Source organism: Thermobia domestica, chromosome 13 (genome assembly GCF_964235325.1).
Source record: "Thermobia domestica chromosome 13, izTheDome1.hap1.1, whole genome shotgun sequence".
In the NCBI taxonomy this organism is placed as follows: domain Eukaryota; kingdom Metazoa; phylum Arthropoda; class Insecta; order Zygentoma; family Lepismatidae; genus Thermobia; species Thermobia domestica.
In genome coordinates this window covers 16949082-17050815 of record NC_137466.1, presented here as the reverse complement: position 1 = coordinate 17050815, position 101734 = coordinate 16949082, and the positions used below count along the sequence as shown (strand labels likewise).

Here is a 101734-nt window from a genome sequence, read left to right as displayed (position 1 = left end):
TATTTAATGATGTCTTGGATGAGCACCCCTTATATTTTATCGTAGTTCCCCTGATCTTTGTATTGGATCTTGATCCTTGCTTTTCATAAAGACAGGTAAAGTGTAGCAAGTTCGCTTCATAACTTCCACGGATTGTCGTGTTTATCAGCTCGAACTAGAAGACTTCTGATCATTGGCGCCTTTTTTCTAGAGTTTTCCGATTGGTTGGATATAGAAGCTTCTTGATCATTTTCCCAATCTTGAATGTGGATGTAATAGAAGCACATAATACTACGTGGTCCTCATAATGGCCGGTTCTTTTGTAGATTGCTATATTCTAGGAATTGCAATGATGACTGATAAGGTAAGAAACCATTCATTTAATGTTCTCGTTCCTTCATAATTGAAAGTTGACTGTTGCAACATAGTCTCTGGCAGGGTCATGTTGCATATTGAAAATTTGTATTTAATTGTACAGATTGAAATTTCTTCTTTCTTTTGTGTTCCATCTTTTGGCGTTTGCTGTCCTCTTTGTACTTGGGTTTAATATTATTTTTTTAAGTTTATACTTTACGGGAGTCCATCGCGAACGCTTCAACAAACTGTTTAAGGTCTTAACTCAGAATCCAGGGTCAAATATCGAATTGTAATTGTCATTAAGGATGAAATATTTTATAGCAAATCTGCTGTCATCGGACGAATGCACAGATGTAGTCAGTTCGGCATACTTTGTAATTTTTAATTCGTTGTGTAAACAAAATCTGTTACCGAAGGAATACTCGGTATTCTAACTCTGAAAGAGACAGCTACAAAGGATATTATTGTTGTGCTTAAATGAACACTCGAGAAAACTGCAATTGTCGTGAGAAAGGCTTGTCTCGGTTGCTATGGATAAGTCTTATGCTTTAGTAGGCCAAAGGGCTTGATAAGTGTATAGGGGACAGTAAACAGCGGTTCAACAAACTTAACAACGGCGATAAATTCCTCAGGACGCTCATTGTACAGGAGTCCACAACTCATAAACATCGGGATACCGTTAATGATCGAGCATATGAATCATTAGAAGAAACATTCCATTCAGTACAGAAAACGTTCAATAACACTTCCACTAAAGTGCATGATATATGAGTTTAACCTTGAGCGCTGCTCTCAAGTCGATCAATCCGAAGACGGATCCTGGCAGGTTTTATTGTAGTAGTTCCGAGATATGGATGCTCCCTTGCATCTCCTTTGTATGCTTCTCCATCAGTTTGATTTTCACTTTGTGTGCTGCACTGGTAGAACTGAAGAAAACAGCTGCTGTCACAGATTTCTACAGTAAGTGTTTGTCTCAGTTTCATAGAGGTCTTCCACGTAGTAATTGGAACTAGTTGCTGGAGACAGTGGCGTATTTACGATTTTCTTTCGGGCGGGGCTTTGCTAACTTTATTCCTGAAAATGTGAAAATTCTGCAAGATATTTCATTTACTTTAAAATAGTGAACAAAATTTCGGGAGACTTAAGCCCCCCTTAAATACGCCACTGGCTAGAGGTATCTAATTCTGCAGTGTAATTAAGGTTATGTGTTCTTGGCAGGGTTGCTTATATAGATACTCATCAATTTAAGACAATCACAAAAAAACAATTACTATACGAGATTAATATGGTATTGGACAACTCTGATACGACATAAAATGTGGTTATAACGTTGTGCATGGTAGTAAATGGATTACACTGCTCCGTCTGTAGTGCATCAACCAGTTCCGCGAGAGAGTATGGAAGTGAAAATTAACTTGTGTGTGTGTGTGTGTTAAATTGATTTGTTGTCAGTAATGTATTATTAAGTTAGGAACATTTGACAAATTACTGTCCAAAAAAAAAATCTACTACTAAAACATAGGCTACATTTTGCAGTATATATTTTAAAAGTTTCGTTGTACTGTCTGTCAAATATGAGGTTTGAAAAGTAATTTTCAGAATTATAGTAAATAGGAAATTTTAACCCTGCGCTTCTAATTTTCAAAATATTGTTGGTTATACCACTATTCCACCCAGGTTCACAGTTTTAAAAGAAAATTTTCGGAACAACCATGGTAATGTAATAAAAAGTAAATTCTTAAAGCAACGTTACCAACATTGTGATAGGAGTCTGATTTGGCCAACATGTTTGTATTCTCTTTCGTTAGTGAGAACAAAATCTCGTGAATATATCGTAATATTTGCCCCCTGACATTTCATTTCTCACCGGAAATTTGGAAATTGTTGAAATTTGGAAATTTCACGTTCATTGGTTTACTCCAAATTCAGTAGTGATAGTGAGTAGTATAGCTTTTGAAACTGTGTAGAATGTGATGACAGGTCCATTGGCATAACTTACACTCCCCAAGAAACCGCGTTGCGGGGAGCCGTGAATTTAGGGAGAACCGAGGATGTTTAGTGTTATTGAAACATGTTTGTAAATGAGATCGAATACAGTATAGGAACCACATTATGCCTCACTTAATGTACATTTTCAATTTACATAGTCATCTTGGATGTACACAGAGTGTTCTGGGAATAAATCGACAAATTTTGCGTATATGTTCAGAACCTCAATACCAGAAATAGTTTATCTATGACTTTGGTTCTAAACATCTGTTTACGGGAATGGGACAAATGTGACTAATTACCTTAATTTGCCCCATCTCGGTAAGCGGATGTTTCCGATTAAAATTGCAGATAAACCGTGTACGCATACGAGGTTTACGTTGTTTTCTTCAGTGTATCCACCCAACAACCAATTCCAATGACTGGGACTGTGGATGCATATTCAATCGGCAATAGTTCGCCTCTTACACCACCCATTGATCAGATCAGTTCTTGGGGGTCCCACGCCAATGGACTGGTCATACAGTACATGAGTTGACTGAGCCTGAAAGAGAGATAGAAGCAAATGTTTAAGTTTTTTTGTTATCTCATCGTGAAGAGAAAATGCAGGCTTGAGAAGTGGTTCTCAATATTGTACGGCGTCGGCACCATTGACCACCAACACATGAATGTACTGCAAAAAATTGAAACCATCTTTGTCAACTGGCAATGTCCTGTGTTTTTTTAGACTACTCGGGATGTCGTGAATTGTTGCTATCTGGCCAAGCGTGGCTTAACCATTATGCCATAGAGGTTTACGTCTAGACATGTTTTCTGCTGTAATCTACGATAGTTACTGTAAAGCTTCTAGCTTGTATAAAAAGATGAAGTCGTGGAAGCGCAAAGCCATTTTTCTTTCGCGCGAGGCTCAGTGAGGCGCGCTCTCAGATGAAAAACCACTGATCTAGATGCTTCTGTAAACCTGAAAAATTTTTCGGAGATCTGATGTTGAAGAAATCACTAAAAGTCATCATAATTTATTCCTTACTGCTAAAAGGATGTCCTTTTACACATTACTTTGGTTTAGAAAATAGAAAAAAATCTCTCCACTACTTTACCATCGGACGGCTCGGCACGCAACATTTGGGGAATGGAGTGGAGGAGTATTACCACTGGTTGAACCCTCATTTGTATTGAAGTCAAATCGTGTATATAACTCTCATAGATATTATTGATAGTTCATACTGAATCATTTAGCACGAGGTATTTTCACAACGATAGCATATTACTGGTACATTTGATTTTACACGGTGTTAAAAAGGAAGGTTTATCCGAGCGTGAAGCCTTATATTTGTCTTCTCTTTGCAAATAAAAGCACTAAATTTCATAGGCAGCCCTACAAAGTGTCACAAGTTCAGCTCTGCGTGCTAAAGAGATAATCCGGCATTCTCAAGTCAACCAATTGATATAGCACGATACAGTTTAGTGCAACAGATCTTGTCATCCAACAGTAGTACAAATGCAACAACAGCCGTAAACAGTTGTCTGAACATTCTGCAAGTAGTGTGAAGTGAAACAGGAAACAGTAAAGAAACACTACCACACTAACACAATCAATACCATAATCAGGCTGTTCTTGCATTTGTAGTACTATTGAACGATGAAATTCCGTTGGTAAAAATGTATGACATCATCTATTGGTTGACGTAGAGAATACCGGGTAAATCTTTTGGCATTGAGTGTTGAAATTTTGATACTTTGTAGGTTACCCGTGAAGTTCGGCACTTTGACCTATAAAGAGAAAACGAATACTAGGCATTACTTTCGGATATTCCTTTCTAACACCTTATATATATCTTAACTAACAACGTACACATGTTTCGCCAAGTGCATGAGTGACATTTTTAAACATATGAATTGCTAGGTCTACAGTAGAATACCTATGTTCTTATTCTCATACTTATACAATAACAAAGTAATATTGTTTACATCTAAAAATATTTTAAATGACCTAAAATTATAGGTGGCACATGGCGCATTGAACTAGAAACATGAGTTTATTATAACTATCACGCGGCTATTTATCTTCAGCATCCTATTATTTCAATAAATTCTTGTACATCCACTAGATTTACAGGCCAGTCAATAAAGGGTCGAATTAGGAAAAAATGGTGGAAAGCTGGAACAAACTTATTTTTCTTTATAAAAGTGCCCGTAACAACATACTAATTTTGCACCACTCTACCACCTCGGATTTGTCCGCCATCTTGGAAAAATGGTGCCAAAAATTAGTTTTTTTTTGTAAATATCTAGCATGAAAAGAATTTTAGAGCAAAACATGCTATTACAAAAAATAATCTACATTAAATTCTCTACAAGAAATGTTCTCTTCATTTTTTTTCTCTAGGACGCACCATTTAGATGTTATAGGCGTGGCAAATTACGCATTTTTCTTTCAGCATCGCTTTGTAGAACAACCATAACAAAAATTTCCTGATACTATTTTGTTTTAGTGATTTTTCTTATATAAAATATAAATTAATATATTTTTCATTCATTGCAGGTGTGACTAAGGATAAGTAATCAGGTTATTAGATCATCTATGTTCAAGATGTCAGCTGAAAAATGTTTTATCTGTGAGAAACTTCTCGGTGATGGTGTTACATGTATAGTAAAAGAAAAGGGTCTCAAACATTAGTAGACTGCAGTATTAAAGTGAAAGATGGAAACGAATGTCAACTTAAGGGACTGAGAAGTGTTGCACTTCATGAAAAATGTAGAAAAGTTTTCATAAAAACAATAAGTAGCAAAGTCTTGCTATCAAAACGTACTTCATCACCTACGCCGATAACCCTTAGGTCAGAAGTACTAAGATTTAATTTTCAAGAAGCCTGCCTGTTTTGTAGACAATGTACATCAGATGAATTTTTAAAGAGACAGAGTAAAAGACTTATGAGTGAGCGTGAGAGTGTACATCGTTTCGAAACCATTCATATTAAAGATTCTATTATGGAAGCAGGCAACAGAAGAAATGATGACTGGGGGAGAGAAGTTAGTATTAGGATTGGCAATGTTCATGATTTAGTTGCTGCCGAAGGCAGATACCATTCCCAATGCATGAAAAAGTTCTACAAGATTTCTTCTGGAATGAAACGTGGTCGTCCGAAAGATAATGTTGTTTGAGATGCCACGACTTATGTTTTCAACTACCTTGAAGCTAACAAGGAAGAGTGCGAATTTTTATTCAGTGAAAGTTTTCAAGATTATAATGATACACTGCCAACTGAAAAAGCAATAAGAACTAAACTGAAAGAAAATTACTCAGAAGATATTATTATATAAACAAACAAAGAATGCAGAGTGCAGAAGAGCCGAAACTTGAAAGAAAGCTGCAACAGCATATGGTGCACACAGTCCTAACGAAGAGAGAACATTAAGAAGATCCTTACTACCATAGTTTTGATTAAGATGCACCCCCAAGTACTATTTGTAATGGGGATAAAAAGAAAATGATATAGTTGCTGCAATTATGACGTGAGAAATTACTATACTTTTTCTTTCCCATTTTATGGTCGTATTCCCTTTCATCATGATAATGGTGTCGAGAAGGCATTTTAAGATCCCAGGAATGAATGAATTAACGCCAATCAAAAAATTATCAGCCAATGGATACTCATCTGTTTCGTAAACCTGGGATTTCATATCTTCAGCAATTATTTGCCCGGCTGTCATTATGATTCTCAACTTCTCTTCGTCCATGTACTTAAGCTTTTAACGTTCATACCATGCATCCGTGAAAATTGTAAGCCCCATATCACGGAAGCAAATCATGGGCTTTAGGTTTTCGTTTGTTGATATAATATCTTCTGAGTACTTTTTTTTCAGTTTAGTTCTCACTATTTTTTAAATTGGCAGTACATCATCGTAATCTTGAAACTTTTCACTGAATGAAAATTGGCACACTTCCTTGCTTGCTTCCGTAATAGAATCTTAACTTGAATGGTTTCGACGCGATGTACACTCTCACGCTCACTCACAAGTCTTTTACTCTGTCTCTTTAAAAATTCATCTGATGTACATTGTCTACAAAACAGGCAGGCTTCTTGAAAATTAAATCTTAGTACTTCTGACCTAAGGGTTATCGGCGTAGGTGATGAAGTACGTTTTGATAGCAAGACTTTGCTACTTATTGTTTTTATGAAAACTTTTCTACATTTTTCATGAAGTGCAACACTTCTCAGTCCCTTAAGTTGACATTCGTTTCCATCTTTCACTTTAATACTGCAGTCTACTAATGTTTGAGACCCTTTTCTTTTACTATACATGTAACACCATCACCGAGAAGTTTCTCACAGATAAAACATTTTTCAGCTGACACCTTGAACATAGATGACCTAATAGACCTGATTACTTATCCTTAGTCACACCTGCAATGAATGAAAAATATATTAATTTATATTTTATATAAGAAAAATCACTAAAACAAAATAGTATCAGGAAATTTTTGTTATGGTTCTGCTACTAAGCGATGCTGAAAGAAAAATGCGTAATTTGTCACGCCTATAACATCTAAACAGTGCGTCCTAGAGAAAAAAATGAAGAGAACATATCTTGTAGAGAATTTAATGTAGATTATTTTTTGTAATAACATGTTTCGCTCTAAAATGCTTTTCATGCGAGATATTTACAAAAAACTAATTTTTGGTGTCATTTTTCCAAGATGGCGGCCAAATCCGAGGTGGTAGAGTGATGCAAAATTAATATGTTGTTACGGACACTTATATAAATAAAATGAAATAAAATTTGTTCCAGCTTTCCACCATTTTTTCCTTATTCGACCCTAAATCATCCCTTATTGACTGGCCTATTAGGCAAACTTTCATATTTATAGAACTGCAATTTAAACACAAACTAGCGCTGTTTGAAGGGCAAACATACAGTGCAACATTGTAAACGTATGATATCACACTTCTCACAAAACGTTTTTCTTTCTGTAGCGTAAACAATTAATTATTAAATATTTTATCTTCATAACAACGAAATATTCAGATTGTTAATATATTCTATACTGAAATCAAGCTCAACACTAGAGTTAGTAAATCAAAACTTTCGCTCGAACTGGAAATGACTATTACAACAGAGAAGACTGTGGATTTTTATGAGTAATAGATTCCATGTTCTCATATGATAGGTTTGGGACCAAAGATTTTTTAACTAGTTTTACCTGTTTCCTAACGTTAGATAACGTAGTCACCGGAACGGAATGTTTGGTTAGGGAGGAGAGGAGGAAGTAAAACAGGTAACTACCTATGAAATTTTCAGTATTTGGGTAGTTTTATTAGTGGAGACTTGAAGTACGCACGTGAAATAGAGACAAAGATATGAATAGTGAGAAGAATTTAGAGAAAAGAGAAGGGTAAGTAGCAGACAGATGACACGGGATGACAGATATCGCATCACGTGATTAATAACGAAGAAATATGCCGTTGATGTCAATATTTCACAGTTGGAGAGAAGCCATTATTATCAGAAGAAATAGGATTTGTGTTCATCAAAAGTCAAGGAATAAGTAAGTATCATTATTTATAATTGTCAGAGCATACTTAGTTAGTGAGAGACATTTATGTAGTTTACACCGTAGGTTTTGTATAGACACCGTGACAACAATTAACAAGCACATGTTTGGATAGCTTGTCTAATACACTTCTATAGTTGTGTACATTTAGGCCAGTCCTGCCAACTTGTTAGATATTTTGACAAATATTCCTTTCTACGAAGTAAAATAAGAAGGTGTAATCTATGGTAGGAGAGAAGGGACGGTTTTCTACTGTTATAAGAAATTTTGACTATTCTTTTTTGTCCATTAATCAAATGTAAAAACACTAACACCACAACCCAGTTTCGTATATCCAGAAATACTGTAGGACAGCTGGAAAAGCAGGAATACTTTAAATTGTAATTTGTGGTGAAATTTGTGGATAACCCCCTCAGCTCACGGCAGCCTCGCGAGATTTCAGTTGTAGTTGGGATCCCTAGTCCAGTGTGACATAGGGTTTAGAAAAGGTGTACTCCTAGTCCAATGCGACCTCAGAGCAGGTGATGGTTAGTTGATCAGTTGGTCGACTGATGCCAGGTCCCTCGGTGGTTGTGCTTTTATGTGTCCTCTTTGGGTCCTTTCGTGAGGTCCGTCTCCTTTCGGCTTCCCTCGGTGTCTTCCATGTTTCCTTCTCGTCTGCTTCATTGTTTGTAATCAATAACACGTGTTGTATTAATATGTGCTTTTGTCGTGATGTGGGGATCCTTACAATATACAGTACTGTATATCCAGAAATACTTTGAAAGCATTTCTATTTTATTCCATTTTCGTTACATGGCCTGCCCACCTGAGCCTCCTAGATTGATAACCCGAACAATGTTCGGTAAACGGTATAAATTATGTAGTTCCTCGTTTCGGAGTTTCCGCCATTCCCCGTTCCCGTTCTCTTGTGTCCGAATATTCGTCTCAGGATCTTATTCTCAAATACTTTCAGTCTATGTTCTTCTTTCAGAGTATGCGACCATGTTCCGCAACCATAGAGAACAAGAGGCATGATTATCGTTCTATATATCTTAAGCTTCAAATTCCTCAATAAGATTCGCGACGATAAAAGATAGTGAACTGAATAACAACACGAATTCCCTGCTTTTAGTCGAAATTTTTTTTCGTGAACATGGTATTGGTCTGTTAATATTGATCCTAGATATTTCAAATTATACACTTTATCGAAAGTATTTTAATGCATCCATAATATACACTATTACGATCCCGACGAGCTTCCATTTATTTAGTTTTCTTTGCATTTACTTCTAATCCCACGTCCCTGCAAGCGTTTAAGATTTCTACATTTCTTTCTATTGTTTTCTTATAATCTCCTATTAAATTTACATCATCACTATACACCATAACCTTGTCAACACCGTTCAGCTCTATGAGCGGATTTCTATCTTTGATTTTCCTTAAGACAAAGTTGAATAATAATGGCGACAACACATATCTTTGTTTCAGGCCATTTTCGACGTCAAAGCTCGTGGACAAGAAATTTCCTACCCGGATTTTACTTTGTGATTAATTTAAACATGTCTTAATTGATCTAATTAGATTTTTCGGTATTCCAAATTCTGTAAGAATGTTGTACAATGTTTCTCTCCTAAAATCAATAAATAATTGATTTACCGGGATATTGTATTTCCATTTCTTTCGAGTATTTGTCAAATAGTAAATATCTGGTCGATAGTTGATCGATTTCGTCTAAATCCGCACTAATAATCTCCAATAATTTCATCTGCGTATGGAGTCAATCTTGTTAATAGAAGTTTGAGAGGATTTTATAGGATATTGACAGAAGAGAAATGCCTCAATAATTATTACAATCAGTATTGTAGCCTTTCTTGTGAATCAATTCTTTCCACCCTTGTAGCAATTCCTCCTTCTTCCAGATAAGGAGAATGAGTTTGTGTATCTTGTTCCATGATTTTTCCCCTCCAGCTAAAATTAACTGAGATGGTATTTCGTCTACACTCGGGGATTTGTGTTTCTTTAATTTCTTTATAGCGATTTCTATTTCCATTCGATTAGATTCTGGAATATACGGTTCTGCGGAGTGCATTTCCCTTTCTCCATGAACATTAGTTTTTGGCTGCGCGTTAAGCAAATTGTAAAGTAAATCTTTCCATCTATTTAAGACGCTACCTGTATCAGTGAGAACTGTTCCGTCGGCTTTCTTTAATATGTGAGCGCGAGGTTGATAGCCTTTCTTAAATTCGTTGATCCCCTTATACACGTCCCGAATGTTTTACTTTTACTATTATCTTCAAGTTCCTTAATTTTAGCTTTCAAAAAATCGCGTTTCTTTGCTCTAAAAGCTTTGAAAGTTTCCCGCCTAATGTCTACGAAATTTGTGCAGTTATTTCGTTCGGGTTTTGTAGCCAATACAATTTTGCCTGTTTCCTCTTTCTCTGTTAGTATAGTGCATTTCTCGTCGAACCATAGCTTGTTCGTACGTATTTCTACTTGTCCCAAGTTTTCTTTTGCTAAAATGTTAACGCTATCTCTGATTTCAATCCAAGTATCCTCAACACTAAGGCATTCCGAATTTTCAAATAGCGAGAATCTATTCGAATGAATCTGGTATTCCCCTCTCATCTAGCTGCCCTCTAGTTTGTTTAAATTAACCCTCTCCTTTATTCATTGACATTGAATACTCCCTTTATTCAATGATAATCTCTCTCTTATTATCGCTGTTACCAGGTGTGATCAGTGTCACAATCAGCCCGTTTAAACGACCGGACATCATGCTAGATTGCCTTCTTCTATCTACTAAAACATGATCAATTTGATTATGTGTTTTTTTTCCGTCTGGTGAAGTCCATGTGTATTTATGAACGTCGCGATGTGGGAATTTTGTACTCTTCACGATTTGGGTTTTGGATGTTGCAAAGTTCACTAGTCTAACATCGTTGTCATTACTTTCCTTACGAAGACTTTCGTTCCCTATAATCGGTTTGAAAATATCCTCTCGTCCTACCTTCGCATTGAAATCTTTTAATAGAATTTTCATATGGTATCGCGGGAGTTGGTCAAATATTCGTTAAACTTCTTCGTAAAAAATTTTATATTGTCATTCTTATCTTCTGTTGGAGCATGTACATTTAAAACAATAATATAACACCAACGACTCTTAAGAGTAATAAACTAAAGTCTATCATTAATAAATGCAATTCGCTTAATCGCTTATATTCGTTTGTGAACGAAAAATCCTGTTCCTAACTGGTGATTTTTATTTCCTTCCCCGTAAAAGAACATTAAATTTCCGGACTTCACAGTTCCATTTTCTTCCCACCTAATTTCCTGAACTCTTACCAGCTCTATCCTGTACTTTTCTAATTCGTTCGTTACGGATTTTAACACATCTGCCCTATGAAGATTTCTATTATTCCATGTTCCAAATCACATGTCCATTTTAGTTTGTCGAGGTCGTGCCAAGTTATCAGTCCTGGTCCGAGACTTCTTAGAATGTTTCTGAGCAAGTGCCTTTCTTACAGGATGAGGCTGTTAGCCTCATACCAGATACCCAAGCTGGAGGACCAACTTTTGTCTCCTGTCCGCGACTGCTTATTCAGTATATTCCTTGCTAACCTAGACGAATTCTCGATCCGCAACCCGAGGACGTTCAATGCCATGGTGACATGACCCACAAGCATGTTAATTTTTTTTTGAAAAGCATACTAAGTAAGGGGTGGAATCACAACCAAAGGTTTGACTAGGGAGAGAAGAATGATTTTTTTTTTTTAAAATACATAAAGTCTACAAGTTTGCGTGCGTGAAACACGAGCATTTGGAAGCGATAGCATAAAAATGAACCAGAACTCTACTGTTCTAAAACAGATAGTAGAGTCAAATATTGATATTAAAAGACTATAACAAAATGGCGTAAGCAACTTTTTTTCTAGCATGAATATTCATTAACAATATTTCGTTGGATTTCTTGAGTTAAATATTACAAACTTTGTCGGTTCGTTTTCTACTTAATACATTTTCAAAGCTTACGCCTATTCGCAATATTCCTAAGAAAATCGAAACTGAAAATCTCATGTGCCACTTTGTTGTAGCCAAACGGCTAAAGTATATGTTCGCGAATGCGATTCCTAGTAGAAGCTAATGTATTTTGATCCAACTTTGAGATGTAGATATGACGCCATCAGAAAGAAACAAGAGCGGCTAAATGAACCCACTCAAACTAACCATTCAAACGAAAAATACAATGTTATCGAACTATCGAAGGCAATATAAGGTTGGTGTGACTGAAATGTTTAATGACATGTACCACTTTCAAATGTGAAAAGTAGTTGTCTCAGGCTAAAGTGACATACTTTAGGCATCGTTCAACCTACCATTAGGCTCCTGATGAAAGAAACCTGTAGTCTGCGATGCAAATAAGTTAATTGCACGTTGCACCGACCGGACATCACGTAAGATCTTCCCTGCCAGGAGTAATCGAGATACCAGAAAATGTAGCATCCCTTTTAGCATCAAGGCTATAAGAGATGAAGCCCTACAGCTTAACATGCAATCGGAACCACATTAACTCGCGCCGAGAACCGAACCTAAGTGATCCGCATCAGGAGAAGAGGTGAGAGACATTAGGAGAATATGATAGTTGAGGAAGTGTTTCATACTGCAAATCATGAGTCTGTACAGTCTTTTTAGGGCATGCACTAAAGTACATATGTGGGCGTGCATCGAAGAAAACATTAGAACACCAAGTGTGTTGAACATCATTGCTGGATGCTTGCGGATAGGTATCACGGAATTCAACATTGTAACTATTCGCAATATGGTGGTTTCGCCTCGACGGAAAAATACACGATACTACCATAGATCTCAAAAGTAGCAAGAATCTCTTCTGTGGATAAAGAAATAGTTTCAGAAATCATTCTGAGTGTTGATTGCAATTCAAAAACTGCCCTGGCTGTTTACGATTGCTGTAGAGGATTCATTCTTAACCAGAGGTGAAAATACGATGCAGGAATCACTTCTGGTTATTCCGCAACACTCAGAGAATTGTATACCTCCAGACGGCGGTTGTCCTCCAGTTGGGCGGTGTCAAGTCATATTACAATTGAGTCCAACTTTTCATATTGCCAGTTGCACAATTCCGCCGAACGACACTTATCCTTCAGACGACAGTGGTCTTCCAGTTGGCCGGTATCAACTCGTGTTGCAACTTTGTCCAACTTTTCGTATTGCCAGCTGTACAAATCCACCGAAGAACACTTGTATGGTGTGTATTTAGCCTGCGGATAGATATGCAGAATGTTAAATTTTGATCACTCGCAGTTGTGTATCCTTCATGGATAACACTTGCATGACTCTAGTCTACAATGCAGCTCCTCCTGTCTAACTGGACAACCCAACCTGTTTTTCAACATGTACGGAGTTTGTGGCATAGTACACGAGACCTTATCTAATCTATTGGTTACATTACAGAGTATGGTTTCTCACTATACGTAAAATCAGACTTTCAATTCCACCAGGCCAATAGATATTAATTATTTTAATAACTTGTACCTAAAATCGTTGATCTTTTACCGTTGGCGAATGTATTACAGGAAGCATATTCATGTCAACCTGGTGACTTTCATTTCTAACAGTCTTCGTATAAGCGTATCTTCTGACATATTAAAGAAAGATATGTTCTATTACGTGTAATGAGATTTATCGCAATGTATTAATTTATGACAGAAAATTCTAAGAGCGTCTGAGTTTGAACTGATACTTTCGGTTTCATGTATCAAAGCTTTACTATTGAAATAGTATCACTTATTGCTATTTTGATTTCTCTTTCCAAACAAGTATTCAAAAAAGAAACTCTCTTCAGGGCATAAGATAACTTATGTCATACGTAGTACCTAGGTATTAAAAAGCTTTTTCATTTTCCGGCGTTGGGTATGATTATATATTTATACATTTTGTATTTGTAGTTGCACATTGTTATTTTAAAAGCCTGCAAAATGTTAGTTTTCTAATGAAAGTCAGATTATGTTTGCAGCGATTTTTAAGGTATCACACTTTTATGAAGGGGAGGGGGCAGTATAAAATATATGTATATATGTAATATAAAATGTATGCAATTTTCCCATACTTTTAACTGCTTTCAAGGATTTACCTTGCATTTAGACAACTTTTCTTCTGGAAAATATTTTGCGGAATTCTAAAATAGAATTTCTGGAATTAGAATTTACATGTAGCGTCATGAAGGATGAATTCTGTTTTTATTTACATAATGTCTATTTATCCCGTAGAGATTATGTCATAAGATGTAGAACTACAAGATAATGAAATAAAGTCTTTGACACCACATGTTTATGTTTTGTAGATTAAAGGAGACAGATATTAAGCGTATGGCTATTTGAGAACGCGTTTTTGATGCGTTACCCCCGCAGCAAACGTGGCCTAGGTGGCTACTCGTTAATTTTACTTTCGCCAGTTAGAAATCCTACTGTGAACCAATCAGGGTTTCCAGGTCTTTTTGCCAGGTCCAGGCCTATAATATCAGAGTTCCAATACTCTGCACAAAGCATCTTCCAAGCAGCTGTTTCTTGCTAAAATCCCCTAGTCTGGCAGCACGTCTTCCCTTTTTTCCTTCTTTTAGACATCTTTTAAACAGCAGGTGGTCTATTGTTCCGAAATACACTAAGTATACTCAAGCTGACGTTTTCTCCAGGTTTTTATTGCTTTCGCGTTTGTAGCGTATTGTGATTAGCCATCCAGATTTAAATACATAGCGTATTCCAAACGTACGCTTGAGCAATAAAAACGCTTTGCGAATGCTTATGAATAGCCACGGTCTTACAGGACGAACGGCTCAGGAACTGAGCTAGGAGTTTAAACTTCCATTGCTCCGCTCCTAATTAACCTAGAGAGATGATTTATATGTCTATTTCTTGAGGAAGGATGAAACTTTCCTTTATGTTCACATCGAGGGACTAGCAGCGGAAGGGTAGGGGGAAGAGTTGGATATTTTTGGTCCCTATCCCCTGAGCATTTCGGGGAGGGAAACTCTTCCCCAAAGGAGCTACAAACATAAAAAAGTGGCATCATTAAACATAAATAAACATACTAACTAATGATACCCTGTCTAAGACCATTCTTGCCCACGACAAATAACAGGTTGCCAACTTCGAGAACATGTATTTTCAATTTTTTTTCTTCTTCTTTTCCGGTTTAGGCACGGGGGCACAGAAGTTACCTCGTTAGAATCGGTGTCCCATAAGCTTTCCAACGAGAATGGGCTTTATCTCTGTGACGATTCGAGGCGTCAGGGTAGACCAACATATTTCGAAAAATATGTACAGTGTGATTCTTGTAGGAAACACGTCTGGAATTTTTTTCTCACTTGTTATTGAACTTTGCCCTTCATTTTTAAAATGATTGTACCCAATGTATGGCGTACAAATGATTTTTTCCTGCGTACGACAAGTAACAGTGTTGCCAGCTTCTTACAAATTTCCAAAAACAAAGAAATCTCATTTTTTACATAAAAAAGATCTTCTTCTACGGGTTTGACACGGGGGACACAAAAGTTAGCTCGTTGAAATTTGTGTTCCATACCTTTACAACGAGTTATCGTTCATGTCCCTATGACAATTAGAAGGAGTACTAGGGGTGTCAACGTAAAGGTCTGTGATTTTCTTGAAATTCCTATAAGTCCTGCAAAGACTACGGGAGCAAGTGTCTAGTGCAAAAATATTTAGTCTTGAGTGAAACCAGAGACCTTTAACATTTTAAATATATATTCCACTGAGACACCGATTCATTTGTTGAGGTATTTAATAGCAATGGGAAGAAAATCAATGGCCGGCACATGTTCCTCGTAAAATGACTAGAAAATTTGAATTTCCTGTCATTACAACCTAGAATGATGTTAACAAACCACAATGATAACAAACTCACTAACACCTTCTGAGAGACAGGATCTGTGTCTGACAAACCTTGCAGTGTTAATCCGAAATCGTCTACAGATATGGCAAGCATTCTTACTGTCCTCATTCATACTTCAGCAAAAACTCTCAACGTGAGGATACTTTCCGTTAATAAGTGATACCTACATAAAATCTAGATTCACCAGCATCTGACAGAGAACAATCCAGATCTTCGAATGTGGTTTACCGAATGGGCGAAAGTTGAACTACCATCGAACTCGGATCTCCTCTTGAACATATTGCTCTTCTACGAGACGTATTTTTACGTGAACGGAGAAGTAAACAAACAAAACTACTGTTAATGGAATCACATCCAGCATTCGATTTATATCTCAGGAATAGCTGATGGCGGAAAAGTTATGGTCTAGCGTACTAATTTTGATACAAGAATCATTAGCCAATTCCTCACGGCACACACCGTCAATTTTGTCGGACTCATACCCATCGTTCTTCTAGAAGGATGGGTACCCCCCCCCCATCAGCAGTTACCTAGGAGGTGGCTCTGGAGTTTGGCACTGGGGAATTGGTCACCACGCTTTCAGAATCTCACGCAACTGGACTTCTACTTGTAAGGCTATCTACTTTAAAGCCATGATGTACACAATCAAAATCTGGAATTTGCAGCATTTGGTGTTGTGAATGGAAGATGCGTGTACTACCGTGTGTCCATAGATATTGCTAGCCACCATGCATGGGGAACGTAAGAGGCGTATGGCATAAACCATAGATAGGAAGGGTGATTGTTTCAAGCGTATGTTATGGGGAATCCACGTAAGAAACAGAGTGAACAAAGACCAAATGGTCATCGACATTGCCCTGCTTCGAAAATATTTCATATAAAACATGGAGTCGCATGACGACTTTCGTATTTAAAACAATAATGTGATATTTAAGATAGCAGCCTCCAACATGGCGGCCACAACGGTCACTTGTGTTTCTGAGCTTGCCAGATCCATAAAACATTACCTATGACCAACCCCAACCTAGAACTCTTTCTTGTGTTAAGGTTATAATATGACTTTTCGCCCACACGGCACAACTAATACTTTTTATCTGGTATTGCAGATGGTAAAGTTTGGAGGTGATTTTGCCGAACGTGGTTTGCTGAAAATCAACTCAAATTTGATAGTCGATTAAGCACTGATTGCTAATTTATATTTTACATTCGAAATAGTTCACTTTGTCCTCACGTGTCAGAAAGTTTAACATCAATTTTCTCGAATTGCTTTTTGAGTTTCGAGTTTAGTTTTTTTGTATTTAATAGTTAGTATGATGAGGGTTATATAAGAAGCTAATTGATTCTTCAGTATTTGATGGCGTCTCCAAAGGCTCCCGTATTAGTTACATCTCTCAGAATGACATCGATGTACTGAGAATGGGGATTTAACTAAGATCTATTTATACATAATTAATTTGTAACATAGTAACTGTTTAAAAGTACTCTTAAATTGGAAAGGTTTTGATTTAACCGGTATGTATACGGTCTTGCTAGTTACGAGTTAGGTCACCTATAATTCTTACCTATTATGTATTCTTCTGCAGTATATTACGATATAACAATTATAGTTATATAGGCTATATATATATATAAATACATTTTTAGTTTTATTTCCATTGTTACTAATAAATAGAAATTGTCTTAGAAACAATACAGTATTATTTAATTTATTTAACGTCATTAACTTCCTTATTTTAAGAAAGTCACAGAGTGGAAATAACCCAAGAACAGCATTTACTTAAAAGAATTTTCATATAATCGAAATTTGTTTACTTGAAAGAATAACAAACCTTAAAGAAGGAAATGCATCGAGCGAACCAAAGCAAAAGTCATTAATTCTATAAGGTAAGATTTTCAACTCCTAATATTCACATTTAAGGAGAAGCTAAAGCAATGTACAGTAATAATTGTATAGGGGATAATTTATTTATATAAACATTGTGTGAAAAATATGTGAAAAATAGCCCTAAATAATTTTGAAATCTGGTAGGTAAATATCTTAGTTACATTTGATAATAAGTAGATTTTCTCTCAGAAATAAATCTAGAGAAAAATACCAAAAATAGCGACCTAGTTAAGTCGTACAACTCTGGTCTCAGATGCACTTGCGTTGCTAGATTTCGGTGCCCGAGACGAAGTAGAATTCGGGTCCCTTACACTCAGCTTACCAAGCTTTTTTTTTTAAAGAGCTTTTTGTTGTTACGCTACGCTGAATTTTTATCAAGCTACTTGGACAGACCATCGCAACAGCAAAAACCAATCATTATGTATTCTTGTACAAATAATAGCTCTCTGCAAGAAGCTTATCTTGGACTTTTTGTTAAATTTGACAAGACTACCTTTGTTTGTATACAAATCCACATGGAGAACAGTTATGGAACTTTACAACTATTTACAACATTTCATACTATCGATAAGAAATGAATTTTCAATACAGTAGAAACTATGTTCTTTTAAAATGTTTGAAATAGCTGACAGCATTAGTTTACAACAATAATAGAAAACTTCTGTATGTGACCATACAGATACCATTTTAATTTCGATTCATTCACGGTAAAAGTTTTGTGAAATGTAACGTAAATTCAGAAGGAGCCTTATTTGCGAATTTCTCAATATTGATCGATGGAGGTGAACAATATGTTTAAGGTTTGTATTTAAAATCCGAAATATAGTTTGGCTACTACATAGGTTTGAAATTATAGAAATTACTTAATTTCTTAATGAATGAAAGTTCTGAATTTAAGATTACTTGTTAATTAACATATTAAAATCACACACACACACATTATGTATATATATATATATATATATATATATATATATATATATATATATATATATATATATACTAACAGTAGTATGTACAAAGTTATTTTTATTAAGAAACCTAAAGTTTTTACTTATCTTCCTAAGTTATCACTACATATTTAATATGAATTATGTTCATAGGAAATTAAATTAAAAATGGTTTACTGTATCTAATTCAAACTGCTAGTTTTATACTTTAAAAGTAGAATGATATCAATGCTTATAACACTGGTCTGCAAAATGAAACCGTAATTCTTAATATAAGTAGGAAGTACAGGATACTTTTATAAGTATCAACTAGGTTTCAAACAGGCCCAACTTTCGTTTTATTCCGGGTAGGGGTGGTACCCGGCAGGGGGCGCGGTGCGCTGATTGCGGTGACTCATTACGCAAAACCTTCACTAGGCAGCTAGCTAGACAAATATTACAGTGACGATTGTCCAGGTATCGCCCAGTGGGGATCCCACATATATATATAATGTTTGTATATGTTTTGTATGTAAAAATATCACATTACTTGACATGTACGCATAAAAAAAATATTCCATTGATACAAGTAGGGCCTAGTTGATGAAGAATTGATCCCAATAAATTCGTTCAAATTGGAAGCATTTCATGGGTCAATGGAATAATATATATGGTAGTGATTAGTCTTTGAAAAAGAAGAAATTCGTTAAGTTCTGACCCCTTAAACCCTTTTTCTACAACGTATCCACTCAATTAATCCTTGGTTAGCCTGCCATTTATTATTGATGGTTTTGTCTAATTCTGTGAGGTAAAAAATTTGGATGCAACAGAACAACACGTTTTTGCTGGTTTCATGTTCTGTTCTACTGGGAGGCAATGAATATATACATGGTGTTTCAGGACAACACCAACAACGTTCGGGAGGTGATTTCTGACACCAAGATAAGACAAAAAGTATAGATCAACCTGAGTGCAGAAATGTTGGAGTTATACGCTGTCGAAAACATGGAAAAATGTACTTTAAAGGTCCATAGCTCCAAAACTATGGGACCTATGGTAGTCGGGTCAAGACTTCACTTAGGAACTAATATGTGCCCTATCCAAATATCCAAGTTTCAGAAGCTTGCGGTACTCATGCTACAATTTTTAAAGAGGGAGTTTGACTACAGGCATATTATTTGAAATACTCACCAACTACTTTTATGTACTTGTATATTAATTTCTTTTAAGGACAAATAAACTGACAGATGACAATAATGTAATGTTGTTCATCTTTGCATTTCAGTACTGTTTATTTTGGCGCATACTGTACTTTACAAATTTTCAGTTGATCCAACTTTAGAAACCTTTATTAATGTAGAATTTGCATAAATACGGCCTTAAGGAGATAAGGATGACCTTAGAATCTTACGTCTTCTCTATCTATTGATACTTTCTTTTTGGGGGATTTTATAGTATAGTAGACCCAGGGGTAAATGTGGATCTGAAAAGGTAGGGGGACGGATGACGCCACGCCGTTTCTCGTGTCTATCTTTGCCCATTGTAATTTTTAGGAAGTGGCCGGATGTTTTGGAAGTGTGGGAACGGCGTCATCCCGCGTTCCCCCTCATTTTTACCCCTGGGTAGGGCAATTATTGAAATTCAGATTTGAGTGAAAGTTAGTTTATTATTTGTAGACTGGATATAAAATCCTAAGTGCCAAAATTAGAAATGTTGGGTTTAATGTAAATATATGGCCTATGTGCCTAACACTACTCATTGAAAAACTGGCTATCTTACTGTGGAAGTAGTTCAAATAATCCCCAGAAGAATGCGCGTGCCTATATGTCCCATTTTGGCACTTTGCACAGATTTTATATTCAATCTACATTTTTCTTCTTTACTCTTGTTAAATATTTTTTAAAGAAAGGTGCAAAAATACTTGTATTCCTAAGAATTTGTAACAGTACTTGTAGTAGCACGCATGTAACTTATGTTGTGAATTTGTTCCGTGTCTTGACTTCTACAGACTTTCGAAATGAAATAATTTCATTATATATGAAGAGATCGAACAAATTTCTTTTTGAAAATGTTTCCTGGGGTTATGGAAAATATTTAGTCTGTGCGTGGATCAACGTCACTTTTATGGTTACTTGAACATCAGCAGAATTGAGATTGATTGAAAGAATTATGACTGTGCATGATAAGAAATAAGAGGAAAAGAAATGCTATGAGAAGAATAAAACAAAGATGAAAACACAGATAAGCAGTAGATAAAATGAGAAATAAATTAATTAAAATGAAACAAAATGTTCTCACAAAGCAGACAGGCCTTGGGCATGCTGCAGGAACGAGAAAACTTTGAGGACGATCTGGGCATTGTTTCCAAGCAAAGTAGGCAGATCAGCTGGCAGTCCAAGGCAGGCTCGCTCAGGAGCAAGAGGAAGGCATTCCACGAGAAGATGGCGAATAGTGTGTAAATCAGCAGAAATTACCTCCATAAAACGTTACAGGAGTTCCAAGATGGCGTACACAACGGACTAGCGATAGAGTACAAATCAGTGTCAGGATAGATCAGATTACTCTAACAGTAGAAACTAAAAGCCGACGTTATCCTCATTGATAATCATCTCTCAAAACTTCAAACCTTATCAAGTCTAAGATGTGTTACAGTTTGAAATCTGTATCTCGTCTATTCAAAGTGAATTGTTAAAATATATTTACACAAACTGTGAATACATTTCAACGCTGGATGTTTTACTTTGTTAAGAACGTCATCATATTTTAGCGCTGTTGGGATAGGAATCAGGCCCATATCCAGGGGGGTCTAGGGGGAACGGCCCCCTAAAATTTTCATGGTAGGCTTGCAAATGAACTATAATATGGTGATGTACTATAATATGGTGATGAACTATAATATGATTGGATCAGGCCCCCTAACTTCATCCGGCTCCCCCCTGAATTTTTGGGCTGGCTACCGGCCTGATAGGAATAGAATCAAGGATGTCTATTGGACACTATAAATAACCATAAAAGGAGACCAGGATAATCAGGTTTAAGAAGAGTGAGAGAGATTGTACATTGCTATGCTTGAGGCAGTACAAATGAATAGATTGTAGTTAGTCTTCCAAATATGATATCCTTATTTATTTTCTGTTGTAATCAACAATTAATCACTAGAGTTGAATGCATCTTTGACATACATTATTTACTTTCACCTCTCGCTATGCTTAGAAATATATGATTTTAAAATTGAGCACCACAAATATGTTCACAATAGGAGCACTAGATGTATAAGTCGTAATAAATCTCGGAAGAAGTAGAAGTTAATAAATTGAAATGTCATTAAACGAAAAGAAGAGCTAAACCGCATAAGGAAAATCAAGGAACAATATGAAGAATAATAACTTTTCAAAGTAAATGTTTCGCTCTTGAATTACGGCTAAACACTACGTCTATGAAAATACTCGGTCGATGATAGCCTATTAAACTATTGTATATGGTCCAAATTCTTTGGGATAATGATTTCATATGTCTTCCTCATTTTCACTCAATTTTCTTTCTGAAGATGAAATATATTTCTATTGAATAAATAAGTTGTTAGCTCATTAAGTGACCTTATCAATACAATTACTCTTTGATTTTCACAATCATCGTCACAGTCATCGCCTACAATAATAGACTTGCGGATTGGTATTTTTGCTTATTCCTGTATTTTTCTGTATTTTTGCTGTATTTTTGTATTTTTGGTTCTGTATTTTTCTTATTCCAAATACAGTGAAACCTGTTTATTTGTCCATCATCCGTTCCTTGAAAATGGCCACTTAGACAGGTGGACGACTTACATAAAATAAGTGTGATTGGTGTATTTTTAGAATAGGATTTCTATCACTTGATTGTAATATTTTAATAAGCAGTCGCACAACAGCTGTTTTTAAATAATGTATATAATCATAAAAATATACGTAGGTAAATACCTCATGTTAATGAGCTATAAGTGTTTCCTTCGGAGCAAAAGATGTTTTGGGAATATCTTAAGGGAATTCATATCTCAAAACCTCCCCTACCTTTCGACAACCGTCAGACGCCAATAGGTGACAATCGAGAGGGTTAGCTTAACCTTGAGAATTTTCCGGAATTACTAAAGCTCCCCATGAAAGGAGCCAATATAGCTGTTTTACAAAAACCGATAGAATAAACAAATACATACAAACATTTCCTGAAATCCTGTACATGCTTTTTCTTATTCACATCTTTCATCACCACTCCTTTATCAGGATAGTGTTTTGTCCATTGACCTACAAGAACAAATCGTGCGAATCCTTGCTTCTCTGTCTAAAGTAACAAATACAGAACATCTGCCTCTTAATGAGAATACGAAACAGTTAAGAAAAATAACTAAACGGTATTTTGCGTGGCAAAGATACGCAGGTAAATTTATCATTATCATAGGGTAAACATTACTTTAACGCGGCCAACTTCCAAGATGGACAGGTGGCCATCTTACAGAGTAATAAGTAACGAATGTCTTATGGGAAAATGCATGTTCAAGACGAACCAGGCCAAGATAAGCAGGTGGCCAACTTAGAGATGTGGCCAAGTTGACAGGTTTTACTGTACTAAGTATTTTATACCCTTTTAGGTATCTATGTAAGCCTGAGAGCCTAAAGGCATACATAAGAAAGTGTAAAATTACCTTATGAAGTAGTTAATAATAATTAGTGGTACCTTTCTTTAGAAATGAACATTTTAGACATCAGAGAAGGGATCATTCCGTCGCTATAAGTCTCGTTCCTATTAGAAATAATCTGCCAACTAATAGATACACATGCAAATGACAATTTTTCAGCACACTTTAATTTACATTTTGAGCTTCGATGGATTCTAGATGCGTTCGGCTCTCCTGAAAATATCCCTACCTTTTTTAGATTGCATTACAACCTTTCAACTACTTCATTCACTTGTACTTCAGTCTAAATATTTATTTATTTATTAAGGGATGATTTCTATGAATTAATATATAATCGTAATTTATAAATAAATTTCCTTTTTCAGAATATTACTCAGGATGAGATAATACTGATAATAAAGGATATTCTTCTTAAGTTCATGCTACGGAAAACCATCAAACACAGAATGTCTTGTAACATTAAATATTAGATATGGTAAATCGAAACGCAAGCAAGACAAGGTAAGAATATTTTCTTACTCACGGGTATAGAACATTAGAAGTTACTTCAGGATTTTAGATAAAATAGCTTAAAATTCAATGGAGTCTTCAGTCTGCAGTTACAGAATTATGCTCATTAGGTTAAGAAAATCGGGTGATTAATAAAAGAAATTGATAATAAAAGTGGAGCGGAGACAATGAGAAGTGTAGGAAGAATTCCAAAAGAAACCACGGAGACAATGTTATTTATTACAAGCAGAAACTCCCCTGGGTTTAAAGCAGAAACTCTTCGCCATCTCATACGTACGCACAGTAGAGTCATTTCAGATTTGGCTTGGGGGGGCAAGACCCATTAAAATTCCGCGTTTTTCATTGACTTACTACTATTCTATTGATAAAATCTATATAAATCTCAAATTCAGGGGGGAAAGGCCCCTCCCTGCCACCCTAAATGACGCCCCTGCGTACGCGTTCCACTATTGAAATCAGTGGCTCCCAAGTCAAAATATAGAAATTAGCTATCAGAAACCACAATTTGTTAATGGCTTAGTACATTCAGATTGTGCAGTGTATTTGGACAGTTTTATTAATTTATTTATTACATTTAACAATTTTTTTCAATTATACGTAGTAGGAACGTGAACATGTAGCTAGTTCGGTTCTCTTAAATATCTGCGTTAAGATTATTTTCGGTTTATTGACTTGTGTCCTAACTAATTAATAAACTCTATGGGCTGTGGAGCTCGAGAGGTTCAATGCCGCGTTCACAAACGCTCTCTGTTGACTTCTATCTTTAGCCAACTGGATCCAGTTTCTACTTTTCGTATTTTTGTGAGATCCATTTTAATATTGTCCTCCCATCTGCCCCTAGATCTTCCTAATGGTCGTTTCCCGATTGGATTTCCAGTTGAAAGTTTGAAAGCGTTTCTACTTTCTTCCATTCTGGCTACATGACCTGTCCACCTGACAAGCAACGTACAGAACAAGGCAGGATCAGATCCGACTCAAACTTCGCCCAGAGGACACATTATAGAAAAGAAGAAAAAATGCCAAATTATTGCTGCCCATATCCAGAAACACCGGAGATATGCTCCGCAACATAACGCACCACGCGACAATATGCTATAAGGTAAACGTCGCAAGATACCCATTTATGTCGAAAACGGAAAGGATAGGCAGCATCAAAATGAAATCAAGATATTTGATATACTATAGACCCCCTAACACTGACTTGGCAGCCATCTTGAAAACCGCGTTCTTGGATATAGCGTAAGGTATTGAAATGAGAAGCGGGATGTATGGTATATCAATGTATGGTAAAATTCAAAAGCAAAACCAATGATGTAACCGCGAAAAACATATGTATAATGGTGTGGACGGGACGAAGTGTGAAAGACTCGGGCAAAGCAAACGTGTATTCGAAGGACAGAAACAGCAAGACCCCCACGACAGTGATACGCGACAAGTAGCTGCAACAGTGTTTGTGCATGAAAGTGCATCCACCTTGACAGATTATGCCTTTCGAGGATATTGGGATTCGGTTTGGGACAGTGAAAACCACAGTTAGAACCCGCGATACGAGCGCTCGTTTGGAGACAACATAAACTACAAAAGACTATCTCTTACGGAACAGTAATTCGGCAGCTCGCTCCAGAGTGTAGAAGATATCATCTTGGATTGGTGATCAAAAGCACGACCTACCTGGGATTGAAGCCCACTCCTAAACAACGTTTTGTACGTTTCTTGTTCAATTTTCTTGCTGTTTCGTGTAAACAAAGGATATTTCGGCCCAGATATATTTAAACAACACTATCTGAAGCAAAGTGTGTACGAAAGAGAAAGCCCAGCCATGTTCTAGCTTACATTTCTTTACGAATATTTCTTTTTCTTTGCGCGGTTTGCTACCCTGTTTCGCGACAATCCCAAACTGTCACAATATCAGAGAAAGGCAGCGTTCTGCATTGACTCCATGAATTCCATGTGTTGTTGCTGTCTCCCACTAGAAGGCTAGTTTACCACACAATGAGACGACTCGAATTGTGTCTGTACTCTACTATCGTGGGATCTTGCCCTATTATTCTGTCCTTCGATAACACGTTTGTTTTGCCCGAGTCTTCCACACTTCGTCCCGTCCACACCATTATACATATGTTTTTCTCGCGGTTACATCATTGGTTTTCCTTTTGCATTTTACCTTAGATTGATATATCACACATCCCGCTTCTCATTTCAATACCTTACGCTATATCCAAGATCGCGGTTTTCAAGATGGCTACCAAGTCAGTGCTGATTATAGCATATGAAATATCTTGATATCATTTTGGTGCTGCCTATCTTTTCCATTTTCGACATAAATGGGTATCTTGCGACGTTTACCTTATATCATATTGTAGCCTGGCGCGTTATGTTGCGGAGCATGTCTCCGGTGTTTCTGAATATGGGCAGCTGAAATTTGGCTTTTTTCTTTTTTTCTATAATGTGTCCTCTGAGCGAAGTTTGAGTCGGATCTGATTCTGCCTTGTTCTGTACGTTGGTTGTGAGCCTTGTATTGTAGACTTGATGACGATAACAATGTTTGGTAAACGGACTTTGTTCTAGTATTTTTATTTATTACTTGGAAAATAATTTGTAAAACTACATAAAATGTTCTAGAGTATAAAGTACTACTAGGAATTGTTTTCGAAGCTCAACATCAATTTAGTTTTCTAATTTCCTGTTTCTTTCCTTTCCTTTTCTTTCCTTTTCTTTTCTTCCATTCCCCTTCGTCTATTTCTCTTTTAAATCTTCTTTTTCTCTTGTTTCATCTTCTTCCTTCGATTTCGCTTTCTTTATTTCTTTACTTTCCTCCTGGTCTTCATCTTTCGTTTTCACTGATCCAGGGAACAATATTTAATTCAGATAACACAACACATTTATTCAACGTTAACAAAATATATACATACTAGTTAGGGAGATATAGGTATCCGTCAGTTTCATCATCATTTATTTCCCCACAAATACGCATGAGCAAATTTCCAACACCTCAAAATACCTATTTGACTTCTTGCATTTTCAATCACTCTGTTTATAGTGACCAAATATATGATTTTTAAAATTGATGTATCTAAAAGCTGGATCACGATGTTCAATCTCTGTGCTTATGAAAAGTGAAGCTTAATTCTCACATGAATTAAATATAAATTTATTATTTGTTTGTCCATATGCCCCATAATTTTAAGAACTGATGTCGTAGTGCATGTACTTACTGCAAGATTTAAAAAAAAAAAATACTCTTCCAGTTACTCTCATGTTTTCCCTCTCTTGCATAAAAAAATTTAATGTTAGGAAAGGATACCATAACAGTTACAGTAACATTAGCGACACCAACCTAGATGGAAATGTAGGTAAAGAAGGATAATTATGACCTAGAAGTTGTCGTGACCCATGACGAAACATCATGTTTTCAGCGTTAAAGAAGTGCCAGAATTTGATGTGAAAGAGCCAAGAATCTACAAAACCCTAGTTTTTTAAATTTTAAGTTTAGGTTTAGTAATGTTTCTTCCACGTTTCTCGATCTTCAGTTTTTTTCTTTTAACTCCCAATATTTTATTTTATTTTTCAAATCACCAATAACCTGTGTTCTTCTTCTTCCTGCTTCTCGTTTTCCTTCTATCTTTCCATCTATGGTACTATGAAGAAGACAATTCCTTCGGAAGATGTGTCAAATCCAATTGGCCTTCCTACGAAGGAGGATCGCTAAAAGCATCCTCTTCTCTCCTATCCGTTTTAAAACATGTTCGTTTGTTTATCGCTGTCCATTTTCCTCCAACATCACATTCTCGCCCAAATGCGATCCAGGGGTTGGACCGAATTCTGTAATATGGGTATCTGAGAGGTAAAAGCGTCCAAAACTGACATTATCACCTCGTATAATAGTGTTCTATTAAGTATAGTGTAATATTGCGTACGGTATCTTTTCGACAATTCAACTTTATACTGTACTACTTTACATATGTTATTTCAATACACCAGTCCAACCGAAGTGTATATTCTAGTCACAGTTCGTTTAGCATTGCCATATTACGAACCATAGCACTCAATGCACAGGGTAGCTCATAATTACATATATATATATATATATGATGTTTCAAAGACTGTGGTAAAGAAACTAGCAACAAGTTGAACATAGAATTAAAAACATTAGTCTTATATCTTTCCTTACAAAAATTTCAATCTCTGTTCTCCATAGTATGGCCCACCAATGCACCATACAAATCGATACATGCCTGGAGACGAAGAGCAACGTTGTCATAAGTAACTTGACAGAGCCGTACTGGTATCTGTGGAACTCTTCTGTGATAGCTTCCCGTATTTCGGTTAAATTGAGAATTTAATGTTGATATACTTTGTCCTTTAAAACACCAGTTAAGAAAAAATCAGTTGGTGCCAAATTGGAAGATCGAACTGGCCACTTCCTCAGTTTCACGTCAATATCGATCCAGCGTTTCGAGAATGTTTCATCTGTTCCGTCATCTTATCTGGCATACACTAACGGTTCTAAGTCCAGTGACCATTATCCCCACTCTCAGGCCATACAGTGTTACCATATCGAAATATTTTTTCGAGAATTACAAGTGCTATAGGCAGTCAAATATCATATACATAATTATGGGACACCCTGTAGGTTCAATAATAAGGCACGTAAACAATAACGCGTTAAAGCATCTGTGTCTATCGTACGAAATGTATGTTTGAGGTTGTCGTGGCCATGGGTAGAGTATAACATAGAAATTCTGAAGGTCGTGAACAAATACGATAAATGTTTAAATGAAAGTGGTGATTATGTAGAGAAGTGAAGGGAACTCCAGGTATGTAACAGAATACTTTCCTCCAATGAATATTGTGTTTTCCATTATGTACAGGCCTAATTATGTATATGTAACTTAACGGTCTTTTTTTCCTGGATGACCCTCGTAGATTACACTCAATATTAATTTTCTCGAAATCCAGGTCCGAACGTGTTTTCCGGTTTCTTCAGCAGTGGATACTAATAAAGTTGAATTGCTGAAAAGATCAGTTAGTTAATAAGGTCCCGGCCGGCTCAGAACCTTGTCAAAAAGAAAATAGTAAAAACGGGTAGAAAACAGGAAGAACAATCGAACAACAACATTCACTATTTTGTCAGAGAATCAACCTTAAAAAATTACAAGAAAACTCATAAAATTGCAGAAGTGGACACAAGTGAAAACTTGTCCATTTCTGAAAGAGAAACAATTCCATGTGGTTATTTTTCTGTAAATACAGAAGCAATTTCTACGTTTGAATCCATTGTGAAGGAGAGAAATTTCACTGAAAGGGAAAAATATTTCGCCTACCATCTCAAGGGAATATAATAAAAATTTTAACATTTTTCAAATTACAGGCTACTAATAATACAGTATTCAGGACAATCGGAAAAGAAGTTGTATTTTGTAGTAATAATGATGTTTCCTTTATCAATATACTTGGAACATTTTAGTTGCTGACAAAAATAGCTAACAGGAAGATGAAATGAAATGAAATCTTTAAATTTTACGACCCACAATTATGTCGGCTAGGCTAATGGAGACGGTCAAGATGAAGGATGAATGAAATGGTGGACTGAAGAAAGTGGGAGGAAACGAGAGAACTCACGCACGCGGTGTTTGTCCACCACAAAGTTCAATTGGCGTGAGCGAGAATCTAAGCAGGGACCCCACGCACTAGAGGTGAGCGCTCTACCACTGAGCCACCGCGGTCGCAGCTCCCAACGATAGGAAGACTTCTTAAATAATTTCAATTTTTTTTAATTCGCCTTCTTCAGCCTCTTTTCTTTCTTTCTTCCCACTTTCTTCTTCTAAAATTCCCTTGTCATGCCACTCTCTTAATTGTGTGTCTTTGCTAAAGTTTTAGCCTCCTTTTCAGCACCGAGGCTATAAAAAACGTGGACCTACAATTTAAAGTGGTATTCGAACCATCGTAATGCATTCAATTCTTTCATACCAAGAATCGAAGACCTCGCTCACCAATGACACACATGTTAATATTACAACTAGCGGGGAAAGTTTTTGATCTGTTATTTTCATTCTTAAATTATTTCTTCTTTCGAGCTATAAAACAATTTCAACATTTAATGCAGAGGTGTGTAAAATCGGAGTAGTTGCACCCCAAGCATATTGGTTCTCTTACTTGGTGTATTATAAATCTAATCAACACGTTCTACGTAGAATTGGACATAATTCACAATCGTTCACCATTAATGATCAAATCACTAACAGAAGAGTATAGCTACGAAAGGATTTCCTAGATTCTCAAAATTCAAAATCTAAGGCAATAAAACGACAATGCAACAATTAAAATTTAAAGAGATAAAACACTGGGTTATGAAGAACAATTTATTGTTTCTAGGATATTCTTCATGCTCCCATTTGAAAGTTCCTGAAGTGTTACGTCATACAAGAGCACATATTATTGTTATTTCGCCTTACTCTTAGTAAAACTGATACCTAAGTCAGGGGTGCCCACAAGGGGGGGCTATGACGCAAACTGCGTCATTGAAATATTTGGGGGGGGGTTAAAAATCTATATAAATATGTTTGATGGGGGGGTAAAATTAATCGAAAAGAAAATTTTTTCATGGAAGAACACCTACGGATAGACAATTGGGGGGGTGCGTCATGGACATAAGGGGGGGTGGGCACCACTGCCTAAGTTAAATGAGTTTATTCAGGCCTGAGAATTTTTATTATGATTCATAAGTTTTTTTTTCTTTCTTTACTTCCGAACTATGCTATGCATAAGTGACTGAAGGCTTATAGAACAGCTTCGCAGTCTATCAACAGATATAAGCAGGAACTGTGAAGGAAATCGATTTGTTTCTTGCAATTAATTCAGCGTCCCAACAATAGGTTTCATCCTCTATTCGAACCAGAAGTGGTTCAAAATAATTTCAGTTTCAACTCTTACCATCAAAGAACGAAAATGGCAATAAAAAGCCTCAAGCAGTTTTCTGCAATCCATTTGCTTCGTTGTCTTTTCTTTTTTCCTTTCCTTTTTTCTTCCATTCCCTTTCGTCTATTTGTCGAATAAATCTTTTCTTTCTGTTGTTTCATCGTCTTTCTTTGATTTCCTTTCTTTTATTTCTTTACTTTCCTCCTGGTCTTTCTTTTTCGTTTACACTTTGAAGGTTAACTCTAGAAGCACGGAAATTTTGAACCCCCTAGAAGCATGAAGCAGTCAAATTGACTACTTTTTGTTTCTGGCTAAAATAGAAAATAATGGTCACAGGATGGCTGTTTTATTTGTAGTTGTCAGTGAGGCACATCTACAATTAAGCCTAGAAAGCAATTTTTTTGTTATGCTTATTTATAAACATTAAGCACATCCATATGTAACATTAAAAGTATTTATGAATAAAATATATTTAATATCAGTATTTTTAAAATAACGAAAATATCCAAAGATAACTGTCAACTCTTACATAGTAAATGTTTATTGTAAAGCGACATTTGTTATGATTTTTTCGAAAATATCTCGTTTTCCACTTGGTGCAGATAACTCGCTTTCCGATCACTTTTCCACAAACATCCTTTCGACATTTGGAGCAGGCGTCAGCTATTATATATATATATATATAATCGTAAATGAGATTGGTTCCCTTGTGTGCGGAAGAAACTCCCCCATCTTCAAAGGCACTGTCATTGTCATCAGTGACATTGAGCACAAACGATGGAGATATTGTCGCCTACTGATTTTCTTTCCGGTAAATTTTCTATATATTATCCACGAATGAAATGGCAAATCAACCACTTTGAAAACATGTACATTGGTCACCGTCTACTTGCACACCTCACTGTGTTTCTTCACCATTTGATTCGCTATGTCTACACCAAACCTCGTCTTATTGTAATTGCTATAGTTTTGTGTTTTTTTTTCTTTGGTGTCATGAGAATCGACTGTGACTTATGCATGGAACTCAACACACAAACATTTTTGCTCTGCTTACATTTGCAGACAGTTAATCCATTACCACTCTGATTGTCTTTTTGGAGATCACAACCTTTAGGAAGCTCTCTTCTGTTTTGATTTATTGCCTCAACTAAACTCGTACCTTTATCCCTAAGATATTTACCTAGTTTCTTTGTTGTGAAGAAGCTTTCACATGTCATGTTTATTTCCTTTTTAGCTAAAGGATTTATTAATCTACACACTACAAATTCACCTAAGAGTGTCCTAGCAGGACGTTCGAATGCCCAGATATGGAAAGCCATTAAGGAGATACTTTGATTATACGTCGGCAAGTAACCAGAATTTGATGCCAAATTTAACGGGTTTATTTGGCATATATTGAAGAAATCGACATCTGACTTTCGTAGGATAGAGTTGCTCAACAAAGATTAGTTGCCATGTGGTTTGCAACATTTTATGCAGTTCTCAATAAGTGCATAACACAGTTCCGACGCGAGAGCGATTTTGTCCGTTTGAAGTCTAGCAGATCTTGCTGCCTTTTCAACAATTTTCAAGTACTGTTTTGTTTCACAGAACCTATCCCTACTCATTGTTTTCCTATAAATTGGTGTTTCAGTTGTTCTTTTCCACAAGACCATACGCTGTTTTGCTGAAGCACCACTGACACCTCCGTAAATAATAAGGTCCAAATAAGATTGTAGTTCTGAAAGAGTTAAAGTCCATGTTTTGACATAAGTTGCCAATGTGCTTCTTCTACTGTGCACATTAGGATATGCGTTATCATTGGTTCATCAAATAGTAAATGAAGAGCACTACTACAGTCTTTCTCAGACACTCGCGGCTTAGCAAAATTTGTTGGTACCGATATTTTACGAACAATATTCTGCTTAGATGTACGCAGGCCGGTAGTCAGCCCAAAATGTAGGGAGGACCGGTTAGGGTGGCGCGTTCCAACCATATTATCGTTCATTTGCAAGCCTATCGTAAAAATTTTCGGGGACCAGGAAAAATTTAGGGGGGCCTGCCACTCTAGACCTCCCTTGGATATGGGCCTGTCCCAAATCTTGTCCCAATAATCTTGTCCCAAATCCAGGTTTGTTCACATTGTTCCATCTGGAGTAATAAAATTGTCTCCACTACTGCTGTTCTCTTCTCCAACACTATCTTTCTCTTCTTCATCATTTCAATATAAAATAATCTCTTCAGGTTCAGAATGACTCCAGCTTCCACTCCCTATACTCGAATCATGCAAATTGCCATTATTTTCTTCAGACTCATCTTCTGAGAGATCATGTAAAAATAGAAGTATTGCCTATCTCTTGGACTTTCATCGTAAAATGTTACATGTACACGATTCACCTCAACCAACCACACGTACACATTAGCATGCAGATATTGGCCACATGTTCCTGAACTAATTTACTCGACTATAAAACACTGTAAGTTATCTTGTAAGACACTGAAGCAAATAATATGAAGTTATTGTTGAAACTAGATATTACAATATAGGTAACAAAATAATAAGATATCTAATTTTTTTCTGCCTCAAATTACAATCAATAAAGGTTTCAATGTTTCTTTTCCCTAGAAACAAAAAGTGTGTAATTTTGTCATCTCTAAATCAAAAACAGAAACATAAATTTTCCATTCTCTCCATAAGACAGTCAAAATGACTGCTTCGTGCTTCTAGATATAACAGACACTAGCGCCCTGTAAAACGGAACATATACTTATTATTAATACTACCAACAAGTGTTCACAGAAATATTAAAAGTTAACGAATTTCATGACTTTACCGAAAACATTAAAACAATGAAACGAAATTATATGCTTATTATATTATATGCTTATGAAATTATATTATATGAAATTATATGAAATTATGAAATTATATTATATGAAATTATATGAAATTATATGCTTATGAAATTATATTATACGAAATGACTGCTTCTTAGTAGTCAAGCAGTTTTCACCGATCCAAAGAACAATATTTAATTCAGATAACACAACACATTTATTCAACGTTAACAAAATATATACCTTATTATTGGGGAGACATACGTATACGTCAGTTCCATCATCATTTATTTGCCCCCAAATACTCATGAGCAAATTTCCAACACCTCAAAATACCAATTTGAGTTCCTTCGTGGCTAAGCGGTTAGCATACACGCCTATGGCGTGGGAGACCCGGGTTCGATTCAGGGCGGGAGCTCATGTGGTTCGGATTCCACGTTAATCAGTAGGTCCACGTCTCATATAGCCTCGCTGCTGAACGGGACGGTAAACTCAAACTTCACTTCACTTCAAAATACCAATTTGACTTCTTCTTGCATTTTCAGTCACTATGTTTTAACCAAATATATGAATTTTAAAATTGATGTGTCTGAGAGCTGGATCACGATGCTCAGTCTTTGTGCTTATCAAAAGTGAAGCTTAATTCTCACATGCATTAAATATAGATTTATTATTTTTTTGTCCATGTGCTCCATAATTTTAAGAACTGATGTCGTAGTGCATGTACTTACTGCAAGATTAAAAAAAAAAAAATACTCTTCCAGTTACACTGATGTTTTCCCTCTCTTGCATATAAAATTTAATCTTAGGAAAGGATACCATAACAGTACAGTAACATTAGCGACACCAACCTAGATCGAAATGTAGGTAAAGAAATAAAGCAGGATAATTATGACCTAGAAGTTGTCGTGACCCATTACGAAACATCGTGTTTTTAGAATTAAAGAAATGCCAAAATTCGTTGTCAAAGAGCTAAGAATCTACAAAACCCGAGAAAGTTCGCCTGCAGAAGTCTCACATCAAGTCCTCACAATCTTTGACTCTATTAGTAGCCTATAAATCATAAAAGATTTTGTTCCAAATATGCAGACGGTCGAGTGGAAATCTGGAAGCATCTATGGGCACAAATTCGACGGTTTCATCCACAATACCGACAACACGGTACATATAGGCCATTTTGATTGAGACTGCGTCAAGTCCCCAGTATCTGCTTGTCCATCACTTTTTTATATAATTTCCTAATCCTTTAATCTCTCCAGTACTTTCACTTCACGAAATTCAAAATGACCAAGTTTGATGTTGTTGTGCTGTAAACATTGAAAGAGTTTCATCAAGGCGTCAAGAATGTTCAGAGGTGTTTGACAAGCTATACGAGCATTGCTTTCGTTGTGTTGAACCCCGAGGGATGCATTTGGGATAACATACATCAAAGTTATGTTGCGTATACGGTTCCAATTTTATCGTCCTAGTCTGGAAAATTATAGGGCATTCCGTCTAAATAAAATATCCGTAACCTATAAATATTCGTATTCCATATTAGTCTCCGCGGTTGAGAATACCGTTCTATTATTATTATTATTATTATTATTATTATTATTATTATTATTATTATTATTATTATTATTATTATTATTATTATTAAGTATTCTGCCTTTGGGTTGTCCTCGGATTAATTAGTTCTTTTTTATTTTAAGTTCGGGCTTAGTAATGTTTCTTCCACGTTTTTCGATCTTCAGTTTTCTCTTTTAACTCCCAATATTTTCTTTTACTTTTCAAATCACCAATAAGGTGTGTTCTTCTTTTTACTTCTCGTTTTCCTTCTATCTTTCCATCTATGGTAATATGAAGAAGACAATTCCCTCGCAAGATGTGTCCAATCCAATTGGCCCTTCTACGAAGAAGGCTCGCTAAAAGCATCCTCTTCTCTCCTATCCCTTTTCAAAACATGATCGTTTGTTTCCCTCTGTCCATTTTCCTCCAACATCACATTCTCGCCCAAATGCGATCCAGGGGTTAGATCAAATTCTGTAACAAGGGTATTTGAGAGGTAAAAGCATCCAGAGCTGACCATATCACCTCGTATAATAGTGTAGCGTTAAGTACAGTGTAATATGACGTATGTTCTTAACAATTCAACTTTATGGTGTATTACTTTACATATGTTATTTCAATACATCAGTCCAAGCGAAGTGTATATTCTAGTCACACTTCGTTTAGCATTGCCATATTACGAACCATAGCACTCAATGCACAGGGTAGCTCATAATTACATATATATATATATATATATATATATATATATATATATATATATATATATATATATATATATATATATATATATATATATATATATATATATATATATATATAATATTTCAAAGACTGTGGTAAAGAAACTAGCAACAAGTTGAACATAGAATTAAAAACATTAGTCTCATATCTTTCCTTACAATAATTTCAATCTCTGTTCTCCATAGTATGGTCCACCAATGCATCATACAAATCGATACATGCATGGAGACGAAGAGCAACGTTGTCATAAGTAACTTGACAGACCCGTACTGGTATCTGTGGAACTCTTCTGTGATAGCTTCCCGTATTTCGGTTAAATTGAGTATGTGGTGATGATATACTTTGTCCTTTAAAACAACCGTTAACAAAAAATCAGTTGGTGCCAAATTGGAAGATCGAACTGGCCACTCCACAGTCTCACGTAACCGTTCTAGCGGTTCGAGAATGTTCCATCCGTTATTCCATTCTGTCTGGAATACACTTACGGTTCTAAGTCCAGTGACCCTTATCGCCACCAGGCTACACAGTGTAACCACATGTCAACTTTTTGTCGAGAATTACAAATGCTATAATCAGTCAAATATCATATACATAATTATGGGACACCCTGTAGGTTCGATAATAAGGCACGTAAACAATAACGCGTTAAAGCATCTGTGTCTATCGTACGAAATGTATGTTGGAGGTTCTCGTGGCCATGGGTAGAGTATAATATAGAAATTCTGAAGCTCGTCAACAAATACGATAAATGTTTAAATGAAAGTGGTGATTATGTAGACAAGTGAAGGGAACTCCAGGTATGTAACAGAATACTTTCCTCCAATGAATATTGTGTTTTCCATTATGTACAGGCCTAATTATGTATATCTAACTTAACGGTCTTTTTTTCCTGGATGACCCTCGTAGATTACACTCAATATTAATTTTCTCGAAATCCAGTTCCGAACGTGTTTTCCGGTTTCTTAAGCGGTGGATACTAATAAAGTTGAATTGCTGAAAAGATCAGTTAGTTAATAAGGTCCCGGCCGGCTCAGAAACTTGAAAAAAGAAAATAGTAAAAACGGGTAGAAAACAGGAAGAACAATCGAACAACAACATCCACTATTTTGTCAGAGAATCAACCTTAAAAAACTACAAGAAAACTCATAAAATTGCAGAAGTGGACACAAGTGAAAACTTGTCCATTTCTGAAAGAGAAACAATACTATGTGGTTCTTTCTCTGCAAATAGAGAAGCAATTTCTACGTTTGAATCCATTGTGAAGGAGAGAAATTTCACTGGAAGCAAAAATATTTCGCATGCCATCTCATGGTAGTATAATAGAAATTTCAACATTTTTCAAATTACAGGCTACTAATAATACCGTATTCAGGACAATCATGAAAGGAATTGTATTTTATAGTAATAATGATGTTTCCTTTATCAATATACTTGGAACATTTTAGTGACTGACAAAAACAGCTAACAACAAAATGAAATGAAATGAAATCTTTAAGTTTTACGTCCCACAATTATGTCGGCTAGGCTAATGGAGACGGTGAAGATGGAAGATGAATGAAATGGTGGACTGAAGAAAGTGGGAGGAAACGGGAGAACTCACGCACGCGGTGTTTGTCCACCACAAAGTTCAATTGGCGTGAGCGAGAATCTAAGCAGGGACCCCACGCACTAGAGGTGAGCGCTCTACCACTGAGCCACCGCGGTCGCAGCTCCCAACGATAGGAAGACTTCTTAAATAAATTCAATTTTTTTTAATTCACCTTCTTCAGCCTCTTTTCTTTCTTTCTCCCCACTTTCTTTTTCTAAAATTCCATTGTCATGCCACTCTCTTAATTGTGTGTCTTTGCTAAAGGTTTAGCCTTCTTTTCAGCACCGAGGCTATAAAAAACGTGGACCTACAATTTAAAGTGGTATTCGAACCATCGTAATGCATTCAATTCTTTCATACCAAGAATCGAAGACCTCGCTCACCAATGACACGCATGTTAATATTACAACTAGCGGGGAAAGTTTTTGATCTGTTATTTTCATTCTTAAATTATTTCTTCTTTCGAGTTATAACACAATTTCAACATTTAATGCAGAGCTCTGTAAAATCGGGGTAGTTGCACCCCAAGCATATTGGTTCTCTTACTTCGTGTATTATAAATCTAATTAACACGTTCTACGTAGAATTGAACATAATTCACAATCGTACACCACTAATGATCAAATCACTAACAGATGAGTATAACTACGAAAGGATTTCCTAGATTCTCAAAATTCAAAATCCAATGCAATAAAACGACAATGCAAAAATTAAAATTTAAAGAGATAAGACACTGGGTTATGAAGAACAATTTATTGTTTCTGGGATATTCTTCATGGCCATTTGAAAGTTCCTGAAGTGTCACGTCATGCAAGAGGACATATTATTGTTATTTCGCCTTACTCTTAGTTAAACTGATACATAAGTTAAATGAGTGTTTTCAGGCCTGAGAATTTTTATTATGATCCATAAGGTTTTTTTTTCTTTCTTTACTTCTGAAGTATGCTATGCATAAGTGACTGAAGGCTTATAGAACAGCTTCGCAGTCTATCAACAGATATAAGCAGGAACTGTAAAGGAAATCGATTTGTTTCTTGCAATTAATTCAGCGTCCCAACAATAGGTTTCATCCTCTATTCGAACCAGAAGTGGTTCAAAATAATTTCAGTTTCAACTCTTATCATCAAAGAACGAAAATGGCAATAAAAAGCCTCAAGCAGTTTTCTGCAATCCATTTGCTTCGTTGTCTTTTCTTTTTTTCTTTTCCTTTTTTTCTTCCATTCCTTTTCGTCTATTTGTCTTTTAAATCTTCTCTTTCTGTTGTTTCATCTTCTTTCTTTGTATTCCTTTCTCTTATTTCTTTACTTTCCTCCTGGTCTTTCTCTTTCGTTTTCACCTTGAAGGTTAATGTAGTAGTCAAGCAGTTTTCACTGATCCAAGGAACGATACTTAATTCAGATAACACAACACATTTATACAACGTAACAAAATATATACATAATTGTTAGGGAGATATAGGTATCCGTCGGTTTCATCATCATTTATTTGCCCACAAATACGCATGAGCAATTTTCGAACACCTCAAAATACCTATTTGACTTCTTCTTGCATTTTCAATCACTCTGTTTATAGTGACCAAATATATGATTTTTAAAATTGTGTGTCTAAGAGCTGGATCCCGATGTTCAATCTCCGTGCTTATCAAAAGTGAAGTTTATTTCTCACATGAATTAAATATAGATTTATTATTTTTTGTCCATGTGCCCCATAATTTTAAGAACTGATGTCGTAGTGCATGCACTTACTGCAAGATTTAAAAAAAAAAATACTCTTCCAGTTACTCTCATGTTTTCCCTCTCTTGCATAAAAAAATTTAATGTTAGGAAAGGATACCATAACACTTACAGTAACATTAGCGACACCAACCTAGATCGAAATGTATTTAATGAAGTGAAGAAGGAGAAGTATGACCTAGAAGCTGTCGTGACTCATGACGAAACATCGTGTTTTGAGCGTTAGAGAAGTGCCAGAATTTGATGTGAAAGAGCCAAGAATCTACAAAACCCGAGAAAGTTCGTCTGCAGAAGTTCGACATCGAGAAGATGCTCCTCATAATCTTTTATTCTATTAGTAGCCTATAAATCATAAAAGAGTTTGCTCCAAATATACAGACGGTCGAGTGGAAATCTTGAAGCATCTATGGGCACAAATTCGACGGTTCCATCCACTATACCCACAACACGGTACATAGTCCTTTGGATTGACAATGCGCCAAGTCACCGGTATCTGCTTGTCCATCACCTTTTTATATAATTTCCTAATCCTTTAATCTCTCCAGTACTTCCACTTCACGAAATTCAAATTGACCAAGTTTGGTGTTGTTGTGTTGTAAACATTCAAAGAGTTTCAACATCAAGGCATCAAGAATGTTCAGAGGTGTTTTGATAAGCTATACGAGCATTGCTTTCGTTGTGTTGAACCCCCAAGGATGCATTTCAGATAATTTACACCGAAGTTATATTGCGTATACGGTAGCAATTTTATCGTCCTAGTCTGGAAAATTATAGGGCATTCCGTCTAATTAAAATATCCATAACTTATAGATATTGGTATTCCATATTAATCTCCGCGATGGAGAATACTGTTCTATTATTATTATTATTATTATTATTATTATTATTATTATTATTATTATTATTATTATTATTATTATTATTATTATTAAGTATTTTGCCTTTAAGTTGTCCTCGGACTAATTAGTTCTTTTTTATTATAAGTTTGGGCTTAGTAATGTTTCTTCCACGTTTTTCGATCTTCAGTTTTCTCTTTTAACTCCCAATGTTTTCTTTTATTTTTCAAATCACCAAAAAGCTGTATTCCTCTTTTTACTTTTCGTTTTCCTTCTATCTTTCCATCTCTGGTGGTATGAAGAAGACAGTTCCTTCGCAAGATGTGTCCAATCCAATTGGCGTTCATACGAAAGAGGCTCGCTAAAAGCATCTTCTTCTCTCCTATCCCTTTTAAAAATATTTTCGTTTGTTTCTCGCTGTCCATTTTCTTCCGACATCACATTCTCGCCCAAATGCGATCCAGGGGTTAGACGAAATTCTGTAACATGAGTATCTGAGAGGTAAAAGCGTCCAAAGGTGACCATATCATGTCGTATAATAGTGTAGTGTTAAGTATAGTGTAATATTGCGTACGGTGTCTTTTCGACAATTCAACTTTATAGTGTATTACTTTACATATGTTATTTCTATACATCAGTCCAACCGAAGTGTATATTCTAGTCACAGTTCGTTTAGCATTGCCATATTACGAACCATAGCACTCAATGCACAGGGTAGCTCATAATTACATATATATATATATATATATATATATATGATATTTCAAAGACTGTGGTAAAGAAACTAGCAACAAGTTGAACATAGAATTAAAAACATTAGTCTCATATCTTTCCTTACAATAATTTCAATCTCTGTTCTCCATTGTATGGTCCACCAATGCATCATACAAATCGCTACATGCATGGAGACGAAGAGCAACGTTGTCATAAGTAACTTGACAGACCCGTACTGGTATCTGTGGAACTCATCTGTGATAGCTTCCCGTATTTCGGTTAAATTGAGTATGTGGTGATGATATACTTTGTCCTTTAAAACAACCGTTAACAAAAAATCAGTTGGTGCCAAATTGGAAGATCGAACTGGCCACTCCACAGTCTCACGTAACCGTTCTAGCGGTTCGAGAATGTTCCATCCGTTATTCCATTCTGTCTGGAATACACTTACGGTTCTAAGTCCAGTGACCCTTATCGCCACTCTCAGGCTACACAGTGTTACCACATGTCAACTTTTTGTCGAGAATTACAAATGCTATAGTCAGTCAAATATCATATACATAATTATGGGACACCCTGTAGGTTCGATAATAAGGCACGTAAACAATAACGCGTTAAAGCATCTGTGTCTATCGTAGGAAATGTATGTTGGAGGTTCTCGTGGCCATGGGTAGAGTATAACATAGAAATTCTGAAGCTCGTCAACAAATACGATAAATGTTTAAATGAAAGTGGTGATTATGTAGAGAAGTGAAGGGAACTCCAGGTATGTAACAGAATACTTTCCTCCAATGAATATTGTGTTTTCCATTATGTACAGGCCTAATTATGTATATCTAACTTAACGGTCTTTTTTTCCTGGATGACCCTCGTAGATTACACTCAATATTAATTTTCTCGAAATCCAGTTCCGAACGTGTTTTCCGGTTTCTTAAGCGGTGGATACTAATAAAGTTGAATTGCTGAAAAGATCAGTTAGTTAATAAGGTCCCGGCCGGCTCAGAAACTTGAAAAAAGAAAATAGTAAAAACGGGTAGAAAACAGGAAGAACAATCGAACAACAACATCCACTATTTTGTCAGAGAATCAACCTTAAAAAACTACAAGAAAACTCATAAAATTGCAGAAGTGGACACAAGTGAAAACTTGTCCATTTCTGAAAGAGAAACAATACCATGTGGTTCTTTCTCTGCAAATAGAGAAGCAATTTCTACGTTTGAATCCATTGTGAAGGAGAGAAATTTCACTGCAAGCGAAAAATATTTCGCCTGCTATCTGAAGGGAATATAATAGCAATTTCAACGTTTTTCAAATTACAGGCTACTAATAATACAGTATTCAGGACAATCGGAAAAGGAATTGTATTATGTAGTAATAATGATATTTTATTTATCAATATACTTGGAACATTTAAGTTGCTGACAAAAACAGCTAACATCAAAATCAAATAAAATGAAATCTTTAAGTTTTACGTCCCACAATTATGTCGGCTAGGCTAATGAAGACGGTGAAGATGAAAGATGAATGAAATGGTGGACTGAAGAAAGTGGGAGGAAACGGGGAACTCACGCACATGGTGTTTGTCCACCACAAAGTTCAATTTGCATGAGCGGGAATCTAACCAGCGACCCCACGCAAAAGAGGTGAACGCTCTACCGCTGAGCCACCGCGGTCCCAGCTCTCAACGATACGAAGCCTTCTCAAAATAATTTCATTTTTTTTTTAATTCGCCTTCTTCAGCCTCTTTTCTTTCTTTCTTCCCACTTTTTTTTTTAAGTTCCAGTGTCATGCTACTCTCTTAATTGCGTCTCTTTGCTAAAACTTTAGCCTCCTTTTCAGCTCCGAGGCTATAGAGAACGTGGACCTACAATTTAAAGTGGTATTCGAACCATCGTAATGTATTCAATTCTTTCATACCAAGAATCGAAGACCTCGCTCACCAATGACACGCATGTTAATATTACAACTAGCGGGGACAGTTTTTGATCTGTTATTTTCATTCTTAAATTATTTCTTCTTTCGAGTTATAACATAATTTCAACATTTTATGCAGAGCTGTGTAAAATTGGGGTAGTTGCACCCCAAGCATATTGGTTCTCTTACTTCGTGTATTATAAATCTAATCAACACGTTCTACGTAGAATTGAACAAAATTCACAATCGTACACCACTAATGATCAAATCACTAACAGATGAGTATAACTACGAAAGGATTTCCTAGATTCCCAAAATTCAAAATCCAAGGCAATAAAACGACAATGCAACAAATAAAATTTAAAGAGATAAGACACTGGGTTATGAAGAACAATTTATTGTCTCTGGGATATTATTCATGGCCATTTGAAAGTTCCTGAAGTGTTACGTCATACAGGAGGACATTATTGTTATATCGCCTTACTCTTAGTTAAACTGATACATAAGTTAAATGAGTGTTTTCAGGCCTGAGAATTTTTATTATGATCCATAAGTTTCTTTTTTTTTAGTTTTTTTCTTTTTTTACTTGCAAGCTATGCTATGCATAAGTGACTGAAGTCTTTTTGGAACATCTTCGCAGTCTATCAACAGATATAATCAGAAACTGTAAAGGAAATCGAGTTGTTTCTTGCAATCAATTCAGCGTCCCAACAATAGGTTTCATCTCCTCCGTTAGTTCTCTATTCGAACCAGAAGTAGTTCAAAATAATTTCAGTTTCAACTCTTATCATCAAAGAACGAAAACGGCAATAAAAAGCCTCAAGCAAATTTCTGCAATCCATTCTATTCGTTCCCTTTTCTTTTTTTTCTTTCCTTTTTTTCTTCCATTCCCTTTCGTCTATTTGTCTTTTAAATCTTCTCTTTCTGTTGTTTCATCTTCTTTCTTTGTATTCCTTTCTTTTATTTCTTTCCTTTCCTCCTGGTCTTTCTCTTTCGTTTTCACTTTGAAGGTTAATGTAGTAGTCAAGCAGTTTTCACTGATCCAAGGAACGATACTTAATTTAGATAACACAAGAGATTTTTTCAAGGTAGCAAAATATATACATACTAGTTAGAGAGATATAGGTATCCGTCAGTTTCATCATCATTTATTTGCCCACAAATACTCATAAGCAAATTTTGAACACCTCAAAATACCTATTTGACTTCTTTCATTTTCAATCACTCTGTTTATAGTGACCAAATATATGATTTTTAAAATTGATGTGTCTAAAATTGATGTATCACGATGTTCAATCTCAGTGCTTATCAAAAGTGAAGCTTATTTCTCACATGCATTAAATATTGATTTATTATTTGTTTGTCCATATGCCCCATAATTTTAAGAACTGATGTCGTAGTGCATGTACTTACTGCAAGATTAAAAAAAAAAAAATACTCTTCCAGTTACCCTCATGTTTTCCCTCTCTTGCATATAAAATTTGATGTTAGGAAAGGATACCATAACAGTTACAGTAACATTAGCGACACCAACCTAGATCGAAATGTAGGTAAAGAAGTAAAGCAGGATAATTATGACCTAGAAGCTGTCGTGACCCATTACGAAACATCGTGTTTTTAGAATTAAAGAAATGCCAAAATTCGTTGTGAAAGAGCTAAGAATCTACAAAACCCGAGAAAGTTCGCCTGCAGAAGTCTCACATCAAGTCCTCACAATCTTTGACTCTATTAGTAGCCTATAAATCATAAAAGATTTTGTTCCAAATATACAGACGGTCGAGTGGAAATCTGGAAGCATCTATGGGCACAAATTCGACGGTTTCATCCACAATACCGACAACACGGTACATATAGGCCATTTTGATTGAGACTGCGTCAAGTCCCCAGTATCTGCTTGTCCATCACTTTTTTATATAATTTCCTAATCCTTTAATCTCTCCAGTACTTTCACTTCACGAAATTCAAATTGACCAAGTTTGATGTTGTTGTGCTGTAAACATTGAAAGAGTTTCAACATCAAGGCGTCAAGAATGTTCAGAGGTGTTTGACAAGCTATACGAGCATTGCTTTCGTTGTGTTGAACCCCGAGGGATGCATTTGGGATAACATACATCAAAGTTATGTTGTGTATACGGTTCCAATTTTATCGTCCTAGTCTGGAAAATTATAGGGCATTCCGTCTAAATAAAATATCCGTAACCTATAAATATTCGTATTCCATATTAGTCTCCGCGGTTGAGAATACCGTTCTATTATTATTATTATTATTATTATTATTATTATTATTATTATTATTATTATTATTATTATTATTATTATTATTATTATTATTATTATTATTATTAAATATTCTTCCTTTGGGTTGTCCTCGGATTAATTAGTTCTTTTTTATTTTAAGTTTGCGCTTAGTAATGTTTCTTCCACGTTTTTCGATCTTCAGTTTTCTCTTTTAACTCCCAATATTTTCTTTTATTTTTCAAATCACCAGTAAGGTGTGTTCTTCTTTTTACTTCTCGTTTTCCTTCTATCTCTCCATCTATGGTAATATGAAGAAGACAATTCCCTCGTAAGATGTGTCCAATCCAATTGGCCCTTCTACGAAGAAGGCTCGCTAAAAGCATCCTCTTCTCTCCTATCCCTTTTTAAAACATGTTCGTTTGTTTCCCTCTGTCCATTTTCCTCCAACATCACATTCTCGCCCAAATGCAATCCAGGGGTTAAATCAAATTCTGTAACAAGGGTATTTGAGAGGTAAAAGCGTCCAGAGCTGACCATATCACCTCGTATAATAGTGTAGCGTTAAGTAGAGTGTAATATTGCGTATCTTCTCGACAATTCAACTTTATAGTGTATTACTTTACATATGTTATTTCTATACATCAGTCCAAGCGAAGTGTATATTCTAGTCACACTTCGTTTAGCATTGCCATGTTACGAACCATAGCACTCAATGCACAGGGTAGCTCATAATTACATATATATATTATATGATGTTTGAAAGACTGTGGTAAAGAAACTAGCAACAAGTTGAACATAGAATTAAAAACATTAGTCTCATATCTTTTCTTACAATATTTTTAATCTCTGTTCTTCATTGTATGGTCCGCCAATGCAGCATACAAATCGCTACATGCATGGAGACGAAGAGCAACGTTGTCATAAGTAACTTGACAGACCCGTACTGGTATCTGTGGAACTCTTCTGTGATAGCTTCCCGTATTTCGGTTAAATTGAGTATGTGGTGATGATATACTTTGTCCTTTAAATTAACCGTTAACAAAAAATCAGTTGGTGCCAAATTGGAAGATCGAACTGGCCACTCCACAGTCTCACGTAACCGTTCTAGCGGTTCGAGAATGTTCCATCCGTTATTCCATTCTGTCTGGAATACACTTACGGTTCTAAGTCCAGTGACCCTTATCGCCACTCTCAGGCTACACAGTGTAACCACATGTCAACTTTTTGTCGAGAATTACAAATGCTATAGTCAGTCAAATATCATATACATAATTATGGGACACCCTGTAGGTTCGATAATAATGCACGTAAACAATAACGCGTTAAGGCATCTGTGTCTATCGTACGAAATGTATGTTGGAGGTTCTCGTGGCCATGGGTAGAGTATAATATAGAAATTCTGAAGCTCGTCAACAAATACGATAAATGTTTAAATGAAAGTGGTGTTTATGTAGAAAAGTGAAGGAAACCTCAAGAATGTAACAGAATAGCTTCCTCCAATGATTACTGTATTTTTCATTATGTACTGGCCTAATTATGTATATGTAATTAAACGGTCTTCATTTTGTGGATGACCCTCGTAGATTACACGCAATATTAATTTTCTCGAAATCCAGGTCCGAAGGTGTTTTCCGGTTTCTTAAGCGGTGGATACTAATAAAGTTGAATTGCTGAAAAGATCAGTTAGTTAATAAGGTCCCGGCCGGCTCAGAAACTTGAAAAAAGAAAATAGTAAAAACGGGTAGAAAACAGGAAGAACAATCGAACAATAACATCCACTATTTTGTCAGAGAATCAACCTTAAGAAACTACTAGAAAACTCATAAAATTGCAGAAGTGGACACAAGTGGAAACTTCTCCATTTCTGAAATGAAACAATACCATGTGGTTATTTCTCGGCAAATACAGAAGCAATTTCTACGTTTGAATCCATTGTGCAAGAGAGAAATTTCACTGGAAGCAAAAATATTTCGCATGCCATCTCATGGTAGTATAATAGAAATTTCAACATTTTTCAAATTACAGGCTACTAATAATACAGTATTCAGGACAATCGGAAAAGGAATTGTATTATGTAGTAATAATGATATTTTCTTTATCAATATACTTGGAACATTTTAGTGACTGACAAAAACAGGTAAAAAGAAAACAAAATGAAATGAAATCTTTAAGTTTTACGTCCCACAATTATGTCGGCTAGGCTAATGGAGACGGTGAAGATGAAAGATGAATGAAATTGTGGACTGAAGAAAGTGGGAGGAAACGGGGAACTCACGCACACGGTGTTTGTCCACCACAAAATTCAATTGGCATGAGCGGGAATCTAACCAGCGACCCTACGCACGAAAGGTGTACGCTCTACCGCTGAGCCACCGCGGTCCCAGCTCTCAACGATACGAAGCCTTCTCAAATTTTTTTTTTAATTCGCCTTCTTCAGCCTCTTTTCTTTCTTTCTTTCCACTTTCTTTTTTTAAAGTTCCAGTGTCATGCTACTCTCTTAATTGCGTCTCTTTGCTAAAACTTTAGCCTCCTTTTCAGCACCGAGGCTATAAAAAACGTGGACCTACAATTTAAAGTGGTATTCGAACCATCGTAATGCATTCAATTCTTTCATACCAAGAATCGAAGACCTCGCTCACCAATGACACGCATGTTAATATTACAACTAGCGGGGAAAGTTTTTGATCTGTTATTTTCATTCTTAAATTATTTCTTCTTTCGAGTTATAAAACAATTTCAACATTTAATGCAGAGCTCTGTAAAATCGGGGTAGTTGCACCCCAAGCATATTGGTTCTCTTACTTCGTGTATTATAAATCTAATCAACACGTTCTACGTAGAATTGAACAAAATTCACAATCTTACACCACTAATAGTCAAATCACTAACAGATGAGTATAACTACGAAAGGATTTCCTAGATTCTCAAAATTCAAAATCCAAGGCAATAAAACGACAATACAAAAATTTAAATTTAAAGAGATAAAACACTGGGTTATGAAGAACAATTTATTGTCTCTGGGATATTCTTCATGGCCATTTGAAAGTTCCTGAAGTGTTACGTCATACAAGAGGACATATTATTGTTATTTCGCCTTACTCTTAGTAAAACTGATACCTAAGTTAAATGAGTTTATTCAGGCCTGAGAATTTTTATTATGATTCATAAGTTTTTTTTTCTTTCTTTACTTCCGAACTATGCTATGCATAAGTGACTGAAGGCTTATAGAACAGCTTCGCAGTCTATCAACAGATATAAGCAGGAACTGTGAAGGAAATCGATTTGTTTCTTGCAATTAATTCAGCGTCCCAACAATAGGTTTCATCCTCTATTCGAACCAGAAGTGGTTCAAAATAATTTCAGTTTCAACTCTTATCATCAAAGAACGAAAACGGCAATAAAAAGCCTCAAGCAGTTTTCTGCAATCCATTTGCTTCGTTGTCTTTTCTTTTTTCTTTTCCTTTTTTTCTTCCATTCCGTTTCGTCTATTTGTCTTTTAAATCTTCTCTTTCTTTTGTTTCATCTTCTTTCTTTGTATTCCTTTCTCTTATTTCTTTACTTTCCTCCTGGTCTTTCTCTTTCGTTTTCACCTTGAAGGTTAATATAGTAGTCAAGCAGTTTTCACTCATCCAAGGAACGATACTTAATTCAGATAACACAACACATTTATACAACGTAACAAAATATATACATAATTGTTAGGGAGATATAGGTATCCTTCGGTTTCATCATCATTTATTTGCCCACAAATACGCATGAGCAATTTTCGAACACCTCAAAATACCTATTTGACTTCTTCTTGCATTTTCAATCACTCTGTTTATAGTGACCAAATATATGATTTTTAAAATTGATGTGTCTAAAATTGATGTATCACGATGTTCAATCTCAGTGCTTATCAAAAGTGAAGTTTATTTCTCTCATGCATTAAATATAGATTTATTATTTGTTTGTCCATGTGCCCCATAATTTTAAGAACTGATGTCGTAGTGCATGCACTTACTGCAAGATTTAAAAAAAAAATACTCTTCCAGTTACTCTCATGTTTTCCCTCTCTTGCATAAAAAAATTTAATGTTAGGAAAGGATACCATAACACTTACAGTAACATTAGCGACACCAACCTAGATCGAAATGTATTTAATGAAGTGAAGAAGGAGAAGTATGACCTAGAAGCTGTCGTGACCCATGACGAAACATCGTGTTTTGAGCGTTAGAGAAGTGCCAGAAATTGATGTGAAAGAGCCAAGAATCTACAAAACCCGAGAAAGTTCGTCTGCAGAAATCTCACATCAAGAAGACGCCCCTCATAATCTTTTATTCTATTAGTAGCCTATAAATCATAAAAGAGTTTGCTCCAAATATACAGACGGTCGAGTGGAAATCTTGAAGCATCTATGGGCACAAATTCGACGGTTCCATCCACTATACCCACAACACGGTACATATGGGCCCTTTTGATTGATAATACGTCAAGTCAACGGTATCTGCTTGTCCATAACTTTTTTATATAATTTCCTAATCCTTTAATCTCTCCAGTACTTTCACTTCACGAAATTCAAATTCAAGTTCGACGTTGTTGTAAACATTAAAAGAGTTTCAATATCATTATGTTCAGAGGTGTTTTGATAAGCTATACGAGCATTGTTGCGTTGTGTTGAACCCCCAGAGATGCATTTGGCATAATATACATCAAAGTTATGTTGCGTATACGGTTCCAATTTTATCGTCCTAGTCTGGAAAATTATAGGGCATTCCGTCTAATTAAAATATCCATAACCTATAGATATTGGTATTCCATATTAATCTCCGCGATGGAGAATACTGTTCTATTATTATTATTATTATTATTATTATTATTATTATTATTATTATTATTATTATTATTATTATTATTATTATTATTAAGTATTTTGCCTTTAAGTTGTCCTCGGACTAATTAGTTCTTTTTTATTATAAGTTTGGGCTTAGTAATGTTTCTTCCACGTTTTTCGATCTTCAGTTTTCTCTTTTAACTCCCAATGTTTTCTTTTATTTTTCAAATCACCAAAAAGCTGTATTCCTCTTTTTACTTTTCGTTTTCCTTCTATCTTTCCATCTCTGGTGGTATGAAGAAGACAGTTCCTTCGCAAGATGTGTCCAATCCAATTGGCCTTCATACGAAAGAGGCTCGCTAAAAGCATCCTCTTCTCTCCTATCCCTTTTTTAAAATATTTTCGTTTGTTTCTCGCTGTCCATTTTCTTCCGACATCACATTCTCGCCCAAATGCGATCCAGGGATTAGATCAAATTCTGTAACAAGGGTATTTGAGAGGTAAAAGCGTCCAGAGCTGACCATATCACCTCGTATAATAGTGTAGCGTTAAGTACAGTGTAATATTGCGTATCTTTTCGACAATTCGACTTTATAGTGTATTACTTTACATATGTTATTTCAATACATCAGTCCAAGCGAAGTGTATATTCTAGTCACACTTCGTTTAGCATTGCCATATTACGAACCATAGCACTCAATGCACAGGGTAGCTTATATTACATATATATATATATATATATATATATATATATATATATATATATGATATTTCAAAGACTGTGGTAAAGAAACTAGCAACAAGCTGAACATAGAGTTAAAAACATTAGTCTCATATCTTTCCTTACAAAAATTTCAATCTCTGTTCTCCATAGTATGGTCCACCAATGCATCATACAAATCTATACATGCCTGGAGACGAAGAGCAACGTTGTCATAAGTAACTTGACAGACCCGTACTGGTATCTGTGGAACTCTTCTGTGATAGCTTCCCGTATTTCGGTTAAATTGAGTATGTGGTGATGATATACTTTGTCCTTTAAAACAACCGTTAACAAAAAATCAGTTGGTGCCAAATTGGAAGATCGAACTGGCCACTCCACAGTCTCACGTAACCGTTCTAGCGGTTCGAGAATGTTCCATTCGTTATTCCATTCTGTCTGGAATACACTAACGGTTCTAAGTCCAGTGAACGTTATCCCCACTCTCAGGCCATACAGTGTTACCATATCCAAATTTTTTGTCGAGAATTACAAATGCTATAGTCAGTCAAATATCATATACATAATTATGGGACACCCTGTAGGTTCGATAATAATGCACGTAAACAATAACGCGTTAAAGCATCTGTGTCTATCGTACGAAATGTATGTTGAAGGTTCTCGTGGCAATGGGTAGAGTATAACAGAAATTCTGAAGCTCGTGAACAAATACGATAAATGTTTAAATGAAAGTGGTGATTATGTAGACAAGTGAAGGGAACTCCAGGTATGTAACAGAATACTTTCCTCCAATGAATATTGTGTTTTCCATTATGTACAGGCCTAATTATGTATATCTAACTTAACGGTCTTTTTTTTTCTTGGATGACCCTCGTAGATTACACTCAATATTATTTTCTCGAAATCCATGTCCGAACGTGTTTTCCGGTTTCTTAAGCAGTGGATACTAATAAAGTTGAATTGCTGAAAAGATTAGTTAGTTACTAAGGTCCCGGCCGGCTCAGAACCTTGCCAAAAAGAAAATAGTAAAACCGGGTAGAAAACAGGAAGAACTATTGAACAACATCCAATACTTTGTCAGAGAATCAACCTTAAAAAACTACAAGAGAACTCATAAAATTGCAGAAGTGGATACAAGTGAAAACTTGACCATTTCTGAAAGAGAAACAATACCATGGGGGTCTTTCTCTGCAAATACAGAAGCAATTTCTACGTTTGAATCCATTGTGAAGGAGAGAAATTTCACTGAAAGCGAAAAATATTTCGCCTGCTATCTCAAGGGAATATAATAGCAATTTCAATGTTTTTCAAATTACAGGCTACTAATAATACAGTATTCAGGACAATCGGAAAAGAATTTGTATTATGTAGTAGTAATGATATTTTCTTTATCAATATACTTGGAACATTTGAATTGCTGACAAAAACAGCTAACAACAAAATGAAATAAAATGAAATCTTTAAGTTTTACGTCCCACAATTATGTCGGCTAGGCTAATGAAGACGGTGATGATGAGAGATGAATGAAATGGTGGACTGAAGAAAGTGGGAGGAAGCGGGAGAACTCACACACACGGTGTCTGTCCACCACAAAGTTCAATTGGCATGAGCAGGAATCTAAGCAGGGACCCCACGCACTAGAGGTGAGCGCTCAGCCACTGAGCCACCGCGGTCCCAGCTCCCAACGATAGGAAGACTTCTTAAAATAATTTTAATTTTTGTTAATTCGCCTTCTTCAGCCTCTTTTCTTTATTTCTTCCCACTTTCTTTTTTCTAAAATTCCATTGTCATGCCATTCTTTTAATGTTGTCTTTGTTAAAGTTTTAGCCCCCTTTTCAGCACCGAGGCTATAGAAAACGTGGACCTACAATTTAAAGTGGTATTCGAACCATCGTAATGCATTCAATTCTTTCATACCAAGAATCGAATCCGAGACCTCGCTCACCAATGACACGCATGTTAATATTACAACTAGTTGGGAAAGTTTTTGATCTGTTATTTTCATTCTTAAATTATTTCTTCTTTCGAGTTATAACACAATTTCAACATTTAATGCAGAGCTGTGTAAAATCGGGGTAGTTGCACCCCAAGCCTATTGCTTCTCTTACTTGGTGTATTATAAATCTAATCAACACGTTTCACGTAGAATTGGATAAAAATTCACAATCGTTCACCATTAATGATCAAATCACTAACAGGAGAGTATAGGTACGAAAGGATTTCCTAGATTCTCAAAATTCAAAATCTAAGGGAATAAAAAGACAATGCAACAATTAAAATTTAAAGAGATAAAACACTGGGTTATGAAGAACAATTTATTGTCTCTGGGATATTCTTCATGGCCATTTGAATGTTCCTGAAGTATTACGTCATGCAAGAGCACATTATTTTTGTTATTTCGCCTTACTCTTAGTTAAACTGATACATAACTTAAGTGAGTGTTCTCAGGCATGACAATTTTTGTTACGATCCATAAGGTTTGTTTTTTTTACTTCCAAGCTATGCTATGCATAAGTGTCTGAAGTCTTGTAGAACATGTTCGCAGTCTATCGACAGATATAATCAGAAAGTGTAAAGGAAATCGAGTTGTTTCTTGCAATCAAATCAGCGTCCCAACAATAGGTTTCGTCTCCTCCGTTAGTCCTCTATTCGAACCAGAAGTGGTTCAAAATAATTTCAATTTCAACTCTTATCATTATAGAACGAAAATGGCAATAAAAAGCCTCAAGGAGTTTTCTGGAATCTATTCTGCAATCACTTGTAGAAGCATATATTCACAACCCACAAATCTTACGGAAACCGAGAGTGGTTGTAATTTACTACCACATCCGATTTCAATAGTGATTTCCATGAAGCCAAAATCCAGAGATACCGAGATTTTTTTTTTCAGTCGATTCAGCGTCCCCAAAATATGTTCCATCTCCTCTGTTAACCCTCTATACAAACCGAAAATGATTCAAATTAACTATTTCCTGTTTCAACATTTACCGCCATAGAACAAGAATGGTAAGAGGGAGAGCGAGCTGCTTCTTGCAAACGGTTCAGCGCCTCATCATAAAATACCATTACTACCCGCACATTCATTCCAAACCAAAAGTTGTTTAATTTAACTATTGCTTCCGGTTTCAATATTTATTTCTATAGGGGAAAAACATGAAGAGGTCGAGTTTTTTTTTTTAATAAATCAGCTTCCCGAGAATAAGTTCCATTCCTCATTTACAGAATCTATAAAAATCGGGAAATGACTGAAATTAACTATTTCCGGTTCGAATATTTATCGCCATAGAAGATAGAGAACGACATTAGTTTTCTTCAATCAGTGCAGTGTCTAAAAAAGTATGCTTCATTGTAAGCATTAACACTCTATTACTTCTGGTTTAAAATTGATTTCAATAGAACCAAAACTATAAGAGGTATCGAGAAGCTGTTTCTTGCAGTTGATTCAGCGTCCTAGGATGAGGCTCCATATCCTCTCTTACCCCTCTAATCAAACCAAAAGTGGTTCAAATTAACAATTTTCGGTTTCAACGTTTATTACTATAAGGAAAAACAGGAAAATATTGCGAGTAGACCTAATGGCTTTTACGGATTCAGTGTCCAAGGAACAGGTTCCAACTTTGATATTACCCCATTGCAGCCAATAGTTATAGTTTGAGAATTGAATTCGGGTAGTTAGGAAGTCTACCGTAGTTTCACATAATGAAACGAAACTCACTTGTTTTGTCTTTTTCCATATTCACTTGTATGCAACAAAATTTTATGACTAAATCTCTTCGAACAATAATAATTTATAAATTATTTTGAAATTCACTAATAAACGTAGGAAAATGATTTTCTTTTTAAAGAAAGGGAACCCTTATTTTTACTGAACACAATTTAGAATTTTTGATAACAATAATTCATTATGCTATGGAAATCAATAGATTGCAAGTTAAAATATACTGAAAGAATTAGCTGTAACTAAACTAATAATTTGTCTAATTTTAGATTAGTGATTAGTATTAGCTTAGTTTACTTTTAATTTTCTGAAAGTAAGTTGTTTTGTTCATATACTGTGAGGTGTTTTTTTTTTTTTTTTTTTTTTTTTTTTAACATCAGGTGGAACGAATCTCAAGATTTAATCATCAAGTGACCTAACTTCAATTTCTGTTGGACAATATTAACTCCGCTTTACATCTGTTACAACGGGAGGTGATAACTGATTTTTCCCACACGACTGTATTTTCCTGATGATGTACTTTTCTTTCATTTAATAAAGTAATAGGCATATGATTTGACTTCTTTATGTTGTAATATTATTTGTCTGTTGGTTGATTCGTTGATCGTTTAGAACTTAATATCTATCAACAGTGAAACTATAAGACGTGGATCTGTAGCTTAACGTGAAATCCGAACCACATGATATTCCACCAGAAATCCCGAGTCTCCCACGCCAAAGACGCGTACGCTTACTATACAGCCACGATAAAGCTCATATTATTCTTCTGTGTATAAGCGAATGCTGTTGTATATATGCCTTACATGTAAATTCTTTTTCTCAGGAAACAGCCTTCCAGATCAAAGTTCTTTAAAAAAAAAAAAAAAAAAATACTACCTAGACCTTCGAAATTCCGACAGGTTTACCAACAAGAAAAAGTATTTCCCATATTTATTAATTACAGTAACATGCACAGAATATGAAAGTAGACTGCTTGCACGTTACCATTAAACAATTATATACACCTATCTCGAACATTTATGTAGATATTGGAATATTTCCTCATATTTATAAACAACACCATGTGCTTCTCCACGAGGATAATCAAGCAGCCGACACAAGACACCTACGAAGAAGTACGAAAAATTACGAAGAAAAACACGGAGAACCTCGAAGGACTCCGACAGCCCCTCCTCGGGCTCTCCCTCCAAAGGACGACCAGAAACACTAAAGAACCAGGAAGAAGAAATGACACTACACTTGTGTTGTGAAGGGTGTCCCCGTCAATCTAGAAGCACAAGAAATAAAAGCAGAACTAACGACAAACTCTGACTTACCTATATTCTTATTTATCCTTCTTTCTTCCTATCTACACATTATAACAGACACGCGTGTAAATGTTATAAGGAAGATTTAAGAACAACATAAAATCTGTATTGCGGCTATGCAACAGAGTAAAGCACATGTACAAAAGCTTATCAGAATGATGGAAACACCTGGAGTTGGAAACACGCCAGATACATATCTGGATTGGCAACCATTTTGGATTTGACACCTATTTTCCATTTCATAAAGCACTGGTGGTTAATTATCTGGTCACTAGCTCACCAGAGAGAATCACAGAATAAAAATAGCAATCGATACACACTACCGTAGGCTACCTCTCACAATTTTCCGTTGGCTAATAACGCGTGGTCAACATATTGACCACCTTTGGTTTATATATGTTATTTTCTTTTACCATATACTGGAGAAGATGAGTTTGGTTTACTATCTCCAATCACAGAGCTCAGTAGTTGTTCCTTTCGAAATATTTCGCGTTTTACTGCATTTATTGCTAGATTGTAGACACACCTGTACGATTGTTCTTGTAGACCTTTATTCAAGTTTTTCTTATTCGCATTTATTACGAAATTGGTCGTCCGCGTGGTTTTCAACAAAAAGCGTAATAATAGCTACGAAAAATTTAAAATCATCAATTTTTAGGACCGCTATAAAATGACATAATAGAGTAGGATAGAATAGAACAGGCTAAGGTAAGAATAAATAGAGTAAGGTAGGATCGGGTTAGCTTAGGGTTAGGGGAGGTTAGACCTATCTTTTAAAATTTAATAGAGTGTAATTTCTCGTCTCTGCATAAGGATACCAACTGGAGTGTCTCTATACACCTACTCTCATGTTTAGAATGCAAATACCCTTACTTTCCCACAATTCAACCATGCGGTAATCTTTCGCAAAATTATCAAGCACACAAACGAGCAAATTATCCATTTCTTGCAGGTAAATTTTAAAATTTTGCTAGAAACAGACGGCCATCTTTGAAATTTAACCCTTCTTATTGAACAAAGTTGTTTATCAACAAGTTAATTTACTTTTAAAAAAATTCTTTAACATTCTGATTCACTGATCATGAAGCTCGCAGTCGAATCAAGCAATACAATAACCAGAACAAAACTGCACTGAGACAGGGATGGAGTGACTAAAACAATAAACGGAAAGAAATATTTTTATTTAACGTCCCACAATTCGTCAGTGAAGGGGATTAGTGACATATTTTGATTTTTATAATTTTACAGTAGAGTGATTTGAATTTTCTCGTTTAATGTTATACCGTGCTACTCATTTCCAGATACATCCTTTTCGGAAAATTTTCTTAGGTATTATCTCTGGTCATATAAGGAACTCAGCTACGAAATTTTTAGAGTTCATCGGATAGATTAAATAAGGATGGATGATGGACATAATTCAAATCACGATTTTTCGAACTATGCCACTTCGTCTTTTCACTAACGATCCTCGCCATGCAGGCTAAAGCAGGTAAGTTTAGAGTCTCTTTTCAGCACCAAGGCTATCTAAGACGTGGGCGTAACAGTTTAATATGGAATACAAACCATCGTAATGCGTTCAATCTTTTTCAAGAAGTCCGGGATTACATCACCAAAGGTATGTGGTAGCAATTAGATCAGTAGGGAACAGAGCCGTAGCTAGGGGGGAAGCGGGTGGTCACCCCGGGCGCTGATACCAAGGGGGCGCCGAACGAGTAGGAAGAAAGAAAAAGTGTCGGAAAAGAGTAAACGACGCGGCGCCCCGTAAAATAATTGGCGCCCTATTAAATCAATATTGTTGTCAGTTTGCAAAAAAATACATTTATTGAAAATTTTCTTGCTCCGCTCGCAACTCAAAATTTTCAATAAGAATCATAACGAACTTTTACTTATTATTTTAAAAAGTTATTATATACGATTTGTTAATGACGATGTAATATACAAGGTGTCGAGTAATGCCTTATAGTTTATGCAGGAGTGTTCTCAAAATCGGAAACGATCAAAATTTGAAATACGTGTTCAGCATGGTGATGGTGATGAGTTTGCTTAGTTAATCACGCTTTTCTACCTAGTCGAATTAATCACGATGGTGAGAATAAAGGTATGAAAATGAGAGGATTAAAGGAACACACGCAAGACGCTGTTTGCGCAGGAATATTAAAAATGAAGGTAAACAAAGGGAATAAAAACATACTCGAAATCGTAAAGTAGGGGCTGAAAGGGTCAGAACTTAACCCAACGAATTTATAGTTTTTTCAAAGACTAATCCGTATCAGTGATTATTTTTTATTCCATTGACATATGAAATGGTTTCAATTTAAAGGAATTTACTGGAATAATTTCTCAATCAACTAGTTGTATCGCTAGGATATCTTTTCTGTGTATACGTATCAGTTGTGCTCTGTTTTATCTATCTACATACAGACAAAACATAAACCTTTTGAATTTCCGTTATATTTCACAAAATATTTTTCACCATAAAATAACTAACTAACTGACTCTATGGCCTATAGAACCCCGAGGTTCAATGCCCCATTCATAAAACCTCTCCAATGACTTCTATCCTTACCCAACTGAACCCAGTTTCTACTTTGTATTTCTATTTCTGCGAGATTCATAATATTGTCCGTCCATCTGCGTCTTAGTCTTCCTAACGGACGTTTTCTGATTAGATTTCCAGTCAAAACTTTGAAAGCGTTCCTACTTTCTTTCATTCTCACTACATGATCTGCCCAGCTGAGGCTCCTAGATTTGATGACTCTAAAAATGTTTGGTAAAGAGTGTAAATTATGCAATTCATCGTTATGAAGTTTCCGCAATTCCCGATTGCCGTTCCTCTTGGGTCGGAATATTCATCTCGAGCTCCTTCGTGGCTAAGCGGTTAGTGTACGCGCCTTTTGCGCGGGAGACCCAGATTCGATTCCCGGCGGGAGTTCATGTGGTTTGGATTCCACGTTAATCAGTAGGCCCCGTCTTATATAGCCTCGCTGTTGAAAGGGGCGTTAAACTCAAACTCAACTCCACAGGTGGGCACTTTATCTCTGAGTGATAGTATTTCCCTTAGTAAACAAGTAAGATACAGAATAACAATTGCAAAATTAACTACTGCATAAAGATTGGACTTATCAGGCTTTCGACTTATTAAACTTGTTAATGTGTATTTCAAATGAACACTTGAATTATTATTGGTTTACTTAATTATAGTTTTAAAAACTCACTAAATAGAGAGAAAATTTGGATTTTAGTAATTTTATAATCTTCACAACATTAACATATGACATTATGTAAAACAAAACTCTGCAGAATCTATGTATATACTATAGTAAAATGAAATAAATATCTAAGAAGATGTACAAAATATGTTTATGAAGTAAAGAATATTCAAACGGATGTAATGTATGCCTTCTGTTTTTTCTACGTAAAGAAATGGCTATTGCCAATTTTTAGGTTGTTGACTAACTTAACATGAAGATAGATCGATTTGCTTAGTAACAATACGAAATAACTTTCTGTACAGACCTTAGGTTCTTGAGTTATGTTCCATTAGACCCTACAGTTCGGGTTTGGACTTGGAACATTTATCGTCGCTGTTTACAGAACTCATCAGATCTTTACAACCAAAGAACAGTTTGCTTTCTTATAAATCCATGTTAGTTTATGTATGTTCTGGTAATACAGTAATTACATCTGTTACTATAACGCTCATGGTAAACAGTAGAAAAGATACTTCGCTAGTTTAAAATACCATTTTATAGGTGGTACATTGATTGCCAGTATCAGCTAAACTAATAAATAGAAATTCTATTTTCTCGAATTATTATAAAAGACATTTCAATCAGGGATGTAATGGAGTGTATACGCGGGTATACGGCGAATACTCACGTCTAATTTTTGGAAACAATCATATAGTCACCTAAAATTTAGGAAGTACGAGGGTATACGCTGCATTCGATTCATAGTATACTCACTTATTTAGACCAAAAAACAACTTCTTTTCATGTACTGTATTTTAAAACAAAAACATTCACTGAACAACTTAGTCGTCAGGCTGTTGACGTGAATGATGTCTAAATTTTTTTTTTAAATGTTTACGTTTTCGGGGTGTGTGAATCGAGTTTTCCGAGAATCTCTTCTATAATGAAAAACTGCATTCTGAACCTGCAGTGGTGTTTCCTCAAGATGTTAGATGGGCTGTCCTTACCTTCTGAAAGCTGATCTTTGGTATTATAATAAAGCCAAGCTGTTTCCAAATATTTCTCTTAGAAATTCTTTGGTTTATAAAGATCATTGATAGATAGAATTGAGTGGTGAGGAACGTGAGGAGTAGGGAGTATACCCATGTGATGGCATTGAATTTGTTCTCTTTTGGCATAGCAATGACAAAGTTTTCACACTCTCTTTGATCCAAATCCAAAGTCTATGTATTGTCTATTGTCGACGCAGTAGGGTATAATTTACTACTACACATGTGTCCTACTTTTACTTGTCAGAATCTGGCCACCCTTTGGATACAATTTGAGTTAGACAGTACGGGATGGAACCAGTTCCTTTCCAATCGCGGAAGAAGGTTCCGAAAAAAATGTGGTCTTCCCTTTGGTTCATGCTTTAGGAGGAAACTAAATGAATATATTTGCGCCAAGAAATCGTCGGAATCCATAAAAAATAATAAAACACGTGACCTATTGTCAGGCTAGTTTGAAGCATTCACCGTCATTCCCAATACTATCAAATACAATAGAGAACCTCGGATTAGTACTGCTCATTTGCAGCCGCAATTGAGTCAACTTGGAGCCTATAAGTTAGGTACTATTCCGATATTTGCGTGGTGCAAACCTCTCTTAGGATAGGTGATCTGCAAAGAATTTTTCACACCTTCTTCACCGATTTATTATTATTATTATTATTATTATTATTATTATTATTATTATTATTATTATTATTATTATTATTATTATTATTATTATTATTATTATTATTACTGGAATTTACACTTGTGTGAACGGCCCTGGTTTAAATTTAACTGAAACAGCTGTGCGAGTAATTCTATTAAAAAAAAATAATAACTGACCATCCTTACTGATCATACCAAGCTTTCCTTTGACGGATTAAGTGAATGCTGGAATAGTACATCAGCTTACAAGTTCGGGCAGAGTCCTTTTAAAATCCTTTTGTCAGGCAGTGTGCTCAAGATTTAATAATTCAGTAAGCAATGATGAAACAGCTTTCAATATCTGAGAAAATGTCTGATCACGGAAATGTCTGATCTACCTAGAAGAGCTAGATTTGTGGGGTTTCTTATTTGCTTCCTCGGTTTTAATTTTAAAAGTCTTAAAAATTCTAATTTGAATTTAAAAAGTGGAAAAGCTCCCATTTTTTAGTTTACAACATTTTCTTCTTTTAGAAGGGGAGCATTTTCTGTCTTTATCTTTTTTTCGTTTTTTTCTCAGGGTCTGTATTTGTTTTATTTTATTTCATTACATTTATTTAACAATCACCAGATAGAGCTAAGAGGCCATTTTATATCAGATACCTAACAACAATAATAATAATTGAAAGGATTTGGGAAGGTATCGGCGAGGGCCTGTTTAGTAGGTACTGTACCGGCATTTTCCTGGTAGGACTAAGGAAAACCACAATCAGAATGGTTGCCAGTTGGAATCGAACCCACGTCCTCCCGAATGCGAGGCTAACGCTCTCTGCTACTTCTTTCCGTAAGATTGTCGCTTGTGATTTTTTCTTTATGAATCGCTCGTGACTGGAAACTTAAGCCTCCACTCGAAAAAAAATATTGGACTAAACTTTTAGATGGTACACCGATACTACCGACTCTATCGTCGGAGCATCAGGGGTTAATTCAGCCATAAATTGGCCTTGAATTGGAAATACAACCATTTCTACAACCTGACATACTTAACGCAGAGAGTTAAATAAGGTCTTAAATTACTCTATGATACTGTACGTAATCCTGTTCTAGTCTCTGGTTGATAGGTTAATTGCTTCGATAGCTATTCTCCAATATGTAGCTTTCCATCCAGAGTTTTCTTTTTGTTACTTCATATACATATGCTGATCTTTTGAACATTAGTAAGTAGTAGAAAATGGATCGATCTGGAACAACCTAGGACAACCTAGGCCAACTCACAAGCCCCTGGGAAATTGAGCACCGTACACCGTGAGCCCACGGTCTTTTACGACCTCCATTTTAGGGGTGAATTCGTTCTCTTTTATGAGCACTTTTTAGGGGGTGTATTCGTTCTCTTTTACGAGCACATTTTAGGGGGTGAACTCGTTCCCTTTTATGAGCATATTTTCCAACCCCTATTTGAACATAGCAGAAATTACACTGAGACTATGAACATACAGCAGAACAGATAATACATAAGAATACGTAACATAACAAGGGTGTATTCATTCTCTTTTATGAGTATATTTTCCAACCCCTATTTTAACATAGCATAGAACACATGGAGATTATGAAAACACAGCAGAACAGATAATACATAAGAATACATAACTCATTCCAACCCTTATTTTAACATAACGAGCAAAGATTACAATCGAACCCCCCACGGTCTACAGATAATCATTTTAGAGGGTGTATTCATTCTCTTTTATAACCACTTTTTAGGGGTGTACTCGTTCTCTTTTATGAGCACATTTTAGGGGGTGAACTCGTTCCCTTTTATGAGCATATTTTCCAACCCCTACGAACATCACACAGCAGAGCAAATAACACATAACACTACGTAACATACAGCAGAACAGATAATACATAAGAATACGTAACATAACAAGGGTGTACTCGTTCTCTTTTATGAGCATATTTTTCAACCCCTATTTTAACATAGGAGATAACACATAAGATTACGAACACATAGAAGAGAAGATAACACATAACACTACGTAACACACAGCAGAACAGGCTGAGACTATGAACACACAGCAGAACAGATAATACATAGCACAGCTAATAAAAGAACATGGCTTATTTTCCAACCCCTATTTTAACATAGCAGAAATTAGACTGAGACTATGAACACACAGCATTTTAGGGGTGTGGTCGTTCTCTTTTATGAACACATTTTCCAACCCCTACGAACACATAGCAGAGGTGTATTCGTTTTCAACCCCTTAGCATAAGACTATGTAACATAGCAGTTACGAACACATAGCAGAGCAGATAATAAACACAACAACCTCCATTTTAGGGGTGTATTCATTTCCTTTTATGAGCATATTTTCCAACCCTTATTTTACCATAACAGAAACTACGAAACATAGCGGACATAGCACAGGGGGTGTACTCGTTTCAACCCCTATTTTAACATAGCAGAAATTACACTGAGACTACGAACACACAGCAGACAAGAGAATACATTTTAAGGGGTGTACTCGTTCTCTTTTATGATTACTTTTCCAACCCCTATTTTACCATAGCAGAAATTACATAAGATTTTTTTTCAACCCTAATTCAAGACAATGAATACCTATGTAACATAGCGATTCGATACGCTCTTTGAACCGATTTGGATGAAACTCGGCATATGGGGGTTTTCGACCATGCTGAGTACGAATATCATACATTTAGCAATAGGTCATCAGGTACTACATGTCCCAAAATTAGTGGTCATCGAGGTCAAAGGTCAAAATACTTAAAACCCAATAACTCGAAAACGAAGCAACGTATTGAGGTGGTGTTTCCACATTTAGCAATAGGTCATCAACTACTACATGTTCCAAAATACTGACCATCGAGGTCAAAGGTCAAAGTACTTAAAACCTAATAACTCGAAAACGGAGCAACGTATTGAGGTGCTGTTTCCAAATCTAGTAATAGGTCATCAACTAGTGCAAGTTCCAAAATAGTGACCATCGAGGCCAAAGGTCAAAATACTTAAAACCCAATAACTCGGAAACGAAGCAACGTATTGAGGTGGTGTTTCCACATTTAGCAATAGGTCATCAACTACCACAAGTTCCAAAATTAGTGGTCATCGAGGTCAAAGGTCAAAATACTTAAAACCCAATAACTCGAAAACGAAGCAACGTATTGAGGTGCTGTTTTCACATTTAGTAATTGGTCATCAGGTACCACAAGTTCCAAAAATAATGACCATCGAGGTCAAAGGTCAAAGTACTTAAAACCAAATAACTCTTAAATGGATCCACATATTGAGGTGCTGTTTCCAAATCTAGTAACTGGTCATCAACTACTACAAGTTTTAAAAATAATGACCATCGAGGTCAAAGGTTAAATATTTAAAACCTAATAACTTGAAAACGGAGCCAAATATTGAGGTGCTGTTTCCACATTTAGCAAGAGGTCATCAACTAGTACAAGTTCCAAAATAATGATCATCGAAGTCAAAGGTCAAAACTCGAAAACGGAGCCAAATATTGAGGTGCTGTTTCCAAATCTAGTAATTGGTCATCAACCACTACAAGTTCCAAAAATAATGACCATCGAGGTCAAAGGTCAATCTCGTAAATGAAACCACATATTGAGATAACGTTTCCTCATTTAGTAAATTTGTGTGATCTATTCAATTTTGACAAAGCAGAAAAAAAGTGAAGAAGGAGTAAATTTGAGAACACAATTTTAACTAGCGCAGAATTTCTGTACCTTTTTGGGCTATTCAAAAGAAAGCAAAGATATGCCATATTAACTAGCTGAGAATTATTTAAGCAAAACGAAGAAAGCGAACATGGACCATTTTACGCAAATTTGGATGGAGTATTTATATTTGTATGAACCAGAAAAAAATGAAGAAGGTTCAATATTTCTGTACAATTTTGTACTACCCAAATAATCACAAGAAAATCAAAGAAGGGTCATTTTAACTAGATCAGCATTTTATACCTTTTTGTGCTATTCAAATAATAGAGGGAACAAATTTCAGTGGTCTATTTTATTTTTGTACCAATCAGAAGAAAAGCAAAGATATGCCATTCTCAGACTTTTATACCATTTTGTACTACTCCAATAAACGAAGGAATACCAATCAGAAAAAAAGAGAAGTGAAGATCAGGTGGATTATTTTCTTTTGTACCAACTGGAAAAGAGAAGAAGAGCTACTTTAACTAGCCCATTATGTACTGTTTAAACAAACGAAAATTGACCATTATGTAACTTTTGAAATACTGAAATGTTCTATTTTTGTATCAATCAGAAAAACCCGAAGAAGGATCATTTTAACAAGTTCATAATTTCTGTGACGAAAGAATAATTTTGATGTTCTACTTTTTATACCAACGAGAAAAAAATGAACTAACTGAATATACGAAATAATAAATTTAAGTGACCTATTCAATTTTGTACTACTCAAATAAACAATGGAGTATTTAGTTTTGCACCATTTTGGAGTATTCAAATAAACAAAGGAATTATAACTTGTGTCAACTCTAAAATTAATTAAACGAAGTAATGCATTTGAAAAACCGAAGTTGAGTATTTTATACCATTTTGTATTATTTCAACAAAGGAATAAGCAAAAACAAAGGATCATTTTATATCATTTTAAACTAGTCTAATAAACGAAGGCATAAATATGAGTGAGCTATTTAATTTTGTAGCTGAGTATTTTAACGAAAGAACAAAATTGTACTAACCAGAAAAAATCGAAGAAGGCCCATTTTAACTAACTGAGAATTTCTGTACCTTTTTGTAAATTTGAGTGGCCTGTTTTTTGTACTAACCAGAAAAATCGAAGGAGGTCCAATTTAGCTAACTCAGAATTTTATACCATTTTGTACTACTCAAATAAACGAAAGAAAAAACGAAAAAAGACCAATTTAACTAGCAGCTCAGAATTTATATACGTTTTGTTTAGGTGTCCTACTTTTTGTACCAGCGTGAAATGCCTTTTTAACCAGCTCAGTAGTATTCAAATAAACAAAAAAACCGAAGAAGGATCATTTTAACTAGCTCAGAATTTCTGTACTTTTGTGCCATTCAAACAAATGAAAAAACTAAATTTGAATGGAGTATTATTTTTTGTGCCAAGCAGAAAAAGGAAAGAATTTGTACTGACCAAAAAAGGCGAAAAAGGATCATTTTATACCTTTATGTGCTATTTAAATAAACGAAGGAATAAATTTGAGTGATCTATTCAATTTTATACCAATCAGAAGAAAAGCAAAGAAGAGCCATTTTAACTAGCTGAGTATTTTTGTGATACACAAATCAACAAATGAATAAATTTGAGTGACCTATTCAATTTGGTATCAATAAGAAATACCATTTTAAATAACTCAGCATCTTTATACCTTTTTGTGCTATTTAAATAAACGAAGAAAGCGAAGGAGGTTCAATTTAGCTAACTCAGAATTTTATACCATTTTGTACTAATCAAATAAACGAAGGAATAAATTTTTATGACCTATTCAGTTTTGAAAACAAGCAGGAAAAGAAAAGAATTAACATTTTGTACTCACTCAAAGAAACGAAAGAATAAATTTTGAGTGGCTTAAGCAAAGAAGGTCAATTTGTACCTTTTGTGTTATTAAAACTGAGTGATCTATTCAATTTTAAACCAAGTAGAAAAAATTTTGTTTGCAATTAAAAAAAACGGAGAAGGTCTATTTTAAGTACATTTTGTACTACTCAAATTCTACTTTCTGTACCAACCAGAGAAAAACAAAGAAATACCATATTCTGCTACTCAAACAAACGACGGAATAAGCTCAGAATTTCTATACCTTTTTTGTGTTATTTAAATAAACGAAGGAATAAATTTGTGTGACCTATTCACTTTTATAGCAAGTCCCTTTTAGTTTTATACCAACCATGAAGGTCCATTATAACAAGCTCGGTATGTTTATATCATTTTGTATTACTCTATTTCATTTTTGTAACAATCAGAAGAAAACAGCTCAGAATTTTATACCTTTGTGGTGTTACATTTTGTATATTTTTGTGTCATCCAGAGGACAATTTAAATTGACTCTCCCGTCAATAAGAAAGGCTCATAAAATATTGAACGTGAGATTTAACAAACCAGAGTTGAGTCATAATTGTGTAGAACAGATTACATAGCAATTTGCGTACTAAAGAAAAAAAGAAGAAACAGCATACTTGAAAATTTTGAATCACAGCAGAAGAAGAGATTATATCAAAGTAAGAGAAGATTTCAAAGTTCCATGTTGCTGCAGATATTTAAACAACGTTACGAATGCGTTACCTAACGTTTGTATTGCTAGTATAATGAGAGTCCTAAGGTACTGCGCATTGCTCAACGATTCAATTATTTTTTAAAACTTTTTCCTCGTCTAAGGGAAATTATATGAAACTTCAAATATATATTTTTGCATTTATGTATTTTATTATAATGGAATATAAGTTTATAGAGTATATTTGGAAAATAATAGAACATACATCATGATGTTTTATATTGCTTGAAACAAATTATTAAACACTGAGAATGCATAGAATGCTTTTATTGTAGGTATATAAATAGATGTATCACACTTGATTTGTTTTTGCTGAAGAGCATGGAGAATGTTTATGTTTCACCTAGAGAAAAAGAAATTCAGCGTGAAAACGAAAAACCTATACTGTTAATTCACCCGTCTGACCTCGATCTGCCAGATGAATTACGTGATAAAGTGAGAATCATATATCCAACACAAGAAATAGAAGAAGTGTATTATTTTAGACGCTATAATAGATATAATGATGAAATACTCCCGGAAAGTGATGATGACAGTGTTTCAAATATTACCTGTTTTGAACTGGAAGCTAATGAGTGCGAGTGTACTAGTGAAAGTATTAGTCATACATGTGTTATACAATTATTTAATGAGTATACACCAAATTCAGTATTATTATGTGAAGCATATTCTAAACATAACGAGAATGAAAAAGATCACAACTGTTTGCTGCAGTATGATTAAGAATTATTGCAAAAGGTGTGGACGATCTTAATTAAATGTGAAATGAGAGAGAAAATCTATAAAATTTATATAAAGAAGCATTTTAAAGGTTGTAATATTAAGAACACTTATACTTTGGAGAAAAAATTTAATCTGGTATATGAATACATTACAGAGTGTGATTATTATATCAACAAAATAGTAGAAATGTTTTTAGAGAAAGATAAACAATTATTTAATTCTGTAAATGAACACTGAGCCCACTGTAGCATATGCATTTGATTGTGTAAGAATAGAAGAACTTGAACTGTTAACTGGATCAATTTGTAGTACTGTAATATTAAGAATTTAATAGATAACTAACATTGGACTCTGGCAACTGAATTGTCAGGGAGAGTCAATTTAAATTGTCCTCTGGATGACACAAAAATATACAAAATGTAACACCACAAAGGTATAGAATTCTGAGCTGTTTTCTTCTGATTGTTACAAAAATGAAATAGAGTAATACAAAATGATATAAACATACCGAGCTTGTTATAATGGACCGTCATGGTTGGTATAAAACTAAAAGGGGCTTGCTATAAAAGTGAATAGGTCACACAAATTTATTCTTTCGTTTATTTGAATAACACAAAAAGGTATAGAAATTCTGAGCTTATTCCGTCGTTTGTTTGAGTAGCAGAATATGGTATTTCTTTGTTTTTCTCTGGTTGGTACAGAAAGTAGAATTTGAGTAGTACAAAATGTACTTAAAATAGACCTTCTCCGTTTTTTTAATTGCAAACAAAATTTTTTCTACTTGGTATAAAATTGAATAGATCACTCAGTTTTAATAACACAAAAGGTACAAATTGACCTTCTTTGCTTAAGCCACTCAAAATTTATTCTTTCGTTTCTTTGAGTGAGTACAAAATGTTAATTCTTTTCTTTTCCTGCTTGTTTTCAAAACTGAATAGGTCATAAAAATTTATTCCTTTGTTTATTTGATTAGTACAAAATGGTATAAAATTCTGAGTTAGCTAAATTGAACCTCCTTCGCTTTCTTCGTTTATTTAAATAGCACAAAAAGGTATAAAGATGCTGAGTTATTTAAAATGGTATTTCTTATTGATACCAAATTGAATAGGTCACTCAAATTTATTCATTTGTTGATTTGTGTATCACAAAAATACTCAGCTAGTTAAAATGGCTCTTCTTTGCTTTTCTTCTGATTGGTATAAAATTGAATAGATCACTCAAATTTATTCCTTCGTTTATTTAAATAGCACATAAAGGTATAAAATGATCCTTTTTCGCCTTTTTTGGTCAGTACAAATTCTTTCCTTTTTCTGCTTGGCACAAAAAATAATACTCCATTCAAATTTAGTTTTTTCATTTGTTTGAATGGCACAAAAGTACAGAAATTCTGAGCTAGTTAAAATGATCCTTCTTCGGTTTTTTTGTTTATTTGAATACTACTGAGCTGGTTAAAAAGGCATTTCACGCTGGTACAAAAAGTAGGACACCTAAACAAAACGTATATAAATTCTGAGCTGCTAGTTAAATTGGTCTTTTTTCGTTTTTTCTTTCGTTTATTTGAGTAGTACAAAATGGTATAAAATTCTGAGTTAGCTAAATTGGACCTCCTTCGATTTTTCTGGTTAGTACAAAAAACAGGCCACTCAAATTTACAAAAAGGTACAGAAATTCTCAGTTAGTTAAAATGGGCCTTCTTCGATTTTTTCTGGTTAGTACAATTTTGTTCTTTCGTTAAAATACTCAGCTACAAAATTAAATAGCTCACTCATATTTATGCCTTCGTTTATTAGACTAGTTTAAAATGATATAAAATGATCCTTTGTTTTTGCTTATTCCTTTGTTGAAATAATACAAAATGGTATAAAATACTCAACTTCGGTTTTTCAAATGCATTACTTCGTTTAATTAATTTTAGAGTTGACACAAGTTATAATTCCTTTGTTTATTTGAATACTCCAAAATGGTGCAAAACTAAATACTCCATTGTTTATTTGAGTAGTACAAAATTGAATAGGTCACTTAAATTTATTATTTCGTATATTCAGTTAGTTCATTTTTTTCTCGTTGGTATAAAAAGTAGAACATCAAAATTATTCTTTCGTCACAGAAATTATGAACTTGTTAAAATGATCCTTCTTCGGGTTTTTCTGATTGATACAAAAATAGAACATTTCAGTATTTCAAAAGTTACATAATGGTCAATTTTCGTTTGTTTAAACAGTACATAATGGGCTAGTTAAAGTAGCTCTTCTTCTCTTTTCCAGTTGGTACAAAAGAAAATAATCCACCTGATCTTCACTTCTCTTTTTTTCTGACTGGTATTCCTTCGTTTATTGGAGTAGTACAAAATGGTATAAAAGTCTGAGAATGGCATATCTTTGCTTTTCTTCTGATTGGTACAAAAATAAAATAGACCACTGAAATTTGTTCCCTCTATATTGAATAGCACAAAAAGGTATAAAATGCTGATCTAGTTAAAATGACCCTTCTTTGATTTTCTTGTGATTATTTGGGTAGTACAAAATTGTACAGAAATATTGAACCTTCTTCATTTTTTTCTGGTTCATACAAATATAAATACTCCATCCAAATTTGCGTAAAATGGTCCATGTTCGCTTCCTTCGTTTTGCTTAAATAATTCTCAGCTAGTTAATATGGCATATCTTTGCTTTCTTTTGAATAGCCCAAAAAGGTACAGAAATTCTGCGCTAGTTAAAATTGTGTTCTCAAATTTATTCCTTCTTCACTTTTTTTCTGCTTTGTCAAAATTGAATAGATCACACAAATTTACTAAATGACGTAAACGTTATCTCAATATGTGGTTTCATTTACGAGATTGACCTTTGACCTCGATGGTCATTATTTTTGGAACTTGTAGTGGTTGATGACCAATTACTAGATTTGGAAACAGCACCTCAATATTTGGCTCCGTTTTCGAGTTTTGACCTTTGACTTCGATGATCATTATTTTGGAACTTGTACTAGTTGATGACCTCTTGCTAAATGTGGAAACAGCACCTCAATATTTGGCTCCGTTTTCAAGTTATTAGATTTTAAATATTTAACTTTTGACCTCGATGGTCATTATTTTTTAAACTTGTAGTAGTTGATGACCAGTTACTAGATTTGGAAACAGCACCTCAATATGTGGATCCATTTAAGAGTTATTTGGTTTTAAGTACTTTGACCTTTGACCTCGATGGTCATTATTTTTGGAACTTGTGGTACCTGATGACCAATTACTAAATGTGAAAACAGCACCTCAATACGTTGCTTCGTTTTCGAGTTATTGGGTTTTAAGTATTTTGACCTTTGACCTCGATGACCACTAATTTTGGAACTTGCACTAGTTGATGACCTATTACTAGATTTGGAAACAGCATCTGAATATGTGGCTTCGTTTCTGAGTTCTTGGGTTTTGTGGAGTGCAGGGGAAGAAAAGAGAAATCTCCGTATTAAATTCATATGTAAATCTCTCTCTTACTACCTCTTTCTTAGAGGAATGTTGTATCATCCAAATTTAAAGAAAATCAAAAGATATGCCAAATAAAGTAATAGAAAATACTGAAATTTAGATAAAAGTCGGTAGAGCTAAGATAAAAAAAATATATAATATTAAAAATATATACTTAAAACCCAATAACTAGAAATAAATGCAGAGATCTTATTAAACGCTTGCAGGGACATGGGTTTAGAAGTAAATGCAGTGAAAACTAAATACAATGAAGTGCGTCGGGACCGTAATACGGCAAATTGTGGAGGCGTTAAAATATTAAATAATACTTTTGATAAAGTGGATACTTTCAAATATTTAGGATCAATATTAAGAGACGAAAATCATATTCATGAAGAAATTAAATGTCGACTAAAAGCAGGGAATTCGTGTTACTATTCGGTTCAAAATCTCTTGTCGTCGCGAATTCTGTCGAGGAATTTGAAGCTTAAAATATATAAAACGATAATCATGCCTGTTGTTCTGTATGGTTGTGAAACATGGTCGCTTACTCTGAGGGAAGAACATGGACTGAAAGTATTTGAGAACAGGATCCTGAGAAGAATATTCTGACCCAAGAGGAACGAGAATGGGGAATGGCGGAAGCTTCATAACGAGAAACTACATAGTTTATACGGTTTACCCAACATTGTTAGGGTCGTCAAGTCTAGGAGGCTTAGGTGGGCAGGTCATGTAGCTAGAATAGAAGAAAGTAGAAACGCTTTCAAAGTCTTGACTGGTAGACCCATAGGAAAACGACCATTAGGAAGACCTAGACGCAGATGGGAGGACAATATTAAGATGGATCTCGCACAGATAGGAATACAAAGTAGAAACTGGATGCAATTAGCTAAGGATAGAAGTCAGTGGAGAGCTTTTGTGAACGCGGCACTGAACCTCCGGGTTGCATAGGCCATAGAGTTAGTTTATTAAAAATATATAATTTCTATAACGCCATTCCTGTAAGTGTGAGTTCCTTATTTAAAGTCCTGTAGCCCCTTTTGGACTTTCTTTGATATGTGGACTTACGCATGAGTTATCTGCCACCTTGGTTTATCAAAGAATAGGTGTGTGATTACCTTACTAGTTTCGAACATCTGATATTAAAGAACATGGAATCCAGCAAGCCTGCAAGAAACAAACAAATTATTCTGGTACTTACCATACCAGCCGAAATTCCGTTAGGGAAGGTGATAACTCCATGTAGTTTAATAAACACTTTTATTTTAACACAACACTTAATCACTTAAACCGCAACACTTAATTGATATCGATATAATATATGCTCACAGTTGAACTAAAATAATTTAAAAAAACTATCATATGATTTTTTTTATCGCTAGTTCATAGTTAATCATGTATTTGTATCTATTGCCCAGTTCATCTTCTTTAATTTCCAGGTAGGTGTGTCCGTTACTTCACAGCGTTAATCACAATTTTAGTGTCTATTCTTTCATGTTGATAGTATTTTAGAACGGTTTCCGTAGCATCCTACAGTAGATTAAGTCCTTCTGTAACCACTTCAAACTTGGTTTTAATTGCACTTCTATCTCTGTCTCTATATATATATTTTAATGGTTTGTTGCTGCATACGTAAGATTTGTGTATTCGTTACCAGTATTGTCAGATTGGATCTCAAAATGCACATAGTCTAGAAAACTGACACAGTTTAGTTAACTTATTTTGAACACCAATGGTGCAACTTATCGCACTTAATTAAGTTCACTTTTAAAATAAATATATGCACCTATCTTCCATTGCAACTAACACCGTTGAATTTATAGTGTTCAGGAAAATAACTATTTTCACACGAGCAGCAACTTCACAGACCCGATCTAAACGCCAACTGCCTTGTTCTTCTCCAGAATTTCGGTTTTGTAAAAGGGGTTTGACTCCCAAGAGTCGTGCTTCGCCTCAAAGCTACTGGCTTTTCAATAGAGATAACCTTTTCTATTGTCTATCTACCTGCTAACGGAACTTTGCAAGGAAGTATGCTTATTTTTATTTACATTGACTTTATACGCAAATAATTCACTTCTTATAGATTGTCACCTAATTTCGAATCAAGCACTAAAATCTGCATTCTTTGGCCTTTCATTAGATACCAAATATGTTATAGTCCCATTCTAATATAACCTTAAAATTTTGCATTTAAAATAGGCCGGTGAATATGTTTTCCACCACCTGACATTTTCTTTTCTTATGTGTGTCTAGTCACTGGAGCCCTCTAGCGGAAAGAATTAACAATGTCGCGGACAACCATAATAGTTCGGAGTTTTCTGCTTCCGCGTGACAATTTTACAAATTATTAATTATAGAATGAAATTAAACATACATCTACTTTACTTACAAGTATATACATATCTTTGCTACCATATACATATGTGGTATGGAGTTGTCATCCTCTATTAACTTTATTTGAAACAATTTCTTAGGGTAAGGATTCCCAGTTCCGTCTGTCCCAAGCAGAAAGCCAAAACTCCACCCTCCAATACCAGATAATACTTGTTTTTTTTTGTTTTTTTTTCTTACGGCTGAAAGAAAGTTTTATGATACGATATACGGAAGAACGGAAAAGGTAAAACAAACAATAAGGGTACGCGTAGCTTTCCAATACATAATTGACTCTTAAACACACTAATTCTTACATATTTTAATTATTATTATTATTTGATATTACAAACTGCTTCATCTGGTAAACCTGGAACGAATTCACAGCCTGTTTTGATAGATTCACTACGCCAGCTAGAATTCTTGTGAAATCGGCGGTTAACCCAAGATTTTCACACATCATTGTCCTTCTGTTTTTATATCTATGTGTTAAATTTTGACAATAGACAAATATCCGACTTTCTGTCGCCTTTTCGGTAGTGTTACAACTCAGGGGGTTTTATGTTTTTTTTTAGTTCTATACAGTATTCTTATAGCTCCTTAACAGAAATAAAACAGTAATTTTTAGTTTCAACTCACAATACAGTTGGCTAGGCTGACCAAGCATAGGTGACTGACCTTTTGGAGCTTAGTTGTCTTGTACAAGTTTGCTTTAAAAAAATAACTCACTAGAGTCTATCTTTCTATATACGAAATCCAATATCTATAGTTACATTCTCGATATAAACTTGAATCTTACCAATACTTAGGAAATAAAATAAATATGAGTCTAAGTTAATTAATAATATAAATAATATTTGAAAATAAAGAAAACCATTTCCATTTTGATATGCAAATTAATGATAACATTTAAATATACTACTATATAAACTTTATTAATGAAACTAATGTGAGACTGCGTCGTACATTTCCCCCCTTTGAGTTATATATTAATGGACAGGACAATTAATATATTACTCACAGATACAATACTTAAGAACTGTAATAACTATGTAATGACTACTTGACAAATTAATATTCCTAACTTATTTTCAATAATACCATTGACAATACATACATATATAGCATACTGACGCTACAGAATTCTGATATATATGATAGTTTTAAGATATGTACATAGACATTGTTATTTCTCTCTTTTTTTACATACGAGGCAATTCTATCTCATGTCTGTTGCTCGGATGTGTTATCTTCCTTTTCTTTGTCTTCTCTCAGATGGTATTTCTTTAAGAGAAATGTATTTCCGGCTGTAGTACCCTTTGAATGTGTGTGACGAACACATCTTTATAACCCTGAATGTCTAATTGTTTGTCTCCACTCTGTTACGTTATGTGTGCTCGCAATTCTTTTTTTTTTTTTGTAATTGATTCTCTTTACACCCTTGTATCATTCACGAAAAACTCAATTATATCAGATTTAGAAAAGAAAGGTTTATCACTTAGAGACTGTAAGACTTCCAGTGTGGTATAGGCTTGTTTCTTTGTTTTTTTTCTATGATTTATTCCATCTATGCTCAACTGAATCTTCCATTTGCTTACTCAGCTACCACCAACGGATAATTATACTCACTAGGTGCTTTCTTGATAATATTAAAAGCTAACCACCGATGAATTTCATTTTGTATCTGATTTTTGTACTTAAGAGGAAAAGGATACATTTTGGATTTTATTGGTGTAGGATCTGTAAGTTCTATCTTAGGTTCATAATTTTTAATTGTTCCTGGCTTTTCGTCAAAAATGTCTATGTGTTTTATTAACACGGACGCAAATTTACCCCTTTGTTCATCAGTGAGATCTTTATAGTTATTTACATGTTCATAAATATGTTTCTCAGTGGCCTTTGTGTTGATTTTCTCCCATTCTTCGGGAGACAACACTCTTTCTTTCAGTTCTGTGGGAGTTGGGAATACTCTTTTACCCAACTGCAGTGTGGGGTCACTATCAAATAGCCTCGCCTTTGAATTCCCCAATCCTACCTTAGGAAACTGTATACTTTCTACATTCTCTCCTATCTCACTTTTCTCACTTAACTCACTAATAATGCCACTTTGCAATGATTCCTCTAATTGTCTAAGAACTAAATCATCACTCGATACTTCTTGATCTCTAAAGTTAACTTCAATATAGTGGGGTCTTTGTAATATCAACAGCGCTCTTGAATAATCTAGAATAGCAGCAGATTCTACAAAAAATTGGGATCCTAATATCACATCTTTATTTAATCCTTCTACAATGATGCCAACTGTATAATAAGTTTTCCCCTGTACAATAACCTCAAGAAGAGTTTGACCTTTGACCGTGGCTATCTTCTTACCGAACGCTGAAGTAACTTTTATGTTATTTGCTTTTAAAAATGGTGGTTGTGTTTGGCTACCTAGTATCGTTTCAAATAAGTTGTTATTTATTGCGGATATACTTGCTCCAGAATCTAGCAATGCATTTACAGATTGAGCATAAATATTTACATTTATCTCTGGTAAAACTACTACATTGTTTCTCACAACTGGGTCGTCTTTTGTATCTAACAGATTATCAAAAATTCCATTTGCCTCATTAAATGTTTCCCTCTCTAATTCTACCTCTCTACCATCTTTCAATAACAATGAAATAGTGTCTTTAGTATTACTTTCAAAATTTTGAGTACTATTTATTTCTTCGCATTTTACACATTTATTTTCATTCTCCTCAATACTTTTAACATATGTTTCATTTCCGTCTGCCAAGTCAGAACTATTGTTTGCGAGCACACACAGGGCTTTATTCGTCTGTTGGATATCAGATGTTCTATTCACAAGTACTACATCCAACTTTCCCGCTGTATGTGCTGGAAAGCATCAGTTGTTATAATGAGGACCCCCTGTCACACTGGGTGCATTTTGGTTAGTTTGGTAACCTTGTCCTTCGCTATTATGATAGGTTTCTAGCAGTTGTATTTGTTGCTCCGGAATGTAGTTGTTTTGATTTCTACTTCCATTCCGTGTACTGTTATTTCCCCTTCTCGAACCTCGCTGTCCCCTGTGGTTTTGTCTATTTTCAGGTGAAGGGTAGCGATCATTACGGGGTGATTGACCTCCTTCCCTTCTCCCGTTGTGACCTGAATTTGGGCTCTCATTACTATTGCCTCTATTGTCTCTCTGTTGCTGTCCTCGTGTGTAAGGGACATTCCTTCTATTATTCCTACGAGGATGTGTGTCTATTGTACCCTCTCAGAGGATACCTGCAACATATTCATATTTCTACGAGGAGGAAATCTATCTCGGTCGTAATGGGTTGCCTGTACTTCGTTCACAATCGCGAGTAAATCTGTAAGAGATTGTGGTTTCGAAGCCACTAAGGTCCTAAATATATATACTGGAAGTTTTCTCGGTAAGAGTTTCAATAAGCAAGTTTCGTCTACAGGAGGATCCAATATTGAATTTTGATGTAGAATGTTCAACAGAAAATCAGAAGGATTTTTATGAACCTTATTGTCGAATTGAACTGTTAACAAATTAGCTCTTAGTGTAGCCAATCGTTCCTGACTTAAGTAGGTTTCTCTAAATTTAATCACAAACTCTTCATACGTAACAATTTTCTGACGCATGACTTTGAACCACGAAAGTGCTGGCCCTTTTAACGTTCTACTAATGAATGACAAACGTGCTTCATTTGGTACACCTGTTAATGCGAAGTAATTGTCTAAGTCTAGCAAAAAGTTATATGTTTGTGGTTCGTCCTCTGTACCCTGATAATTTGGTAGGCTTAGATCACGATGAATAAAAGGGTTCATGACTGTCGACAACTGTGCTGTCTGATTATCGAGTGGTGAAACAGAGGATGCAGGTGGTGCTATGCTCGGCGAAATTGTTTCATTAGGAATAGTACGTGAACATGAGGGCATAGCCTGTTCTGGTGGAATGCTAGTGTGTGAGGAGACTTCTACGCGATTTGACTCAATGATATTTAGTCTGGCAGAAATCATTTCTTCTATGGCTTCTACTTTTCCGGTTATTCTCGAATCTACACTCTCGATAGTGTTTCTTAATTCATCAGTTACATTCGCGTGTACAGAAATTATATCACTTAATTTTGTCTCTACTTCTGCCCGATTTCTTTCAACATGACCAATAATATTATCACCTTGCTCTTCTAAAGATCCTATCTTATTTCCTAAATCATTTCTAACTTCTTCTAAATTTCTAGCTGTCTGGTCTAAATTTTCAGAAACTTGATTTACTGTTACATTTAATTGTTGTACGGTGTTCTCTATATCGTTATGTAGTTGTTGCTCTGTATTTTGTAGTGACCTACTCAGCCTAGATTCAAGCTCTTTCTGTGAATGTTCTAAATCCCTTCTTATATTTCTCAGCTCTTCATTTGTATCTTCTAGCTTACTAGACAATGCACTAATTTTACTATCTAACTCCTGGTGAGTTTGTGCTAGTTTAGAGCCTAACTCTTGAACCTCTTTCCTAATTTCGGTTTTCAGTTCACGCTGTAACTCTTGTTGCGATTTATCAATTTTGTTATGCAATTCTTGCTGCATTCGCACCAAGAATTGCAACACTGGGTCTGATGAACTCCTAGTTGTGTCTCCTATCCCATCTGTCTCATTACCTACTTCTATGTTTTCGTCTCTCACTTGAATTTCATCTCCCTGATCTACTTCTGTAAATGACATACTTTGCGCTTGTTTTAAATCTCTAAGATCTTCATTCATCTTTCTGCTTTTCAGCCTAGTCAAAACCATCAATCCTAATTAATCTAATAAATTGACTAATAAAAAGAAAAGAATCTCTATTTTATGTAAACGTTATCTCAATAAATTTATCTCCCCCCTTCAACTTTACAACTTCTCAAGTATTATAAATAAACACAATTCTACACACATTTTACTTTTATATCAATTATGTTTTGGAAAGCATTTGGGACAAAATAAATTCATTACACGATTATTTGACTAATCTTTAAGTAATCACACACTCGGTTATACGCTAGGATGTGAACAACAGTGCGTAACCTGCACACTTCTTGCCAAACACGTAGGGTGTTAAACATTTAAGTAAAGAAATGATCAACGTGGTTAAGCACTCACACATGGACGCCAAAATTATGATTGTACTGCGCCTTTGCCAGTAATCCTAGCATATAATATTGCTACTACGGTGGGTGCCAAACTAATGTGTAAAATAACTATGCACACAAGCGTAGTAATTGCCCTTACGCTGGGAAGCCAAACTTATGTGGAGCGTAGGGGAAGAAAAGAGAAATCTCCGTATTAAATTCATATGTAAATCTCTCTCTTACTACCCCTTTCTTACAGGAATGTTGTATCATCCAAATTTAAAGAAAATCAAAAGATATGCCAAATAAAATAATAGAAAATACTGAAATTTAGATAAAAGTCGGTAGAGCTAAGATAAAAAATATATATAATATTAAAAATATATAATTTCTATAATGCCATTCCTGTAAGTGTGAGTTCCTTATTTAAAGTCCTGTAGCCCCTTTCGGACTTTCTTTGATATGTGGACTTACGCATGAGTTATCTGCCACCTTGGTTTATCAAAGAATAGGTGTGTGATTACCTTACTAGTTTCGAACATCTGATATTAAAGAACATGGAATCCAGCAAGCCTGCAAGAAACAAACAAATTATTCTGGTACTTACCATACCAGCCGAAATTCCGTTAGGGAAGGTGATAACTCCATGTAGTTTAATAAACACTTTTATTTTAACACAACACTTAATCACTTAAACCGCAACACTTAATTGATATCGATATAATATATGCTCACAGTTGAACTAAAATAATTGAAAAAAACTATCATATGATTTTTTTTATCGCTAGTTCATAGTTAATCATGTATTTGTATCTATTGCCCAGTTCATCTTCTTTAATTTCCAGGTAGGTGTGTCCGTTACTTCACAGCGTTAATCACAATTTTAGTGTCTATTCTTTCATGTTGATAGTATTTTAGAACGGTTTCCGTAGCATCCTACAGTAGATTAAGTCCTTGTGTAACCACTTCAAACTTGGTTTTAATTGCACTTCTATCTCTGTCTCTATATATATATTTTAATGGTTTGTTGCTGCATACGTAAGATTTGTGTATTCGTTATCAGTATTGTCAGATTGGATCTCAAAATGCACATAGTCTAGAAAACTGACACAGTTTAGTTAACTTATTTTGAACACCAATGGTGCAACTTATCGCACTTAATTAAGTTCACTTTTAAAATAAATATATGCACCTATCTTCCATTGCAACTAACACCGTTGAATTTATAGTGTTCAGGAAAATAACTATTTTCACACGAGCAGCAACTTCACAGACCCGATCTAAACGCCAACTGCCCTGTTCTTCTCCAGAATTTCGGTTTTGTAAAAGGGGTTTGACTCCCAAGAGTCATGCTTCGCCTCAAAGCTACTGGCTTTTCAATAGAGATAACCTTTTCTATTGTCTATCTACCTGCTAACGGAACTTTGCAAGGAAGTATGCTTATTTTTATTTACATTGACTTTATACGCAAATAATTCACTTCTTATAGATTGTCACCTAATTTCGAATCAAGCACTAAAATCTGCATTCTTTGGCCTTTCATTAGATACCAAATATGTTATAGTCCCATTCTAATATAACCTTAAAATTTTGCATTTAAAATAGGCCGGTTAATATGTTTTCCACCACCTGACATTTTCTTTTCTTATGTGTGTCTAGTCACTGGAGCCCTCTAGCGGAAAGAATTAACAATGTCGAGGACAACCATAATAGTTCGGAGTTTTCTGCTTCCGCGTGACAATTTTACAAATTATTAATTATAGAATGAAATTAAACATACATCTACTTTACTTACAAGTATATACATATCTTTGCTACCATATACATATGTGGTATGGAGTTGTCATCCTCTATTAACTTTATTTGAAACAATTTCTTAGGGTAAGGATTCCCAGTTCCGTCTGTCCCCAGCAGAAAGCCAAAACTCCACCCTCCAATACCAGATAATACTTGTTTTTTTTTTGTTTTTTTTTCTCACGGCTGAAAGAAAGCTTTATGATACGATATACGGAAGAACGGAAAAGGTAAAACAAACAATAAGGGTACGCGTAGCTTTCCAATACATAATTGACTCTTAAACACACTAATTCTTACATATTTTAATTATTATTATTATTTGATATTACAAACTGCTTCATCTGGTAAACCTGGAACGAATTCACAGCCTGTTTTGATAGATTCACTACGCCAGCTAGAATTCTTGTGAAATCGGCGGTTAACCCAAGATTTTCAAACATCATTGTCCTTCTGTTTTTATATCTATATGTTAAATTTTGACAATAGACAAATGTCCGACTTTCTGTCGCCTTTTCGGTAGTGTTACAACTCAGGGGGTTTTATGTTTTTTTTTTAGTTCTATACAGTATTCTTATAGCTCCTTAACAGAAATAAAACAGTAATTTTTAGTTTCAACTCACAATACAGTTGGCTAGGCTGACCAAGCATAGGTGACTGACCTTTTGGAGCTTAGTTGTCTTCTACAAGTTTGCTTTAAAAAAACTAACTCACTAGAGTCTATCTTTCTATATACGAAATCCAATATCTATAGTTACATTCTCGATATAAACTTGAATCTTACCAATACTTAGGAAATAAAATAAATATGAGTCTAAGTTAATTAATAATATAAATAATATTTGAAAATAAAGAAAACCATTTCCATTTTGATATGCAAATTAATGATAACATTTAAATATACTACTATATAAACTTTATTAATGAAACTAATGTGAGACTGCGTCGTACATTTCCCCTTTGAGTTATATATTAATGGACAGGACAATTAATATATTACTCACAGATACAATACTTAAGAACTATAATAACTATGTAATGACTACTTGACAAATTAATATTCCTAACTTATTTTCAATAATACCATTGACAATACATACATATATAGCATACTGACGCTTCAGAATTCTGATATATATGATAGTTTTAAGATATGTACATAGACATTGTTATTTCTCTCTTTTTTTACATACGAGGCAATTCTATCTCATGTCTGTTGCTCGGATGTGTTATCTTCCTTTTCTTTGTCTTCTCTCAGATGGTATTTCTTTAAGAGAAATGTATTTCCGGCTGTAGTACCCTTTGAATGTGTGTGACGAACACATCTTTATAACCCTGAATGTCTAATTGTTTGTCTCCACTCTGTTACGTTATGTGTGCTCGCAATTCTCTTTTTTTTTTTTTTTTTTTTTTTGTAATTGATTCTCTTTACACTCTTGTATCATTCACGAAAAACTCAATTATATCAGATTTAGAAAAGAAAGGTTTATCACTTAGAGACTGTAAGACTTCCAGTGTGGTATAGGCTTGTTTCTTTGTTTTTTTCTATGATTTATTCCATCTATGCTCAACTGAATCTTCCATTTGCTTACTCAGCTACCACCAACGGATAATTATACTCACTAGGTGCTTTCTTGATAATATTAAAAGCTAACCACCGATGAATTTCATTTTGTATCTGATTTTTGTACTTAAGAGGAAAAGGATACATTTTGGATTTTATTGGTGTAGGATCTGTAAGTTCTATCTTAGGTTCATAATTTTTAATTGTTCCTGGCTTTTCGTCAAAAATGTCTATGTGTTTTATTAACACGGACGCAAATTTACCCCTTTGTTCATCAGTGAGATCTTTATAGTTATTTACATGTTCATAAATATGTTTCTCAGTGGCCTTTGTGTTGATTTTCTCCCATTCTTCGGGAGACAACACTCTTTCTTTCAGTTCTGTGGGAGTTGGGAATACTCTTTTACCCAACTGCAGTGTGGGGTCACTATCAAATAGCCTCGCCTTTGAATTCCCCAATCCTACCTTAGGAAACTGTATACTTTCTACATTCTCTCCTATCTCACTTTTCTCACTTAACTCACTAATAATGCCACTTTGCAATGATTCCTCTAATTGTCTAAGAACTAAATCATCACTCGATACTTCTTGATCTCTAAAGTTAACTTCAATATAGTGGGGTCTTTGTAATATCAACAGCGCTCTTGAATAATCTAGAATAGCAGCAGATTCTACAAAAAATTGGGATCCTAATATCACATCTTTATTTAATCCTTCTACAATGATGCCAACTGTATAATAAGTTTTCCCCTGTACAATAACCTCAAGAAGAGTTTGACCTTTGACCGTGGCTATCTTCTTACCGAACGCTGAAGTAACTTTTATGTTATTTGCTTTTAAAAATGGTGGTTGTGTTTGGCTACCTAGTATCGTTTCAAATAAGTTGTTATTTATTGCGGATATACTTGCTCCAGAATCTAGCAATGCATTTACAGATTGAGCATAAATATTTACATTTATCTCTGGTAAAACTACTACATTGTTTCTCACAACTGGGTCGTCTTTTGTATCTAACAGATTATCAAAAATTCCATTTGCCTCATTAAATGTTTCCCTCTCTAATTCTACCTTTCTACCATCTTTCAATAACAATGAAATAGTGTCTTTAGTATTACTTTCAAAATTTTGAGTACTATTTATTTCTTCGCATTTTACACATTTATTTTCATTCTCCTCAATACTTTTAACATATGTTTCATTTCCGTCTGCCAAGTCAGAACTATTGTTTGCGAGCACACACAGGGCTTTATTCGTCTGTTGGATATCAGATGTTCTATTCACAAGTACTACATCCAACTTTCCCGCTGTATGTGCTGGAAAGCATCAGTTGTTATAATGAGGACCCCCTGTCACACTGGGTGCATTTTGGTTAGTTTGGTAACCTTGTCCTTCGCTATTATGATAGGTTTCTAGCAGTTGTATTTGTTGCTCCGGAATGTAGTTGTTTTGATTTCTACTTCCATTCCGTGTACTGTTATTTCCCCTTCTCGAACCTCGCTGTCCCCTGTGGTTTTGTCTATTTTCAGGTGAAGGGTAGCGCTCATTACGGGGTGATTGACCTCCTTCCCTTCTCCCGTTGTGACCTGAATTTGGGCTCTCATTACTATTGCCTCTATTGTCTCTCTGTTGCTGTCCTCGTGTGTAAGGGACATTCCTTCTATTATTCCTACGAGGATGTGTGTCTACCCTCTCAGAGGATACCTGCAACATATTCATATTTCTACGAGGAGGAAATCTATCTCGGTCGTAATGGGTTGCCTGTACTTCGTTCACAATCGCGAGTAAATCTGTAAGAGATTGTGGTTTCGAAGCCACTAAGGTCCTAAATATATATACTGGAAGTTTTCTCGGTAAGAGTTTCAATAAGCAAGTTTCGTCTACAGGAGGATCCAATATTGAATTTTGATGTAGAATGTTCAACAGAAAATCAGAAGGATTTTTATGAACCTTATTGTCGAATTGAACTGTTAACAAATTAGCTCTTAGTGTAGCCAATCGTTCCTGACTTAAGTAGGTTTATCTAAATTTAATCACAAACTCTTCATACGTAACAATTTTCTGACGCATGACTTTGAACCACGAAAGTGCTGGCCCTTTTAACGTTCTACTAATGAATGACAAACGTGCTTCATTAGGTACACCTGTTAATGCGAAGTAATTGTCTAAGTCTAGCAAAAAGTTATATGTTTGTGGTTCGTCCTCTGTACCCTGATAATTTGGTAGTCTTAGATCACGATGAATAAAAAGGTTCATGACTGTCGACAACTGTGCTGTCTGATTATCGAGTGGTGAAACAGAGGATGCAGGTGGTGCTATGCTCGGCGAAATTGTTTCATTAGGAATAGTAGGTGAACATGAGGGCATAGCCTGTTCTGGTGGAATGCTAGTGTGTGAGGAGACTTCTACACGATTTGACTCAATGATATTTAGTCTGGCAGAAATCATTTCTTCTATGGCCTCTACTTTTCCGGTTATTCTCGAATCTACACTCTCGATAGTGTTTCTTAATTCATCAGTTACATTCGCGTGTACAGAAATTATATCACTTAATTTTGTCTCTACTTCTGCCCGATTTCTTTCAACATGACCAATAATATTATCACCTTGCTCTTCTAAAGATCCTATCTTATTTCCTAAATCATTTCTAACTTCTTCTAAATTTCTAGCTGTCTGGTCTAAATTTTCAGAAACTTGATTTACTGTTACATTTAATTGTTGTACGGTGTTCTCTATATCGTTATGTAGTTGTTGCTCTGTATTTTGTAGTGACCTACTCAGCCTAGATTCAAGCTCTTTCTGTGAATGTTCTAAATCCCTTCTTATATTTCTCAGCTCTTCATTTGTATCTTCTAGCTTACTAGACAATGCACTAATTTTACTATCTAACTCCTGGTGAGTTTGTGCTAGTTTAGAGCCTAACTCTTGAACCTCTTTCCTAATTTCGGTTTTCAGTTCACGCTGTAACTCTTGTTGCGATTTATCAATTTTGTTATGCAATTCTTGCTGCATTCGCACCAAGAATTGCAACACTGGGTCTGATGAACTCCTAGTTGTGTCTCCTATCCCATCTGTCTCATTACCTACTTCTATGTTTTCGTCTCTCACTTGAATTTCATCTCCCTGATCTACTTCTGTAAATGACATACTTTGCGCTTGTTTTAAATCTCTAAGATCTTCATTCATCTTTCTGCTTTTCAGCCTAGTCAAAACCATCAATCCTAATTAATCTAATAAATTGACTAATAAAAAGAAAAGAATCTCTATTTTATGTAAACGTTATCTCAATAAATTTATCTCCCCCCTTCAACTTTACAACTTCTCAAGTATTATAAATAAACACAATTCTACACACATTTTACTTTTATATCAATTATGTTTTGGAAAGCATTTGGGACAAAATAAATTCATTACACGATTATTTGACTAATCTTTAAGTAATCACACACTCGGTTATACGCTAGGATGTGAACAATAGTGCGTAACCTGCACACTTCTTGCCAAACACGTAGGGTGTTAAACATTTAAGTAAAGAAATGATCAACGTGGTTAGGCACTCACACATGGACGCCAAAATTATGATTGTACTGCGCCTTTGCCTGTAATCCTAGCATATAATATTGCTACTACGCTGGGTGCCAAACTAATGTGTAAAATAACTATGCACACAAGCGTAGTAATTGCCCTTACGCTGGGAAGCCAAACTTATGTGGAGCGTAGGGGAAGAAAAGAGAAATCTCCGTATTAAATTCATATGTAAATCTCTCTCTTACTACCCCTTTCTTACAGGAATGTTGTATCATCCAAATTTAAAGAAAATCAAAAGATATGCCAAATAAAATAATAGAAAATACTGAAATTTAGATAAAAGTCGGTAGAGCTAAGATAAAAAATATATATAATATTAAAAATATATAATTTCTATAATGCCATTCCTGTAAGTGTGAGTTCCTTATTTAAAGTCCTGTAGCCCCTTTCGGACTTTCTTTGATATGTGGACTTACGCATGAGTTATCTGCCACCTTGGTTTATCAAAGAATAGGTGTGTGATTACCTTACTAGTTTCGAACATCTGATATTAAAGAACATGGAATCCAGCAAGCCTGCAAGAAACAAACAAATTATTCTGGTACTTACCATACCAGCCGAAATTCCGTTAGGGAAGGTGATAACTCCATGTAGTTTAATAAACACTTTTATTTTAACACAACACTTAATCACTTAAACCACAACACTTAATTGATATCGATATAATATATGCTCACAGTTGAACTAAAATAATTGAAAAAAACTATCATATGATTTTTTTATCGCTAGTTCATAGTTAATCATGTATTTGTATCTATTGCCCAGTTCATCTTCTTTAATTTCCAGGTAGGTGTGTCCGTTACTTCACAGCGTTAATCACAATTTTAGTGTCTATTCTTTCATGTTGATAGTATTTTAGAACGGTTTCCGTAGCATCCTACAGTAGATTAAGTCCTTGTGTAACCACTTCAAACTTGGTTTTAATTGCACTTCTATCTCTGTCTCTATATATATATTTTAATGGTTTGTTGCTGCATACGTAAGATTTGTGTATTCGTTACCAGTATTGTCAGATTGGATCTCAAAATGCACATAGTCTAGAAAACTGACACAGTTTAGTTAACTTATTTTGAACACCAATGGTGCAACTTATCGCACTTAGTTAAGTTCACTTTTAAAATAAATATATGCACCTATCTTCCATTGCAACTAACACCGTTGAATTTATAGTGTTCAGGAAAATAACTATTTTCACACGAGCAGCAACTTCACAGACACGATCTAAACGCCAACTGCCCTGTTCTTCTCCAGAATTTCGGTTTTGTAAAAGGGGTTTGACGCCCAAGAGTCGTGCTTCGCCTCAAAGCTACTGGCTTTTCAATAGAGATAACCTTTTCTATTGTCTATCTACCTGCTAACGGAACTTTGCAAGGAAGTATGCTTATTTTTATTTACATTGACTTTATACGCAAATAATTCACTTCTTATAGATTGTCACCTAATTTCGAATCAAGCACTAAAATCTGCATTCTTTGGCCTTTCATTAGATACCAAATATGTTATAGTCCCATTCTAATATAACCTTAAAATTTTGCATTTAAAATAGGCCGGTTAATATGTTTTCCACCACCTGACATTTTCTTTTCTTATGTGTGTCTAGTCACTGGAGCCCTCTAGCGGAAAGAATTAACAATGTCGAGGACAACCATAATAGTTCGGAGTTTTCTGCTTCCGCGTGACAATTTTACAAATTATTAATTATAGAATGAAATTAAACATACATCTACTTTACTTACAAGTATATACATATCTTTGCTACCATATACATATGTGGTATGGAGTTGTCATCCTCTATTAACTTTATTTGAAACAATTTCTTAGGGTAAGGATTTCTAGTTCCGTCTGTCCCAAGCAGAAAGCCAAAACTCCACCCTCCAATACCAGATAATACTTGTTTTTTTTGTTTTTTTTTCTCACGGCTGAAAGAAAGTTTTATGATACGATATACGGAAGAACGGAAAAGGTAAAACAAACAATAAGGGTACGCGTAGCTTTCCAATACATAATTGACTCTTAAATACACTAATTCTTACATATTTTAATTATTATTATTATTTGGTATTACAAACTGCTTCATCTGGTAAACCTGGAACGAATTCACAGCCTGTTTTGATAGATTCAGTACGCCAGCTAGAATTCTTGTGAAATCGGCGGTTAACCCAAGATTTTCACACATCATTGTCCTTCTGTTTTTATATCTATGTGTTAAATTTTGACAATAGACAAATATCCGACTTTCTGTCGCCTTTTCGGTAGTGTTACAACTCAGGGGGTTTTATGTTTTTTTTTTAGTTCTATACAGTATTCTTATAGCTCCTTAACAGAAATAAAACAGTAATTTTTAGTTTCAACTCACAATACAGTTGGCTAGGCTGACCAAGCATAGGTGACTGACCTTTTGGAGCTTAGTTGTCTTCTACAAGTTTGCTTTAAAAAAACTAACTCACTAGAGTCTATCTTTCTATATACGAAATCCAATATCTATAGTTACATTCTCGATATAAACTTGAATCTTACCAATACTTAGGAAATAAAATAAATATGAGTCTAAGTTAATTAATAATATAAATAATATTTGAAAATAAAGAAAACCATTTCCATTTTGATATGCAAATTAATGATAACATTTAAATATACTACTATATAAACTTTATTAATGAAACTAATGTGAGACTGCGTCGTACATTTCCCCTTTGAGTTATATATTAATGGACAGGACAATTAATATATTACTCACAGATACAATACTTAAGAACTATAATAACTATGTAATGACTACTTGACAAATTAATATTCCTAACTTATTTTCAATAATACCATTGACAATACATACATATATAGCATACTGACGCTTCAGAATTCTGATATATATGATAGTTTTAAGATATGTACATAGACATTGTTATTTCTCTCTTTTTTTACATACGAGGCAATTCTATCTCATGTCTGTTGCTCGGATGTGTTATCTTCCTTTTCTTTGTCTTCTCTCAGATGGTATTTCTTTAAGAGAAATGTATTTCCGGCTGTAGTACCCTTTGAATGTGTGTGACGAACACATCTTTATAACCCTGAATGTCTAATTGTTTGTCTCCACTCTGTTACGTTATGTGTGCTCGCAATTCTCTTTTTTTTTTTTTTTTTTTTTTTGTAATTGATTCTCTTTACACTCTTGTATCATTCACGAAAAACTCAATTATATCAGATTTAGAAAAGAAAGGTTTATCACTTAGAGACTGTAAGACTTCCAGTGTGGTATAGGCTTGTTTCTTTGTTTTTTTCTATGATTTATTCCATCTATGCTCAACTGAATCTTCCATTTGCTTACTCAGCTACCACCAACGGATAATTATACTCACTAGGTGCTTTCTTGATAATATTAAAAGCTAACCACCGATGAATTTCATTTTGTATCTGATTTTTGTACTTAAGAGGAAAAGGATACATTTTGGATTTTATTGGTGTAGGATCTGTAAGTTCTATCTTAGGTTCATAATTTTTAATTGTTCCTGGCTTTTCGTCAAAAATGTCTATGTGTTTTATTAACACGGACGCAAATTTACCCCTTTGTTCATCAGTGAGATCTTTATAGTTATTTACATGTTCATAAATATGTTTCTCAGTGGCCTTTGTGTTGATTTTCTCCCATTCTTCGGGAGACAACACTCTTTCTTTCAGTTCTGTGGGAGTTGGGAATACTCTTTTACCCAACTGCAGTGTGGGGTCACTATCAAATAGCCTCGCCTTTGAATTCCCCAATCCTACCTTAGGAAACTGTATACTTTCTACATTCTCTCCTATCTCACTTTTCTCACTTAACTCACTAATAATGCCACTTTGCAATGATTCCTCTAATTGTCTAAGAACTAAATCATCACTCGATACTTCTTGATCTCTAAAGTTAACTTCAATATAGTGGGGTCTTTGTAATATCAACAGCGCTCTTGAATAATCTAGAATAGCAGCAGATTCTACAAAAAATTGGGATCCTAATATCACATCTTTATTTAATCCTTCTACAATGATGCCAACTGTATAATAAGTTTTCCCCTGTACAATAACCTCAAGAAGAGTTTGACCTTTGACCGTGGCTATCTTCTTACCGAACGCTGAAGTAACTTTTATGTTATTTGCTTTTAAAAATGGTGGTTGTGTTTGGCTACCTAGTATCGTTTCAAATAAGTTGTTATTTATTGCGGATATACTTGCTCCAGAATCTAGCAATGCATTTACAGATTGAGCATAAATATTTACATTTATCTCTGGTAAAACTACTACATTGTTTCTCACAACTGGGTCGTCTTTTGTATCTAACAGATTATCAAAAATTCCATTTGCCTCATTAAATGTTTCCCTCTCTAATTCTACCTTTCTACCATCTTTCAATAACAATGAAATAGTGTCTTTAGTATTACTTTCAAAATTTTGAGTACTATTTATTTCTTCGCATTTTACACATTTATTTTCATTCTCCTCAATACTTTTAACATATGTTTCATTTCCGTCTGCCAAGTCAGAACTATTGTTTGCGAGCACACACAGGGCTTTATTCGTCTGTTGGATATCAGATGTTCTATTCACAAGTACTACATCCAACTTTCCCGCTGTATGTGCTGGAAAGCATCAGTTGTTATAATGAGGACCCCCTGTCACACTGGGTGCATTTTGGTTAGTTTGGTAACCTTGTCCTTCGCTATTATGATAGGTTTCTAGCAGTTGTATTTGTTGCTCCGGAATGTAGTTGTTTTGATTTCTACTTCCATTCCGTGTACTGTTATTTCCCCTTCTCGAACCTCGCTGTCCCCTGTGGTTTTGTCTATTTTCAGGTGAAGGGTAGCGCTCATTACGGGGTGATTGACCTCCTTCCCTTCTCCCGTTGTGACCTGAATTTGGGCTCTCATTACTATTGCCTCTATTGTCTCTCTGTTGCTGTCCTCGTGTGTAAGGGACATTCCTTCTATTATTCCTACGAGGATGTGTGTCTACCCTCTCAGAGGATACCTGCAACATATTCATATTTCTACGAGGAGGAAATCTATCTCGGTCGTAATGGGTTGCCTGTACTTCGTTCACAATCGCGAGTAAATCTGTAAGAGATTGTGGTTTCGAAGCCACTAAGGTCCTAAATATATATACTGGAAGTTTTCTCGGTAAGACTTTCAATAAGCAAGATTCGTCTACTGGAGGATCCAATATTGAATTTTGATGTAGAATGTTCAACAGAAAATCAGAAGGATTTTTATGAACCTTATTGTCGAATTGAACTGTTAACAAATTAGCTCTTAGTGTAGCCAATCGTTCCTGACTTAAGTAGGTTTATCTAAATTTAATCACAAACTCTTCATACGTAACAATTTTCTGACGCATGACTTTGAACCACGAAAGTGCTGGCCCTTTTAACGTTCTACTAATGAATGACAAACGTGCTTCATTAGGTACACCTGTTAATGCGAAGTAATTGTCTAAGTCTAGCAAAAAGTTATATGTTTGTGGTTCGTCCTCTGTACCCTGATAATTTGGTAGGCTTAGATCACGATGAATAAAAGGGTTCATGACTGTCGACAACTGTGCTGTCTGATTATCGAGTGGTGAAACAGAGGATGCAGGTGGTGCTATGCTCGGCGAAATTGTTTCATTAGGAATAGTACGTGAACATGAGGGCATAGCCTGTTCTGGTGGAATGCTAGTGTGTGAGGAGACTTCTACGCGATTTGACTCAATGATATTTAGTCTGGCAGAAATCATTTCTTCTATGGCCTCTACTTTTCCGGTTATTCTCGAATCTACACTCTCGATAGTGTTTCTTAATTCATCAGTTACATTCGCGTGTACAGAAATTATATCACTTAATTTTGTCTCTACTTCTGCCCGATTTCTTTCAACATGACCAATAATATTATCACCTTGCTCTTCTAAAGATCCTATCTTATTTCCTAAATCATTTCTAACTTCTTCTAAATTTCTAGCTGTCTGGTCTAAATTTTCAGAAACTTGATTTACTGTTACATTTAATTGTTGTACGGTGTTCTCTATATCGTTATGTAGTTGTTCCTCTGTATTTTGTAGTGACCTACTCAGCCTAGATTCAAGCTCTTTCTGTGAATGTTCTAAATCCCTTCTTGTATTTCTCAGCTCTTCATTTGTATCTTCTAGCTTACTAGACAATGCACTAATTTTACTATCTAACTCCTGGTGAGTTTGTGCTAGTTTAGAGCCTAACTCTTGAACCTCTTTCCTAATTTCGGTTTTCAGTTCACGCTGTAACTCTTGTTGCGATTTATCAATTTTGTTATGCAATTCTTGCTGCATTCGCACCAAGAATTGCAACACTGGGTCTGATGAACTCCTAGTTGTGTCTCCTATCCCATCTGTCTCATTACCTACTTCTATGTTTTCGTCTCTCACTTGAATTTCATCTCCCTGATCTACTTCTGTAAATGACATACTTTGCGCTTGTTTTAAATCTCTAAGATCTTCATTCATCTTTCTGCTTTTCAGCCTAGTCAAAACCATCAATCCTAATTAATCTAATAAATTGACTAATAAAAAGAAAAGAATCTCTATTTTATGTAAACGTTATCTCAATAAATTTATCTCCCCCCTTCAACTTTACAACTTCTCAAGTATTATAAATAAACACAATTCTACACACATTTTACTTTTATATCAATTATGTTTTGGAAAGCATTTGGGACAAAATAAATTCATTACACGATTATTTGACTAATCTTTAAGTAATCACACACTCGGTTATACGCTAGGATGTGAACAACAGTGCGTAACCTGCACACTTCTTGCCAAACACGTAGGGTGTTAAACATTTAAGTAAAGAAATGATCAACGTGGTTAAGCACTCACACATGGACGCCAAAATTATGATTGTACTGCGCCTTTGCCTGTAATCCTAGCATATAATATTGCTACTACGCTGGGTGCCAAACTAATGTGTAAAATAACTATGCACACAAGCGTAGTAATTGCCCTTACGCTGGGAAGCCAAACTTATGTGGAGCGTAGGGGAAGAAAAGAGAAATCTCCGTATTAAATTCATATGTAAATCTCTCTCTTACTACCCCTTTCTTACAGGAATGTTGTATCATCCAAATTTAAAGAAAATCAAAAGATATGCCAAATAAAATAATAGAAAATACTGAAATTTAGATAAAAGTCGGTAGAGCTAAGATAAAAAAAATATATAATATTAAAAATATATAATTTCTATAATGCCATTCCTGTAAGTGTGAGTTCCTTATTTAAAGTCCTGTAGCCCCTTTCAGACTTTCTTTGATATGTGGACTTACGCATGAGTTATCTGCCACCTTGGTTTATCAAAGAATAGGTGTGTGATTACCTTACTAGTTTCGAACATCTGATATTAAAGAACATGGAATCCAGCAAGCCTGCAAGAAACAAACAAATTATTCTGGTACTTACCATACCAGCCGAAATTCCGTTAGGGAAGGTGATAACTCCATGTAGTTTAATAAACACTTTTATTTTAACACAACACTTAATCACTTAAACCACAACACTTAATTGATATCGATATAATATATGCTCACAGTTGAACTAAAATAATTGAAAAAAACTATCATATGATTTTTTTATCGCTAGTTCATAGTTAGTCATGTATTTGTATCTATTGCCCAGTTCATCTTCTTTAATTTCCAGGTAGGTGTGTCCGTTACTTCACAGCGTTAATCACAATTTTAGTGTCTATTCTTTCATGTTGATAGTATTTTAGAACGGTTTCCGTAGCATCCTACAGTAGATTAAGTCCTTGTGTAACCACTTCAAACTTGGTTTTAATTGCACTTCTATCTCTGTCTCTATATATATATTTTAATGGTTTGTTGCTGCATACGTAAGATTTGTGTATTCGTTACCAGTATTGTCAGATTGGATCTCAAAATGCACATAGTCTAGAAAACTGACACAGTTTAGTTAACTTATTTTGAACACCAATGGTGCAACTTATCGCACTTAATTAAGTTCACTTTTAAAATAAATATATGCACCTATCTTCCATTGCAACTAACACCGTTGAATTTATAGTGTTCAGGAAAATAACTATTTTCACACGAGCAGCAACTTCACAGACCCGATCTAAACGCCAACTGCCCTGTTCTTCTCCAGAATTTCGGTTTTGTAAAAGGGGTTTGACGCCCAAGAGTCGTGCTTCGCCTCAAAGCTACTGGCTTTTCAATAGAGATAACCTTTTCTATTGTCTATCTACCTGCTAACGGAACTTTGCAAGGAAGTATGCTTATTTTTATTCACATTGACTTTATACGCAAATAATTCACTTCTTATAGATTGTCACCTAATTTCGAATCAAGCACTAAAATCTGCATTCTTTGGCCTTTCATTAGATACCAAATATGTTATAGTCCCATTCTAATATAACCTTAAAATTTTGCATTTAAAATAGGCCGGTTAATATGTTTTCCACCACCTGACATTTTCTTTTCTTATGTGTGTCTAGTCACTGGAGCCCTCTAGCGGAAAGAATTAACAATGTCGCGGACAACCATAATAGTTCGGAGTTTTCTGCTTCCGCGTGACAATTTTACAAATTATTAATTATAGAATGAAATTAAACATACATCTACTTTACTTACAAGTATATACATATCTTTGCTACCATATACATATGTGGTATGGAGTTGTCATCCTCTATTAACTTTATTTGAAACAATTTCTTAGGGTAAGGATTTCTAGTTCCGTCTGTCCCAAGCAGAAAGCCAAAACTCCACCCTCCAATACCAGATAATACTTGTTTTTTTTTGTTTTTTTTTTTTTCTCACGGCTGAAAGAAAGTTTTATGATACGATATACGGAAGAACGGAAAAGGTAAAACAAACAATAAGGGTACGCGTAGCTTTCCAATACATAATTGACTCTTAAATACACTAATTCTTACATATTTTAATTATTATTATTATTTGGTATTACAAACTGCTTCATCTGGTAAACCTGGAACGAATTCACAGCCTGTTTTGATAGATTCACTACGCCAGCTTGAATTCTTGTGAAATCGGCGGTTAACCCAAGATTTTCACACATCATTTTCCTTCTGTTTTTATATCTATGTGTTAAATTTTGACAATAGACAAATATCCGACTTTCTGTCGCCTTTTCGGTAGTGTTACAACTCAGGGGGTTTTATGTTTTTTTTTTTTTTTTAGTTCTATACAGTATTCTTATAGCTCCTTAACAGAAATAAAACAGTAATTTTTAGTTTCAACTCACAATATAGTTGGCTAGGCTGACCAAGCATAGGTGACTGACCTTTTGGAGCTTAGTTGTCTTCTACAAGTTTGCTTTAAAAAAAACTAACTCACTAGAGTCTATCTTTCTATATACGAAATCCAATATCTATAGTTACATTCTCGATATAAACTTGAATCTTACCAATACTAAGGAAATAAAATAAATATGAGTCTAAGTTAATTAATAATATAAATAATATTTGAAAATAAAGAAAACCATTTCCATTTTGATATGCAAATTAATGATAACATTTAAATATACTACTATATAAACTTTATTAATGAAACTAATGTGAGACTGCGTCGTACATTTCCCCCCTTTGAGTTATATATTATTGGACAGGACAATTAATATATTACTCACAGATACAATACTTAAGAACTATAATAACTATGTAATGACTACTTGACAAATTAATATTCCTAACTTATTTTCAATAATACCATTGACAATACATACATATATAGCATACTGACGCTTCAGAATTCTGATATATATGATAGTTTTATGATATGTACATAGACATTGTTATTTCTCTCTTTTTTTACATACGAGGCAATTCTATCTCATGTCTGTTGCTCGGATGTGTTATCTTCCTTTTCTTTGTCTTCTCTCAGATGGTATTTCTTTAAGAGAAATGTATTTCCGGCTGTAGTACCCTTTGAATGTGTGTGACGAACACATCTTTATAACCCTGAATGTCTAATTGTTTGTCTCCACTCTGTTACGTTATGTGTGCTCGCAATTCTTTTTTTTTTTTGTAATTGATTCTCTTTACACTCTTGTATCATTCACGAAAAACTCAATTATATCAGATTTAGAAAAGAAAGGTTTATCACTTAGAGACTGTAAGACTTCCAGTGTGGTATAGGCTTGTTTCTTTGTTTTTTTCTATGATTTATTCCATCTATGCTCAACTGAATCTTCCATTTGCTTACTCAGCTACCACCAACGGATAATTATACTCACTAAGTGCTTTCTTGATAATATTAAAAGCTAACCACCGATGAATTTCATTTTGTACCTGATTTTTGTACTTAAGAGGAAAAGGATACATTTTGGATTTTATTGGTGTAGGATCTGTAAGTTCTATCTTAGGTTCATAATTTTTAATTGTTCCTGGCTTTTCGTCAAAAATGTCTATGTGTTTTATTAACACGGACGCAAATTTACCCCTTTGTTCATCAGTGAGATCTTTATAGTTATTTACATGTTCATAAATATGTTTCTCAGTGGCCTTTGTGTTGATTTTCTCCCATTCTTCCGGAGACAACACTCTTTCTTTCAGTTCTGGGGGAGTTAGGAATATTCTTTTACCCAACTGCAGTGTGGGGTCACTATCAAATAGCCTCGCCTTTGAATTCCCCAATCCTACCTTAGGAAACTGTATACTTTCTACATTCTCTCCTATCTCACTTTTCTCACTTAACTCACTAATAATGCCACTTTGCAATGATTCCTCTAATTGTCTAAGAACTAAATCATCACTCGATACTTCTTGATCTCTAAAGTTAACTTCAATATAGTGGGGTCTTTGTAATATCAACAGCGCTCTTGAATAATCTAGAATAGCAGCAGATTCTACAAAAAATTGGGATCCTAATATCACATCTTTATTTAATCCTTCTACAATGATGCCAACTGTATAATAAGTTTTCCCCTGTACAATAACCTCAAGAAGAGTTTGACCTTTGACCGTGGCTATCTTCTTACCGAACGCTGAAGTAACTTTTATGTTATTTGCTTTTAAAAATGGTGGTTGTGTTTGGCTACCTAGTATCGTTTCAAATAAGTTGTTATTTATTGCGGATATACTTGCTCCAGAATCTAGCAATGCATTTACAGATTGAGCATAAATATTTACATTTATCTCTGGTAAAACTACTACATTGTTTCTCACAACTGGGTCGTCTTTTGTATCTAACAGATTATCAAAAATTCCATTTGCCTCATTAAATGTTTCCCTCTCTAATTCTACCTTTCTACCATCTTTCAATAACAATGAAATAGTGTCTTTAGTATTACTTTCAAAATTTTGAGTACTATTTATTTCTTCGCATTTTACACATTTATTTTCATTCTCCTCAATACTTTTAACATATGTTTCATTTCCGTCTGCCAAGTCAGAACTATTGTTTGCGAGCACACACAGGGCTTTATTCGTCTGTTGGATATCAGATGTTCTATTCACAAGTACTACATCCAACTTTCCCGCTGTATGTGCTGGAAAGCATCAGTTGTTATAATGAGGACCCCCTGTCACACTGGGTGCATTTTGGTTAGTTTGGTAACCTTGTCCTTCGCTATTATGATAGGTTTCTAGCAGTTGTATTTGTTGCTCCGGAATGTAGTTGTTTTGATTTCTACTTCCATTCCGTGTACTGTTATTTCCCCTTCTCGAACCTCGCTGTCCCCTGTGGTTTTGTCTATTTTCAGGTGAAGGGTAGCGCTCATTACGGGGTGATTGACCTCCTTCCCTTCTCCCGTTGTGACCTGAATTTGGGCTCTCATTACTATTGCCTCTATTGTCTCTCTGTTGCTGTCCTCGTGTGTAAGGGACATTCCTTCTATTATTCCTACGAGGATGTGTGTCTACCCTCTCAGAGGATACCTGCAACATATTCATATTTCTACGAGGAGGAAATCTATCTCGGTCGTAATGGGTTGCCTGTACTTCGTTCACAATCGCGAGTAAATCTGTAAGAGATTGTGGTTTCGAAGCCACTAAGGTCCTAAATATATATACTGGAAGTTTTCTCGGTAAGAGTTTCAATAAGCAAGTTTCGTCTACAGGAGGATCCAATATTGAATTTTGATGTAGAATGTTCAACAGAAAATCAGAAGGATTTTTATGAACCTTATTGTCGAATTGAACTGTTAACAAATTAGCTCTTAGTGTAGCCAATCGTTCCTGACTTAAGTAGGTTTCTCTAAATTTAATCACAAACTCTTCATACGTAACAATTTTCTGACGCATGACTTTGAACCACGAAAGTGCTGGCCCTTTTAACGTTCTACTAATGAATGACAAACGTGCTTCATTAGGTACACCTGTTAATGCGAAGTAATTGTCTAAGTCTAGCAAAAAGTTATATGTTTGTGGTTCGTCCTCTGTACCCTGATAATTTGGTAGTCTTAGATCACGATGAATAAAAAGGTTCATGACTGTCGACAACTGTGCTGTCTGATTATCGAGTGGTGAAACAGAGGATGCAGGTGGTGCTATGCTCGGTGAAATTGTTTCATTAGGAATAGTAGGTGAACATGAGGGCATAGCCTGTTCTGGTGGAATGCTAGTGTGTGAGGAGACTTCTACGCGATTTGACTCAATGATATTTAGTCTGGCAGAAATCATTTCTTCTATGGCCTCTACTTTTCCGGTTATTCTCGAATCTACACTCTCGATAGTGTTTCTTAATTCATCAGTTACATTCGCGTGTACAGAAATTATATCACTTAATTTTGTCTCTACTTCTGCCCGATTTCTTTCAACATGACCAATAATATTATCACCTTGCTCTTCTAAAGATCCTATCTTATTTCCTAAATCATTTCTAACTTCTTCTAAATTTCTAGCTGTCTGGTCTAAATTTTCAGAAACTTGATTTACTGTTACATTTAATTGTTGTACGGTGTTCTCTATATCGTTATGTAGTTGTTGCTCTGTATTTTGTAGTGACCTACTCAGCCTAGATACAAGCTCTTTCTGTGAATGTTCTAAATCCCTTCTTGTATTTCTCAGCTCTTCATTTGTATCTTCTAGCTTACTAGACAATGCACTAATTTTACTATCTAACTCCTGGTGAGTTTGTGCTAGTTTAGAGCCTAACTCTTGAACCTCTTTCCTAATTTCGGTTTTCAGTTCACGCTGTAACTCTTGTTGCGATTTATCAATTTTGTTATGCAATTCTTGCTGCATTCGCACCAAGAATTGCAACACTGGGTCTGATGAACTCCTAGTTGTGTCTCCTATCCCATCTGTCTCATTACCTACTTCTATGTTTTCGTCTCTCACTTGAATTTCATCTCCCTGATCTACTTCTGTAAATGACATACTTTGCGCTTGTTTTAAATCTCTAAGATCTTCATTCATCTTTCTGCTTTTCAGCCTAGTCAAAACCATCAATCCTAATTAATCTAATAAATTGACTAATAAAAAGAAAAGAATCTCTATTTTATGTAAACGTTATCTCAATAAATTTATCTCCCCCCTTCAACTTTACAACTTCTCAAGTATTATAAATAAACACAATTCTACACACATTTTACTTTTATATCAATTATGTTTTGGAAAGCATTTGGGACAAAATAAATTCATTACACGATTATTTGACTAATCTTTAAGTAATCACACACTCGGTTATACGCTAGGATGTGAACAACAGTGCGTAACCTGCACACTTCTTGCCAAACACGTAGGGTGTTAAACATTTAAGTAAAGAAATGATCAACGTGGTTAAGCACTCACACATGGACGCCAAAATTATGATTGTACTGCGCCTTTGCCTGTAATCCTAGCATATAATATTGCTACTACGCTGGGTGCCAAACTAATGTGTAAAATAACTATGCACACAAGCGTAGTAATTGCCCTTACGCTGGGAAGCCAAACTTATGTGGAGCGTAGGGGAAGAAAAGAGAAATCTCCGTATTAAATTCATATGTAAATCTCTCTCTTACTACCCCTTTCTTACAGGAATGTTGTATCATCCAAATTTAAAGAAAATCAAAAGATATGCCAAATAAAATAATAGAAAATACTGAAATTTAGATAAAAGTCGGTAGAGCTAAGATAAAAAATATATATAATATTAAAAATATATAATTTCTATAATGCCATTCCTGTAAGTGTGAGTTCCTTATTTAAAGTCCTGTAGCCCCTTTCGGACTTTCTTTGATATGTGGACTTACGCATGAGTTATCTGCCACCTTGGTTTATCAAAGAATAGGTGTGTGATTACCTTACTAGTTTCGAACATCTGATATTAAAGAACATGGAATCCAGCAAGCCTGCAAGAAACAAACAAATTATTCTGGTACTTACCATACCAGCCGAAATTCCGTTAGGGAAGGTGATAACTCCATGTAGTTTAATAAACACTTTTATTTTAACACAACACTTAATCACTTAAACCACAACACTTAATTGATATCGATATAATATATGCTGACAGTTGAACTAAAATAATTGAAAAAACTATCATATGATTTTTTTATCGCTAGTTCATAGTTAATCATGTATTTGTATCTATTGCCCAGTTCATCTTCTTTAATTTCCAGGTAGGTGTGTCCGTTACTTCACAGCGTTAATCACAATTTTAGTGTCTATTCTTTCATGTTGATAGTATTTTAGAACGGTTTCCGTAGCATCCTACAGTAGATTAAGTCCTTGTGTAACCACTTCAAACTTGGTTTTAATTGCACTTCTATCTCTGTCTCTATATATATATTTTAATGGTTTGTTGCTGCATACGTAAGATTTGTGTATTCGTTACCAGTATTGTCAGATTGGATCTCAAAATGCACATAGTCTAGAAAACTGACACAGTTTAGTTAACTTATTTTGAACACCAATGGTGCAACTTATCGCACTTAATTAAGTTCACTTTTAAAATAAATATATGCACCTATCTTCCATTGCAACTAACACCGTTGAATTTATAGTGTTCAGGAAAATAACTATTTTCACACGAGCAGCAACTTCACAGACCCGATCTAAACGCCAACTGCCCTGTTCTTCTCCAGAATTTCGGTTTTGTAAAAGGGGTTTGACGCCCAAGAGTCGTGCTTCGCCTCAAAGCTACTGGCTTTTCAATAGAGATAATCTTTTCTATTGTCTATCTACCTGCTAACGGAACTTTGCAAGGAAGTATGCTTATTTTTATTTACATTGACTTTATACGCAAATAATTCACTTCTTATAGATTGTCACCTAATTTCGAATCAAGCACTAAAATCTGCATTCCTTGGCCTTTCATTAGATGCCAAATATGTTATAGTCCCCTTCTGATATAACCTTAAAATTTTGCATTTAAAATAGGCCGGTTAATATGTTTTCCACCACCTGACATTTTCTTTTCTTATGTGTGTCTAGTCACTGGAGCCCTCTAGCGGAAAGAATTAACAATGTCGCGGACAACCATAATAGTTCGGAGTTTTCTGCTTCCGCGTGACAATTTTACAAATTATTAATTATAGAATGAAATTAAACATACATCTACTTTACTTACAAGTATATACATATCTTTGCTACCATATACATATGTGGTATGGAGTTGTCATCCTCTATTAACTTTATTTGAAACAATTTCTTAGGGTAAGGATTCCCAGTTCCGTCTGTCCCCAGCAGAAAGCCAAAACTCCACCCTCCAATACCAGATAATACTTGTTTTTTTGTTTTTTTTTCTCACGGCTGAAAGAAAGTTTTATGATACGATATACGGAAGAACGGAAAAGGTAAAACAAACAATAAGGGTACGCGTAGCTTTCCAATACATAATTGACTCTTAAACACACTAATTCTTACATATTTTAATTATTATTATTATTTGATATTACAAACTGCTTCATCTGGTAAACCTGGAACGAATTCACAGCCTGTTTTGATAGATTCACTACGCCAGCTAGAATTCTTGTGAAATCGGCGGTTAACCCAAGATTTTCACACATCATTGTCCTTCTGTTTTTATATCTATGTGTTAAATTTTGACAATAGACAAATATCCGACTTTCTGTCGCCTTTTCGGTAGTGTTACAACTCAGGGGGTTTTATGTTTTTTTTTTTTTTTTTAGTTCTATACAGTATTCTTATAGCTCCTTAACAGAAATAAAACAGTAATTTTTAGTTTCAACTCACAATATAGTTGGCTAGGCTGACCAAGCATAGGTGACTGACCTTTTGGAGCTTAGTTGTCTTCTACAAGTTTGCTTTAAAAAAAAACTAACTCACTAGAGTCTATCTTTCTATATACGAAATCCAATATCTATAGTTACATTCTCGATATAAACTTGAATCTTACCAATACTTAGGAAATAAAATAAATATGAGTCTAAGTTAATTAATAATATAAATAATATTTGAAAATAAAGAAAACCATTTCCATTTTGATATGCAAATTAATGATAACATTTAAATATACTACTATATAAACTTTATTAATGAAACTAATGTGAGACTGCGTCGTACAGTTTTAAGTATTTTGACCTTTGACCTCGATGGTCACTATTTTTTAACTTGCACTAGTTGGTGACCTATTACTAGATTTGGAAACAGCACTCAATACGTTGTTCCGTTTTCGAGTTATTAGGTTTTAAGTA

At 35.0% G+C, this 101734-nt stretch overlaps 1 long non-coding RNA gene across 1 annotated transcript; it reads left to right on the top strand.

Moving 5' to 3' along the window:
* Window positions 1-872: 872 nt before the first annotated feature.
* On the top strand, window positions 873-54630 carry LOC145669138 (uncharacterized). The gene is made up of 3 exons (XR_014128144.1): window positions 873-1296; window positions 23633-23768; window positions 54463-54630. It is a non-coding gene; the product is annotated as an uncharacterized LOC145669138 (long non-coding RNA).
* The last annotated feature ends 47104 nt before the right edge of the window (window positions 54631-101734 follow it).